Genomic DNA, 108,971 nt, shown 5'->3' with positions numbered 1-108,971 from the left:
GTACATCTCTTGGATGGAAGAGCGACCTTAAGCACTCGACCAACAAGCACTCCAACCAGAGAGATCAACAGCGGGACGGTAGCGAGTGATTAATAACTACTAGATATGACAATACTTAAATCGTAACACCTGTGACCCCTTGGCGGAACATCCACCCTTCGCACTCGACCAGACTATGTATTCCATCCGAGGGGAGAACGGTGAAACGACACAAGTAGAAGCATATACTTAAACTAGATAGCTGGCATAAAATAAAAATATTAATCAACAATTATTCAAAACCACCCGCCTGTACAACTCCGGGAGGGAAGAGCGACCTTAAGCACACGACCGACAAGCACTCCAACCCCGGGGTTCAACGGCGGGACGGTAGCGAATAATTAATAACCATTGTTAACCTTACAGTAAATATTTATTCAGGTTCTGAAACTCATGTGCTGCAATTGGTGTATACCACTCCCAAATGTTTTGGTGGCTCTTAAAAACAAACAAGATAAGACACCACTAATTACCATTTTTTCTTGCAGCATTCTCATTGGTCCAATCCAACCAATCACGAACAAGGAACCTCACATGTAAATAAACTGCACAATTGTGTCTTTTGCACTTGCACCATGTTCTTTATTACTGATGCATGAAATCCTGGCTGACTAAGGTAAGTCAACTAGGACAACAGAGGAAATAGCAAGCAGGCAAAACAAGATAGACCTAAAGACAAACCAAGTAAGCCTAATAAATTATACTATACTACAAACGATTGCCAACATATAGGGTTTCACCCTTCAAATTAGATAGCTAGATTAGTCTAACTCCCCCTCCGTCATTGTATTCAATGCTATACAAAGATGGAGGGGGATGAATGACCGTTGAACTCACTAGAATAGGGACTTAAGACAATAGGTACAACCTTAACACAAAACTAGGATTCACACACAGACTACACACTCACTGCATCAGTACACAGGGTGCATTGACTAATGATAACAATGCACCCGCCCCCATTTAATGGCCCAGCACGTACTCTAATAAGGAACCAGACAAAAGAATACCGGTTCCGAGTACACAATTGCAATGCACCCGGGGGAAGCTGAACAAAAGAGTATCGGCCTCCCCCACCCAAAACCCCAATACTTGCTGCTAGTAATAACTTGGTACTTGGTGATGCCGCGACCAGAAGCGGTCACGCCCTTTATAAGGGCCCTATGGGCAACCTAGGGAGACACCACAGCATCGTAGAGGTCTAAAATTAACGAGCTACTCTCGATTCACTAATATCAAAACCTATATTAGCTCGGCCATTTACCTTTCGACCGACCGTTCAAAATTGCGCCAAATTCCCTCGATCAAAATTGCGCACCCTTTTCTCTTTGGCATTTAACTGCTCCATTCAAATTCCATAGCACCACCACCACCCCCACCCCCACCCGCCTGCTACCGATTTGATCGGGCTGCTGGTGCTCCCTTGCACCTGCCAGTGCAGGACGGTCCCTCCTCTCCCCTCCCCCCACCTTTCCTGTCGTGGACGGAGGAGCCGGCCAAGGCCGGCTCTTGTGCCCATGACAGGCGTGCGCTACAACAGCTTGTTCTGAATGTGCACGTAAAACCCTATGACATGACATGACATGACAATACAACAATAAAACTAATGACGAGACTATAAACCAATTCACAGTCAATGATCAGCTTTTATGGGAGACCTTACTACTTATGATTCGGGGGAAGACAATATGGTATTCATTGATGAAAATCTTTTTTACAATAAATAGACAAAAAGAGTTAGTAATTGAACTTGATAGACTAACACAAAAAATATATGATACAGAAGATATTAATGTTAAAAACAAACTGATCCAAAATGTTAAATTAATTAATGTTGAAATTGAAAAAATTTGTTGCATAAGAGCTAAAGGGAATTTTGTTAGATCAAAAGCAAGATGGGTTGAGAAAGGTGAAAAACCCACAAAATATTTTTTAAATTTAGAATCTAGAAATTTTCTAAATAAATCTTTTGTACAAATAGAGACAAATGATGGTCAAACAATCAAAGACACGGTGAATATAATAGAGGAACTTTATTTAAAAAACCCAGTAAGTGAAGTAAACTTAGAAGTACTCTTTTCACACAATGACTCGAGTGAGTTTACAAAATTAGACCCAGATACTTCTGAACGTCTGGAAGGTATACTATGTTATGATGAAATCCTACAAGCTCTTACAATTATGAAAAATTAAAAAAGTCCTGGCCCTGATGGATTTACAGTAGAATTTTTTTACTTTTTTTGGAGAGATCTAAAGAAATATCTAATAAATACTTTAAATTATGGAATGCTCTCAGTTACCCCAAAACAAGGTTTAATAACCTGTATTCCAAAAGCAAATAAAAACAAGAAACTTTAAAAAAATTGGAGACCTATCTCTTTACTTAATGTGTCTTATAAATTAGTATCAGCTGCTATAGCCCGAAGAATAAAGTCGGTCCTTCCAATTATTATAAGTGAAGAACAAAAGGGATTTTTAGCAGGTAGATTCATCGGTGAAGTGACACGATTGGTATATGATATTATGATTTATACTGAAGAACAAAAGGGATTTTTAGCAGGTATATTCATCGGTGAAGTGACACGATTGGTATATGATATTATGAATTATACTGAAGAACAAAACGGATTTCTATCAGGTAGATTCATCGGTGAAGTAACACGATTGGTATATGATATTATGAATTATACTGAAGAACAAAAGGGATTTCTATCAGGTAGATTCATTGGTGAAGTGACACGGTTGGTATATGATATTATGAATTATACTGAAGAACAAAAGGGATTTCTATCAGGTAGATTCATCGGTGAAGTGACACGGTTGGTATATGATATTATGAATTACACTGAAGAACAAAAGGGATTTCTATCAGGTAGATTCATCGGTGAAGTGACACGGTTGGTATATGATATTATGAATTATACTGAAGAACAAAAGGGATTTCTATCAGGTAGATTCATTGGTGAAGTGACACGGTTGGTATATGATATTATGATTTATACTGAAGAACAAAAGGGATTTCTATCAGGTAGATTCATTGGTGAAGTGACACGGTTGGTATATGATATTATGATTTATACTGAAGAACAAAAGGGATTTCTATCAGGTAGATTCATTGGTGAAGTGACACGGTTGGTATATGATATTATGAATTACACTGAAGAACAAAAGGGATTTCTATCAGGTAGATTCATCGGTGAAGTGACAAGATTGGTATATGATATTATGAATTACACTGAAGAACATAATATCCCAGGCTTATTATTATTGATTGATTTCGAAAAAGCCTTTGACTCGGTAGACTGGGATTTTATTCACAAAGTACTAAAGTTTTTTGGTTTTGGAAGATCGATTCAGAAATGGGTTTACTTATTTCAGAGAGATAGCCAATCTAGTGTCCTTGTAAATGGATTTGCTTCATCTTTTTTTAACCTAGGAAGAGGGTGTAGGCAGGGCGATCCAGTGTCTCCATATATTTTCCTTCTCTGTGCAGAAATATTAGCCAGACTATTAAAAAACAATAATAATATAAAAGGAATAAAACTTGGTAACATTGAATATTTATTTATTCAATTTGCAGATGATACAACAGTAATATTAGATGGAACGGAGAAAAGCCTATATGGTACTCTCAATACTTTAACATTTTATTCTACATTTTCAGGTCTTAAAGTGAATGTGGAGAAAACTAAATTGATTTGGACAGGATAAAAAAAACGCAGTCGTTATAAATTATGTAAAGAATGGAAACTTGATTGGACAGACCAGTTTAATTTATTGGGAATTAAGTTTGATGTTGATTTAGAAAATATAGTTAAAATTAATTATACTGATAAAGTGAAAGCTATTGAGTCTTTAATGAATATTTGATCAAGTAGAACTTTAACACCATTAGGAAGAAACACTGTTGTAAAATTCTTATTTATGGCAAAACTAAATCATTTATTTTCGGCCATTCCAAATCAGACTACTAATTTAATACTAGAATTTCAAAAGAAACTTTTTAAATTTATATGGAAAGGAAAACCAGATAAGGTCAAACGTGTACAAATGAATTACAATATTAGAGATGGAGGTATTAAAGTTCCAAATGTTCAAATGTTTATTATGGCACAAAAGATTACTTGGATCAAAAAATTATGTACAAGTTCTAATTTGAAATGGAAATTGTTAACACTAAACGTGATTGATAAGTTTGACCATATAATGGAATTTGATCCAGATTATATTGAAAAAAATATTGTGCCAACAGTAAAAAATAACTTCTGGAAAGACACTTTATTGGCTTGGTGTGCATACTTCAAAATATGTAAGAACAAACTCAGTAGTGACTATGACATACAATCTCAATTTATCTGGTATAATGATGACATTAAAATAAATAATAAAGCAGTATTTTATAAAGACTGGTATGAAGCAGGGGTTAGGTATATAAATGACTTAATAGATGACAATGGTAAATTTTATACATATGAACAATTTATTACAATATATAATGTTAAAATTAATTTTATACATTACTATAGTATTTTAAGTGCAGTCAAGCGGTATTGCAAGATACATAAAATAAATCAATTCAAAATATAACTTAAAAAACCCATTCTTCCTTACAATAATTCTAAACTCAACATAAACTGCAAAGACAGTAAAAATGATTATAATATATTGCTTGGATAAAAATTTCAAAAAAACCCATACAATTTAAAATGGGAAATTGAGCTAAACTGTCATTATCAAGAATACAATTGGAAACTTATAAATGCAATGCCGTTTTGTTGCATGGACAACACAGAATTAAGATGGTTTCAATACAAAATTATCCACAAAATATTAACAGATAACCGTTTTTTACATACCATAGGACATATCGAGTCTCCACTTTGTTCTTTTTGTAAAGATGAAATATCAACATTAATTCATTTATTTTTTGACTGTAGTAAAATTAATCCCATTTGGAAAGGGTTGACAGAATGGATCCTTGAAAATACAGGTATATCAATAAATTTTACAAAAGAAAATGTAATTTTGGGTTTTAGAACAAGTAACAATGATCCAATTAATTTATATATATTATTAACTAAGCAGATTATATTTAAGAGTCACTTGAAAAGTTATACATGTATTCCAAATATGGAATGGATTAAAAAAGAAATTATATCTATATTATAATATTATAAAAAGTGTAGCCTTTTTTTTTACTTTTTTCTTTTTTTTCTTTTTTTTTCTTTTCCATATTGCTGTTATTGTATGTATGGTTATGTAAACAAAAATGGTTAAAATAAAAAAATAAAAAAAACCATGAAACAAACAAAATAATCGACATCGACTCGGGGAAAAATATTGGGGTATCGGTTTTTTGTACAATGTTGCTGAATGACCATGTTTGTTAATGTTCCTGGAATGGGACAGCATGCCCAAATGCACCCTAAAACAAATTTAATGCACACTGTGGCACGATGTGCGACAATTGCAGAAAACCGGCATGAAATGGTCAGATTCTGGCGAATGCACGTGAAACTTGGGGAAAACTTTGGGGTAGTGATGGGTATTTAAAGCTGCAATGCTCGCAATGATGCCTCATTTCCATTTCGACGTAGACGAGTTACAAGATGTCAAGATTAAGCCTGCCGAATTGAAACATTCAAATAGGCTGCCTCATGTTAGGTGAATCGCAGTCAGCAGTCGCACGCCACATGAACGTCCATCAGAGCACAATTTCACGTCTCTGGGACAGGTACCAACAGTTTCAATCAGCTGAAGACCGTCCCAGAAGTGGAAGACCTCGAATAACAACTGCAGCACAAGATCACTACATCTGGGTTCTGCACTTGCGTCACCAAACTGCCACAACAACGAACACTGCTGGACGCATACCTGGTTTGAGAAGGGTGTCTGCACAAACCATTCGGAACAGACTTCGAGAAGCTGGTTTACGGGCTAGGAGACTGTATGTTGGCCCCGTCCTGCAATGTCAACATCGACATTTACGTGTTCGTTGGTGCACAAATGTACAGGGGTGGAATTTGGGAAACTGGCGGCGAGTCACGTTTCCTTCTACAGCGACGTGATGAACAACGTGTTTACAGATGTCACAATGAACGTTTTGCCAACAACTGCGTCGCCAAAGTTGACAGATTCAGTGGAGGGAATGTCATGATGTGGGGAGTCATCTCATACACCGGCGGAAATGAACTTGTGTTTGTACAAGGAAACCCGACAGCTGTACGCTACCGGGATGAAATTCTTCGCCATCACATGCTTCCCATTTTGGATCGACAGAGAGAACTCTTTCAGCAGGACAATGCCAGGCCGCATACGGTACGTGTAATAATGGATTTCCTACAGAATGAGAACATTAATGTGCTGCCATAGTCATCAAGATCGCCAGATCTCAACCCCACTGAACATCTATGGGACGAACTGGACAGACGGGTACGCCAGCGTGACCCGGAGCCTCAGACACTTTCGCAACTGTCACATGAACTGCAGGAAGAATGGGCTAGGATTCAGAGACTCATTCAGTCTATGCTAAGGAGATGTCACGCAGTAATGGCTGCTGCTGGTGGCCACACAAGGTACTGATTTCAGCGCCCTCGTGCGATGCTGTTTGGTGAAGAAAACGCCTCCACTGCCGTCAGTCCATAGCAAGAACATTGTCACATACTCATGTCAAATTTGATTGTGATACAATCATAAATAACAAAATTATGCCACTTTGTATTAAAGAGATCATTCCATGAATATTTCGCCTATGCGTTTCTTTTCTGACAGAGTATATAGGAAGAGGGGTGCACAAATCGGTTGTCCGTGCGCCCGGGACAATCAAAATATGTTGCGAGCAACCATTCTTTGTCAAACAGTTGCCCGGATGGGCAACCAAGAAAATCATAAAACAAGTAAAATGAAAAACAAAACTTCACGACACTGGGACAGTCACGGGCAATTCAAAAGTATCGAAACTGATAACTTGACTGACAGGCGATATAAATATCCACCCTAACGCTGCCATCCACTCCGCGTCCACCGTGCATGATTTTGACGAGTTCAATGCAGACAAATACGTTTCAGAATGGTGGTTATTAGCAAAGGGCACAAGACATATGAAAGGCCACAGACTACACCAACAAGCATCCAGTTCTGAGCAAAAAATTTGGCTAAGCCATTTTCTATCTTCCGATCATCAAGAATTCAGCATAACAGTGTTTGCTTATTTTAATAATCACAGTTATTAATTTTAACGGTAACATGTATGCAAGAAAAGTCTGAAAAATCTGTAGCGTGTTATTTTAACTCTGTAAAGTCTTTGAGCCAAAGTAATAAAAACGGACCGAAATTGCGTGTCAGTTTCAATACACATGCTAGTTCAGGGCCAAAGACGAGTAGGCTAGAACCGAGTTCAGCTAAACCGAGCAAAACAAAAACATCCACTAAACTGGTTTATGCGCTTCACGTTAAACCCAATGTCCACGTCGGGAACCAATCACATAGTTCGCGAACGTTTGGAAAACATTCGTTGGCTGTTCTCAGTGTGCATATAGGTCACGCATGACAGTCAGCCGAGACTGTTGCAGACATTAAACAATACGATTACACGCAAGTAAATTTGTGAGAAAAAACCTCAACACCAAATAGTTGTTCGCATCAATGAATACTTAATTGTTGTTTCATTTGTTTATTTCCGTTGTCCTTGTTAATTTCGCACTCATGCATTTCGCGATCGCGGGAAAGGAACATGCAGTATTTATACAATTAGTTAAAAATAATCATGATATTTGTTAGATAAAATATTATATAAATTTGTTGACTGTGAGGTGACATCTCAAAAGTTAGCTAGATTTTAAAAAGACCGTAAAATTTGAATTCATTATCTTTTTAATCAAAACCTTTTGACGTAAAGGGATTGTAGTCATAACGTGAAGTCAGCATTCTTAGGTTACGTATTTTACAAGCTGAAATCAACAACAAGCATGTAACACGACGCGGAAATCAAAAAAATGGCAGAAATTACGAAATTGTTGGGGTGTGGAATAGATGGGTTACTTTAAAATACAATTAAAAGCAGTTCAAACCAAAATAAAGATTGCTATTTTACAGAAATAATGAGCACTGTTTAAAAAAAGAAGAGTATTGGCTCTCAGAGTTTTATTAATGCCATAGGCCTTACAATTTTGGGTGTGTTTGCAGAGGGCATTGGCTTCCAACACTGCATATCTCCCCTCACCCACTGAAAAATCAAAGTAGGCTAATATATTAACTGCCCCTACCCCCATTGTTGTCTTTGATTTTGATCAGGGGGTAATTTTGTTATTCAGATGTATTCCAGTTTGTACATAATTAGCTGAAAAAGATGCATTTTCATATTCATATATAAATACTCTATACAGTACTACACAAAACAATTTTGATTAAAACATTTTCATTATGGCAAATAAAAATCCCATTTGGCAATTTTTTTGGCTACAAGTATTTTTAATCCTGGATGAGCCCTGAGTTCATCAAAGTATTATGACTGTGACAGCCCAAGCGAGATCGATCCGCCTCTGTGGATACATTCAGCTGATTGGGTTTTTTCTCGTTCCAACCAGTGCACAACAACCGGACAAAGGCTGTGGTATGTGCCTTCCTGTCTGTGGGAAAGTGCATATAAAAGATCCCTTGCTGCATTAAGAAAAATGTAGCGGGTTTCCTATGATGACTACGAGTCAGAATTACCAAATGTTTGACATCCAATAGCCGATGATTAATTAATCAATGTGCTCCAGTGGTGTCGTTAAACAAAACAAACTTTTTTTCAGCCTAAGCGAAGATGAGCTGTTGATAAATAATGTTAAAAAAGAAATAAAACTAAACTGATAAGTAATGATAATAATAAAAACATTTTAAATTTCAGTTTCATTTTAAAGACAGTTCAAAATTATATTCATAATACTCTATGTGGGCAATCAAGAGATGATGTTGGGCAACCAAACTTCAGCTACTGGTTGTCCACCGGGCAACTATCACAATTTCACATTTGTGCACCCCTGAGGAAGTATCAATAAAATTAAAATTTTAAAATTTACCCGTTTTTAATTATTTCGCAATAAATGGTCGTGCTTTTCCCATTGCTTCGCAGCCTTTCAGACATTTTAGATGGAAGTGGAACACGTGTATTTTTAAAACGCGAAAATGTTATTCTATTGAATTGAATTGTATTTGTGGAATATTATTTTGAAGATATCTTTAAAATGTGAAACATGGTGAACCATTGTTCAGTGTATGGATGTACAAAAGCTGCAGTTAAAGGCAAAATAAGTTCGCATATTTTTCTGAAAAACAAACCAACATTGTTTGCATGGAAGCAGTTCTTAAACCGAACATGTGTGTATTGGAAAGGACCATCAAGATGGGATATGATTTGCAGTGACCACTTCACACCTGGGGATTACGACAATTATCTAAGATGGTCGATGGGAATGGCACCAAAACTTTTATTAATGAACTTGTCTGTTCCAAGCCTGTCCCCCCAGTTCAGCCTATTTGCAGCCCGGAGACAAAAACAAAGCCCGAATGTTAATGCCGAGGTGTACATTGTTCATATATGGCACAAAGATACACCTCAGCACGATGCATTTATGCGTGTTAAAAAAAGAAATGTAGGACAAATATTTTTTAGAAAAAAACCTTATTTTTCATGTTCGGGCTGTACATAACAAAATCCCAAACATCGCCCGAAGACAAAAACAGATAGGCCTACCGAATGTTAATGCGATTTTTTCTAAAATCAACATCAAACAAACAGATGATAAGATGTCTTACTGCATCAGTCCGACTCCGCATTGAATTCTTGTACATTCTCACATCTTCAAGGTCAACAGTTGCCGTGGTGACATGCTGAAAAATATCAAGATTACTTTCAATATATACAACAGTTGTTGTGGTGACATGCTGAAAAATATCAAGATTACTTTCAATATATACAACAGTTGTTGTGGTGACATGCTGAAAAATGTAAAGATTAATATATTTTATATATTTGTTCAGATTAATACACACTGCAATATTAAGACGGAACACTAAATATGTCTTTAAAGTTACAGTGTCTGGTTACCATATAATAATAACATGCACAAATATGAAATACAAGTTCAACTGCACTTTTAAAAAATTTGTGTGTGTTCACTATGAACGGAGAATGTCAAAACTACACGCTCGATTTGTTGCCTGTGCGGCCATAGCTCGGCAAACCACAAACAACAGCCTGTTGTCAATTTAAGTTAACAGGTGCGTTTGCGGATTTGAAATTGTAGGGTTTGTCTAAAAAAATGAAATGAGAATTCTTGCGCTGTACAAAGAACGTTCGATTGAGGATACATACTATTCTTTCGTTAAACCCAGTTTTGATCTTGACAATGTACTATCAACAATCGTACCTTCCTATATAAGAATTAATATTTTATAAAGTGTTAGTAGAACTTTCAAAGTTTGGTTTGTATAACACATTGATCATGTATATATTTTTAATAAAATATACTAAAGCAGAAAATTACCGTTTTCACTTTTTATTTTACGTTTGGTAAAATCGACAAATTCAAATAAATATTATTTCGTTTGGAAAGGGTAAAGTTAGTTTGTTTTGTTTAACGACGTCAGTGTTAGAGCATATTGATTTAATAATCATCTGCTTTTGGATATCAAACGTTTGCTAATTTTGACATATAATCTAAGAGAGGAAACGGGCGCATGTGCAGGGGGAAGGGTATTGGGGGTCGAAACCCTTCCCTGACCAAGATAAAAACAAATTGAAATATATTTTCTGGGGGAACATGGCCCCATATAAACTTCACTCAATGCAGTCTATAACCCCCAACCCCACTGAAATCCCTGCACACGCGCCTTGGAAACCCGCTACATTTTAAAAATATTTTTTTATTATTTTTTTTTTTTTAGGAAGGGATCATTTATATGTACCATCCCACAGACAGAATATCACATACCATGGCCTTTTATATACCAGTCATGGCGCACTGGCTGGAACAATCCCGCCAATGGGGATCGATCCTAGACCAACCGCGCATTTAAAAAAACACACCACATAACATATAGTCTTCATAAATGTTATGTATATTGAACATACCGCCCTCTTCCTCCACTCCTAGAGTGTTACGTAATTATTATCACCCCCTTACCGCTGGTCACTGTCAAAATTTCAAGGCAAATCCTCCACCGACCCCTGGAAAGGTATTGTACCATACCTCTATGGATATAAATATATTTTGGAGGTATGTGCAAATTCCCAGTTCTACTGGCGTCCCACTAATTGAAGAAAAACAACCTGGCCATTGGGTTTGCAGTTGACCTAGATAATGTAGATAAGCGAGCATTGCGAAACTATAGCGATGTGGTGGTACTTTTATGTACCAAACAGAACTGGATCATCTATTCTAAATGCTTAAATAATAAAAATATTCCAGACACTGCAGCTATAACATTACTTCCTACACAACTTCACCGAGTGAGTGTTTACTACTGCAGACAACTTACAACTTCACCGAGTGAGTGTTTACTACTGCAGACAACTTACAACTTCACCGAGCGAGTGTTTACTACTGCAGACAACTTACAACTTCACCGAGCGAGTGTTTACTACTGCAGACAACTTACAACTTCACCGAGCGAGTGTTTACTACTGCAGACAACTTACAACTTCATCGAGTGAGTGTTTACTACTGCAGACAACTTACAACTTCACCGAGTGAGTGTTTACTACTGCAGACAACTTACAACTTCACCAAGTGAGTGTTTACTACTGCAGACAACTTACAACTTCACCGAGTGAGTGTTTACTACTGCAGACAACTTACAACTTCACCGAGTGAGTGTTTACTACTGCAGACAACTTACAACTTCAACGAGTGAGTGTTTACTACTGCAGACAACTTACAACTTCACCGAGTGAGTGTTTACTACTGCAGACAACTTACAACTTCACCGAGCGAGTGTTTACTACTGCAGACAACTTACAACTTCACCGAGCGAGTGTTTACTACTGCAGACAACTTACAACTTCACCGAGCGAGTGTTTACTACTGCAGACAACTTACAACTTCACCGAGCGAGTGTTTACTACTGCAGACAACTTACAACTTCACCGAGCGAGTGTTTACTATTACAGACAACTTACAACTTCATCGAGTGAGTGTTTACTATTACAACTTCACCGAGCGAGTGTTTCCTACTGCAGACAACTTACAACTTCACCGAGTGAGTGTTTACTACTGCAGACAACTTACAACTTCACCGAGTGAGTGTTTACTACTGCAGACAACTTACAACTTCATCGAGTGAGTGTTTACTACTGCAGACAACTTACAACTTCATCGAGTGAGTGTTTACTATTACAGACAACTTACAACTTCATCGAGTGAGTGTTTACTATTACAACTTCACCGAGCGAGTGTTTACTACTGCAGACAACTTACAACTTCACCGAGTGAGTGTTTACTACTGCAGACAACTTACAACTTCACCGAGTGAGTGTTTACTACTGCAGACAACTTACAACTTCATCAAGTGAGTGTTTACTACTGCAGACAACTTACAACTTCATCGAGCGAGTGTTTACTATTACAGACAACTTACAACTTCATCGAGTGAGTGTTTACTATTACAACTTCACCGAGCGAGTGTTTACTACTGCAGACAACTTACAACTTCATCGAGTGAGTGTTTACTACTGCAGACAACTTACAACTTCACCGAGTGAGTGTTTACTACTGCAGACAACTTACAACTTCACCGAGTGAGTGTTTACTACTGCAGACAACTTACAACTTCACCGAGTGAGTGTTTACTACTGCAGACAACTTACAACTTCATCGAGTGAGTGTTTACTACTGCAGACAACTTACAACTTCACCGAGTGAGTGTTTACTACTGCAGACAACTTACAACTTCACCGAGTGAGTGTTTACTACTGCAGACAACTTACAACTTCATCGAGTGAGTGTTTACTATTACAACTTCACCGAGTGAGTGTTTACTACTGCAGACAACTTACAACTTCACCGAGTGAGTGTTTACTATTACAGACAACTTACAACTTCATCGAGCGAGTGTTTACTACTACAGACAACTTACAACTTCATCGAGTGAGTGTTTACTATTACAACTTCACCGAGTGAGTGTTTACTACTGCAGACAACTTACAACTTCATCGAGCGAGTGTTTACTATTACAGACAACTTACAACTTCATCGAGTGAGTGTTTACTATTACAACTTCACCGAGTGAGTGTTTACTACTGCAGACAACTTACAACTTCACCGAGTGAGTGTTTACTATTACAGACAACTTACAACTTCATCGAGTGAGTGTTTACTATTACAACTTCACCGAGTGAGTGTTTACTACTGCAGACAACTTACAACTTCACTGAGCGAGTGTTTACTACTGCAGACAACTTACAACTTCATCGAGTGAGTGTTTACTATTGCAGACAACTTACAACTTCACCGAGTGAGTGTTTACTACTGCAGACAACTTACAACTTCACCGAGTGAGTGTTTACTACTGCAGACAACTTACAACTTCACCGAGTGAGTGTTTACTACTGCAGACAACTTACAACTTCACCGAGTGAGTGTTTACTACTGCAGACAACTTACAACTTCACCGAGTGAGTGTTTACTACTGCAGACAACTTACAACTTCACCGAGTGAGTGTTTACTACTGCAGACAACTTACAACTTCACCGAGTGAGTGTTTACTACTGCAGACAACTTACAACTTCATCGAGTGAGTGTTTACTACTGCAGACAACTTACAACTTCACCGAGTGAGTGTTTACTACTGCAGACAACTTACAACTTCATCGAGTGAGTGTTTACTATTACAACTTCACCGAGCGAGTGTTTACTACTACAGACAACTTACAACTTCACCGAGCGAGTGTTTACTACTGCAGACAACTTACAACTTCACCGAGCGAGTGTTTACTATTCCAGACAACTTACAACTTCACCGAGCGAGTGTTTACTACTGCAGACAACTTACAACTTCACCGAGCGAGTGTTTACTACTGCAGACAACTTACAACTTCACCGAGCGAGTGTTTACTACTGCAGACAACTTACAACTTCACCGAGCGAGTGTTTACTACTGCAGACAACTTACAACTTCACCGAGCGAGTGTTTACTACTGCAGACAACTTACAACTTCACCAAGCATTTACTACTGCAGACAACTTACAACTTCACCGAGCGAGTGTTTACTACTGCAGACAATTTACAACTTCACCGAGCGTTTACTACTGCAGACAACTTACAACTTCACCGAGTGAGTGTTTACTACTGCAGACAACTTACAACTTCGAGTGAGTGTTTACTACTGCAGACAACTTACAACTTCACCGAGTGAGTGTTTACTACTGCATACAACTTACAACTTCACCGAGTGTTTACTACTGCAGACAATTTACAACTTCACCGAGCGAGTGTTTACTACTGCAGACAACTTACAACTTCACCGAGCGAGTGTTTACTACTGCAGACAACTTACAACTTCACCGAGCGAGTGTTTACTACTGCAGACAACTTACAACTTCACGGAGCGAGCGTTTACTATTCCAGACAACTTACAACTTCACCGAGCGAGTGTTTACTACTGCAGACAACTTACAACTTCACCGAGCGAGTGTTTACTATTGCAGACAACTTGAGTGTTTACTACTGCAGACAACTTACAACTTCACCAAGTGAAAACTGTGGGCCCTGAGCAACTAGCTGGCCATTAACTGCAACCATTGATCCTCCATCATAGTAAACCCTCTCTCCATCACAGCCAACCAGGTTGGAAAACAGGTACACACCACCACACTGAAAATTAAACCGTAAATATCATCACAATGAAATACAGGTCATGAAACAGGTAAATATCATCACACTGAAATACAGGTAATGAAACAGGTAAATATCATCACACTGAAATAGAGGTAATGAAACAGGTAAATATCATCACACTGAAATAGAGGTAATGAAACAGGTAAATATCATCACACTGAAATAGAGGTAATGAAACAGGTAAATATCATCACACTGAAATACAGGTAATGAAACGGGTAAATAACATCACACTGAAATACAGGTAAATATCATCACACTGAAATACAGGTAATTAAACAATTAAATATCACCATGTTGAAAAAAGGTAATTAGAAAGGTAGATATAATTTTTTTTTCAGTTTTACATGTTCAATCCACTTCTTTTAGTACACCTGTGATATAATTAGGGAATAAATGAAGATGTAAACTGGCCATGGTCAGAAGGAATTAATGAATTTTGAACGACACTCACGCACATGAAGGACACCCCAGCTGTTGAGTCAAACTGTGGCATGAATTGATATCAACACTAATATATAAGTGTAAAGAGCTGTGCAAAGTTTAACTGTCACAAGTATATTAAAATTTCAAGTATATCAATTTCACAAATAACTATATCATTTGCACCAGCTTTGGTTGAAATCTACATCGTGGAATTTGATACCAAGTCAAAAATCTCTCAGCCGATCAGAGGCTAGGTCAGCCATATTAGATTTTGTATCATTGCAAAAAATAACAACATTTGTAAGAGCAATGAGATTATAGTTTGTACCAAGTTTGGCTGAAATCTTTGATGTGGAACGTGCATTCATTATTTTTGTTCAGTGTAATAACAGATCTGGGTGCAGTAAAATACAGTAGATTGCAAAAAAAAAAAGAGAGGTGCAGAAATATATTGAGGGAGGGTGGCAGAATGTGAAATGGGGAAGCAAAACATAAATGGGGGCACAGCATAATAAGTAGTTATATCCATGGTGTATATATGTTGATAGTAATTATATCCATGGTGTATATATGTAAGCGAGTGAAATGTGTGAGGTCCATGTAAATACTATAACGTACACCTTTCACTAATGTGTTTTATTCTGTACATAATTGTTTATTTTACCTTTAATTAATGTTTTATTCGTTTATTAGGTTTTCCCGTATAGAATATACTATACGGGCAACGTCCAAGTGATGTTTCCCGCCAACGATTAGGGCGAATTGTCCGTGCGGGTATTTAGACCAATCGCTATAGTTTATTGTGTAGTGGTCACCGTTTTAATGATCACGTGACAGACACTACTGTAATAATTATTTTGGTAAAGACGTTCTTTTCACTGCTCCGCTCTGTTTAATTTCTTTCCATTTCTGTACCACGTGCACATAAGGTAAGACTAACAAGCATGTTATAATATAATTATAATATAACACAGTATTTATAACCAGTACGTACTTTTATATACATTAAAAGAGTTTTGATTGAAAGCTAGTAAACATGTTATAATAAAAGAATGGTAAAGTTGTTTAATAGTAAGCTTAGTAATAAATATAAAACCAACTAAAGTTATATAATGTTACTATATATAATAACTCATATTTTAAAGTAATATATATGAATGAGTTATTTTCTTAGTTAATTGTGTATAAAAGTGTATAGTTAACGTTTAAAGTTATTCATGGCAGCCATATTGGAATAATGATATTTACATGATAACTTATGCCATTTTATTTGTTTCTAGGCTGGAATTATGTAACAAGAACTCTTCAGTTACTGACCATTTTTCCCATAGCAAAGGTGTGTGGTGTAATGTAATGTATTTGTATTGTGTGTAGTATTTGTCATATAACGCACATGCTTTGTATGCCGCACGTACGTTTCATGAGCACCTGGCCAGTGCAACTGAATCGTATGTGTATAGTATAAAAGATTATTGGATTGTTTGTGGTGTATTCCATCACTGGAGATTTATATAGTGGATTATATTAATAAGTATTAATATACTTGTGTAGTAGATGCGTATTTCCATATATGATAGATGGGTTAATTACTTAATATAAATATATAACAGATGCCCTTTCCAATTAAGCGTTACGCATTTTATTTACATTTATTCATTTAGTATTTTATTTTGGTAGCGAGTACATTAAGGGAAGTTAAGTTGGTATAATTACCCAGGTGTTGAATAAAGGCAGATCATGCTATATATGTTATTTATATGCCTTGATATAATTCAATCATCTTTGAATTATGAATTATGTATATGATTGAATGTTGATTGAGTTTTATGTGTGTATTTTAACTATTTAAGCCTGTGATATTTATTATTGTTTATTGTCTTTACAGGGTCGTTTTGTTTTGTTTCCCTTGTATGAATAAACTGTGAACCCTTCCTGTGACTCATTTGTCGTCATTCAGAGTACCGTTATATATACGTTGATAGTAATTATATCCAGTGTATATATGTTGATAGTAACTATATCCATGGTGTATATATGTTGATAGTAATTATATCCATGGTGTATATGTTGATAGTAATTATATCCATGATGTATGTATGTTGATAGTAATTATATCCATAGTGTATGTATGTCGATAGTAATTATATCCATGGTGTATGTATGTTGATAGTAATTATATCCATGGTGTATATGTTGATAGTAATTATATCCACGGTATATATATGTTGATAGTAATTACATCCACGGTGTATATATGTTGATAGTAATTATATCCATGGTGTATATATCCATAGTGTATGTATGTTGATAGTAATTATATCCACGGTGTATATATGTTGATAGTAATTATATCCATAGTGTATGTATGTTGATAGTAATTATATCCATAGTGTATGCATGTTGATAGTAATTATATCCAGTGTATGTATGTTGATAGTCATCATATCCATGTTGATAGTAATTATATCCATGGTGTATATATGTTGATAGTAATTACATCCATAGTGTATGTATGTTCATAGTAATTATATCCATAGTGTATGTATGTTCATAGTAATTATATCCATGGTGTATGTATGTTGATAGTAATTATATTCATGGTATATATGTTGATAGTAATTATATCCATGGTGAATATGTTGATAGTACTTATAGCCATGGTGTATGTATGTTGATAGTAATTATATTCATGGTATATATGTCAATAGTAATTATATCCATGGTGTATATATGTTGATAGTAATTATATCCATGGTGTATATATGTTGACAGTAATTATATACATGGTGTATATGTTGATAGCAATTATATCCATGGTGTATATGTTGATAGTAATTATATCCATGGTGTATGTATGTTGATAGTAATTATATCCATGGTGTATATGTTGATAGTAATTATATCCATGGTGTATATATGTTGATACTAATTATATCCATGGTGTATGTATGTTGATAGTAATTATATTCATGGTGTATATGTTGATAGTAATTAAATTAACTCAATAGTTACCAGTATATTAGGGATGTACTAATGATGTGTAAATCCTTATTTTGTTTCATTTAAAAATATATTAGTTTGCAAATAATATAATGAAATAAATAAATAATAAAAATTAGATAAATAATAAAATAAAATAGAAATAAGTCATCTTTTATAAAGGTAATTTTAAGCATTTTTTTCTCCTTGGGATATATGGTCAGGAATTGGCCGTAGTTTTGTTTGTAGAAAATTTCTCAAACACAGAGTAAAGTTAAAAACCTACTGGGTTACATAATGAATGATAGCTCACCAGTATCATTAAACCTCGAGTCGTACATACTGTATCACCCGTATCATTAAACCTTGAGTCATACATACTGAATGACAACTCACCAGTATCATTAAACATCGAGTCATACATACTGAATGACAACTCACCAGTATCATTAAACCTCGAGTCGTACATACTGAATGAAAACTCAGCAGTATCATTAAACCTTGAGTCGTATATACTGAATCACCAGTATCATTAAACCTTGAGTCGTACATACTGAATCACCAGTATAATTAAACCTCGAGTCGTACATACTGAATGACAACTCACCATTATCATTAAACTTCGAGTCGCACATACTGAATGACAACTCACCAGTATCATTAAACCTCGAGTCGTACGTACTGAATCACCAGTATCATTAAACCTCGAGTCGTACATACTGAATCACCAGTATCGTTAAACCTCGAGATGTACATACTGAATCACCAGTATCATTAAACCTCGAGTCGTACATAATGTATCACCAGTATCATTAAACCTCCGAGTCGTATATACTAAATCACCAGTATCATTAAACATAGACTCGTACATACTGAATCACCAGTATCATTAAATATCGAGTCGTACATACTGAATCACCAGTATCATTAAACCTAGAGTGGCACATACTGAATGACAACTCACCAGTATTATTAAACCTCAAGTCGTATATACTGAATCACCAGTATCATTAAACATCGAGTTGTATATACTGAATCAACAGTATCATTAAACCTAGAGTCGCACATATTGAATGACAACTCACCAGTATCATTAAACCTAGAGTCGTACATACTGAATCACCAGTATCATTAAACATCGAGTTGTACATACTGAATCAACAGTATCATTAAACCTAGAGTCGCACATATTGAATGACAACTCACCAGTATCATTAAACCTAGAGTCGTACATACTGAATCACCAGTATCATTAAACCTCGAGTCGTACATACTGAATGACAACTCACCATTATCATTAAACCTTGAGTCGTACATACTGAATGACAACTCACCAGTATCATTAAACCTTGAGTCGTACATACTGAATCTCCAGTATCATTAAACTTCGAGTCATACATACTGTATCACCAGTACATTAAGCCTTGAGTCGTACATCCTGAATCACCAGTATCATTAAACCTAGAGTTGTACATACTGAATCACCAGTATCATTAATCCTTGAGTCATACATACTGAATCACCAGTATCATTAAACCTTGAGTCGCACATACTGAATCACCAGTATCATTAAACCTCGAGTCGTACATACTGAATCACCAGTATCATTAAACCTCGAGTCATACGTACTGAATCATCAGTATCATTAAACCTCGAGTCGTACGTATTGAATCACCAGTATCATTAAACCTCGAGTCGTACATACTGAATCATCAGTATCATTAAACCTCGAGTCGTACATACTGAATCACCAGTATCATTAAACCTCGAGTCGTACATACTGAATGACAACTCACCAGTATCATTAAATCTCGAGTCGTACATACTGAATCACCAGTATCATTAAACCTCGAGTCGTACATACTGAATCACCAGTATCATTAAACCTCGAGTCATACATACAGAATCACCAGTATCATTAAACCTCGAGTCATACATACTGAATCACCAGTATCATTAAATCTCGAGTCATACATACTGAATCACCAGTATCATTAAACCTTGAGTCATACATACTGAATTACCAGTATCATTAAACCTCGAGTCGTACATACTGAATGACAACTCACCAGTATCATTAAACCTCGAGTCGTACGTACTGAATGACAACTCACCAGTATCATTAAACCTAGAGTCGTGCATACTGAATCACCAGTATCATTAAACCTTGTGTCGTACATAGTGAATGACAACTCATCAGTATCATTAAACCTAGAGTCGTACATACTGAATGACAACTCACCAGTATCATTAAACCTCAAGTCGTACATACTGAATGACAACTCACCAATATCATTAAACCTGGAGTTGTACATACTGAATCACCAGTATCATTAAACCTTGAGTCATACATATTGAATGTCAACTCACCAGTATCATTAAACCTGGAGTCATACATATTGAATGTCAACTCACCAGTATCATTAAACCTGGAGTCATACATACTGAACGACAACTCACCAGTATCATTAAACCTTGAGTCGTACATACTGAATCACCAGTATCATTAAACCTCGAGTCGTACATACTGAATGACAACTCACCAGTATCATTAAACCTCGAGTCATACATACTGAATGACAACTCACCAGTATCATTAAACCTCGAGTCGTACATACTGAATGACAACTCACCAGTATCATTAAACCTCGAGTCGTACATACTGAATGACAACTCACCAATATCATTAAACCTGGAGTTGTACATACTGAATCACCAGTATCATTAAACCTTGAGTCATACATATTGAATGTCAACTCACCAGTATCATTAAACCTGGAGTCGTACATACTGAATGACAACTCACCAGTATCATTAAACCTCGAGTCATACATACTGAATGACAACTCACCAGTATCATTAAACCTCGAGTCATACATACTGAATGACAACTCACCAGTATCATTAAACCTCGAGTCGTACATACTGAATGACAACTCACCAGTGTCATCAGTGATAGAAATAAGATTTTGTTTTTTTCACTTGTCCACCAGACAAGTATACCACAAAATCTACTTGTCTGCCAATATTTTGACTTGTCCACCTATGAGGTGAATGTAAAAGGAAAAGTTAAAGCCATGGGCTTTTCTTTTTAAACCAATTCACTTATTACTCTTCTCTTCAAATAATTTGTGACTCAGGTGACTGCAACAAATTGCAGAATGTCATACAGTCGAGATAGTTGCAGAATGCCAAAAAAAAAGTCATAATTGTTTTTTAGTGTTTTTGTTTAGGATTCAATGAAAGCCAGTTAAATTGTTCTCGAGAATATTCCCTTCAGACCAAGCCACTGGTTTTCAACTTTCACTCTCAGCTGAAGGCCTGGTAATAATTTTTTGGCGGTGCTTGTCGAAATGACCTGTCATAAATGAAAATGTGCCTGTCACCAAATGTTAAAATAATGTTACTGCTGTCCTTTATTAATCATGTACATGTACTGTTACATATACTAGTACGTACAAGTTTACATGATGCAGTGATTCTCCTCTAAACAGTAGCCTAACCCCATTTGCCAAATTGGTCCTAAAGTAAAGTCTGTTTTCGATAGGTATCCAGTTTGCAGGGGTTTAGACTGAAGTAAAAGTCTTTGTTGTATTCTATTCACTAAGAAATATGGAAAAAGTAATCAAACTGTCAAATAACAACTACAATCAAATATGGATATAATGATGCAAGCTATAAGTACTTGACTTGGGAGGTGGGGTACGTTTTGATCACCAAACAAGTTGATGTTTTGTCAGACTATCACATTTTGTAATTTCATCTGAAAATTAAATAGTCGACATATTTCCACGAATCCAAGCCGAAGAATTTATTTGGTTAAATACACATTAAAAATTAACAACCTCTATGGTGGGGAGACAAGCCATATTTTAATGTTTATTTATATAGAACGGGCCTGTTATTTCCAGATTTGTTCTGATAACAAATCAACAAGAAACCACGTGATGAAGCTTATCCTGTCTTTTCACAGGTCTGTTATTTCCAGATTTGTTCTGATAACAAATCAACAAGAAACCACGTGATGAAGCTTATCCTGTCTTTTCACAGGTCTGTTATTTCCAGATTTGTTCTGATAACAAATCAACAAGAAACCACGTATCAAGCTTATCCTGTCTTTTCACAGGTCTGTTATTTCCAGATTTGTTCTGATAACAAATCAACAAGAAACCACGTGATCAAGCTTATCCTGTTTTTATCACAGGTCTGTTGATCGACCATAATTTTGTTTTGTCATACAAAATTATTTTTAAGTAACATATTTCATAAAATTCACTGCAGAGACATATGTAAATATAACTTACATAGAGAATAATATAGGAATGGCCGTTAGATACCATTTATCTCACAATGAGTTGTTTATATAGAGAATACTACATGAGTGGCCATTAGATACCATTTATCTCACAATGAGTTGTTTATATAGAGAATACTACATGAGTGGCCATTAGATACCATTTATCTCACAAGTTGTTTTAAAATGTATCTAATGAGCGAAAGCGAGTTTGATATATTTTTAAACAAGTTGTGAGATAAATGGTATCTAATGGACACGAATGTATTATTCTATTTCTTACATATCCACAAAAACCAGGTTTTAAGCAAATTTTAACATCTTTTTCGACTAAAAGTTATTTACAGCCATTGCACTTGTAGCCGACTTGCAATGAATGTCAGGTTAACTATACGTCAGTCTAATCAATTTCGATCATGTCGTTTTTCATTGGTTGTATGGCATTGGAGCAGCCAGTCATATGTCTTGAAATTGTACATGTGTTAACAACCATATGTAACCAAAAATAACGCTTGGTGTTCTCACCAACAGGTGTGTAAGAAATCTAAATAATAAAATAATAAATGTTACTCAATATATTTGTTATGTCTTAGATTACCCAATTTAACAGGTTTTCATTTTATCAAATTACCGATGATGTAATTAGTAATTCACAAAAATCAAAGGAAAACTGATTTTCACATTTGTGGTAAACAGGCAACTATTTTGTTTTAAACTTAAACAACAAAACAAACTTTTCTTTTCTTTTTTAAATATGAATGGTATCAAATATAAAATGTCAATCAAATAAATTATTCATGTCAGCCGAGACGTTCTGAGTGGGGAGTTCAGAACTCGATCGCAACTCCAAGGTATTCTGAATATTCAAGAGCAAAGACTATTGTGTTATCAAGACCATGTTTTTTTAATTCTTAAACCACAATATTTGTATTTAACATTTTGCGACGCGACACCGCTGGGTTTTTTTTTTCTTTCTTAAGTACAACAATTGCTCAAATGATAGTGTTTTGTAAAAAAATAAATTTACTTGTCCACCAGATAACAACTGAGGTACATTATGCTTGACCGAGAAATTTTCACTGGTTTGGACAGACAGACAAGTGCTTATTTTGAATGCTGCATACGGAATGACAAGTCACCAGTATCATTAAACCGAGAGTCATTCACTATGTGTAACAACAAACCTTGGATGTAGCATTTTTCACGAGATCTGCTCGGATTCCCGCTTTCCTCAGCTCATGGTGGCTTCCACTGCTGTTGACCACAATCTCCACTCCATCGAGGTACAGGTCAATGTGAGAACTGTAACACATCATGTACACATATCATACATATCAAATACACACATATCTCACACATCAAATACACACATATCCCCACTCCATCAAGATACAGGTCGATATCAAAACTAACACATCATGTACACATATCATACATATCAAATACACACATATCTCACACATCAAATACACACATATCTCACACATCAAATACACACATATCTCACACATCAAATACACACATATCCCCACTCCATCAAGATACAGGTCGATATCAAAACTAACACATCATGTACACATATCATACATATCAAATACACACATATCACACATCAAATACACACATATCCTCACTCCATTGAGATAAGGTCAATATCAAAACTGTAACACATCATGTAGACATATCACATGCATCAAATACACACATATCACACACATCAAATACACATGCATCAAATACACACATCAAATATACACATATCACACATATTAAATACCAACATATTTCCACTCCCATCGAGATGCAGGTCAATATGAGAAATGTAACACATGTAGACATATCACATACATCAAATACACATATGTCACACACATCAAACACACACATATCTCACTGATCAAATACACACATATCCCCACTCCATCGAGATACAGGTCGATATCAAAACTATAACACATCATGTAGACATATCACATGCATCAAATACACACATATTACACACATCAAATACACACATATCACACACATCAAATACACACATATCACATGCATTAAATACCAAGATATTTCCACTCCCATCGAGATACAGGTCGATATGAGAACTGTAACACATCATGTAGACATATCACACACATCAAATACACATATGTTGCACACATCAAACACACATATCTCACAGATCAAATACACACATATCTCCACTCCATCGAGATACAAGTCGATATGAGAACTGTCACACACAAATACACATAACACACATCAAATACACACATTACACATATCACACACATCAAATACACACATCTCCACTCCATCAAGATACAGGGTGATATAAGAACTGTGACGCATCATGTAGACATACCATACACATCAAATACACACATCTTCACTCCATTGAGACAGGTTGTTATGAGAACTGTAACACATCATGTAGACATATCACACACATTACTTACCATTTGTGACACCCAATAGCCGAAGTGTATTTTTGTGCTGGGGTGTCGTTAAACATTTATTCATTCATTCATTCATTCACATTAAATACACACAATCTCCACTCCATCGAGATACAGGTTGATATAAGAACTTTAACACATCATGCAGACATATCACACACACATATCCTCACTCCATTGAGATAGGTTGATATGAGAACTGTAACACATCATACAGGCATATCACACACATTAAATACACACAATCTCCACTCCACCGAGATACAGGTTGATATAAGAACTTTAACACATCATGCAGACACATCACACACATCAAATACACACATATCACACACATCAAATACACACTTATCACACACATCAAATACACACATATCTCCACTCCATCGAGATATACGCTGATATCAGAACTGTAACACATCATGTAGACACACCACACACATTAAATACACACATATCACAAACACCAAATACACACATATATCCACTCCATCGATAATACAGGTCGATATGAGAACTGTAACACACCAAGTACACATATCACAGATATTATACACATCAAATACACACATATCTTCTTTCCACTGAGATACAAAAAAAAGAAGTTTGTTTTATTTAACGACGCCACTAGAGCACATTGATTTTTTATCTTATCATCGGCTATTGGACGTCAAACATATGGTCATTCTGACATTGTTTTTTTAGAGGAAACCCACTGTTGCCACATAGGCTACTCTTTTACAACAGGCAGCAAGGGATCTTTTATTTGCGCTTCCCACAGGCAGGATAGCACAAACCATGGCCTTTGTTGAACCAGTTATGGATCACTGGTCGGTGCAAGTGGATTACACCTACCCATTGAGCCTTGCGGACTTAGGGTTTGGAGTCGGTATCTGTATTAAAAATCCCATGTCTCGACTGGGATCCAAAACCAGTACCTACCAGCCTGTAGACCGATGGCCTAACCACAATGCCACCGAGGCCGGTACCATTGAGATCTGTAATACATCATGTAGACATATCACACACATCAAATACACATACATCAAATACATCAAGTACACACATATGTTCACTCCATCAAGATACAGGTTAATATGAGAACTGTAAAACACTATGTACACATATCACACATATCAAATATACACATATCACACACATCAAATAAACACAATCTCCACTCCATCGAGATACAGGTTGATATAAGAACTTTAACACATCATGTAGACACATCACACACATCAAATACACACATATAGCTTTAGCTTCACATGCAGGTGATAACTTAGAGATGATTATAAGTACCTATGTATTAATTTATTTGTTCCATTGTTTTGGTCGAGTCGGTATTCGTATGACCTTAGTATTTCTACTATGTTGTGGTGATGTACATCCTAATCCAGGGCCAGATGGTAATCATATATTGTTCACTTGAATGTTTGTAGTTTAAGAGACAAACTTGATTTAATTAATGCCGAACTTAATAGTTATGACATAATTTGTATTTCTGAATCATGGCTGAATCCAAATATTACAAATAATGAAATAGTTATTCCGGGATACCATGCTCCTGTCTGTAAAGATCGGCTGACTAGAGGTGGTGGTGTGGCTATTTATGTCAAAGAAAATATTTATTTTAAGCCTATGCCAGACATAGAACGAGACGGCCTTGAAGCAGTGTGGATTACTATTTGCTTTAAGAATCAGAATGTACTTGTTGGCTGTTTTTACCGATCTGATTATAGTAAAGCATATTCGGATTTAATCTCGGATTCATTACAATCTGCTAATGATAAGATGATGAAAACGGTTGTCGTGGGTGATTTTAATGAAGATTTGTTACGTCCATTCCATCCTCATATTGATCACTTTTGTCAGTTCTTTGGATTGTATCAGATTATTACCGAGCCAACACGAATCACACCAACTTCTAGAACTCTTATTGATTTGATTTTTGTCTCGTCCCTTGAGTTGGTATTCGAAAAGGGTGTATTGCCTCCATTTTGTAGTGATCACTGTGCTAGGTACATTCTTCTCAATTTTAAAACTAAAAAAGCAAATTGTTACCAAAGAGTAATTTATGATTATAAAAATACCAATAACCAAGGTTTACAAAATAGTTTACAAAATTATGATTGGAAAAGTACATTTATTAGTAAAGATGTAAATAGTATAGCAAACTTATTGATTGAAACTATAATACATTTTTGTAATGAATTTATTCCACACAAAACTGTTACTATTAGGCGTAATGATGCTCCTTGGATGAGTGGAAATACTAGAAAATTAATGAGAAAACAAAATAAATTTCACAAGAAGGCTAAAGATAGAAATACACTGAAGGATTGGGAGTCCTTTAGGGAGGCGTGAAATAAAGTAATTGCAAATGTTCCTAAAGCTAAAGCTGATTATAATACAAAATTGGATAATGTACTAAATAATGAACATGGAAGTAAAGTTTGGTGGCAGGTCCTTAAACAATATTTAAATAAAAAGGATAACTCCAAATATACGATCCCATCAATCGAATGTGGTGGAATTGTTTATGAAGAGGCGGAAGATATTGTAAATATATTGAATGATTATTTTATTACTCAAGCCAGAGTTGAAAATCCGGATAAAGATGTACCAGATAAATATAAAGCCATTAACAAATTGAGTGATATCTCAATAAAAGAAGAAGAGTTAAACGATATATTGAAGTCATTAGATGTAAGAAAAGCTAACAGTCCAGATATGACTGGTAATAGAATTATGAAAATTTTCGGAAAACATTTAATCAAACCACTTACAAAATTGTTTAACATGTCTTTAATGTATTCCATTTTTCCTGATATTTGGAAACAATCGTTTATAATTCCAATCCATACGAAAGGGAGCATTCACCTGTGTAATAATTACAGACCAGTGGCTCTCACCAGTTATGTATCAAAAATATTTGAAACGTGTGTCTTAAAATATGTATCCAATTTCTTCTTGTAAAACAGTATAATATCTAATTTGCAATCTGGATTTAGGTCTGGTGATTGTACATTGTATCAATTGACCGATATTTATAATTTTATTTTACAAACATGGATGAGGGCAAAGACGTCAAAGGGTTATTCTGTGATATTAGTAAGGCTTTCGATCGTGTGTGGTATAAAGGATTATTATATAAATTACAGACTAAGGGAATTAGTGGAAGACTTTTACTGTGGTTTGAAAGTTACTTAGAAAAACGAATGCATGCAGAAGACTGTGATCAATGGGTTTAAATCTAATAATAAGCCTATTTTGGCAGGAGTGCCTCAGGGATCAGTGCTAGGGCCACTTTTATTTCTAGTTTATATAAATGATATAGTGGAGAATATTGAGAGTACTATTGAATTATTTGCAGACGACACTTCTCTCTATGTAGTGTTAGATGATTATCAAGTGGGGTGTCGTACAATAAATTCGGATCTTAGTTTGTTATCAAGCTGGGCAGAGAAGTGGCAGGTTAAATTTTCACTAGAAAAAACAGAATCAATCACATTTTCTAGAAAGATCCACAAGCAGATCCAACCAGATATATTCTTTGGAGATTCAAAAATAACTGATGTAAACAATCATAAACATTTTGGTCTTACATTCCAAATGGACGGCCAGTGGTATTGCCACACACAACAGCTTGTTTATAAAGTTAGCCCAATGATAAATTGTCTAGTTTAAAGTATCGTCTAAAAAGGAAAACACTAGAAACATTATATAAATCTTTTATTTTGCCAGTATTTGACTATTGTGATTATATTTGGGATAATTGTACAGAAGCCCAAGCAAATATATTAGAAACACTTCAGTTGGATGCCCTTCGTACAATGTGTGGTGCTGTATGGGGAACAAGCCATGAGAAAATGTATAGCAAAACTGGATTCAGTCCTTTAAACCAACCCTTGATACAATGTGTGGTGATGTATGGGGAACAAGCCATGAGAAAATGTATAGCAAAACTGGATTCAGTCCTTTAAACCAACCCTTGATACAATGTGTGGTGCTGTATGGGGAACAAGCCATGAGAAAATGTATAGCAAAACTGGATTCAGTCCTTTAAACCAACCCTTGATACAATGTGTGGTGCTGTATGGGGAACAAGCCATGAGAAAATGTATAGCAAAACTGGATTCAGTCCTTTAAACCAACCCTTGATACAATGTGTGGTGCTGTATGGGGAACAAGCCATGAGAAAATGTATAGCAAAACTGGATTCAGTCCTTTAAACCAACCCTTCGTACAATGTGTGGTGCTGTTAGGGGAACAAGCCATGAGAAAATGTATAGTAAAACTGGATTCAGTCCTTTAAACCAACCCTCCATACAATGTGTGGTGCTGTATGGGGAACAAGCCATGAGAAAATGTATAGCAAAACTGGATTCAGTCCTTTAAACCAACGTCGTGTATTTCATATGTACCTGTTACAAAATGGTTAAAGGCATAACTCCACACTCCACAGTATTTATCATCGCTGTTACAAAATGGTTAAAGGCATAACTCCACAGTATTTATCATCGCTGTTACAAAATGGTTAAAGGCATAACTCCACAGTATTTATCATCGCTGTTACAAAATGGTTAAAGGCATAACTCCACAGTATTTATCATCGCTGTTACAAAATGGTTAAAGTATTTATCATCGCTGGTACCCCAAACAGTTTCTGGAAATCACTCACTCCGTAATGCTGACCAATTGCAATATATTCACGCTAGAACAGAATTATACAGAAAATTGTTTTTACCCTCAGTAGTTCGTGAGTGGAATAGTATTGATGAAAATATAAGACAAATAGAATCTCTTAGAGAATTTTAAAATTGTATATCCCCGCAGATAAATGGGTTAAATAAGACATTTTTAGAATTCGGATCACGCTTAAATCAAATAATTCATTGTAGACTTTGTTTATAATGCAGTGACCTCAACAAGACATATTTATGATAATTCCATTTGTAGTTGTGGACACCCATATGAAGATACGTTACATTTCCTATTTGTCTGTCCTCTATATGATAACATTCGTACAACAATGTATTTTTATAATGGCGGTTTTGATCTCCATACAGTGCTATATGGTAATAATGATTACCCTCTGGACCTTAATTTACGTATAGCAGAATCGAATCGAATCGAATTGTCAAAACGCTTCACGTTTTAATTTCTTAAAGCCATTTATCCTACATCACATTGTCACTTGCAAGTTTGGCTGCTGTACTGTGGATGAGAATCACTGATGTAAGTTAATCTTAGGAAATCGGGTATATTTATGTACGTGGGTATGTGTACACATGGACAAGTATATTAATTTAATGGTCATTTAGACTTGTTTCTATGATTGAGTGCAAATTATGTAATTGTTTTTAATTCTCTGAAGAACATGTCAATTGATACATGTGTATATTATAAATTGTATGTAACAAAGTATGTGTGGAGAGGCATTAATATAGGCCAATGGCCTATTTGCCAATCCATTTCTTTTGTGAAATAAATATTGTTTAAACCACATATCACACACATCAAATACACACATATCACATCAAATACACACATCTTCACTCTATTGAGACAGGTTGATATGAGAACTGTAACACATCATGTAGACATATCACACACATTAAATAAACACATCACACACATCAAATACACACATGTATCGCTCAGATCAAATACATACACATCAGATGCACACATATCAAACACATCAAAGACACACATATCACACACAGCAGATACACACTTATCCTCAAATATAACACAAACAGTACACTGAATTTGCCGAACTATTGCTTTAAAAATGTTAATAGTATTCCTACAAAATGTCAACTTTAACATAATTTTCTCAGTATGACCAATTTTGTAAACATATGATACATGTATGCCATTTTCAACTGTAATACAGTTAAGTACAAAAACAATATTACAACATTTTACACACATATTGAGAGATTTTACGTAAGTTCAAGGCAGTGCAAAGTGACCATACAATGTATACTGAGTCAAATTAAAAACTTCACAATCTAAAATTTGAATAAAGTCAATGAGTGTTGAAAGCAGGTATTATTCAGGAATAAATATTGTAATGGCAATGTCTACACTCCATTTGAAGCCCATCACAGCCCACATGAACCGATCCATAGCATGTGCACAGCACCATTGCGGCAAAAATGGTTTTGCATGTGCCACTGGTCACGTGACTACAATAGCACACGTGTTTTCATCGTTACTTGCTCACAGCAGTCTGACACAACAAAAAAACACATTAAAACGATATTTGTTACGACCTGTTTCGATGCAATGCCTCACAAATGTGCAGCGTAAACGTGTCGTCGGCATGTTGCACGCGGGAACGTGAGTAGCTGACGTTGCAAGGGCGTTGAGTTGCAGGCGACAAGCAATTTATGATCTGCGGACACGAGTACAACAAACGGGCAGCACAGCTGATCGCCCCCGACCGGGTAGACCACGTGTGACATCATAGGCAGATGACTGCAATATTGTGTTACGTCACCTCCACAACCATTTCATGACAGCTACAGCAACCAGTAATGAACTTTTCAGATGTCGGGTGTCCATGCAAATGATCCAAAATCGGCTGTGAACAGCTCACGTCCATGCACGAAGCCCATATGTTGGACCCATTTTGACCCAATTTCATCGACGTCAATGTCAACTGTGGGCACAACACCACTTGCGATGGGCTCAGAGGGAATGGAATAGAGTCGTGTTTAGTGATGAATCAAGATTCACACAGCGATTTGCCGATGGCAGGCAGAGGGTTTGGAGACGACGTGGTGAAAGTCATGCTCAGTGTTGTGTCAGTGAAGTTGACAGATTCGGAGGCGGAAGTGTAATGGTTTGGGGTGCTTTCTGTGGAAATGGACGTTCTCGACTTCTTGTCATCCATGGCAACCTCAACGCTGCTGCATACCGTGACCAGGTGCTGGCCCAGGACCTTGCGCCCTTCATGAACGCCAGACCCCACACGGCTATCTTGACAAGGGATTACCTGAGGAACGCGGGCATCAATGTCATGGATTGGCCTTCACGGTCACCTGACCTGAATCCCATCGACCACGTCTGGGATGTGCTGGGAAGATGGCTGTGCACTCTCAGGAACCCTCCACAGACTTTGCAGGAACTTGGTGCCTCATTAGTGGAACAATGGCACCGTATCCCAAATCGTTATGTGTGCTGAGTTCAAACATGTATATAACAGTATGATCTCAAGACTTAGCAGTGTTCAGATCGTTATGTGTGGATCTCAAGACGTAGAATGTTTAGATCGTTATGTGTGCTGAGTTCAAACATGTATATAACAGTATGATCTCAAGACGTTGAATGTTTAGATCGTTATGAGTGCTGAGTTCAAACATGTATATAACAGTAAGATCTCAAGACTTAGATTGTTTAGATCATTATGTGTGCTGAGTTCACACATGTATATAACAGTAAGATCTCAAGACTTAGAATGTTTAGATCATTATGAGTGCTGAGTTCACACATGTATATAACAGTAAGATCTCAAGACTTAGAATGTTTAGATCGTTATGAGTGCTGAGTTCAAACATGTATATAACAGTATGATCTCAAGACGTAGAATGTTTAGATCGTTATGTGTGCCGAGTTCAAACATGTATATAACAGTAAGATCTCAAGACGTAGAATGTTCAGATCGTTATGAGTGCCGAGTTCAAACATGTATATAACAGTATGATCTCAAGACTTAGAATGTTTAGATCGTTATGAGTGCTGAGTTCACACATGTATATAACAGTATGATCTCAAGACTTAGAATGTTTAGATCGTTATGAGTGCTGAGTTCAAACATGTATATAACAGTATGATCTCAAGACGTAGAATGTTTAGATCGTTATGAGTGCTGAGTTCACACATGTATATAACAGTATGATCTCAAGATGTAGAATGTTTAGATCGTTATGAGTGCTGAGTTCAAACATGTATATAACAGTATGATCTCAAGACTTAGCAGTGTTCAGATCGTTATGAGTGCTGAGTTCAAACATGTATATAACAGTATGATCTCAAGACTTAGCAGTGTTCAGATCGTTATGAGTGCTGAGTTCAAACATGTATATAACAGTATGATCTCAAGACTTAGCAGTGTTCAGATCGTTATGAGTGCTGAGTTCACACATGTATATAACAGTATGATCTCAAGACTTAGCAGTGTTCAGATCGTTATGAGTGCTGAGTTCACACATGTATATAACAGTATGATCTCAAGACTTAGCAGTGTTCAGATCGTTATGAGTGCTGAGTTCACACATGTATATAACAGTATGATCTCAAGACTTAGAAGTGTTCAGATCGTTATGAGTGCTGAGTTCACACATGTATATAACAGTATGATCTCAAGACTTAGCAGTGTTCAGATCGTTACCACAGGCTCATTGTAGGAGCAAAATGTTATTAAAGCTCCAAGTGTAGACTATAAAGCTACATAGTGAAAACATATCTCTCGAGATCATGTATCTAATACAGAAAATACTGTCTTCAAGAGATTCCTACATACCTTCTGGGCATCCACAACTCTTCACAAATCTCAAAGCCAATACAGGTGTCCATCGTGGAAATAACAGCATCCCCTATCGGCACAGATTTCTATTAAAATGACATAACAGTCATACTTATTGGTATAGTCTATGCATGAATGTCTAACACTAACTGACACAGATTTCTATTAAAATGACATAACAGTCATACTTATTAGTATAGTCTATGCATGAATGTCTAACACTAACTGACACAGATTTCTATTAAAATGACATAACAGTCATACTTATTGGTATAGTCTATGCATGAATGTCTAACACTAACTGACACAGATTTCTATTAAAATGACATAACAGTCATACTTATTGGTATAGTCTATGCATGAATGTCTAACACTAACTGACACAGATTTCAGTAAAAATGGCACAACATAGTCATTATGGCACAACATAGTCATTATGGCACAACATACTCATTATCTAAATATTCTATGATTATTAAACAACACCAACCCTAGTCCCTAACAATCCTGCAATTTGTGTACCCATGATGTTCGTATCTATCCCATGATGTTCACATCTGTCCCACAGTGTGCATATCTATCCCACAATGTCCACATCCATCCCACAATGATCATATCTATCCCACAATATCCATATCTATCCCATGATGATCATATCTATCCCACAATGTCCATATCAACAGCACTATGTTTATATCTATCCCACAATGTTCAACTCTATCCCACAATGTCTGTATCTATCCCACGATGTTCATATTTATCCCACAATGTTCATATCTATCCCACTATGTTCATATCTATCCCACAATGTCCATATCAACAGCACTATGTTTATATCTATCCCACAATGTTCAACTCTATCCCACAATGTCTGTATCTATCCCACGATGTTCATATTTATCCCACAATGTCCATATCTATCCCAAGATGTTCATATCTATACCACAATGTCCATATCTATCCCACAATGTCCATATCTATCCCACGATGTTCATATCTATCCCCCACAATGTTCATGTGTATCCCATGATCTTCATATGTAGCCCACGATGTCTATATCTATCCAACGATGTTCATATTTATCCCCACATTGAAAAACTACATTAAAAATGGTGCATTCTGGAACATTTTCTGAGACATTTATTTTAGGTACATTCTTGAAGTGATTTGTACCAGTTTTCATCATAAGTACTTTATATAAAACATATTTACAGTGAGTGTGTAACACCATCAAAGTAGATAAACATGTACAATGTGCACATACTCCTTGAGTGTCTTTTCAAACTACAAATTTCCAGGTTGGCGCTAAGGTGCAAAAGGTGAAAATACACTGCTTCTTAAAAAATAACTAAAATATACTACGTTTTTAAATAATTTCAAAATAGTAGCCAAATGGCCATTTTGGAGACCTATATAGTGCTAAACTAGAAATTTTAGTCACTCAACTGCTGCCACACTGCATTATAAGTTGCAGACTTGTACTTCTGTAGAAGTTCACGGGAATGACACTTGCCATAACAAGGAGTGTGCGTGGTGTCATGTTTTTTCGATCCAATGTATTTGTTTATGTCGTGGAGACCGCCGTGTCTTACACTGACATCGGACTGGCAACAGAACACACACAAATCGCCCAACTTCGACTTCTATATTAGGTTCAGATAAGTTTTAGCATATTCCGATTTGAATTTCTGATCAGCTTTTGCGTACTTCTTGCGATGTTTTGGAGAATCAGATTCATCAGCCATTTTTTGGCCGGCTTGGATGATTGAACCCGCGATGAAACATGAGCCACGATTAGTCGAATTTATTATATGTGTGACATAACGTGCAATTGGACCAATGAATATGCATGTAATTCACTAATAGGACCAGTGTAATGTAATGGGACTGGTGTAATACCCACGTACTACAAGCGGGTCACACTTAAAAGGACTGATTTAAGGACGCACTGAACGATTTTTTAAAATTTGTTTTTAAAAAAGCGGAATACTATCTTTATAATTCATAGGATGGAATGGGAATAACAAAATCATAATTATTCTGCCAAAATCGTAATAGATGGCAAGTATGCATGATGTCAGTATCTATCCCAAGATGTTCACATCTATCCCATGATGTTCATATCTATCCCACGATGTTCATATCTATCCCCACAATATTCATATCTATCCCACGATGTTCGTATCTATCCCACAATGACCATATTTATCCCACGATGTCCGTATCTTTCCCACAATGTTCATGTTTATCCCGCAATGTCTATCTATCCTATGAAGTTCATATCTATCACACAATGTTCATATCTATCCCACAATGACCGTATCTATTCCACGATGTCCATATCTATCCCACGATATTCATATCTATCCCACGATGTCCATATCTATCCCATGATGTTCATATTTATCCCACAATGTCTGTATCTATCCCATGAATTCATATCTATCCCACAATGTTCATATCTATCCCATGATGTTCTTATTTATCCCATGTCTGTATCTATTCCCACTATGTTCATATCTATCCCCACCATGTTCATATCTATCCCACCATATTCATATCTATCCCTCGGTGTCCGTATCTATCCCACCATGTTCATATCTATCCCGTGATGTCCATATCTATACCACAATGTCCATATCTATCCCATGATGTTCATATCTATCCCTACAATGTTCATATCTATCCTACATTGTTCATATCGATCCAACAATATCTGTATCTATCCCACAATGTTCATATCTATCCCACAATATCCGTATCTATCTCATGATGTTCATATCTATCTCATATCTATCCCACGATGTTCATATCTATCTTATATCTATTCCACAATGTCTGTATATATCCCACAATGTCTGTATCTATCCCATGTCTCCCTGTGCAATGCTTCTCCCCATCAATGTCCTGTGATGTCTACCTGTCTCAAGATATCTCCATGTCCCATGATGTGTCTACCTATTTCATGTCTCCCTGCCCCATGATGTGTCTACCTATTCCATGATGTCTTCCTGTCCCATGATGTGTCTACCTATTCCATGATGTACTCCATGTCCAATGATGTGTCTACCTATTCCATGATGTACTCCCTGCCCCATGATGTGTCTACCTATTCCATGATGTACTCCCTGTCCCATGATGTGTCTACCTATTCCATGATGTACTCCATGTCCCATGATGTGTCTACCTATTCCATGATGTACTCCCTGTCCCATGATGTGTCTACCTATTCCATGATGTACTCCATGTCCAATGATGTGTCTACCTATTCCATGATGTACTCCCTGCCCCATGATGTGTCTACCTATTTCATGATGTACTCCCTGCCCCATGATGTGTCTACCTATTCCATGATGTACTCCCTGCCCCATGATGTGTCTACCTATTCCATGTCTCCCTGCCCCATGATGTGTCTACCTATTTCATGATGTCTCCCTGCCCCATGATGTGTCTACCTATTCCATGATGTCTCCCTGTCCCATTATGTATCTACCTATTCCATGATGTACTCCCTGCCTCATGATGTGTCTACCTATTCCATGATGTACTCCCTGCCCCATGATGTGTCTACCTATTCCATGATGTACTCCCTGCCCCATGATGTGTCTACCTATTCCATGTCTCCCTGTCCCATTATGTGTCTACCTATTCCATGATGTACTCCCTGCCTCATGATGTGTCTACCTATTCCATGATGTACTCCATGCCCCATGATGTGTCTACCTATTCCATGTCTCCCTGCCCCATGATGTGTCTACCTATTCCATGTCTCCCTGCCCCATGATGTGTCTACCTATTCCATGTCTCCCTGCCTCATAATGTGTCTACCTATTCCATGTCTCCCTGCCCCATGATGTGTCTACCTATTTCATGTCTCCCTGCCCCATGATGTGTCTACCTATTTCATGATGTCTCCCTGCCCCATGATGTGTCTACCTATTCCATGATGTCTCCCTGTCCCATTATGTGTCTACCTATTCCATGATGTACTCCCTGCCTCATGATGTGTCTACCTATTCCATGATGTACTCCCTGCCCCATGATGTGTCTACCTATTCCATGTCTCCCTGCCCCATGATGTGTCTACCTATTCCATGTCTCCCTGCCCCATGATGTGTCTACCTATTCCATGATGTCTCCCTGCCCCATGATGTGTCTACCTATTCCATGTCTCCCTGCCCCATGATGTGTCTACCTATTCCATGTCTCCCTGCCCCATGATGTGTCTACCTATTCCATGATGTACTCCATGTCCAATGATGTGTCTACCTATTCCATGATGTCTACATGTCCCATGATGTGTCTACCTATTCCATGATGTCTCCCTGCCCCATGATGTGTCTACCTATTCCATGATGTCTCCCTGCCCCATGATGTGTCTACCTATTCCATGATGTACTCCATGTCCAATGATGTGTCTACCTATTCCATGATGTCTCCATGCCCCATGATGTGTCTACCTATTCTATGATGTCTCCATGTCCCATGATGTGTCTACCTATTCCATGATGTCTCCCTGTCCCATGTTGTGTCTACTTGTCCTATGCTTCTCTCCATCACACTATCCTGTGATGTCTATCTGTCCCATGATATGTCTACCTGTCCAATGCTTCTCTCCATCACACTATTCCATGATGTCTCCCTGTCCCATGATGTGTCTACCTATTCCATGATGTCTCCATGTCCCATGATGTCTACCTATTCCATGATGTCTCCATGTCCCATGATGTGTCTACCTATTCCATGATGTCTCCATGTCCCATGATGTGTCTACCTATTCCATGATGTCTCCCTGTCCCATGATGTGTCTACCTGTCCAATGCTTCTCTCCATCACACTATCCTGTGATGTCTACCTGTCCCATGATGTGTCTACCTGTCCAATGCTTCTCTCCATCACACTATCCTGTGATGTCTACCTGTCCCATGATGTGTCTACCTGTCCAATGCTTCTCTCCATCACACTATCCTGTGATGTCGTCCTGTCCCATGATGTGTCTACCTCTCCAATGCTTCTCTCCATCACACTATCCTGTGATTTCTACCTTCCCATGATGTGTCTACCTGTCCAATGCTTCTCTCCATCACACTATCCTGTGATGTCTACCTGTCGCATGATATCTACCTGTTCCATGTCGTCTCCTCCCCATCACAATGTCCTGTATGTTTACTTGTCCCATGATGACCTTCCCTGTTCTATGTCTCTAAACATCTCATTGTCTGCTGATGCCCCTATCTGTCCCTTCTTATTACCATTATGTTCCTACCTGACCCATGTCCATACCTGTCCCATAATTTCCCTACCCGTCTGTGATAAATGTGCCTACTTGATTCATGTCTCTACCTTACCTGTGATGTCCATATCTGCCCTGTGATGTTCCTAATTGTCCTGTGATGTCTCTACCTGTCTCATATTTCCACCTGTCCCATGATGTCTTTACCTGGACTGTATTTCTACCTGCTATATATAGCCTCTATTAGAAACATACTTATCTGCCCTTGATTTGCATAGCGCTAAGCAGCCCCAATTAGCCACTAATTGTTTATTTCCGGTGCATTCATGCTCCAGTCACTTGCAACAAAGGTCCTTTGCTCCTACTGAATTGTGGAGTAGTCATCGACTTGTTCATTTATTTTTTGACGTTAATAAAGTTTTATATTACTATTATTGTTTGTCAGATTGTGTGCAATCTCCTTCTTTTACAGAATGGCTGACTCGTTAAAACGGCATTTTAATAAAGTTTTGATATTTGCAATTAATATTCATATGTTTGTGTATATATCACTGTACGAACGGAAATGTACATTAATTTGACTAAATGACCAGCTGCGATTTTCTGTATCGCTAGCTGCATTATTAACTACGACCTATGCAGTAGGCTAGTTAATAATGAAACTAATGTTACAGAAATTCACTTCCTCGCCTAACAATAATGTTTCTACTGTCTGAATCAGTAATAAAGACGGTTTCGGGAGCAAACATGCACATATTTTTCAGTGGAATAAACAAAGGTAACAAATCATACATCATGACGTATATTAAATTTAATTGAATACTGATGATGCAAATAAATGTGTTATTGGTGAAAATACGCAAACAAATTGGAACAGCCAGTCCAGTGTCATTGTCAGACAAGGTGTAACGGACACAATTTCATATGTAATTTAATAGTTACGATCGACTATCTACCTGCAATTATTAATATTAAGCACCATTAAGCATTCCATAGTGTATATATATATATAAACACACACATATATATATATATATATACCATATATATATATATACAGACCTTGCCTTTTAAGGTGCGTGGGTGCGATCGCGTTCGTACAGCGCATGTAATTTAAATACGGCGAGTGTGAAAAATAACACACGTTACACTTAACAAACAGCGCATGTAAAATAATTTTGTATATTGATTGTCACTATATACCTTATGTAGCTGATAGAAAGATCCGTTTAATAATACCAGAAAAAAAAAGTTAGAACGGTAGCATCCATACAAGATTTTAATATATGACTGGTACTTATTTTTGCTATACAAATCGGAAAAAGACGTACCAATCCGATCAAAACGTCTTTGCCTATTTAATTTATTATTAATTAGAAACAGTCCACTTTTGTAAAGTAATAGATCACAACGTCTTATAAGGATAACTCATGTATACTGTTCATATAGTTATGACAAAAAGAGAAAAGGGATTGAATTAAATAGTGGCTCCTGTAGCCTACAAACAAACTCGTTACGGAAATCAGCGAAGTCGGTAATACTGTCTCAATTAGTTCATAACTGTTACATGATGCCCCAAAAATGGCAATCGTGTAATTTTATACTTTCTTTAAAAAAACATGAAATGAAATTTAGACGGAATAATAAAAAGAAGGAAAAGAAATGATAATAGGTATGTAGAAATAAGCTAAAGTATTTTTTTACGTCTATTATTTTTCTTTTTTATCTTTAAAAAAAGAATCAAATAAAACTTCATTTAAATATTTGTATTTCAGCCAGAGGTTAATGTGCATATGTTATTTATATATGTATATATGTAGTAACAGTAATCAGTGATTACTGCCGACTATTTAATTTTTGTTTTGTTTGTTAGAACATGATTTGATGCACCGTACTCTGTGGGATATTGACCAATCAGAGCTATCGGAATCAGATTATTTTTACTCTTGGAATTCTGCACGCACACGCTGGTCTACTTGACAACTTATTACGAATTGATGATGGTGTCTAAAATTATGTTGGTTTTTTTAATTATTATTATCTTTATTATGGCATCCCACGTTTGGAATAAAATCCTTTGTAATGACAGATTTTGTCAGAGTTTGTATATTTTTTTATCAACAACATTGGGGCCATTCTAGATCAATGGCGTAACGCTGTCAAAGCCGTTGGTAACTTTTAGCGGTAGGTCAACGGACATGTTACAAAATGTTGAGGGAGGGAGACTGGTTGCGTAATTGTTGAATTAAAAATGCCACGCTAATGTCAAAGTCCCGACCAACACTATCAAATGAAGTAATTGTATGCTTACGTTTCACGAGTTATTTTTAAAAAAAAAAACCAAAAACAATGTTTAATAATATGAGTCGGTAGTGCACACCTGAGATGCTTGGGTCGTAGTTCATGAACCACCTCCTCGGAACCAGTGGGTTTTTTCCCATCCCAACTATCTTAATCATGTTCGTTTTACATAATAATGAAATTCAAGACAAGTTGCTTCCTATATATGTTTAGCTGCACGTTCATCAAACCATCTAACACTGAAAAGGTATATAATTGTGTGCATCAAATTATCTGAATAGTACATATTGTAATTAAAAAATCAAATTGTCTGCATCAGTGTATATATATATATATATATATATATATATGTCATAATTATATTTCTACAGTACTACTCCTGAAACTTTTTAATAAACTATAACTCCATTCCTGAAAGTGATAAGAAGTCAGACTACACTAATGAACCAAACAACATAAAATTAGAAGAAAACATTATTGGTTTATTGGTAAATTTTTGCAATATATGTCTGCATTTACATGTACCAATTACTTCATAAATTAATAATGCTTGGTTTTCAGTCGCCTTAGCATTTTGATGAGTGCGATTTGTCACTCGCCTAAGTGTTTTAAGGCGTGCGATTTTTCACTCGCCTTTGATTTTCAAAAGCCAGACTGTATATATATATATATATATATATATATATATATATATATATGCGTGTGTGTGCGCCCCTCCCCTTGCCACCTTCCTACACCACTGGTATATGTACATAGATAAACCTTTTCTTTTAATGTGCGTGTTCATCTGGGTTATGTTTTTGATTGTGCATGCATACTGGTGTGTGGGCTTGTTTTATAGGTTATTGTTTATTTGGGGGCAGATTTGTTGTTGTTACTGGTGTTTTCGGGGGGGGGGGGGGGGGTAAAATTGTTCAAGGGGTTTTATTTTTAAAATATTAGATTTTTTGTTTTGTTTGCCACTTACGCTTATAATCATGTATACAATAATGTCTTCATTTTAACATGTTGGGCATCTACCTACCTTAAATAATGGGCATGCAAGACTAACAAATATGTTTACACAAATATTTTGATGTAAACAAAACAAGTACTGTTATTATTGGTAGAAGTTTTTAGGCTAAATTATATATTTAGCTGCAAAATTTACACTTTATAATGCAATGTATATAGGCCTAATTGACTTGCAATAAACAAAATATTTAGTCAAACAGACGTGTGTGCAGGAAATTGTGTAGAGGAAGTCTAGACTGACTTGTGGTGTTTTTAGGGGAGGGGTCGGGTCATGCGTCCCCGGAAATACATTGAAAAAAAAAAATAAAAAAACATAATATAGCACGTGAGGAAAGGGACTGTTCTGATCGGAATATTACATTGAGTTCGTCCCATCCTACAAAAATGTTTTGTTGTTTTTGTAAATAATGTAAGTTTGGTTTGACGTAAAAATAAAAGTGTTTTGGAAATAACAAAAATATACTATTTCTGTGTGTAATTTAGAAAACAAGCGGCTCAGAAATAAATAATTTGTAGTAAATTCCATAGCATGAAAAAATGCATTCCCTGTGGGACGCACTATAAACATATGTTTCTATTATCTATTATAACTGTGTTACTGTCATGCACACAATTCATTAAAACTGCAGGTGTGTTTGTATGTTTAACTGAAATTATGATAATTAATATGAGGCGAGATTGCAGCTTTGGAAAAAAAAAAAATTCCAAGCAAGTGACCAAAACAATCAGGGTGGGTGACAGCTTGCTATGTTCATCTCCTATATTTAACACATGGTCAGTTATAACAAAACGCAATTTCATCAACTTAATTTTTATCTGTATCATTCTTTATTTTTAAAGTATAGGTGGGGACATTTATGATGCTAGAGACTGGCATGCATAAATCTCAGCTGAAAATTCACAAACAACTGTGGTCAACTGCTATTCTAACTGTAACCAGAACACACCGGATGTGTTAGTGGTTAGGGGACATAACTCTGCCTATTTTTTCTCGCAAATTTCTAATAGAGGTTATATGTGTGTGTCCCGAGACATTTCCACATGCTCATGATATTTCCCTGTCCCTTGATGTATCTCCTGCGACATCCCTACATGTTTTATCTCTAAGTAACCTGTGATATATCTCTTTCCTATGATGTCTCTACATGACCCATGATATCTATAAGTGTCCCATATCCTGTGACATCTCTATATGTCCTACCTGTTCCATGATATCCCTACCTGTCCCGTGATATCCTGGATAATTCGAGGTAGGAAGTATTCCTCTGTCTGTCTCTCTTTCTTCCACGTAACAAACCACCGAGATTCACGGTAGTTGCAGTCATTACACAAAACCCTCTTGGGACGAATCAACAGTATTTTCCTGACAGTAAAATGTACAAATTGACATAAATATCATTTTCTAAGTGAAACCTTCTCATATGTCTGAAGAAAATTAGCTTAACAGAGCTCTGAACATATCTACTGTAATAACATATAGAGATTACAAAAAGTTCAATGAAAATGATTTTGTTTTTCTTAAAGACCTAACCAAAGAACCATTTAATGATATCGAAAATGAAACAAACTTATTCTGCTCTTCAAATGTGGTATAATCTTTTTATATATTAATAAAGTTCTGGATTTACATGCACCACTGAAAAATAAACAAGTAAAACAACAGTTAAAACCTAGTTTGCTAACTGCTGACATATATAAATGCTAGGCATTTACGTGACAAAACTGACAAAAAAAGGATTTGGAAAGATATGAAGAGTTTAGATGCAAAATGTAATATATCCATTTTTTCCATCTTAAGAAAAAGTAAAATTTGGTTCTGTTTTGATTAATTGATTCATAAATGCAAAAGTATGATATTATAACATGTATGGATACATCTACCATGTAAACCAATTTTCACAAATCTAACACTTATTTTCCGATAAATATAATTATTTAGAGAATAACTAACGAGCTACGAGGAATTACGGATTATCTGTCCCGAGTGAATTAATGTTGTAAACCCGAGCCTCTGGCGAGGGTTTTACAGCATTAATTCACGAGGGACAGATAATCCGTAATTCCTCGTAGTGAGTTAGTTATTCTCTTTATTACCCATTGTCAATCTTTAACGATTTTAAAATTATATTTACGTTCTCGCTGCTGTAACAACTAACAAGCTCTACCAGCCATAACAATATATTCATATGCGTCGTTACCGGTGCACACCCAACAGTATCCACCAAAGAATAGTTCCAAAAAAACCCAGTCAAAATAATAAAATATTTTTTTTTTTAAACATTTGTACATATATTTTGATTTTTAATTCCGTAAATATTCGTATCGTAAAAAAATATTTGAAGTTCGTAGTTTGACCAATGAATGGAATCATGAATGAACAAAAAGTAGTCCCGGCAGTATGTAATTGCCAATCAAATCTTGTCTTTTTAAAGCCAGCCAATCAGTGACTGTAGAAGCAATCTGCACACTGTGCAGAGATCGAAAAAATATTACCCCGTATATTTGAGCCCATATGGGTAATAAATTAATATATTTTGTTTCAAAACGTGATATATCCCTATCTTCAGTTGTTTCTACAAAACCAGACATAACAAAAATATTGCCAAATCATGTAGATATTAAAATAAAATAAGAATATATTATTATGCTTAACATTATATTACCTAAACAGTGTTAGGAGAAGGAAAAATCTAAATTAACAAGGAAGAATGTCTGAACACTGTTAGTCTACATAGAAAACAGGTAGAGACGAGTCTTTCTGCAAGGCCGTGTCAAACCTAAATATATAAAGCGAGAAGATAGTAAAAAAGATTCAGTGAATAGTAATTTAGAATGTTTCTAGTTAGACAAAACTTCAATTCAGCAATTTCAAGGAGATCAAAATAATTTGTGTTCCAGAATAAAATAGAACATATAGGCCTGTTATATGGGCACTGCCATTTTGATTTCATGGATATATCACATTTTTGTATAAAAACAGAATTAATGTATGTCGTGTTTTGACAGAAAACGGGTTTTGTCTAACTGATTTACACTAGTATATATCGTGTTGTGCGGCAAATGGCTTCATTACAGCTAGCCCACATGGTGCGGATTACGCTGGGGGCTTTAAGTCAAAACATTTGGAAATTATCTATATCGCGTGTTGCGCATGAACTCTTCATATAAACACTTGAGAAATAAAGTTACATTGCAAGGGTGAAAAAATACTACAAGCGAGCTATAAATGAAAACCAGTCTACAATTAGTAAAGTATGGAAACACTTAAATTCTAAAGAAAAAGAAAGAAATGTTTTATTTAACGATGCACTCAACACATTTTTATTTATGGTTATATGGTGTCAGACATATGGTTAAGGACCACACAGATTTTGAGAGGAAACCTGCTGTCGCCACTACATGGGCTACTCTTTCCGATTAGCAGCAAGGGATCTTTTATTTGCACTTCCCACAGGCAGGATAGCACAAACCATGGCTTTTGTTGAACCAGTTATGGATCACTGGTCGGTGCAAGTGAGCCTTGCGGAGCACTCACTCAGGGTTTGGAGTCGGTATCTGGATTAAAAATCCCATACCTCGACTGGGATCCGAACCCAGTACCTACCAGCCTGTAGACCGATGGCCTAACCACGACACCACTGAGGCCGGTAAATTCTAAAGAGTCCTCACCACCCCAAATCAAATAAAACATGACAACAAAACAGCAACATCTGCTAAAGAAATTGTCAACGTTTTTCACAAATATTTTATTGAGCTAGCTGACACTTTTAATCCTAAAATTCTAAATGAGTACCTTTATAAAAAAATTATCGGATGTGCCTCCAGACACAGAGGTTCTCAAAACATTGTTGAACTTAAATGTAGAAAAAGCAGCCCAAATTATAAAAGCTTACTGCATATGTTATTACTCAGTCAGTAACCCATATTATTAATATAAGTATTAAAACAAATTCTTACCAAACCTTCTAAATGTGGTCAAGTAACAGCTATTTTTAAACATGGTGCAAAAGATGACCATAGCAATTTTAGACCAATATCAGTTTTACCAACATTATCAAAAGTATTTGAAAGGCATATAGGAAAGTTGATATTCTCATACCTAAATGATGACCTCATTCACAATGAACAATCTGGTTTTCAAAGATCTCATTCATGTCAGTCAGCTCTTACAAAAGTCACAGACATTTGGTTAAAAGACATGAATAATGGAAATTTAACAGGAGTAATTTTTCTTGATTTAAAAAAAGCATTCGATTTGGTCGACCATAAAATTCTTGCTTCTAAACTGAAATGCTACAATGTTGATGAAGGTTCCATAAAGTTAATAAAGTCCTATCTCCACAACAGAAAAAGCACGTATACATAGGGAACACTCAATCATCTTATTTAAATGTTAGAGCAGGTGTACCACAGGGATCAGTACTTGGACCCTTACTCTTTCTTATATTCATAAATGACCTTCCATTAGCTGCTACTGAATCACATGTAGACATGTTTGCAGATGATACAACAATACGTTTCAAGCCCATCAATAAACATTATAAAAGATAAACAGGGCTTCTAGAATTTTTATAAAAATTACTAGCCATGGGATCAGTAATTTTAAAAACTAACTTGCCAGTTAAAACTTGACTAGCCCTTCTTTACGTAATACAATTTTACTAATAGTCATAATTGGATATGTCATCTAAACAGGGAGATAGAGATTAAAAATTGACTAGCCCTTCTTTACGTAATACAATTTTACTAATAGTCATAATTGGATATGTCATCTAAACAGGGAGATAGAGATTAAAAGCACTAAGAATGGGGGTGGAGGTGGGACAAGATATTCATATACTAAAACGCAAAAGAAACGCAGGTCCTGAAAATGCGAAAGAATTGCACTTTGTAAAGCAGTATCTTTGGTGGAATTGAACCTCAACTGTGTTAAAGGACATGGCACACACCCACACCGCAGTCCCACCTGCGTGTCAATTTCATTACCAGTGTGACGTCACGAATTCTCAAAACACGTTGTTTGCACGTGCTGGATCATCCGTATCATGAATCCAGTGCAAACACACTCATTGAAATGCTTATAAAGCCTACACACCTGGATTTAATCGCATAAATTCAATTTGAGTAGTGACAGACAACAGAATCACATTTTAAAAATGCCGCGACTGACGCAACTCCAGCGAGGGATGGCCATCGGGATGTTGCAAGCCGGACAGACCCGTACTGCTGTAGCCAGACAATTGGGATGTCATGTTTCGACAATCGCACGCCTTTTTCAACGTCACCAAATCACTGGATCTGTGAATGATCGACCACGCACCGGCCGCCCGAGGGTGACAACCGCAGCCCTAGACCGGTACATCCGGGTGACCCACCTTAGGAATCGGATGCTGCCAGCAGCTAACACCGCTCACCAGGTGCGTGGTCCACGTGGTCCAGTGATACAGTCCGACGCCGTCTGAGGGCAGCAGGACTCCGTAACCGCGGTCCTTATGTGGGACCAATATTGACCCCTCGGCACCGCCAACAACGTCAACAGTGGGCGCAACAACATCAAAGATGGCGACGTGGCCAGTGGCAACAAGTTCTGTTTACTGATGAGAGCCGTTACAATCTTTCCAACGCTGATGGCCGAATCCGAGTATGGCGACGTTGACATGAACGTTACTCCGACTGCTGCGTTCTGCAGGCCGACCGATGGGGCGGGGGTAGTGTGATGGTGTGGGGTGGGTTCTCATTCAACCACAGAACACAACTTCATGTGTTCAGACAACGCGTTAATGCCGCCGTGTACCAAAATGACGTCATCAACAATCACGTCGTTCCCTTCTTTGCCGCTCACCCACGTGTGCGCTTGCTGCAGCAAGACAATGCCAGGCCGCACACTGCCAGGGCAACACAGGCGTTGCTGGCTCAGCACAACATCCCAACGTTGCCGTGGCCAGCCTTATCTCGGACATGGCGCCTATCGAACACGTCTGGGATGAAATCGGACGTCGCCTTCAGGCTCGCGGACAACCTCAGAATATGCAGGCGCTGGAGGCAGCATTGGTCCATGAATGGAACTCACTCCCTCAGGCATTCTTTCAACGGCTTGTCAACTCAATGAGGAGACGTTGCACTGCCTGTTTGAATGCCCAGGGTGGTCACACGCGATACTGACTTTGACAATGCTACAGGTCGTCTCTTTCACATTTTTAACATGGACCCCCACCCTACTTTATGACATGAAACAATAGCCAAAAAGGAATTCAATCAAAAATTTCCAACACCAATGTGTGCCGAATTGGTGTAGCTCCAAAATAAATGTTGAAATCTTCATTTCGTTTTGTTTTTTTAATATTTTATATCCAATTTAATGAGAACCTGCGTTTCTTTTGCGTTTTAGTATATTTACACAATAGAATTAAATGCTGCATTTAACAACTTTTTTTTCACTAGCTGTCAGGCATGGCAATAGTAGTTATTTACTAGCCCAACATTGGATATCACTAGCCATGGAAGTGGGGCTACCATAATCTAGAAGCCTTGAGATAAATTAAATAAACATATATAAAGCATTGAAGCTTGGAGTAACAACAACAATATATTTGTGAATAAAAATAAAACAAAAAGCACTTTAATAACTACTGCCCAAAAATTATCACATATAAAACAAAAAGATATCAAATTAAGTGTTAGTGACACACAGATAGAGCAAGTATCAAGTCATAAGCTCTTTGGTGTATATATAGACAGTTTTCTTCAATGAGATACACAAGTTGATAAGGTGTGTAAAGTACTAACTTCAAAAATAACTCTGCTAGTAAAAATAAAGAAGTATCTTCCTCTAAATATTAGAATACTTTATTTTAATGCTTATGTTCAACCATTATTCGATTACTGCTTGACTATGTGGGGAAATTGTTTTAAATTAGACTTAGAAAGAATGAATAAATTACAATAAAGAACACCACATATTATTTAATTTGGACAAATCACCTGATGATCCAACTGATTTACTTTTCATGAATTAAAGTGGCTAAAAATAAACAGAAGAGTTGAATATCAAAAAGCCATTCTTGTATATAAATCACTAAACAGACTTACTCCTCAGTACCTCAAAGACCTGATTAATGCAATATCATCAATTTATGAACTTTGCCCCATTGATGATGGAAATATGTTAGCTCCCCGAACAAAAATAGAGCACTACAAGAAAAGCTTTCAATGTTCTGGAATTAGTATCTGGAAGAGTTTACCCAATGATGTTTAAAAATGTACTAGTTTAAATATTTTTAAGAACAAATTTTCAAACACTTCTTAGAAACATGACAGCTCTTCTACATAATTATATTTTAATATCTTTTATGTTTGTATATATTGTACATACTTGTATGGTTTTGTTAGTTTTGGTTTTTTTAATAATTAATATGATTATTAGGGTCCCAAGCCTTTTTGGCTGAGAACCTATTGTTTTTGCTGGGATTATTATTATAATTTTTTTTTTTTTTTTTGGTCACCTCTGTTCTGTCATTTTGTAAGAAAAGTTCTGAAATTTGGCAGGTAGTTGGGTATTTCGCGGGAATTGAATGTATTAAACAACTGTGTGAACAGAGATGTGTATTGGCCTTTATCGCGAATTATGTATAATTTATGTTTGTATGAGTTTCTGTGAATCTGAAAAGTAAAATATCTTGAAAATGGAGATTTAATTTCTACTGCCCATCTACCAAAAAGTATCAAAATATTGAATTAATCAGATGCCTACTTTCTGAGGAGCAGGGATTTCTAATGTTGACCCCGGTCTGTTTCAGGCAATTTTTTTTATTTCTAAAACCCGAAAATCAGTGTAACTTGAAAAGTTAATCTACCCGTTAGAGTGCAATAAACTGTAGATTTACATTTTTTTAATTTTTAAAATTTTTCACACAGATTTTTCAAATGAAAAATACACATATTTGTGCAGTATGTATCTTTAAATCTATGAAGGTCAAAGAAATAAAATTTACATGATACGACTGATAAGTTACTGCTTTATCATGTGAAATATAAAACACGTCTACAATGAATTGTTCATTTGGGTTGAGATTACAAAACAACATTAGAAAAACAGATAATTTTGTTTCTTTCATGGCTAGTGTATGTGCATTACATTTAGGTCACAGTCAATAACGCTTCAAGATCACAGTGGTCATCCAATACACATCAATCCACATGAGTGATGTTGTTTTGGAAGTTGACACGCTTCCTGACCCTTCTGTTCAGTTCGTCCCACAACAAGTGTCGGTAATGCGGATTTCCGTGTTCTTTATGATTGAAACAAATATGTTAATTTTGGCAGACTTTGTGTGAAAGGACTGGTCTCCAGTTTACATAAGTAACACAACAAGTGTCGGTAATGCCGATTTCCGTGTTCTTTATGATTGAATCAAATATGTTTGGCAGACTTTGTGTGAAAGGACTTGTCTCCAGTTTACATAAATAACACAACAAGTGTCGGTAATGCCGATTTCCGTGTTCTTTATGATTGAATCAAATGTTTGGCAGACTTTGTGTGAAAGGACTTGTCTCCAGTTTACATAAATAACACAACAAGTGTCGGTAATGCCGATTTCCGTGTTCTTTATGATTGAATCAAATATGTTTGGCAGACTTTTTGTGAAAGGACTGGTCGCCAGTTTACATAAATAACACAACAAGTGTTGGTAATGCCGATTTCTGTGTTCTTTATGATTGAATCAAATATGTTTGGCAGACTTTGTGTGAAAGGACTGGTCTCCAGTTTACATAAATAACACAACAAGTGTCGGTAATGCCTATTTCTTTATCGGGGACGAGATGTAGCTCAGTGGTAAAACCCTCGCCTGATGCGTGGTCGGTCTGGGATCGATGCCCATTGGTAGGCCAATTGGGCTATTTCTCATTCCACCCAGTGCATCATGACTGGTATATCAAAGGCTGTGGCATGTGCTATCCTGTCTGTTGGATGGTTCATACAGCAAAACATCCCTTGCAACTAATGAAAAAATGTAGTGGGTGTCCTATCTAAGACAATATATCAAAATTACCAAATGTTTGGCATCCAATAGCAGATGATTACTAAATTAATGTGCTTTAGTGCTATCGTTAGACAAAACAAACTAACTTTTGTTCTTTATCACGCCTACTGACAGCTGAAAAAAGGCGTTCCCTTCAGGAAGGACTATAGTGAATTGAAGTATGAAAAAAGGCGTTCCCTGCAGGAAGGACTATAGTGAATTGAAGTATGAAAAAAGGCGTTCCCTGCAGGAAGGACTATAGTGAATTGTAGTATGAAAAAAGGCGTTCCCTGCAGGACTATAGTGAATTGAAGTATGAAAAAAGGCGTTCCCTGCAGGAAGGACTATAGTGAATTGAAGTATGAAAAAAGGCGTTCCCTGCAGGAAGGACTATAGTGAATTGAAGTATGAAAAAAGGCGTTCTCTGCAGGAAGGACTATAGTGAATTGTAGTATGAAAAAAGGCGTTCCCTGCAGGAAGGACTATCGTGAATTGAAGTATGAAAAAAGGCGTTCCCTGCAGGAAGGACTATAGTGAATTGTAGTATGAAAAAAGGCGTTCCCTGCAGGACTATAGTGAATTGTAGTATGAAAAAAGGCGTTCCCTGCAGGAAGGACTATAGTGAATTGTAGTATGAAAAAAGGCGTTCCCTGCAGGACTATAGTGAATTGAAGTATGAAAAAAGGCGTTCCCTGCAGGAAGGACTATCGTGAATTGTAGTATGAAAAAAGGCGTTCCCTGCAGGACTATAGTGAATTGAAGTATGAAAAAAGGCGTTCCCTGCAGGAAGGACTATCGTGAATTGTAGTATGAAAAAAGGCGTTCCCTGCAGGAAGGACTATAGTGAATTGTAGTATGAAAAAAGGCGTTCTCTGCAGGAAGGACTATCGTGAATTGTAGTATGAAAAAAGGCGTTCCCTGCAGGAAGGACTATAGTGAATTGTAGTATGAAAAAAGGCGTTCCCTGCAGGAAGGACTATCGTGAATTGTAGTATGAAAAAAGGCGTTCTCTGCAGGAAGGACTATCGTGAATTGTAGTATGAAAAAAGGCGTTCCCTGCAGGAAGGACTATCGTGAATTGTAGTATGAAAAAAGGCGTTCCCTGCAGGAAGGACTATCGTGAATTGAAGTATGAAAAAAGGCGTTCCCTGCAGGAAGGACTATAGTGAATTGAAGTATGAAAAAAGGCGTTCCCTGCAGGAAGGACTATCGTGAATTGTAGTATGAAAAAAGGCGTTCCCTGCAGGAAGGACTATCGTGAATTGAAGTATGAAAAAAGGCGTTCCCTGCAGGAAGGACTATAGTGAATTGTAGTATGAAAAAAGGCGTTCCCTGCAGGAAGGACTATAGTGAATTGTAGTATGAAAAAAGGCGTTCCCTGCAGGAAGGACTATCGTGAATTGTAGTATGAAAAAAGGCGTTCTCTGCAGGAAGGACTATCGTGAATTGTAGTATGAAAAAAGGCGTTCCCTGCAGGAAGGACTATAGTGAATTGTAGTATGAAAAAAGGCGTTCCCTGCAGGAAGGACTATCGTGAATTGTAGTATGAAAAAAGGCGTTCCCTGCAGGAAGGACTATCGTGAATTGAAGTATGAAAAAAGGCGTTCCCTGCAGGAAGGACTATCGTGAATTGAAGTATGAAAAAAGGCGTTCCCTGCAGGAAGGACTATCGTGAATTGAAGTATGAAAAAAGGCGTTCCCTGCAGGAAGGACTATAGTGAATTGTAGTATGAAAAAAGGCGTTCCCTGCAGGAAGGACTATAGTGAATTGTAGTATGAAAAAAGGCGTTCCCTGCAGGACTATAGTGAATTGTAGTATGAAAAAAGGCGTTCCCTGCAGGAAGGACTATCGTGAATTGAAGTATGAAAAAAGGCGTTCCCTGCAGGAAGGACTATAGTGAATTGTAGTATGAAAAAAGGCGTTCCCTGCAGGAAGGACTATCGTGAATTGTAGTATGAAAAAAGGCGTTCCCTGCAGGACTATAGTGAATTGAAGTATGAAAAAAGGCGTTCCCTGCAGGACTATAGTGAATTGAAGTATGAAAAAAGGCGTTCACTGCAGGAAGGACTATCGTGAATTGTAGTATGAAAAAAGGCGTTCTCTGCAGGAAGGACTATCGTGAATTGTAGTATGAAAAAAGGCGTTCCCTGCAGGAAGGACTATCGTGAATTGTAGTATGAAAAAAGGCGTTCCCTGCAGGAAGGACTATCGTGAATTGTAGTATGAAAAAAGGCGTTCCCTGCAGGAAGGACTATCGTGAATTGTGTATGAAAAAAGGCGTTCCCTGCAGGAAGGACTATCGTGAATTGAAGTATGATAGTGAAAATGAAAAAAGGCGTTCCCTGCAGGAAGGACTATATGAAAAAAGGCGTGAATTGAATTGTAGTATGAAAAAAGGCGTTCCCTGCAGGACTATAGTGAATTGAAGTATGAAAAAAGGCGTTCCCTGCAGGAAGGACTATAGTGAATTGAAGTATGAAAAAAGGCGTTCCCTGCAGGACTATAGTGAATTGAAGTATGAAAAAAGGCGTTCCCTGCAGGAAGGACTATCGTGAATTGTAGTATGAAAAAAGGCGTTCCCTGCAGGAAGGACTATCGTGAATTGAAGTATGAAAAAAGGCGTTCCCTGCAGGAAGGACTATCGTGAATTGAAGTATGAAAAAAGGCGTTCCCTGTAGGACTATAGTGAATTGAAGTATGAAAAAAGGCGTTCCCTGCAGGAAGGACTATCGTGAATTGAAGTATGAAAAAAGGCGTTCCCTGCAGGAAGGACTATAGTGAATTGTAGTATGAAAAAAGGCGTTCCCTGCAGGAAGGACTATCGTGAATTGTAGTATGAAAAAAGGCGTTCCCTGCAGGACTATAGTGAATTGAAGTATGAAAAAAGGCGTTCCCTGCAGGACTATAGTGAATTGAAGTATGAAAAAAGGCGTTCCCTGCAGGACTATAGTGAATTGAAGTATGAAAAAAGGCGTTCCCTGCAGGAAGGACTATCGTGAATTGAAGTATGAAAAAAGGCGTTCCCTGCAGGAAGGACTATCGTGAATTGTAGTATGAAAAAAGGCGTTCCCTGCAGGAAGGACTATAGTGAATTGAAGTATGAAAAAAGGCGTTCCCTGCAGGACTATAGTGAATTGAAGTATGAAAAAAGGCGTTCCCTGCAGGAAGTTATCAGGGACTATCTGCACGTCAAAAAAAAATATCTATCTGCAGCAAAAAGGATCTTATCAGGGACTATCTGCACGTGAAAAAAGGCGTTCTGCAGTATGAAAAAAGGCGTTCCCTGCAGGAAGGACTATCGTGAATTGTAGTATGAAAAAAGGCGTTCCCTGCAGGAAGGACTATCGTGAATTGAAGTATGAAAAAAGGCGTTCTGCACTATCAAAAACAACATCTTATCAGGGACTGCAATCAAAAAAAAACATCTTAAGGACTATCGTGAATTGAAGTATGAAAAAAGGCGTTCCCTGCAGGACTATAGTGAATTGAAGTATGAAAAAAGGCGTTCCCTGCAGGAAGGACTATAGTGAATTGATGAGTATGAAAAAAGGCGTTCCAAGTAAGGCGTTCCCTGCAGGAAGGACTATCGTGAATTGAAGTATGAAAAAAGGCGTTCCCTGCAGGAAGGACTATAGTGAATTGAAGTATGAAAAAAGGCGTTCCCTGCAGGAAGGACTATCGTGAATTGAAGTATGAAAAAAGGCGTTCCCTGCAGGAAGGAATTGAAGTATGAAAAAGGCTATAGTGAATTGAAGTATGAAAAAAGGCGTTCCCTGCAGGAAGGACTATAGTGAATTGAAGTATGAAAAAAGGCGTTCCCTTCAGGAAGGACTATAGTGAATTGAAGTATGAAAAAAGGCGTTCCCTGCAGGAAGGACTATAGTGAATTGAAGTATGAAAAAAGGCGTTCCCTGCAGGAAGGACTATAGTGAATTGAAGTATGAAAAAAGGCGTTCCCTGCAGGACTATCGTGAATTGTAGTATGAAAAAAGGCGTTCCCTGCAGGAAGGACTATCAATTGTATGAACGTTCCCTGCAGGAAGGACTATACAGAATTGAAGTATGAAAAAAGGCGTTCCCTCAGGACTATCACGTTCCATCAGGAAGGACATAGTGAATTGAAGTATGAAAAAAGGCCCCTTCAGACAAACACATATAATCATACAAATTGCTTTTATTCCAAACAATGAATGTCCTAAAACTGCCTGTACACACCAATCAGTCCATCTTTCTTTTTAAATATTAGATGTAGCACCAAAAACCAACATGTTATCAGGGACTATCTGCACGTCAAAAACAACATGTTATCAGGGACTATCTGCACGTCAAAAACAACATGTTATCAGGGACTATCTGCACATCAAAAACAATATGTTATCAGGGACTATCTGCACGTCAAAAACAACATGTTATCAGGGACTATCTGCACATCAAAAACAGCATCTTATCAGGGACTATCTGCACGTCAAAAAACAGCATCTTATCAGGGACTATCTGCATGTCAAAAAACAGTATCTTATCAGGGACTATCTGCACGTCACAAAAGACCATCTTATCAGGGACTATCTGCATGTCAAAAAACAGCATCTTATCAGTGACTATCTGCATGTCAAAAAACAGCATCTTATCAGTGACTATCTGCATGTCAAAAAACAGCATCTTATCAGCGACTATCTGCACATCAAAAAACAACATCTTATCAGGGACTATCTGCACATAAAAAAAAAACATCTTATCAGGGACTATCTGCACGTAAAAAAAACCCCACGTTATTAGGGACTATCTGCACGTCAAAAACAACATCTTATCAGGGACTATCTGCACGTCAAAAACAACATGTTATCAGGGACTATCTGCACGTCAAAAACAACATCTTATCAGGGACTATCTGCACGTCAAAAACAACATGTTATCAAGGACTATCTGCACGTCAAAGAACAACATGTTATCAGGGACTATCTGCATGTCAAAAACAACATCTTATCAAGGACTATCTGCACATAAAAAAAACACATCTTATCAGGGATTATCTGCACGTCAAAAACAATATGTTATCAGGGACTATCTGCACATCAAAACCAACATGTTATCAGGGACTATCTGCACGTCAAAAACAACATGTTATCAGGGACTATCTGCACGTCAAAAAACAGCATCTTATCAGGGACTATCTGCACGTCAGAAAACAACATCTTATCAGGGACTATCTGCACGTCAAAAAACAGCATCTTATCAGGGACTATCTGCACGTCAAAAAACAACATCTTATCAGGGACTATCTGCACGTCAAAAAACAACATCTTATCAGGGACTATCTGCATGTCAAAAAACAACATGTTATCAGGGACTATCTGCACGTCAAAAACAACATGTTATCAGTGACTATCTGCACGTCAAAAACAACATCTTATCAGGGACTATCTGCACATCAAAAACAACATCTTATCAGGGACTATCTGCACGTCAAAAACAACATGTTATCAAGGACTATCTGCACATCAAAAACAACATCTTATCAGGGACTATCTGCACGTCAAAAACAACATGTTATCAAGGACTATCTGCACGTCAAAAACAACATGTTATCAGTGACTATCTGCACATCAAAAACAACATGTTATCAAGGAATATCTGCACGTCAAAAACAACATGTTATCAGGGACTATCTGCACGCCAAAAACAACATGTTATCAAGGACTATCTGCACATAAAAAAAAGACATCTTATCAGGGACTATCTGCACGTCAAAAACAATATGTTATCAGGGACTATCTGCACGTCAAAAACAATATGTTATCAGGGACTATCTGCACGTCAAAAACAACATCTTATCAGGGACTATCTGCACGTCAAAAACAACATGTTATCAAGGTCTATCTGCACATCAAAAACAACGTTATCAGGGACTATCTGCACACCAAAAACAACATGTTATCTGCACACCAAAAACAACATGTTATCAGGGACTATCTGCACGTCAATAACAACATCTTATCAGGGACTATCTGCACGTCAAAAACAACATGTTATCAAGGACTATCTGCACGTCAAAGAACAACATATGTTATCAGGGACTATCTGCACATCAAAAACAACATCTTATCAAGGACTATCTGCACATAAAAAACAACATGTTATCAAGGACTATCTTCACATCAAAAACAACATGTTATCAGGGACTATCTGCACGCCAAAAACAACATGTTATCAAGGACTATCTGCACATAAAAAAAAAACATCTTATCAGGGACTATCTGCACGTAAAAAAACAACACGTTATTAGGGACTATCTGCACGTCAAAAACAACATCTTATCAGGGACTATCTGCACGTCAAAAACAACATGTTATCAAGGACTATCTTCACGTCAAAGAACAACATGTTATCAGGGACTATCTGCACGTCAAAAACAACATCTTATCAAGGACTATCTGCACATAAAAAACAACATGTTATCAAGGACTATCTGCACATCAAAAACAACGTTATCAGGGACTATCTGCATGCCAAAAACAACATGTTATCAAGGACTATCTGCACATAAAAAAACAACATCTTATCAGGGACTGTCTGCACGTCAAAAATAATATGTTATCAGGGACTATCTGCACGTCAAAAACAACATCTTATCAGGGACTAGCTGCACGTCAAAAAACAACATGTTATCAGGGACTATCTGCACGTCAAAAAACAACATCTTATCAGGGACTATCTGCACGTCAAAAAACAACATCTTATCAGGGACTATCTGCACATCAAAAACAACATCTTATCAGGGACTATCTGCACGTCAAAAACAACATCTTATCAGGGACTATCTGCACGTCAAAAACAACATTATTATCAGGGACTATCTGCACGTCAAAAACAACATCTTATCAGGGACTATCTGCACGTCAAAAACAACATGTTATCAAGGACTATCTGCACGTCAAAGAACAACATGTTATCAGGGACTATCTGCATGTCAAAAACAACATCTTATCAAGGACTATCTGCACATAAAAAAAACACATCTTATCAGGGATTATCTGCACGTCAAAAACAATATGTTATCAGGGACTATCTGCACATCAAAACCAACATGTTATCAGGGACTATCTGCACGTCAAAAACAACATGTTATCAGGGACTATCTGCACGTCAAAAAACAGCATCTTATCAGGGACTATCTGCACGTCAGAAAACAACATCTTATCAGGGACTATCTGCACGTCAAAAAACAGCATCTTATCAGGGACTATCTGCACGTCAAAAAACAACATCTTATCAGGGACTATCTGCACGTCAAAAAACAACATCTTATCAGGGACTATCTGCATGTCAAAAAACAACATGTTATCAGGGACTATCTGCACGTCAAAAACAACATGTTATCAGTGACTATCTGCACGTCAAAAACAACATCTTATCAGGGACTATCTGCACATCAAAAACAACATCTTATCAGGGACTATCTGCACGTCAAAAACAACATGTTATCAAGGACTATCTGCACATCAAAAACAACATCTTATCAGGGACTATCTGCACGTCAAAAACAACATGTTATCAAGGAATATCTGCACGTCAAAAACAACATGTTATCAGGGACTATCTGCACGCCAAAAACAACATGTTATCAAGGACTATCTGCACATAAAAAAAAGACATCTTATCAGGGACTATCTGCACGTCAAAAACAATATGTTATCAGGGACTATCTGCACGTCAAAAACAATATGTTATCAGGGACTATCTGCACGTCAAAAACAACATCTTATCAGGGACTATCTGCACGTCAAAAACAACATGTTATCAAGGTCTATCTGCACATCAAAAACAACGTTATCAGGGACTATCTGCACACCAAAAACAACATGTTATCTGCACACCAAAAACAACATGTTATCAGGGACTATCTGCACGTCAATAACAACATCTTATCAGGGACTATCTGCACGTCAAAAACAACATGTTATCAAGGACTATCTGCACGTCAAAGAACAACATATGTTATCAGGGACTATCTGCACATCAAAAACATCTTATCAAGGACTATCTGCACATAAAAAACAACATGTTATCAAGGACTATCTTCACATCAAAAACAACATGTTATCAGGGACTATCTGCACGCCAAAAACAACATGTTATCAAGGACTATCTGCACATAAAAAAAACACATCTTATCAGGGACTATCTGCACGTAAAAAAACAACACGTTATTAGGGACTATCTGCACGTCAAAAACAACATCTTATCAGGGACTATCTGCACGTCAAAAACAACATGTTATCAAGGACTATCTGCACGTCAAAGAACAACATGTTATCAGGGACTATCTGCACGTCAAAAACAACATCTTATCAAGGACTATCTGCACATAAAAAACAACATGTTATCAAGGACTATCTGCACATCAAAAACAACGTTATCAGGGACTATCTGCATGCCAAAAACAACATGTTATCAAGGACTATCTGCACATAAAAAAACAACATCTTATCAGGGACTGTCTGCACGTCAAAAATAATATGTTATCAGGGACTATCTGCACGTCAAAAACAACATCTTATCAGGGACTAGCTGCACGTCAAAAAACAACATGTTATCAGGGACTATCTGAACGTCAAAAAACAACATCTTATCAGGGACTATCTGCACGTCAAAAAACAACATCTTATCAGGGACTATCTGCATGTCAAAAAACAACATGTTATCAGGGACTATCTGCACGTCAAAAACAACATGTTATCAGTGACTATCTGCACGTCAAAAACAACATCTTATCAGGGACTATCTGCACATCAAAAACAACATCTTATCAGGGACTATCTGCACGTCAAAAACAACATGTTATCAAGGACTATCTGCACATCAAAAACAACATCTTATCAGGGACTATCTGCACGTCAAAAACAACATGTTATCAGGGACTATCTGCACGTCGGGGTACACTAGCTGTGCTCTTAAAGCAGCTGTATCAGCTATTATATGTGGGTTTTAAAGCAGCTGTATCAGCTATTATATGTGGGTTTAAAGCAGCTGTATCAGCTATTATATGTGGGTTTAAAGCAGCTGTATCAGCTATTATATGTGGGTTTTAAAGCAGCTGTATCAGCTATTATATGTGGGTTTTAAAGCAGCTGTATCAGCTATTATATGTGGGTTTTAAAGCAGCTGTATCAGCTATTATATGTGGATTTTAAAGCAGCTGTATCAGCTATTATATGTGGGTTTTAAAGCAGCTGTATCAGCTATTATATGTGGGTTTTAAAGCAGCTGTATCAGCTATTATATGTGGGGTTTTTGCTTAAATTTCCTAGTTGGTTACAAGGCAGTGTGTGCGTGTATGTGGGTGCATGTGTGGTGTGTGTGTAATTATTGCAGTAATTAAATAATGTATTATTTATAAATATGTCCAAGTAATGTACAGCTATTATAGCTTGGGAATCTGTCATTACCGCTGGCGGTTATATTTATTATTGGTGTTATAATTAGTAAGAGGCCTCAAGGGAGAATAATTAGAACTAATTGAGCAAGTAACTCTAACTGGTCACAATCTAGAACTAATTGAGCTACCTTCTAGGCAAGTAATTCTAACTAGTCACTGCCTTAATATACTGATGGAAAAAACAAACGCAAGTTTCTTTTGGGTGGAAAATATTTCAAATGTTTTATTGATGATTATTTCATTGTTTGGATTTTTAGGTTATGTCTTCATTACTGAATAAATTTTGACAAGTTTTGTTGTGTTATCACAGACAGCATTTGCACGCTTCCTGACCCTTCTGTTCAGCTCGTCCCACAAATGCTTCATCAGTTTCAAATCTGGGTTGGTCAATCGAGAACTGGGACATTGATTTGGTTGAGGAAGTTGAGACAAACCCTCACAACGTGCGGCCTCACATTATCCTGCTGCAACCTAAGGTTACGAGCATGGATAAGTGGTAGGACATGAGGCCTGATGACCTGGTCCCGATATCTTACGGCTGTAAGATTGCTCAGGATGGCCACGTGACGTGTTTTTACGCCATGAGAAATTCCCCTGATACCATAACAGACTCTACCCTAAATCTGTTGTTTTCCTTAACGCATGTGTATGAGTATCGTTCACCTCGACATCGATAGACACGTTGCCATCCATCTGTAATGTGAGAACCAAGACTCGTCAGTGAACAACACACGTCTCCAGTGTGCCAAGTCAAACCAATTTGGTGCATGTGCATGCAGCCATTGCAATTGACGTTGACGTTGCCTGGGTGTAAGTTGCAGACCAACACAGGGATGTTGTGGCCTAAGTTGAACTCCCGCAATGCATTCTTAACCATTTGTGGACACACTGGGCGACCACGAGTGCCTAAAACCTGACTCACCGTCTCCATAGCCATCTGAAACTGATTACGAAGGTGTGCGAGATACGGAGGTGTGTGAGACATATGCCTCATCTTGACATGGCAACGTAATGCACAGACATCCGCTCCTGGGACAGTCAGCTAATCTTCCTGTGGCTCTGAAAAGCCTCACTAAACAAGCTATCATTAACTCATGTACCCCAAATTGCTGGGCGATGCGATGTTGCAATTTCCCCTGCATAAATAGAGCAATAGCCCTACCCCTATCAACTTTTAACATTTGCTGCATTTTGCTTTCCAATCGTGTTGAAATAAAATGTTGTGCACTTGATGTGTACTGTTCAAAACTTTGATTTGGTATGGTCCATAGCAGGTGGCAGTGGGTCGGATGCACACTTTCTTGACAAATCAGTGAAAAGCATGCAGCTTCATAAGTGCATGCTCATGGTTGACTCAATTTTAACCAAAGATTCTTTAGATAGTACAATGAGGTAGCTAATATGTTACTATATTTGGTACATGGATAAAACAAAGTTATATGACCAAAACGGAACTTGCGTTGGTTTTTCCATCAGTATATATCAGCTTTATCCTGGGAATTTCGAGAAATGCTAATGTCGTGTAACCTTACAGTGACCAAAAATTCAGCTTGTCATGTAACTCGACTCTGTCAGTGACCAAAAATACTGCTTGTCATGAAACCAGATTCTGTCAGTGACCAGAAATACAGCTGAAATGTAACCCAACTTAGTCTGTGACCAAAACTTCAGGTTGTCATGTAATCCGACTTAGTCTGTGACCACAAATACAGCTTGTCATGTAATCTGACTCAGTCTGTGATCAAATATACAGCTTGTCGATTAATCTGAATCAGTCAGTGACAATTAAAACATACAGCTTAATTTGTCATGTAATCTGACTCAGTCTGTGACCAAAAGTATGTAGCTTGTCATGTAATCTGACTCCGTCTTTAATCAAAAGTATGTAGCTTGGCATGTAATCCGACTCAGTCTGTAACCAAAAGTATGTAGCTTGTCATGTAATGCGACTAGCTCAACTCATTTACTCAAATATTGACATCTGAAGTTTATGTATTACAGATACATGAAGAAAATATCTTGATTATGATCAAACATAACAACATAAGTAGTTCGAATATCTTTCTTAAAGTGATTGAATATTATCTCTTGTCATGAAGAATTTGTCATGTATTCTATATGACATGCACTATAAAATATTTGCCTACTTAGACTAATCGTATATATTTGCACTGTAAAATATCTCATTTTTCAACTTCTCTTGATGGATTAAATGTTTACTGTCTTAAATTGTCAGCTAGCCCTGTTCAGGTTAAAGTAGATTTTTGGCATTCATTATTCTAACCGTTGCTAAATAAAGATGGTATCTAACAATTAAACAGAGTGACAGGCAAACTTGAACTTGGCTGTGCCTTATTTTACATGTTATTAATTGGTCACATGCTGGTGTGTCATCCTAAATGCCATTTTATTACGAAAACACAAACAGAATAGTTTATTTTGGAATCAATCAACATTCACCCATATTTCATTCCATTATATGTACATGTAGCTACATCTACAATATTGTTATAATATTTATTAATAGATTACAGCATTCACTTCAGCAAGCAGTTGCCAAACATTCATTTCATTATATGTAGCTACATCTACAATATTGTTATAATATTTATTAATAGATTACAGCATTCACTTCAGCCAGCAGTTGCCAAACATTCAGTCCATTACATGTAGCTACATCTACAATATTGTTATAATATGTATTAATAGATTACAGCATTCACTTCAGCAAGCAGTTGCCAAACATTCATCCATTATACGTACATGTAGCTACATCTACAATATTGTTGTAATATTTATTAATAGATTACAGCATTCACTTCAGCCAGCAGTTGCCAAACATTCAGTCCATTACATGTAGCTACATCTACAATATTGTTATAATATTTATTAATAGATTACAGCATTAACTTCAGCCAGCAGTTGCCAAACATTCATCCATTATACGTACATGTAGCTACATCTACAATATTGTTGTAATATTTATTAATAGATTACAGCATTTACTTCAGCCAGCAGTTGCCAAACATTCATTCCATTATATGTACATGTAGCTACATCTACATGGTGTTATAATATTTATTAATAGATTACAGCATTCACTTCAGCCAGCAGTTGCCAAACATTCACTCCATTATACGTACATGTAGCTACATCTACAATATTGTTACAATATTTATTAATAGATTACAGCACTCACTTCAACCAGCAGCTGCCAAACATTCATCCATTATACGTACATGTAGCTACATCTACAATAATGTTATACTTCAGCCAGCAGTTGCCATTCAGTCCATTATATGTACATGTAGCTACATCTACAGTTATAATATTTATTAATAGATTACATCACTTCACCAGCACTCACTTCAGCCAGCAGTTGCCAAACATTCATTCCATTATACGTACATGTAGCTACATCTACAACATGTTAATAATATTTATTAATAGATTACAGCACTCACTTCACTTCAGCCAGCAGTTGCCAAACATTCATTTCATTATATGTAGCTACATCTACAACATGTTATAATATTTATTAATAGATTACAGCACTCACTTCAGCCAGCAGTTGCCAAACATTCATTCCATTACATGTAGCTACATCTAAAACATGTTATAATATTTATTAATAGATTACAGCACTCACTTCAGCCAGCAGTTGCCAAACATTCATTCCATTATATGTAGCTACATCTACAACATTTTAATAATATTTATTAATAGATTACAGCACTCACTTCAGCCAGCAGTTGTCAAACATTCATTTCATTATATGTACATGTAGCTACATCTAAAACATGTTATAATATTTATTAATAGATTACAGCACTCACTTCAGCCAGCAGTTGCCAAACATTCATTCCATTATATGTAGCTACAACTACAACATTTTAATAATATTTATTTAATAGATTACAGCACTCACTTCAGCCAGCAGTTGCCAAACATTCAGTCCATTATACGTACATGTAGCTACATCTACAACATGTTATAATATTTATTAACAGATTACAGCACTCACTTCAGCCAGCAGTTGCCAAACATTCATTCCATTATACGTACATGTAGCTACATCTACAACATGTTATAATATTTATTAATAGATTACAGCATTCACTTCAGCCAGCAGTTGCCAAACATTCATTCCATTACATGTAGCTACATCTAAAACATGTTATAATATTTATTAATAGATTACAGCACTCACTTCAGCCAGCAGTTGCCAAACATTCATTCCATTATATGTAGCTACATCTACAACATTTTAATAATATTTATTAATAGATTACAGCACTCACTTCAGCCAGCAGTTGCCAAACATTCATTTCATTATATGTACATGTAGCTACATCTACATGTTATAATATTTATTAATAGATTACAGCACTCACTTCAGCCAGCAGTTGCCAAACATTCATCCATTATACGTACATGTAGCTACATCTACAATATTGTTATAATATTTATTAATAGATTACAGCACTCACTTCAACCAGCAGTTGCCAAACATTTATTCCATTATATGTAGCTACATCTACAACATTTTAATAATATTTATTAATAGATTACAGCACTCACTTCAGCCAGCAGTTGCCAAACATTCATTTCATTATATGTACATGTAGCTACATCTAAAACATGTTATAATATTTATTAATAGATTACAGCACTCACTTCAGCCAGCAGTTGCCAAACATTCATTCCATTATATGTAGCTACATCTACAACATTTTAATAATATTTATTTAATAGATTACAGCACTCACTTCAGCCAGCAGTTGCCAAACATTCAGTCCATTATACGTACATGTAGCTACATCTACAACATGTTATAATATTTATTAATAGATTACAGCACTCACTTCAGCCAGCAGTTGCCAAACATTCATTCCATTATACGTACATGTAGCTACATCTACAATATGTTATAATATTTATTAATAGATTACAGCACTCACTTCAGCCAGCAGTTGCCAAACATTCATTCCATTATACGTACATGTAGCTACATCTACAACATGTTATAATATTTATTAATAGATTACAGCATTCACTTCAGCAAGCAGTTGCCAAACATTCATTTCATTATATGTAGCTACATCTACAACATGTTATAATATTTATTAATAGATTACAGCACTCACTTCAGCCAGCAGTTGCCAAACATTCATTCCATTACATGTAGCTACATCTAAAACATGTTATAATATTTATTAATAGATTACAGCACTCACTTCAGCCAGCAGTTGCCAAACATTCATTCCATTATATGTAGCTACATCTACAACATTTTAATAATATTTATTAATAGATTACAGCACTCACTTCAGCCAGCAGTTGTCAGACATTCATTTCATTATATGTACATGTAGCTACATCTACAACATGTTATAATATTTATTAATAGATTACAGCACTCACTTCAGCCAGCAGTTGCCAAACATTCAGTCCATTATACGTACATGTAGCTACATCTACAACATGTTATAATATTTATTAATAGATTACAGCATTCACTTCAGCCAGCAGTTGCCAAACATTCATTCCATTATACGTACATGTAGCTACATCTACAACATTATTATAATATTTATTAATAGATTACAGCACTCACTTCAGCCAGCAGTTGCCAAACATTCATTCCATTACATGTAGCTACATCTAAAACATGTTATAATATTTATTAATAGATTACAGCACTCACTTCAGCCAGCAGTTGCCAAACATTCATTCCATTATATGTAGCTACATCTACAACATTTTAATAATATTTATTAATAGATTACAGCACTCACTTCAGCCAGCAGTTGCCAAACATTCATTTCATTATATGTACATGTAGCTACATCTACATGTTATAATATTTATTAATAGATTACAGCACTCACTTCAGCCAGCAGTTGCCAAACATTCATCCATTATACGTACATGTAGCTACAACTACAATATTGTTATAATATTTATTAATAGATTACAGCACTCACTTCAACCAGCAGTTGCCAAACATTTATTCCATTATATGTAGCTACATCTACAACATTTTAATAATATTTATTAATAGATTACAGCACTCACTTCAGCCAGCAGTTGCCAAACATTCAGTCCATTATACGTACAAGTAGCTACATCTACATGTTATAATATTTATTAATAGATTACAGCACTCACTTCAGCCAGCAGTTGCCAAACATTCATTCCATTATACGTACATGTAGCTACATCTACAACATGTTATAATATTTATTAATAGATTACAGCATTCACTTCAGCCAGCAGTTGCCAAACATTCATTCCATTACATGTAGCTACATCTACAACATTATTATAATATTTATTAATAGATTACAGCACTCACTTCAGCCAGCAGTTGCCAAACATTCATTTCATTATATGTGGCTACATCTAAAACATGTTATAATATTTATTAATAGATTACAGCACTCACTTCAGCCAGCAGTTGCCAAACAATCATTCCATTATATGTACACGTAGCTACATCTACAACATGTTATAATATTTATTAATAGATTACAGCACTCACTTCAGCCAGCAGTTGCCAAACATTCATTTCATTATATGTACATGTAGCTACATCTACAACATGTTATAATATTTATTAATAGATTACAGCACTCACTTCAGCCAGCAGTTGCCAAACATTCATTCCATTATATGTACATGTAGCTACATCTACAACATGTTATAATATTTATTAATAGATTACAGCACTCACTTCAGCCAGCAGTTGCCAAACATTCATTTCATTATATGTAGCTACATCTACAACATGTTATAATATTTATTAATAGATTACAGCATTCACTTCAGCCAGCAGTTGCCAAACATTCATTCCATTATATGTAGCTACATCTACAACATTTTAATAATATTTATTAATAGATTACAGCACTCACTTCAGCCAGCAGTTGCCAAACATTTATTCCATTATATGTAGCTACATCTACAACATTTTAATAATATTTATTAATAGATTACAGCACTCACTTCAGCCAGCAGTTGCCAAACATTCAGTCCATTATACGTACATGTAGCTACATCTACAACATGTTATAATATTTATTAATAGATTACAGCACTCACTTCAGCCAGCAGTTGCCAAACATTCATTCCATTATACGTACATGTAGCTACATCTACAACATGTTATAATATTTATTAATAGATTACAGCATTCACTTCAGCCAGCAGTTGCCAAACATTCATTTCATTATATGTAGCTACATCTACAACATTATTATAATATTTATTAATAGATTACAGCACTCACTTCAGCCAGCAGTTGCCAAACATTCATTCCATTACATGTAGCTACATCTAAAACATGTTATAATATTTATTAATAGATTATAGCACTCACTTCAGCCAGCAGTTGCCAAACATTCATTTCATTATATGTGGCTACATCTAAAACATGTTATAATATTTATTAATAGATTACAGCACTCACTTCAGCCAGCAGTTGCCAAACATTCATTCCATTATATGTACATGTAGCTACATCTACAACATGTTATAATATTTATTAATAGATTACAGCACTCACTTCAGCCAGCAGTTGCCAAACATTCATTTCATTATATGTACATGTAGCTACATCTACAACATGTTATAATATTTATTAATAGATTACAGCACTCACTTCAGCCAGCAGTTGCCAAACATTCATTTCATTATATGTAGCTACATCTACAACATTATTATAATATTTATTAATAGATTACAGCACTCACTTCAGCCAGCAGTTGCCAAACATTCATTCCATTACATGTAGCTACATCTAAAACATGTTATAATATTTATTAATAGATTATAGCACTCACTTCAGCCAGCAGTTGCCAAACATTCATTTCATTATATGTGGCTACATCTAAAACATGTTATAATATTTATTAATAGATTACAGCACTCACTTCAGCCAGCAGTTGCCAAACATTCATTCCATTATATGTACATGTAGCTACATCTACAACATTATTATAATATTTATTAATAGATTACAGCACTCACTTCAGCCAGCAGTTGCCAAACATTCATTTCATTATATGTACATGTAGCTACATCTACAACATGTTATAATATTTATTAATAGATTACAGCACTCACTTCAGCCAGCAGTTGCCAAACATTCATTTCATTATATGTAGCTACATCTACAACATGTTATAATATTTATTAATAGATTACAGCATTCACTTCAGCCAGCAGTTGCCAAACATTCATTCCATTACATGTAGCTACATCTACAACATTATTATAATATTTATTAATAGATTACAGCACTCACTTCAGCCAGCAGTTGCCAAACATTCATTTCATTATATGTGGCTACATCTAAAACATGTTATAATATTTATTAATAGATTACAGCACTCACTTCAGCCAGCAGTTGCCAAACATTCATTTCATTATATGTACTTGTAGCTACATCTACATGTTATAATATTTATTAATAGATTACAGCACTCACTTCAGCCAGCAGTTGCCAAACATTCATCCATTATACGTACATGTAGCTACATCTACAATATTGTTATAATATTTATTAATAGATTACAGCACTCACTTCAACCAGCAGTTGCCAAACATTTATTCCATTATATGTAGCTACATCTACAACATTTTAATAATATTTATTAATAGATTACAGCACTCACTTCAGCCAGCAGTTGCCAAACATTCATTTCATTATATGTACCTGTAGCTACATCTACAACATTTTAATAATATTTATTAATAGATTACAGCACTCACTTCAGCCAGCAGTTGCCAAACATTCAGTCCATTATACGTACATGTAGCTACATCTACAACATGTTATAATATTTATTAATAGATTACAGCACTCACTTCAGCCAGCAGTTGCCAAACATTCATTCCATTATACGTACATGTAGCTACATCTAAAACATGTTATAATATTTATTAATAGATTACAGCACTCACTTCAGCCAGCAGTTGCCAAACATTCATTTCATTATATGTGGCTACATCTAAAACATGTTATAATATTTATTAATAGATTACAGCACTCACTTCAGCCAGCAGTTGCCAAACATTCATTCCATTATATGTACATGTAGCTACATCTACAACATGTTATAATATTTATTAATAGATTACAGCACTCACTTCAGCCAGCAGTTGCCAAACATTCATTCCATTATATGTACATGTAGCTACATCTACATGTTATTATATTTATTAATAGATCACAGCACTCACTTCAGCCAGCAGTTGCCAAACATTCATTTCATTATATGTGGCTACATCTAAAACATGTTATAATATTTATTAATAGATTACAGCACTCACTTCAGCCAGCAGTTGCCAAACATTCATTCCATTATATGTACATGTAGCTACATCTACAACATGTTATAATATTTATTAATAGATTACAGCACTCACTTCAGCCAGCAGTTGCCAAACATTCATTCCATTATATGTACATGTAGCTACATCTACATGTTATTATATTTATTAATAGATCACAGCACTCACTTCAGCCAGCAGTTGCCAAACATTCATTTCATTATATGTGGCTACATCTAAAACATGTTATAATATTTATTAATAGATTACAGCACTCACTTCAGCCAGCAGTTGCCAAACATTCATTCCATTATATGTACATGTAGCTACATCTACATGTTATAATATTTATTAATAGATAAAATTATTGCAATAATTATATTACTTTTTCTACAGCACAATTCGAAATCGAGGTTTTCAGTGTAACATGAATTTTGTCTGCTAGCTGCAAAAAGATGTTTCATTATGGGGTCTATTACTGGCAGAAAAAAGATAAACTCTATAATAAAAGTGATAAAGTCCATACATACTTGTTTAGAAACACCACTCGACAGTTGTAAGCTGCATTCTTGTGCATGACAGGCCTGTGACAAAAACATAACAATTAGCTCACACTGGGTAGTGAAGGAAACACACGACACACACATGCACACAGACACACACACACGCACACAGACACACATTCACACTTTTAGTAAATGATGAATTTGTTGTGGGTTTACAGACATACGATAATATGGAGACACACGCACATGCACACACACATTCACACTATTAGTAAATGATGAATTTGTTGTGGGTTTACAAACATATGATAATATGGAGACACACGCACACGCACACACACATTCACACTTTTAGTAAATGATGAATTTGTTGTGGGTTTACAGACATACGATAATATGGAGACACACACACAGACACACTTTTAGTAAATTATGAATTTGTTGTGGGTTTACAGATATACGATAATAAGGAGAAAACAATTGACTTGATTAAAGTTTTGCATTCAGTTCAATTTATAACTGTGTTCTAGCTGACTATAAATAAATGCCCTGCCCCCATTTTATGCTGTCCTGCCCTGCTTTATGCCACCCTGCCCTGGTTTTGTGCTGCCCTTCCTCTGTTTTGTGCTGCCATGACCCCTTGCCCCTTCTTTGTGCCACCGTGCTCCTATTTTGTGCTGCCCTTACTCTGTGTTGTGCTGCCAAGCCCCCCCCCCCATCTAGTTTTGTGGCCCCCTGTCCCTCTTTGTGCCACCCTGCTCCTATTTTGTGCAGCCCTCCCCTACATTTTGTGCCACCCTGCCCTGTGTTATGCTGCCCTGCCCTAGTTTTATGCCACCCAGTTCAGTACTGGTATGTATGCATATGTTCAATTTATAACTGTTTTAGCTGGCCACAAACAAATGCCATGCCCCATTTTGTGCCGCGCTGCCCTGCTTTATGCCACCCTGCCCTGGTTTTGTGCTGCCTTGCCCCCATTTTGTTCTGCCCTGCCTCTGTTTTGTGCTGCCAAGCCCCTGTCTAGTTTTGTGGCCCCCCTGTCCCTCTTTGTGCCACCCTGCTCTTATTTTGTGCAGCCCTCCCCTACCCCATTTTGTACCGCCCTGCCAGAATTTTGTGCTGCCCTGCCTCGTTTTGTGCCACCCTGTTGTTATTTTCCCGCCTTGTCACTGATTATTACTGTCCTTCCCTAATTCACTGCCATTCAAAAATAAAGTAGAAATCTTTCCTCTCAAAGTGTGATGGGTCTGAATTCCCAACTAAGAAACTTTTGACAAATTGGTGAAATCTTAAGTGGTCACACAAGGGAACAGAGAAAAGTGACCACTTAAGATAGGTGGCCACTGATTACAGGTTGCCACATAAACAGTCTTGAAAATGTGTTGTTTTTTCTCTTTTTTTACTGTCTGTACTGTTAATTAATCATAGTGGACTATAAATCAACTTTCAACATGTCACTTCCTTTCAGAAATAATGTGTAACTGGAATGTATTAATTTAAGTTTTCTCAACAAATTTGTTTTTATTTTTCATTTAATTATTTAATTCCCACTTCATGTGGTCTATTGTCATAGTAAGTGAATCTATACTGAGTCAAATTGAAAACTTCACAATCTAAAATTTGAATAAAGTCAATGAGTGTTGAAAGCAGGTGTTTTTCATGAATAAATATTGTAAAGGCAATGTCTACACTCCATTTGAAGCCCATCACAGTCCACGTGACCCGATCCATAGCAGGTGCAAAAGTGGTTTAAATGCAATTCATGAAAATATGGTTTTCACACATTACAAGTTGTCATAAAATCATATTCGAAAAAACACCATGAAAGGTCTATTTATTATATACATCTTTCCTCAGTTTTTATTAACTTTTTGTTAATATCATTTGCTTATCCTATCGAAAACATGTAACGCAATGATATATTTCTTTGGATGGAACTTTTCCAAAACATTTACTTGACCATAGACTTTTGAAAAGAAATTTGAATAAAAATTATCTTTATTTAATTATTAAATTAACATTTATTTAATAATACTGCTGTGCAAACATACCTGACAAAGTGATCATCCAAAACACACAAAACAAAACGAATCGAATGCTGTTAAATTTTAACTTGCACTCAATTACAGGACATTGTATCATCATTATTATTCGTTTTAGATATTTTATCATAATTGCACTTCATATCCCTTTTCTATAGGTACAGTTGTTTAAATTACTTTCTTTTTTTCAAATACGATCAAATGCATTGGTAATCATGAAACTTAAATATGAAGAAACGACACAAAGGGAAATAAATAATCAGAATTAGAAGCAAGAGACCGACAGGAATTGCACCCATGAACATAATTAAGTTTGAGGAGTAATAGTTTCTAAATTAAATATCTTATGGGTTAATGTTTTGTGTTTTCAAAATAAATATCCTAATATAACTACCGTAATATGATGGTTGTTCTCAAAGATGGAAGGAATGGGTCATTGCAGTCTTACAGAAGAAAAAGAAACATCATGAACACAATATCTGTCGATTTCTTATGTATTATATGCATATCATGTTGCATTAAAATTCTGAATCATGATAATCTGTTGACTATTTATGAATAAGGTACAATAATTTTAGTTTTCATCGCAGAATGATTTCTGTGAACTGAATGTAAAAGTGTAACAACCACATGGCACAGGGTTATCACATTTAACATGATATCATAATATACATGTTATGTACCTGCAAATTCTCTATTTAAAAAAATAATAATAATGTCATAACAGAGAAAATGTTTTCTACCCAAATATATCTTACTACATCTTTTATAAATATATATTTTTACAAATAGGATTAACTTTGATTATCGGTGTACTGTAGTTAACACATTATTTATTATACTACTAACTCGAATCATAGCAACCCATAAAAAAAAAATCTAATGTAAATTTAATTTTAAAATATACATGCTTTACACTCGGTAAATTCAAATTACTGAGTTGAAATTAAATCGGTGTAGGTTTGTTTCAGGTGCCCGTCAACCGATTAAATATACTAGAAATCTGACTCTACCAAGGGCAATGTCCTTGGCTTTAAATCATGTGGCAGTATTGTGAAACAGAAAGTAGAAATGTCTGGAGTATGTCACTATGCTATGAACGAAAACAAAACCTGCTTTACTAAATTTATTTTTTGTTGGTGTACGCGTTTAATGTGATATCAACATGTATAAACATTATACACAACATAGGATCATTGGACAAGGCACCTACCGTATTATGTTTTCTGTACGTGATCAAAACGACGACAGTGTAAAATATATTTTGCGATGTTACTTGCATTGTACGAAATTAAACACAACAAAACCGATGAGATCTTAATAATAAGTGAACTCCTAGCTGATTGGCTCAGTGTAAAGATAACCAATCAATCGTGTTTCAATTTATAAAAAGTATTCTAGGAAGTTCATTGTGAACAGAATGGAAAGATTTGTGGCATTGTGGATTGGATTCAATAAACAATTAAAATGGCAGAGTTAAAAAACAAAAACAAAAACAAGCGTGATTTGTTCAATTTAGGGGCGCATTATTTCGTGCCCGTCAGATGGAGTTGACGGGGGTTCACAGGCGTGATAGCGCTTGCGCCCGTCAAAAACAAGTCAAAAATACAGTGAAAATAATATTATGACTTTTCACCGGATATCACTTTTATGGTTTCTGTAGAAATTTATTTATGAAAATATAGTTTAGAAGCATGAAACAGACCTGCACATATTATATACAGACTAACTACATGTATAATAATATAGTTTAGAAGCATGAAACAGACCTGCACATATTATATACAGACTAACTACATGTATAATAATATAGTTTAGAAGCATGAAACAGACCTGCACATATTATATACAGACTAGCTACATGTATAATAATATAGTTTAGAAGCATGAAACAGACCTGCACATATTATATACAGACTAACTACATGTATAATAATATTCACAGACAGGGATGGTTATAACATATACTCTTCAAAAAAAGAAACGCAAAAGGGTACAAATGGGTTATAACTCCGATTTTATGTTTCCTACCGGTTCATGCTTTGTGAATATAAGGTCATTGCATGTCCCAAACACATTCCCATGGTTACATTCGATAAAACGCACCTACTGTAAAATAAAGTTTCAAAATGTGAATATTCGCAAAAACGCAGCCACGTGCAAACCATGTCACCACTGCACGTGCGTTGTCTGCACGTGCAACATGAACACCGACAGTATAAAAGTGCAGGGTGTTCGCTTGCCTGGCCTCTGTATCTGGCCGACAGTTGACAATCCAGGACATGCCACGTCTCAGTGAACCGCAGAGAAACAATGCCATCGGCCGACTAGACGCAGGCGAATCCAGAACGGCCGTTGCCAGGGCATTCCATGTGTCCCCAAGCACCATCTCCAGACTGTGGGACCGTTACCAACAACATGGATCAACACGTGACCTCCCTAGATCCGGTCGACCACGGGTCACTACCCCCGGGCAGGACCGCTACATCCGGGTACGCCACCTTCGGGAACGATTGACTACTGCCACCTCCACAGCTGCAGCAATACCAGGTTTGCGCAGGATATCCGACCAGACCGTACGGAACCGCCTACGTGAGGTAGGAATTCGTGCCAGACATCCAGTTCGAGGTGTCATCTTAACACCACAACACTGTCGACTCCGACTGCAGTGGTGCCAGATTCATCGACAATGGCCTCAACTGCGATGGAGACAGGTGTGGTTCAGTGACGAGACCCGATTTCTGCTTCGACGTCATGATGGAAGATGTCGCGTGTATAGGCGTCGTGGTGAACGTTATGCGGCAAACTGCGTGCAGGAAGTGGACAGATTCGGCAGGGGTAGTGTCATGGTGTGGGCAGCCATCTCACACACTGGCAGAACTGACTGGTCCACGTGCAGGGCAACCTGAATGCACAGGGCTACATTGACCAGATCCTCCGGCCACACATCGTTCCAGTTATGGCCAACGCCAACGCAGTGTTCCAACATGACAACGCCAGGCCTCACACAGCACGTCTCACAACGGCTTTCCTACAGAACAACAACATTAATGTCCTTCCTTGGCCATCGATATCACCGGATTTGAACCCAATTGAGCATCTATGGGACGAGTTGGACCGACGCCTCCGACAGCGACAACCACAGCCCCAGACCCTGCCCGAGCTGTAAGCAGCCTTGCAGGCCGAGTGGGCCACCATCCCCCGGGACGTCATCCGTACTCTGGTTGGTTCAATGGGCAGGCGGTGCCAGGCAGTTGTCAACACACGCGGAGGCCACACCCGGTATTGACTCCAGATGACCTTGACCTTGGTGGTGTGTCCTATCACTTACTCACAATGGACTAGAGTGAATTGTGAACAATCCTGCAACATTTGGTAATTATCGGACTCACCATTCAATAATTAAATCAATTCTCCAAATGTTACGACAATGTGGTTTTGAGTTTCTTCTTTTGAAGAGTATATAAACCTACATAGAATAATGCATTGTACATCAATAGCAAATGTGTAGTTTACATTTATATAAATAATATTTATATAAACCACATTGACAGACCAACACTGTTGGCTTAGTCTACGATGGGTCAGGCATGTGAGGCATTGGCTGATTTGTGATTGGCAAAGGGTTCTCTTTTCCGATGAGAGTAGGTTCTGCCTGTTCCATGGGGATGGGAGAATAAGAGTGTATCGGCATAGAGGAGAACATACAGCCCGTTGTTGCGTTAATGAAGGTGGTGGTAGTGTGATTGTGTGGGGAGGCATCTGTGGCAATCAGACTACTGAACTTGTCATCATTGATGGCCATCTGAACGCTCAATGTTACAGGGATGAAGTGCTAAGACCAGTTGTTATGCCATTCCTACAGCAACAGCCTCAAGGGATCATGTTCCAGCAGGATAATTCGAGACCTCACGTTGCTCGCATTGTTCAGGACTTCCTCTATCAGAACAACGTTAACGTCTTCCCATGGCCTGCACGCTCTCCAGACATGTCACCTGTAGAACATCTTTGGGACTACCTTGATCGCCAGATTCGACAGAGACAACAGTCCCCACTCAACAGACAACAACTGAATGACGTAATCAGAAGGCCGACTACATCTATGCGAAGATGTGTGCATGCATGTATCCGAGCTCATGGGGGGGGGGGGGGGGGGGGGGGGGGGGGGGGGGGTGTCACACACATTATCGAGTCTGAAATACCTCATTTTGTTCGACTTCATTGGGTGACATTTCAGTGTAAATTTGGTTTTTGACCCCACATGTAAGTTTCACATTATGACGTAATTGTTACCTGCAGTCACGTTGCTTTTGTTGATGATTTACATTTGGTATTGAACTATTAAATAATATCACAAATAATGTTATTCTTATTATTTGCCGTTTCCCCACAAATTCAAATATAATACTTGTAAAGTTTCTTTTGGCCGTAAGTATATATCAGGGGTTCAAAAATCCCATCGCCCGACGCCCGTGCCAAGTGGAATTTTCATGCCGGGCAAGTAATTATGTTAACTGCATATGCCCAATGACAAGTGACTAATGTAACCCCTAAAACTGTTTTTAAATTTTGTTACAAATTTCGGTAAAACCTTTGGAAGGAGTTCCGATCGTGCGAGCATTTACATAGCTCTATAAGGAGAACTAACCCTAACCCTAAATGCTGGAACGATCGGAACTCTTTGCAATGTGTTGACACACCAAAAGGGAAAACAATGTGTTGAAAAGTTCGATAACAACTTTTAGAGTTATTCACATTTTACTATCGACTAAGATCGGTAATTTCCGCCACTGAACGATCGACTGAATTCATACAAGTAATCGGTTCGATGATCTTCAAACTTGGAAATAGCTTCCAATACGCTTTACAGCTTATATAAAAATAAAGTATACATGCCTTGTGTGTGCAATCATAATGTTTAATCCTTGCAAACATGGTAAATGAGGTGGGATACAGTTTAAAATTGTCATATTCAAATTAAATTAGACGTTAACGTGGTTCCTGAATCTGCTCATTGCAAATGAACGGGGGCGTAAAGCAAGTTTATAATTTCCGAGTTCACTTGAACAGAGCCTAAATATTATGAACTGTATTCTTATAAAAGTTGCAAGACATTTTAGTTTAGATATAATAAACCTTGTAGCAGAACATACTTGATGGGGTTTTTTCAGTACTTTACAAATGTAAATCTACGTTCGTGTAAAATGAACGGGTAAGGTAAAGTTATATTTCATTAGCCCTACGTCATAATCGTGACAAGGTAGATTTCATTAGCCCTACGTCATAATCGTGACAAGGTATATTTCATTAGCCCTACGTCATAATCGTGACAAGGTAGATTTCATTAACCCTACGACATAATCGTGACAAGGTAGATTTCATTAGCCCTACGTCATAATCGTGACAAGGTAGATTTCATTAACCCTACGACATAATCGTGACAAGGTAGATTTCATTAGCCCTACGCCATAATCGTGACAAGGTAGATTTCATTAACCCTACGCCATAATCGTGACAAGGTAGATTTCATTAGCCCTACGTCATAATCGTGACAAGGTAGATTTCATTAACCCTACGACATAATCGTGACAAGGTAGATTTCATTAACCCTACGCCATAATCGTGACAAGGTAGATTTCATTAGCCCTATGTCATAATCGTTATGGTGCGATGCCCTCTAAGCATACATGAATATATATATTTTTCTGCTTTATTAATAGTTTTTAACAAATAAATTATGCCCAATAAGTTAAAAATACAAGGCTGCAATCGATGCACACCCAGGGAGGCCGTTGTTTACCAAGCCTGCACTATTTAAAAACATTTGAAAAGAAACAGAGCTCATGTTTACTTTGAGCCCTGCCACGGCTGTTTGCAAGAGACTTTTCTCAGCTATTAACAGGGTAAAAACACCCCAGAGAAGTGTTTTGGGGCACAAAATGTTAAATAACACACACACAATAATGACACATGGGCCAAAATCCCTAAACATTTTTGAACCAATGCCAGCCATAAAAGAATTCTTTCAAGATTATTACACTATTAAGCACTGTATTAAATTAAATAGGAGTAACACAATTGGTTACCTTAAGAAGTATGGGCAAGTGGAAAAATATATGGGGCAAGTGAATATCTCTCATTTCACTTGCCCGGTGACAAGTAATTTTTTTGAACTCCTGATATATATATATATATATATATATATGGTATATTTTTTATTATTAAAAATAAATAAATAAATTTAAGATGTGTATATTTATTAGCAACCACCAACAAATTACATGTTAATAAGTGGGTTGGACATATTGGGGGCGCGGGTGTTACTTTCTAATATTTTTGGTACAAATTTACAGAACATACAGAAGTAGGGCTAGTACTACTTTTAACCATGGCCAGTGGATTTTGAAAATCACTGATCCCATGGCTAGTGAATTGTTTTTAAATTGTAGAAGCCATGTAATTTATAAAATGGTAGTACTTTGTTTTTGTAAAGTGTTTAACAAATTAACAGTGATCCACCTATACATAACATCACAGTGACTGTGAATCTAGTGTAATATACAATACATCACAGTGGCTGTGATGATATGACATATACATAAATGGCATCGCAGTGGCTGTGATGATATGACATATACATAAATGGCATCACAGTGGCTGTGATGATAGCAAGACACATACATAAAGTCCATCACAGTGGCTGTGATCACAGCATGACACATACATAAAGTCCATCACAGTGGCTTTGATCATAGCATGACATATACATAAAGTCCATCACAGTGGCTTTGATCATAGCATGACATATACATACAGTCCACCACAGTGGCAGTGATTATAGCATGGCATATACATAAAGTCCATCACAGTGGCTGTGATCATAGCATGACATATACATCAAGTCCACCACAGTGGCAGTGATCATAGCATGACATATACATAAAGTCCATCACAGTGGCTGTGATCATAGCATGGCATATACATAAAGTCAATCACAGTAGCTGTGATCATAGCATGACATGTACATCACAGTGGCAGTGATCATAGCATGACATATACATAGTCCATCACAGTGGCAGTGATCATAGCATGACATATACATAAAGTCCATCACAGTGGTTTTGATCATAGCAAGACACATACATCAAGTCCATCACAGTGGCAGTGATCATAGCATGACATATACATAAAGTCCATCACAGTGGCTGTGATGATATGCCATATAATAAATGGCATCACAGTGGCTGTGATCATAGCATGACATATACATAAAGTCCATCACAGTGGCTGTGATGATATGATATATACATAAATGGCATCACAGTGGCAGTGATCATAGCATGACATATACAGTCTTGGCCAATAGAGGTGAGTGATCTCTCGTTCATCTCTATACTTGTCTGGACAGTTTTACAAGTGGCAAATTGATCGCCTTGCAATTTTAATAAATATTATTTAAAATGTCATGAGATGGCTCACCTAGCACCATTTCAGGAGAGCAATCTTCAGCTCGCATTCATTTTGCTTATGTTTATGTTCATTGCCAAAACACAACCACTGTGATTCCAGTGTGATAAATACGTACATTCCCACATCACATATGATATTTTGAGCGACAGGTGATGACAAGATCTCACCCAGCACTTCCCAAGAATGTAGAAAAGTGTCGCTCTCCAAGAAATGATCGGCACACCCGTAGCCACTGAAATAACAACAATACTTGATAAGTGATGCTCTCCAAGAAATGATCGGCACACCCGTAGCCACTGAAATAACAACAATACTTGATAAGTGATGCTCTCCAAGAAATGATCGGCACACCCGTAGCCACTGAAATAACAACAATACTTGATAAGTGATGCTCTCCAAGAAATGATCGGCACACCCGTAGCCACTGAAATAACAACAATACTTGATAAGTGTTGCTCTCCAAGAAATGATCGGCACACCCGTAGCCACTGAAATAACAACAATACTTGATAAGTGATGCTCTCCAAGAAATGATCGGCACACCCGTAGCCACTGAAATAACAACAATACTTGATAAGTGTTGCTCTCCAAGAAATGATCAGCACACCCGTAGCCACTGAAATAACAACAATACTTGGTAAGTGTTGCTCTCCTTGAAATATTTGTTCAGATGGGACTTTTCCAGAAAATTTACGTGACCATACTTTTTAAAAGAATTTGTATTAAATGGTTTTTATTTAATTATTAAATTAACATTTATTTAATAATACTGCTGTGCAAACATACTTGGCAAAGCGATCCAATCAAAAAGCCCACAAAAAACAGAACAAATCGGACGCCAAGTTTAATTTTAACTTACACTCAATGACAGGATATTGTGTCATCATTATTTAGCTTCATACGTACAATTGTTTAAATTACATTTTTTTATTTTTAAATTCAATCAGATGCATTGGTAATCATCAAACTTAAACACGAACAAGCAACACTGGCCCTCAATAATCAAAAAAGAATAATTTACAAGGGAGATAATGTAATCATGCATGAAAAATTCAACACTGTGAACGAGTGTTGAAAGCAGGTAGTTTTCAGGAATAAATATGGTAATGGCAATGTCAACACTCTATTTGAAGCCCATCACAGCCCACGTGACCCGATCCATAGCATGTGCACAGCACTACTGAGTTGAAAGTGGTCTTGCACATGCCACTGTCACATGACTACAATAGCACTCGTGTTTTCACCTTTACTTACTCACAGTAGTCGGACAAAACAAAACAAGTGTACCGGTGAGGTACATGATACGTCCATCAGGAGTTTGATGGAAAACCATATGCTGTTCAGAATATAGACACATTATTTGATTTATTTGTATCACAGAGACCTAGTAATTGTATGTGACACCACCATCCCAAGTTGTTCCTACATGTGAGGTTTGATGGTCATGTATGCAAGATATGGTCTGGACACGGATTTACTGTTGTGTGCAAACCGTGAAAAGTAGGTCACAGCGACCTAGTAATAGTATGTGACACACCACCATCCCACATTATACCTACATGTGAGGTTTGATCGTCCTATATGCATCTGTAAGCAAGATATGGTCCATACAATGATTTGCTGTTATGTGCAGTAAACTGTGAAAAGTAGTTCACAGTGACCTAGTAATAGTTCGCGACACACTGCCATCCCAGGTTGTTCCTACATGTGAGGTTTGATGGTCCTGTATGCATCTGTATGCAAGATATGGTACGGACAAGAAACAGTTAACAGACAGATGTACAACGCCACACCATAATATGACCCATCATAGACGCGCATATAAAAATACACAATGTACATTAATTAAACTGATATTTGATATTTGATATTTGCTATCAGTGTTGTGTCAATGAAGTGGACAAATTCGGACTCGGTTCTCAACTTCTTGTCATCTGTGGCAACGCTGCTGCATACCGTGACCAGGTGCTGGCCCAGAAACTTGTGCCCTTCATGGCAGCTCATGGTTCAGGCCTGATCTTTCAGCATGACAATGCCAGATCCCATCTTGACGAGGGATTACCTGAGGAACGCGGGCATCAATGTCACTCTTGTCTTTGTGATGTTTTATTTGTGAAAATGTGCTGTGACTGTGTTTTTTGTTTTATTGTGTAATAAAATAATCATTAAATTTTCATAGCCAGTTACTAGTTGTTAATTCAGAACCTGGAAAACAGGCAATATTTAAAAGGAATATATTATATGATACTGAACTTTGGTGAAACCGCCGGTTACAAATATATAGCTAATTATATATGATGCAACTTTCTGCTATTCTTGTGTTAAATGGGATCCTAATACATGTTAAGCCAATTCTAATTTTCATTGGTTTTCCATTATCCAACTGAACATTCCATAACTTTTCACACCTGGAAAATGACATTTGCAAATTCTGAAGTTCAATGATGCATATGATGCTTGTTGAAGAAAACCACTTTACTGTTTGCCTCAGCTTTCATTTATTATCACCGAGGAAATCATAGTAGGCATACGGGCTCCCATTTTTGTAGGAGGGCAGGCTGGTTTTTGCCCGAATAATACAAAAATCCCCATATCTGGATAACAACATTTATTCATATTAGCATTACTGCTAAACAAATATATAGGGTTGCAAACGAACCACTACACATCTTTACATGGATTACATTTAATTTTAAGGTTAGAATGATGGAAATACATGGTAAAAAGATCTCAGGTTAGCAGATTTTGCCTGAATATCTTTATCATTTTTGCCCTAATTTGAGGTTTTGTTTCAACACTATGGGGACAGTTGCCCGTCTTGTATGCTTATGGAGGGCATTCATTCATTTATAATTACTGAGGGAATTTTCCCAATTGTAAAGGCTACAGTAAATTGTAATGCAGACAAACCTTATTTCTAGCTCTGGTCCCGATCTGTACCGCGCTCCCTGAGACTTCGCCTCTTCAATACCTAGATGTTAAATTGTAATTATTATATATATATATATATATCTAAACTACTCTATATTATTACCTTTCTATTAAATTTCAAATATAATTTATTTCTAGCGGTTTCCCGATCTGTACTGTGCTCCTGAGACTTCGATCTTCAATGCCTAAATGTTAAACTTTATATAAAATTATAATTTCTAAACTACTCTATATTATTAGTTCTTCATTAAATTTGAAGCATAATTTATTTCTAAGTCAATTACCTGGTAGAAATTAAAGTGCCACAAAGCTGGTAGATACGTGTATATAACCTAGGCTTTTCATTAACTGGTAGAAAAGTGTCACAAAGCTGGTAACATGCCCTTTTTGTCAATTGGTCTTGTCGTTCACGACAGTCACCGCTATCTGTTGGTTACAACACTGTGTAAGCAAGGTGCTACCCATTGATTACAGCACTGTGTAAGCAAGGTGCTACCCGTTGATTACAGCACTGTGTAAGCAAGGTGCTACCCGTTGATTACAGCACTGTGTAAGCAAGGTGCTACCCGTTGATTACAGCACTGTGTAAGCAAGGTGTTAACCGTTGATTACAGCACTGTGTAAGCAAGGTGCTACCCGTTGATTACAGCACTGTGTAAGCAAGGTGCTACCCGTTGATTACAGCACTGTGTAAGCAAGGTGTTAACCGTTGATTACAGCACTGTGTAAGCAAGGTGCTACCCGTTGATTACAGCACTGTGTAAGCAAGGTGCTACCCGTTGATTACAGCACTGTGTAAGCAAGGTGTTAACCGTTGATTACAGCACTGTGTAAGCAAGGTGCTACCCGTTGATTACAACATTGTGTTAACTGTTGATTACAACATTGTGTAAGCAAGGTGCTACCTGTTGATTACAACATTGTGTAAGCAAGGTGCTACCTGTTGATTACAACATTGTGTAAGCAAGGTGCTACCTGTTGATTACAGCATTGTGTAAGCAAGGTGTGTATGTAGTATATGAGATCATGTCATAGGGGTTCCCTCCCATTCTGTCTACAACCCACTTTGCCTACACCCACTTTGCCTACATCCATTTTGCTTACAACCCAGTATGCCTACACTCAGTTTGCCTACAGTATGAAAAAGTGACATCCCCAGTTATTAGTGGGAAAATCCCTATTATCTTGTGTCTCAAACCAATATTAAAACTTTGTATTATATAAACAATTAAGATTACAATGAACACAAGTAATGTAATTGGGGCTTAGTTGCGCAAAGGTGATTCGATCAATGCTCTTTATGGTGATTAGTATTAGTCCAATGATCCCATACTGTGATTTTTAATGTCTTCTATGCAGGTTTCCGATACCGATTAAATGTCCATCATCAGTCTGCTACACATTGGAAATGTGTCGTATCTGGGTGCATTGGTAGACCCAGTACTGTAGATGACTATATGAAGTCTGTGTCTGTACACAGTCATCCTCAGTACCACGGAAAAGGGTGTATAGTGATATTGATACATGCCTTGTGAGGTTGAAGGATCAGCTTCAGCAAGGCCGCAAAACTCCTTTAGAGTTTTTAAGACGCTGCAGCCACTTGCTAAAAATGCAGTTGTAAATAAATGAACTTTGTACGAAATATTTGTTTAATATTTGTGAGGCCATTTTAATAGTTTAATTGTTTTTGTTGTGTAATTTTATGATAAAATATTTGTTTTTCATATTATTTTGTCATGTTATTTTATACATAGGGACCATACATGGAATGTTCCACTTTTAACTGGGGATGTCATCTTTTCACACTGAGTGTAGGCAAACTGGGTTGTAGGCAAAGTGGATTGTAGGCAAAATGGGAGGACACCGTCATAGGTAGCAATACATGAATTCCTTCTCATGACTTTCGTATGTGTTACGACTTAAAATTGAAAGTGGTAGGTACAGAAATGTTGAACAACACAAAAGGATATGCAAAATCTGCAACTCTGGTATGGAAGATGAATTACACTTTTTAATAAAATGTCAAGGCCATACAAAACGCAGAAACATACATGTATATAAAAAAAACTACACCAACTAAACCCAACATTTATTCAAATAACAGACACTGAGAAACTATTCTTTCTACTTCTCTTCCCAGCACATATTGCTCCAATTATAGGGCAGTATTGCTAGGAGATGTTCGAACTATTCTTTCTACTTCTCTTCCCAGCACATATTGCTCCAATTATAGGGCAGTATTGCTAGGAGATGTTCGAACTATTCTTTCTACTTCTCTTCCCAGCACATATTGCTCCAATTATAGGGCAGTATTGCTAGGAGATGTTCGAACTATTCTTTCTACTTCTCTTCCCAGCACATATTGCTCCAATTATAGGGCAGTATTGCTAGGAGATGTTCGAACTATTCTTTCTACTTCTCTTCCCAGCACATATTGCTCCAATTATAGGGCAGTATTGCTAGGAGATGTTCGAACTATTCTTTCTACTTCTCTTCCCAGCACATATTGCTCCAATTATAGGGCAGTATTGCTAGGAGATGTTCGAACTATTCTTTCTACTTCTCTTCCCAGCACATATTGCTCCAATTACAGGGCAGTATTGCTAGATGTTCGAACTATTCTTTCTACTTCTCTTCCCAGCACATATTGCTCCAATTATAGGGCAGTATTGCTAGGAGATGTTCGAACTATTCTTTCTACTTCTCTTCCCAGCACATATTGCTCCAATTACAGGGCAGTATTGCTAGGAGATGTTCGAACTATTCTTTCTACTTCTCTTCCCAGCACATATTGCTCCAATTACAGGGCAGTATTGCTAGGAGATGTTCGAACTATTCTTTCTACTTCTCTTCCCAGCACATATTGCTCCAATTACAGGGCAGTATTGCTAGGAGATGTTCGAACTATTCTTTCTACTTCTCTTCCCAGCACATATTGCTCCAATTATAGGGCAGTATTGCTAGGAGATGTTCGAACTATTCTTTCTACTTCTCTTCCCAGCACATATTGCTCCAATTATAGGGCAGTATTGCTAGATGTTCGAACTATTCTTTCTACTTCTCTTCCCAGCACATATTGCTCCAATTACAGGGCAGTATTGCTAGATGTTCGAACTATTCTTTCTACTTCTCTTCCCAGCACATATTGCTCCAATCATAGGGCAGTATTGCTAGGAGATGTTCGAACTATTCTTTCTACTTCTCTTCCCAGCACATATTGCTCCAATTACAGGGCAGTATTGCTAGGAGATGTTCGAACTATTCTTTCTACTTCTCTTCCCAGCACATATTGCTCCAATTACAGGGCAGTATTGCTAGGAGATGTTCGAACTATTCTTTCTACTTCTCTTCCCAGCACATATTGCTCCAATCATAGGGCAGTATTGCTAGGAGATGTTCGAACTATTCTTTCTACTTCTCTTCCCAGCACATATTGCTCCAATTATAGGGCAGTATTGCTAGATGTTCGAACTATTCTTTCTACTTCTCTTCCCAGCACATATTGCTCCAATCATAGGGCAGTATTGCTATGAGATGTTCGAACAAAGACATCTTCTACTTTCAGTTGCTAGACTTCCTACCTAATGACATTGTCACTTGTTAAATATTGTTACTAGTATATTAATTATAATTGTGATAGAATATTGTTAAATATTGTTACTAGTATATTAATTATAATTGTGATAGAATATTGTTCAATATTGTTACTAGTATATTAATTATAACTGTGATAGAATATTGTTAAATATTGTCACTAGTATATTAATTATAACTGTGATAGAATATTGTTAAATATTGTTACTAGTATATTAATTATAACTGTGATAGAATATTGTTAAATATTGTCACTAGTATATTAATTATAACTGTGATAGAATATTGTTAAATATAGAAAGAAAGAAATGTTTTATTTAACGACGCACTCAACACATTTTATTTACGGTTATATGGCGTCAGACATATGGTTAAGGACCACACAGATTTTGAGAGGAAACCCGCTGTCGCCACTACATGGGCTACTCTTCCGATTGGCAGCAAGGGATCTTTTATTTGCTCTTCCCACAGGCAGGATAGCACAAACCATGGCCTTTGTTGAACCAGTTATGGATCACTGGTCGGTGCAAGTGGTCAACACCTACCCATTGAGTCTTGCGGAGCACTCACTCAGGGTTTGGAGTCGGTATCTGGATTAAAAATCCCATGCCTCGACTGGGATCCGAACCCAGTACCTACCAGCCTGTAGACCGATGGCCTGCCACGACACCACCGAGGCCGGTCTATTGTTAAATATTGTTACTAGTATATTAATTATAACTGTGCTAGAATAGTTAAATATTGTTACTAGTATATTAATTATAACTGTGATAGAATAGTTAAATATCGTTACTAGTACATGTATATTAATTATAACTGTGATAGAATATTGTTACTAGTATATTAATTATAACTGTGATAGAATATTGTTAAATATTGTCACTAGTATATTAATTATAACTGTGATAGAATATTGTTAAATATTGTCACTAGTATATTAATTATAACTGTGCTAGAATAGTTAAATATTGTTACTAGTATATTAATTATAACTGTGCTAGAATAGTTAAATATTGTTACTAGTACATGTATATTAATTATAACTGTGATAGAATATTGTTACTAGTATATTAATTATAACTGTGATAGAATATTGTTCAATATTGTCACTAGTATATTAATTATAACTGTGATAGAATACTGTTCAATATTGTCACTAGTATATTAATTATAACTGTGATAGAATACTGTTAAATATTGTCACTAGTATATTAATTATAACTGTGATAGAATACTGTTAAATATTGTCACTAGTATATTAATTATAACTGTGCTAGAATAGTTAAATATTGTCACTAGTATATTAATTATAACTGTGATAGAATAGTTAAATATTGTTACTAGTACATGTATATTAATTATAACTGTGATAGAATATTGTTACTAGTATATTAATTATAATTGTGATAGAATATTTTTACTAGTATATTAATTATAACTGTGATAGAATAGTTAAATATTGTTACTAGTACATGTATATTATTATAACTGTGATAGAATATTGTTACTAGTATATTAATTATAATTGTGCTAGAATATTTTAACCATTATAACATGTATTGTTTTCTTCCTCTTTTTCTTTTCTTTTTTTAATGTTGATATTATTATTCATGTCTGTATAATTCATATACAGAAATAAATGACTGAATTGAAAAAAAAAATATATATATATATATATATATATAAACATAAACAGTCTCGTCTTTTTCACCCAAAACAACAACTATTCAATGAAATGTTTGTAGATCGACCACCATTGTTCAAATTTGGTCCAGTCACAATTATATTGTAATTAAACATTATTATTTTTTTAAACGATTGTACATTTGATAGTACCCCTACATACTGCATCCTGCATTTATACTGTTTTGATAGTACCCCTACATACTGCATCCTGTATTTATAGTTTTGATAGTACCCCTACATACTGCATCCTGTATTTATACTGTTTTGATAGTACCCCTACATACTGCATCCTGTATTTATACTGTTTTGCAAGTAATATAATGCAATTTAATACATCATCTTCCCTATGATTATTATGTATTTGAAATATTATGTCTGGAACTGTAAAATGAAAATGCCTAATTAGGCCTAATACGAGTAATGATTAGCAATCCCTGTAGGTTTTGGCCTAATACAGGTAATGATTAGCAAGCCCTGTAGGTTTTGGCCTAATACGAGTAATGATTAGCAAGCCCTGTAGGTTTTGGCCTAATACAGGTAATGATTAGCAAGCCCTGTAGGTTTTGACCTAATACGAGTAATGATTAGCAAGCCCTGTAGGTTTTGGCCTAATACAGGTAATGATTAGCAAGCCCTGTACATTTTGGCCTAAAACGAGTAATGATTAGCAAGCCCTGTAGGTTTTGGCCTGATACTAGTAATGATTAGCAAGCCCTGTAGGTTTTGGCCTAATACAGGTAATGATTAGCAATCCCTGTACATTTTGGCCTAATACGAGTAATGATTAGCAAGCCCTGTAGGTTTTGGCCTAATACGAGTAATGATTAGCAAGCCCTGTACATTTTGGCCTGATACAGGTAATGATTAGCAAGCCCTGTAGGTTTTGGCCTGATACGAGTAATGATTAGCAAGCCCTGTAGGTTTTGGCCTGATACGAGTAATGATTAGCAAGCCCTGTAGGTTTTGGCCTGATACGAGTAATGATTAGCAAGCCCTGTAGGTTTTGGCCTGATACTAGTAATGATTAGCAAGCCCTGTAGGTTTTGGCAAGATGTTTGTATTAATGGACAGAACCAAAATAAATGAATAAGAGTTTCTGGAACAGATTTACAGAATGAACATTTGTCATCTTTTTTAATATTTATTTTACAGAGAAATGTGTTTGTAGACAGTATTCTAGTCTATACCAGCACTTTTAGAATTTTTATAAAATCCACTAGCCATGGGATCAGTGATTTTTTTAATTTACTAGCCACGATTAAAAATTCACTAGCCCTACATTACTTTAAGTAAATAAATTTTATTAAATAATAGTAATAATTGGATATGTCACCTAAAGAGGGAGATAAAAATACTAAAATTTGGAGTGGGTGTGGGTGGGGCAGGGGAGGGGAGCAGGATATTCATATTTACAACATAAATTGCATCATTTGACCAAAAAATTCACTAGCTATTTACTAACCCAACATTGAATATCACTAGCTATGGGAGTGGGGCTACCATAATCTAGAAGCCCTGCTATAGTGTAACCACTTCAAATTCACGTCCTTATAGTTATTTTATGGTAAAGACTATATGCTTTTTTCCAATTAAACGAATTTGTAAGAAAAAGTTCTCATTCGTAGAATTATTAATAAAATTATGTTAAAACGAGAAAAGAAAGCAAGACTGAACTTAACAAGCTCATAAATATGAGGCATTTCTTTCTACCTTTTTTCTATTGGTTCTCGAGGACTCCATTTTGTAATTTGCCTTAAAATATTTTAAATAATTTTAAAAACTATTATAAGTACATGTTTTGTCTGCAAAGTTTTGTTTTGGGAAGTTTGGTTGATGTGTGCTGCAATGCTTGATGCCCACGTGTTATTGTGATAGGGAAGCTTAAAGTTAATCATCTCCTATTTTAATAACAATCACCTCCTATTTTAATAACAATCACTTCCTATTTGTAAATAATAACAACAACATGTATCGCCCCCTGAGTTGTTTGGTGGTATCATGGGTGAATCAGTTTTGGTGAGCGTAAGTATTCGGTTCTAAAGCATATAGATATTTATTGATCAATAGACAGTTGTTATCCAAATAGCTACCTTTTTATTAGTATTTCTATGCTTGAAATGAGCACTAAACTGGTCGCCATGTAGCAAAGTTTACTACACATGCGTCAAAACATGTAGCATGCATCAGCCGTAAATATTGTTAACTATGTTATGTGTTTCGGTGAGTGGAATGTTTAGTGGTATAGCTTACAGCCAAAACTTTCCAACACAAAACCTTTCAGTGTTTTATCAAAACATGTAACTTGTTCAACAAAACATGTACTTATAATAATTTAAAAAATATGATTTTAAATATTTTAAGGCAAATTACAAAATGGAATCTTCGAGATCCAATATAATTAACAGACAACGTTTTTGAAAAGCTAATATAACAATTCTGATGTCTTGTAATCATGTTATAAGTTGAGCAAATGAATGGTTATGATGGTAAAATTGTTTTGTTAAAAAATATAAGAGCTCTGCTTTCTTAGTTTTAATAAATATATAATCAGAAATCCAGACAGATATTTATGTCAAAGCATATATAAGGACCATATATTTTTGGCAAATATCTGTAGAGAGTTTTGCCAGTAAACGCCATGACAATCATGTGACTTCCATATAACCAGATAGCAGTATCCTTGAGTAACCGTGAACCGGCCTATTAACAGAAAATGGTTTCTGCACATGCCCATTGTAATGTACAATCGATTTGATGACATAATGTTTTAAGTTGTTCACTTTAAGTCTTTATTGTTAAAATCAACCAACAAATGTTAATATCCATGCCATTTTCTGTTGTGAAGAGATTGTAGTCTAATGCCGACATTCTTCAGCTACACCCGTAAGCCACAATATAATTTTCAAGAGTGATGCGTGTCACGTGACATCAACAAAACTCTTATAAATGCAATGAATGTACGAAGCAGATGAGACAGCGGTATAAAACTTGTACTCATTTACGTTTGTTTAATAATACACGTCATTTAATATATAGTACGCTCAGTGCAAAATGGCCATCATGTATACATTTCCCTCAAGTATAAAAATATTTTGATGTCCATTTGTTGTTTTCTCATTTGTGCACTTTGCTTTTGGGAAGGTTTTCTTAATTCAACAAAAGTATTTTGATGTCAGTGTTCAATCGTATGCATATTCCTAAAAATAAGTCAAATGTAAATAGACCGGTTTATGGGGTAGCCTGGTTCATGTTTTTTCACAATACAAGTTCTGATAATGTTCAGACAAAAAAAAGTTTTAAAAATAAAGTTTTTTTCAAATGCAGACCTCGTCTTTTAAGATGTGCGAGTGCGATCGTACTCGTACAGCACACGTAATTTCAATCTGGTGTGAAAAATAATGCATTTTACACTTAACAAACAGTGCACGTAAAATAATTGTGTATATTAATTGGCACTATTTACAAAACCGTAAGTAGCTGATAGAAAGACTTGTTTAATAATACCAGAAAAAATTAAAATGTGACATGAACGGTAGCATCCATGCAACCTTTTAATATATGACTGGTAGGTCTACTTACCTTTGTTATACAAATCGGAAAACACCAGTTTAATAGACATCTTCAAAGATGTACCAATCCGATCAAAACTCCTTTGCTTATTTAATTTATTATTAATTAGAAACAGTCCACTTTTGTAAGGTAATATATCACAACGTTTGATCATGTTAACTCATTTACACTGTTCATATAGTTGAAAAAACAAAAGGCTTCTGTAGCCTACACAAATGAACTCATTACAGAAATCAGCAAAATCGCTAGAATTGTCTCGATTAGTTCATAACTGTTAGCCTAAAAAGCTTACGTGGTCCTGAAAAAGCCAAGTGTGTAACTTTCTACTTTCTTTAAAAAAAAAAAGAGTGAAATTTAGATGAAGACAATTCAAAAGTAGACGGAATAATAAAAAGAAGGAAATGAAATGATAATAGGTATGTAGGAATAGACCTAGGTATCGTTTACAAAACAAAACCAGTCTTATTATTTTTTTTTTATCTTTAAACAAAATCAAATAAAACTTTATTTAAATATATATATATGTGTATTTCAGCCAGGGATTAGTGAATGTACATCTGTTATTTATATATGTATCTATATATGTACAAAATATAGTAACAGCCGACTATTTAATTTTTGTTTGTTTCAATACGTTTGTTAGAAGGAAGGAAGGAAATGTTTGATTTAATGCACTCAACAGTTATATGGCATCGGACATATGGTGAAGGACAATGCAGATACTGAGGGAGGAAACCATCTGTCACCACTTCATGGGCTATTTTTTCAATTAGCAGCAACGGATCTTTTATATGCACCATCCCATAGACAGGATACAACATACCACGGCCTTCGATGTACCAGTCGTGGTGCAGTGGCTGGAGTGAGAAATAGCCCAGTGACACTGATCAATCCCAAACCGACCACACATCAAGCGAGCGCTTTACCACTGGGCTACGTCTCGCCCCTATTTGTTAGAAAGTCATGTACAGACCATGTGACTGGAACATTATTTGGAAGGAAGGAAATGTTTTATTTAACAACGCACTCAACATATTTTATTTACTGTTATATGGCATCGCATTTATGGTTAAGGACCACAGATATTGAGAGGAAACCTGCGGTCAACACTTCATGAGCCACTTTTTTCGATTAGCAGCAATTAAGGGATCTTTTATATGTACCATCCCACAGACAGGATAATACATACCACGGCCTTTGTTACACCAGTTGTGGAGCACTGGCTGGAATGAGAAATAGCCCAATAGGCCAACCAATGGGGGAACATGATTTGATGCGTAGTACTCTTTGGCATATTGACCAATCAGAGCTATCGTGGTCAGATTATTTTTACTCTTGGAACTCTGGCTGCACGCACATGCTGGTCTACTTGATAACTTGTTACACATTTATAATGGTGTCTAAAATTAAGGGTTTATCTTTATTATGTCACCTCACGTTTGGAATAAAATCTTTTGTAATGACAGATTTTGTTGGAGTTTGTATATTTTTTATCAACAACATTTGGAATGTTCTAGATCAATAACGTAATGCTGATGTCAGAGCCAATTTCACAAAGCATTGTAAGTTTATGTCTGCAACCAGCAGTTATACCGGACATATGTTTACACGTGATTGACATCGATCTCACACAGAAAATTACACACTTATGGAAGATGAAGCATTTTAAGGACAAAATAAAATAAAATTGTGGTTTTGTTGTAAATTTATGTTTACATGCAAAATTAGGCTTACGCTGTTTTGTGAAATTAGGCCCAGAGCTGTTCATAACTGGTAGTGTTAGGTCAAATGACGTGTTACAAAATGTTGAGTGAGGGAGACTGGCTGCATAATTGTTGAATTAAAAATGTCACATGAATGTCAATGCCCCAACCAACACTATCAATTGAGTTACTTGTAGGACTACGTTTAACAAGTTATTTAAAAAATAAAATAATAACATGAGGGATCCAATTCAGTCAGTAGTGCACACCTGAGATGCTTGGGTCGTAGTTCTAATTGAATCTCACCTATTGTCCGAACCAAATTGTTAACAACTACGAAAAATTACTCTCCTACCTTTAATTGCCGTTAGATTTCCTCCAAAGTTTGTCCAGACACAAATCGCAAAAAAAACACTACAAATATACAGATTCCACACACGAGACTGCAACGATGTCGCCGATATTGTCTTTGCTGAGATTGCATAGGGAAAAATACATGCAGTTTTCTGCCGTCTGCCATCTTGCTTCTTTATGGAATACTCTTCAAGAGGGGTGAAAGCCTCCAAAGTATGTGACACAATTAATATGAAATCAATGATCTCTAGTGGTATCATTAAAATAATAATAATAACAATTTTAAAAAATAATAATTATATGACGTCATCACGTTTGCTTTTATATCACATGTTACGACGTTGTTAGATTAAGTCCTATCCTTTCACCCCTCTTGAAGAATATTCCATAAAAAGTCAAAATGGTAGCTGATACAAAATTACATGCTTTTTTCCCTATGCGCTCTCAGGGAAGTCGATATAGGTGACATGGTTATCATCTGGTATGTGGAATCTGTGTCACTAATGGTTTTTTCAAGATTTGTGTCCGGACAAACTTTGGAGGAAATCTAACGGCAATTAAAAGTAGGAGAGTAATGTTTCGTAGTTGTTAACAATTTGGTTCAGATAATAAACAGTTTGAGGTGTGTGATTTTTCACTTGCCATGGTTTTTCAAAAGCCAAGGTCTGCAAATGAGTCCGACTCTTTGAAAATCATAGAAAAAAGGTTGGCCAGCAAGAAATGTGCCATGTTTATGAGTGAGTAAAGTTCAATCTTGCTTTCTCTGGTTGTTTTAACTTTATTTTTACAAAACATTCTGTGAATATGACATTTGTTTACCTACCCCATGCAAAAGCCAACGTCAGAAATATTCAAATGTACATACTGTTGCACACAAAAGACGCAAACACAGAAACAGGTCCGTCACCGAAATAGGTCCACGGACGATATTTCAACATTTTTATTATTTGTGGTATGATCCGGTATGTTTATTTGGGCCGACAAAACGGACATTGTTTCGACCCCTGAATAACTTACTATGAATAATTCTCTTGAGATTTCCACAGAAGTCCATCGCCCACTGATTAAGCGTCGATACTGCTAAAGTGACTTTTCTACCCATCTTGATGATCTTCTTTTATCTCGTCCTCAGTCTGCTTCCTTTGATATGTACCGGTATGTCACTTGCTCAAATCTAAACACGCTGCCAGTGTTACCTGTCCGTGTTCAACGACAGCAAGTGACGCTAACGTTCGCAAACTAAATGACTGCTCCCCACTGTAGTCATTAGGTTTAAATTGAAGCGCATAAACCAGTCTGCTCAGTCTGGCTGAACTCAGTCCTGGGTCAGGCTGTCGTAAAAGTAAACAAGCATACATCCGGTACGGATTGGTTGGTTCTAAATGCCAATACTTTATATATAGAGCACCGCGTAATTTAGAGAGAGAGAAATCGGCTTGGTGAAATGATATTAGATCGCACGCCAAAATCTCAGGATTACAACACTCTCTCGACTGTATTAGTACTTATATTGAAAAATGGGGGCTTACCGTCAACTTGTCAAAAACAAAGATTATTGCATTCAACTGTGATGGAAATCATATTTGTTTGTGGTTATTACAATTGTTATTGTGTTTGGCAATGCTGGGACTGGACTGGACCGTTAGACAGCGCGGATATACCCGAAGCGGGGTCGTAACACGAATTGACCCCTCCGTATGACGAGTTAATCACGACCCCCCCCCCCCCCCCCCCCGTCACGTGATTCAAGGTTAGACAAACTTTCAAGGCTGCCGATTCGCATAGGTCGATAGCTAAATCAACCGATCTTCCGATTAAGTTTTCGCCTTAATGTATTTAGAAATATCGTTGTTTAATTAAAAAGCCGACAAGAGGAGACAAGTGTTTCACTACAGGGTACATTTACGATGATAACGTGATTTAAATTGATGAAACCATTTTTACTTCAGTAAATCGAAGCACAAGAACCCGGAAGTGACGAACGTCGAATGCAACCAAAAGAAGATTTAAAACATCCTTTTCTTGTCAGACTGATAAATTAAAATGTCTTCTTTGTTTCGTTTTTCTTCTTTTCAATCTTAACTTTTTTTTTCTTTTTTTTTTGTTGATCGACTTTTTTTATTAATGGAATCCCGATATGCCGAGGAACAAGAGAATAGAAGGGGCAGCGACGACTCGGCCTCGACTTGTTTAAAACTGAGCCGCCTTTATTTTCGGTCGGGGTTGCGTTAAATGTTTTGTTTGTTTGGGTTTGTTTTTTTAAGGGGGTGGGGGGGGGGGGGACGTGATCAGTAACATTAGAATACAAGGCGTGGGGGAATGCTATCAGTGTATTATAATTTTATGCACGAAAGGTTACAAAACTATAGCAGGATACAGTCGCATGTGCAAATATTATGCAAGCAGTGGTTTAGATTGTGGGATTGCGAAGTTTATGTGGGTGTATTCTTGCATAGCTGCACTGCTTGAACCAACCGATATACGGCACTTGCCCTATTTATGAAATCAAAGCCAAACACGAAATTTAAGAAAAAAATGAAAAAAATCACAACTGGCATAGCCAGACGGTGAGTTGGTGGGGACCACATCTTTGGGCCTCCAGTTATGTATACTAACATATTGGCCCATCTTCGTTCTGACAAGACATATTAGGGCTGTTTACGTTCGGGTGCCCCATCCCCTCTATAAAAGCAGGCTGTCCAGCACACCCTTTTGAAAAAGTTGGACACAATTAGGAATTAAAATATAGAAAATGTAGAACAAAAGTAGGAACACGTAGAACAAAAGTAGGACTGAAACATTACGTAGCGACATTATTCATGCTCAAAACACCTTTTTATGTGGTGCTCAGTTTGTACATATATTTTGTGTTCTATCAAAAATAATGTGATCTTATGTAACGGTCACGTTATAGTTATTTCAAATTACCGTACACTATATTAATCAATATACATATTTACATGCATAGGAATGCTGATTCACAGTAAAACAGAGTTAACATTATTAATTTAAGTTTTCCATAATGTATTATAGATTCTGAAGTCATACATACACATTGTACATTATAATCATATTAATCATTGGAAAATATGTTGGCTTTGAGGGTGTAATTTTAATATGTTGAGATTATATGGTGCCACAAATTGCTGCCAAGAAAATTAAAATAATTCACATAACTGATGACTTTTATAATAACAAGGAATATGCACACTTTAACAGCAGTTCGTTGCATTTTCAAACAAAAAAGTAAGAAAAACTAAGTATTCTGAAGAAAAAGTAGGAAAAAGTAGGAGAAAGACCAAAAAGTACGAAAAATCTCACCCCACCCCATTAGTTATACTACTGTCACACATGTACTCACAAAGCTTTATCTGTTCTAGAGGCATAGGCAGATAAAAAAATAGTAATAAATATTATAAGACAACCCATGCCTACAGAACAATAATAATAATACAAAATAAAAATTTAATTAAAAAAGTATATATATATAAAAAGAAAAAAAAAGAGGCAAAATTATATATATATATATATATATATATATATATATATATATATATATATATATATATATATATATAACATGAAACTAAACCACAGATTGCAATTCGCACAATGTTTAATATTTATTATGAAAATACTTTGTAACATTTTCTTTTTTCTCAAAGAGAGGGTCTTTACATATTAATCCCCATGCAGTCTGGTACAGATAAATATATTTATTCAAAAATGTATCTTTCTGTGGCATCCATCTCCAAATCCTCGAAACTTGTACAGTCAACTGAGCAATTAAGGATTACCATTTGATGGGTGGTGTCAAACTGAATCCCAAGTCTTGGAAGAATGAATTACTCCTTAGCAGCAATATGTCAAACACAAAAAACAATAAAATATTGTATTAAATGAAATTGTTGAAAGTGTTTCATTTTCAGCAGCAATTTCACCCCCTGCCCCAGTTTTTCTTTCACATATCAGTTGAAACTGTTCTATTACTCCTATCATTCTGTTCTCAATATCAAGATGCAATGTAATTTGTTCAATAGTTTGTCTTCAGAATCTCATTTTCGACATCTAATCAATGACTCCAAATTCATTGGTCCAGTTGCTGAAATCTATAAAAACAAACATGTTAAGTATTTCACATCCATTACATTAGTCTGTAACTTAATTACATATTGTTGTATTAATTTAAAGTTTAATTTAATTTTAGGAAAACATTTTTTAACAGGAAACAAAATCTGTGTGACTAAACAAAGTATAAAATTCAAAAGTATAGCAGTAAATTAAGAAAAGTAGTAAACAATGTATTTAACTTTGATGATGTTATTTGATTTCTATTAGAAAGTTGCACAAAGCTACATATAAGATGGCATGTGGAAGAAGAAAAATGCCTGTGCTTTGCTCAAATTTAGGGTATAAAATAATGGTGAAAAACAAAACTACTGTCTCCAAAAGAAAATCATATTTAGGGTAGGTAATAAAAACAAAACAGATGTAAGTGCCTCATCTAGGTGGTTATGGGTTTGAAATGTTTTGAAATTAGGGTTAGGACATTACATTTCAAGCACATGACCATTTATAAACAGCAGTTCTTTTACTATCAGTTATCTAAACATTAAAAAATATATCTATTAATTTCCAAGATTTTAGGGTACATAAGTTTAACCTCAGTACCCTCTGGCAGAATCCATTACGTTGAAAATTCTAAGAATAACAATAAAGGAATAATAAAATGTCTTACCAGTATTTATTATAAATTACCAAAGATTGGCTATTGATCTGCTGTTAGGTGAGGAATTGTTTTAATATATATTATGGTAAAATTGTGTTGTTTTAAATGGGGGGGGGGGGAACTAGTGGATGCAAAACCAGCTAAAGTCAAAGTTTGTTTTGTTTAAAGACACCACTAGAGCACATTGAATTATTAATCATCAGCTATTGGATGTCAAACATTTTGTACTTTTGACATGTATAGTCTAGAGTGCAAACCAGCTACATTAGTAGCCAGGTATCTTTTATATATATACACCAACCAACAGACAGAATAGCACATACCACAGCCTTTGATACACTAGTCGTGATGCACTGGCTTACCGAGAAACCGTAACTGGCAGATCTGTTCCGATTGCAAAAAATCACAATTTTTTTTTTTTTTGCTTCAAAACATTTCAGGGTCCCTACATAAAATTTGCCTAATTTATAACTTTCCAGACAATACGTCCTTATCCCCCATAAGCTCACAACCATATAGGATACCCCCCCCCCCCCCCCCACACACACACAAAAGCACATACACACACTCATGCCTACACACATGCAAACGAAAAGAAAAGGGGGAAAAAGGTAAGACTTCCAAACGTTCCAGCATGCTTGTTAATACTATCACTAACCCTAAACCTAACTTAAGCCTGAATTAACTGAATGCTGGAACGATCGGAAGTCTTGCCAAAACCTTTAATAGCTTTATTTTGGCCATTCAGTGCAGTTTAACGACGGATTCTTAACGACAATATATACATCGAAGACTGATTAAATGAGTCGGTAAATTCCATTACATTGGAGGGAAAGTGATTCTTAAACTCTTACCTTCGTAAAATTTATATACCGGTATCAGTTGAATTTTGATGGATTTCGGCAAAACTTCACTTTCAATACCATGTGACGGTTTCGCAGGAAAACACTGATTTTACGTCAATCGCAGGCTCCGCATAGTTGTCATCGCTGTTAACACGTGTCAGCAGAAGTATATGTTTACTATGATTACAATTCATTTGGAGGAGACAATTATTTTAACTAATTTTAATGCTAACTATACAAAAACGTTACACATCGAAACAAATTATGTTGTCTAACCTAATGGCGTCCAAGCAAAGTTGGGCCCGCGGTTTTTGAACCGCGAAACATGATTGGTCCAGCGCGATTGTCAATCACGCCGTACGGAGGGGTCAATTGACGTGTCAAATCCGAGGGTGACGTTGACGGCAGACGATAACATTCTGACATTTGACAGACTGACTCGGTATGACACGTGCTTGAACTTCGTATACCACTACCAAAATGGCGAATAAAGCTCGCTTCGATACATGACGGTGAGTACATTTTGTCTTACAGCTGCATGCTGAATACCTTTCTGATTAAAATAATATTGCGATACGGCTCTAGAATGAATACTCTATCCATCTGTTTATGTAATTCTCGATTTTGTTCAACCAAAAAAAAGCTATGAAAGAAAAACCTCGTTGTTTTGACGGTCAAAACAAACATGATCAAAATATTTGGTGTTATTTTAATGAAATAAGTTATATTTATATACTTTGAAAGTGCTATGATGAAAGCTTGTACACCCTGGGAGCTAAATTATTTAAATACGTTTTGGAAAGTCATTTTATAATTGTTCATTCAAGACATTTCTTATAGTTTAGGCACATCTTCGTCTGCTCCCCCGGGTTTAAGCCAAGATTTCGTTTACTTCAAAAAATTATATTTGAATTTGTTTTTTTCAGTAATGGGGAGATACAAAAAGAGGCCAGTTAAGTTAGGCCTTTACCAATCACGAAAGAGGAAAGTTGTTTCCCGTCTTGACACCTAGAAGATCCAGTTCTGGAAAAAGGCTGTGTAATCGTCGTACCTTAGACTTTACAAATTGCACAAATAAATGTTTCCTCAATCCATTTAAGAAAGCATCTTCCATATCAAAACCTATAGATGTAGGCTAAATCCTACACCCAACAAGGCATTTCCAACACCACCGCAGCAGAGATCATCACAAAAGAAAGGAGAAAAGCGATTTAGGAAGACGTTCGCATCTCAGAGTGTAAATGACAGTAATGATAATCATACATTTCAAGTGTTAGATGAACCGTCCCTTGACGCAGACATGTATACTGATGATATAACAGAAACAATGTCACTCTTCAGAAGCAGTGTTCAAAATGGCTTTTTTTCCACAAAAACAACAAAGCATGGCACTGTCTTGGCAATTCATCCTGTATGAGGTATTCTGACGCCAACAAGGACTTGTTTTGGGACAGGATTTTTTTCTTCTTTTAGGTCAGTTTATCAGATTCATGAGAGGTTTTTTTTTTTTAACCGGGATATATCCTGGACCACCTCAAGGAGTTCAACCTGCACGTGCCAACTGCAAGGTGAACGAAGGAAAGATACTTCCTTCATTATGACTTTGAATCAAGGACAAATGCTCATGTGTTCAGATATTACATGCAATTAAATTGTACACATAAACTAAGTTTCAACTATTCAAATGCGTTCTTATTTCAAAAAAAATAAATAAAATAAAAATACCAAGTATTGTTCGAGACTTGTGAATGCTTATATATAATTGCTTTATGATTTGATTACATGTACATTTATATTCAAAGGCAGCCTGAATAGTCTATTTATCCTGAAACTGCTCGTGTTACATCACTGACACTACGTGATACCACTGGCAGCAGTAGTGAAACATTTAGGTTATTACACTCCAGATGACAAACATCTCAGAGGGTTTGGATTGGATAAAAACGCATTGTGATGCAGTATTTTTTAATGTGACGTCATAATTGTAATTCCTAATTTTCTCTGTTCAGCTTGAAAAAATTAAAAACAACATTTAATAGAATGGCAACAGAAATGTAATGTAAATCCCCTCATTTATGAAATAAGTTTCTCAATTCGTGAAGGTTGACCATCTTACTTATGTCACTCATGTTAGTTAATTTTCAAAACATCACCTAAGACTCAAATCCATGTCTTAACTAACGAGAGTGAAATAAATACAATAATCAACCGTCACACTTTGTGGAACTTTCATGTACACAATACAACTTACGTCATATTGTCATTAAATTTTGTCTAAACACATCTGAAAACCCCCAGATGTAAGTCAAGGGTCAGTGAAGGTCACAGTGACCTATTCGAGATATACTAGGATTTCTGTTTTAGATGTCCAGTGGGGGACTAACAACAAACTAATACTACATTGCATTATAATGTCGATTTATTAAACAATATATAAAAACTAGATCATTCATTCCAATGAATCTGGAAACGCGGTGTCCTTGGAGATGACTCCTAGTTGACAACACTCGTCCACAGTCAGTTCACTGGTGCCCGCCTGGTCTGCCGTGATGGACAACCACATGTCTGCAGACGACAGACCTTCCAGAGTATAGTTGGCCGCAGTCTTCACAAACTGTTCTGTAAAACAAAATTTGGAACATACGATTAGGTGTCCTAAACCCGGGGAAGCAGACGAAGATATGCCTAAACTATAAGAAAATTCTTGGATGGATAATTATATAATGACTTTCCAAAACGTATTTGCTTAATTTAGCTTCCAGGGTATACAAACATTCACCAAGACACTTGTTAAGTGTATAAATATAACTCGTTTCCTTAAAATAACACCAACAACTTTCATCATGTTTGTTTTGGCCGTCAAAACAACTAGGTTTTTCTTCAATAGCTTTTTTGTGGTTGAACAAAATCGGGAATTAAGTAAACAAATGGATAGAGTATTCATTCTAGAGCCGTATCGCAATATTATTTTAATCAGAAAGCCATCTAGCATGTACTCACCGTCGTGTAGCGAAGCGAGCTTTATCCGCCATTTTGGTAGTGGTATACGAATTTCAAGCATGTGTCATACGGTTTAGGTTGGACCCCTTGGGTAGATAATGGTGGGTTTGGGGGTGGACTTTATACTTAGCTAATTTAATGACTGTGTAATATATTTATTGACTTCGTATTTATTAATGACAGTGTGTAAATAAACTATCGTTAAAGTTGCTTGGTCTCTTGTAATGTGTTATCTTATAGTTTATTATTAATATTATTACTTCAATACGCGACTGGGGTAAATCCTACAGAAAATTAGAATCCTATTGCCTGGATGAAAAAGTAGTCATGCCCCCAATTGAGAAATGGTGTAGATAAGTAGGGGTACCCGCTACAGTTTGGTGTCAGAACCGGGATTTTCTTTGAGTGCTAGTGGTAGAAAAATAAATAATTGTTTCTACATTTTACTGTTTTTGTAGTTACATTTTTTTTTACCGACAGTTGACGTTTGTAAAAAAAAATTATTTGTTTATTATTGAGGTGGTAATGTCTGTGAAAAATATATTCGGAAACTTGAGATTCAGACTTCAGTTTATGATCATGGGTTTCGCCGAGAACAGTCGCAGATTCGGATAACGAATTTGTTGGATCCGGACGGCAAATCTGACAAGAGCTGGGTGTGACAAGGTCCGACTTACCTTTTGTACGTACGCGTGAAGGTGTAAATTGTAATTCAAATGAAACGAACCCGACACAAATAACCTCCTATAGGGTTAGGCCAACACATTGTCGACAAAACGAAATTGTTAACTTCGAATCCGAAGATGAATATGAACTAGCTCCTGACAATGAAACATTCGTCCGTAGTCGTGAAACAGTTGTTACAAATGCATCTGATGATTTTAATGATAACTGTAGAACCGTGTATAGTGAGTATAATCCGAACACGACGTTCCGCCCGGGTCTGCATTTCACGAGCAGAAATGAGCGGCAATATTCTGATACCTATTGGAAGACACCGCATCTTCCACGTTATAACAGGGACGTAGCTAGGATTTTTTGTTTGGGGGGAGGGGGGGAGGGGGGGGCAACTGAGTAGTTAATAGTCTAAAACTCCTTTTTTCATTTTTCATTTCATTATTTTTATTGATCTATTATTTCCATAGTAGATTCAAGTCCAAATGAGGTCTTTGACATGTTTCAAGGTGGAATATAAACTATTGAATTTTTTTTTTTTTTCATTTTAATTGAGCTCAAACTAGCTAGCTAGGGCCTATATGATTCAGTGTCAAATCACATCGTTAGTAGTATATTTTGTACGTAGCGGGCACAACAAAGGAAATACAATGGAGTCGCCTCCAATACAATGGATATGCACCTCCGGAACAATGGGTCCCCAATCCGCAACAATGGATGTGCACCTATTGTCTTTCCGGTTCAGTGGAGCGTATAATTGGTTTTTCCGGTTCAGTGGAGCGAATAATGTGGTTTTCCGGTTCAGTGGAGCGAATAATGGGTTTTTGAACAAAAGAAGTGCACCTATTGTGCTGAGTGGATGACTGGCATTTTTTTCAAAGGATGACTGGCATTTTTTCAAATTTTTGGCGGGAACGTCCGCGTTTTCAATGGGAACTAAAGTGGTGTTATTTATATAGTTTGAGTCGGTCTTTTGTGTTGGTTTGGTTTTTAGTTGTGACAAGGGTGATGAGTACAAAGACCTTTGTCTAAATATGCTTTGAAAGGTTTATTGTTAGCAATGATGAAATAAAAAAAAAATTGAATAGAAAACCAGTTGAAACCGGTTTATTTGTTATTACTATTATCCAATCGAAACAGTCGTTTTAAACAATGCATTTGAATATATGTTATAACATAAAAGAGAAGTGAAATTATTTATTATTTGTAACGATTGCGTTCAAAGATGAACTATAACGACAAGAAACAGGCTCTTTACTTCAGCTGGAAATATGTTTTACGATCAGAATGCAGTTTTAATGAATCAATAGTGAACAAATCAACTTGTTGGTTTAAGAGTCGTACTGAATGTGAGATGGATGCCAAACGATCCTTCTGCGATTTGACTACCAGAACCAAGCTAATAATAATCAAGAAAATACGACCAACTCGTATACTTGTGGATGAAGTAGATACAGTTGATAACAGAAAATGCTTGGAAAATTTGTTAACTCTGAGTTATGCCTTTGAAGTGTGTAAACTGGTTCAGCGATTCTGTAAAGAAATGTGTATGGGATGCATGTTCGACGAGGAGAAAACTCACACCTGTAAAACACTGAATCACGAAGATATGCTCGAACGCTATTACACAACTGCATGGGTTGAACTGAACGAAGATGTAGTTGCTGACAGGTGGTTACGTCTTGTTTATGCAGATCCAGTTTTATTAAACACTCCAGGATTTGTTTTGTGTCAGTATCAATGCAAAGACTATTTAAGAATTGAACGTGAAATGTTTTGAGTTTCATGCTAGTATGAAACGCAAAACCGCTTTACACACTGTATGAATGGCGTAGCGCGTTCCGACATGTACATGATATACCTAGTTTCAAAACCCGAGTCGTTTAAAGATTGGATCGCAGTGGCTATGTGTTGTGTACGTCATACTACAATGCCGTTGAATGCGCGTTACTGCTAATGGTTGGCATGAACTGACTGAATTTTGTTTTTGAAATCGCTTTTGTAAAAGACCAAATTCCATTGGAATTATACACTTTTTTTGGATCGACAAAATAGATTTTTAGCTGTGGGATTTTGAATTCACTATAAACATGTAACGTAAGTAATTTCAATAACTTTTAACCTTTAATAAAAATGTCTGAAGCGATCTATTTTGTATGGTATAATTTATATGTGAAGATTTTTAGATGTTTACAAGTTTGACAGCAGACGATTACTGTTTGATGTCTAAAAATAGAATCTCAAGGAAATTCCTCGGGGATTCCTTTGTTGACATAATTCATAAAGTAGTTCCGGCTATATAGCCAAAAATAGTGCTAAACTGAGATTCATGGTGCTATGAATGCCAGTTTTTATCATCACGTGATACGAATTTGACCAATCCAAGGGTTTATAATAAAGGGATTTTTAGAGATTGGAATTATTTGGATATGAACGTTAAAACTGTAGAGTGGATGAACATTTTAAAAGAACAAGTACTTAAAATACTACGCTTAGAAGATCGTATGCGAGTATAAATTAATGACACAGAATACATTAGTTCAGTCATGTCATCCAGAGTGAACCCTAACACTTTAAAGAATGAACGTAACAAGAAAGGACTTGAAAAATATTATACAAAACCGAGAGACGCTGGAGCTTTCTACGGACCAAAGAAGTTTCACGACGCTCTGAAGAGACGTGGTTTACAAACGTACAAGTTAAAAGCGGTAACACAGTGGTTGAACGACGAAGATGCGTACAGTCTTCACAAACCAGTGAACCGTTCATTCAAGCGTCTCCGAGTACGGGTTAACAAAAAAGATGAGATGTTTGACATGGATTTAATGGACGTCAGCCGCCATTCAAAAGTCAACGATGGAGTTAGGTACTTGCTTATAGCTATTGACATTCTTTCGAGATACCTGTGGGCCATACCCCTTGTAAACAAGAAACCGGAGATGGTGTTAGAAGGATTCAAAACAATTTTAAAAGACAAACGTATACCCAAGAAAGTTCGGGTAGACAAAGGTACAGAGTTCGCAGGTGTATTCAAGCAGTTTCTATCAAAAGAAAACATTAAACTGATTGTCACGCAGAATGAAGATATCAAAAGTAACTTCGCAGAACGAATAATTAGGACGCTTCGGGGCCTTATCGCGCGTTTTACGACTTACAACAATACACAAAAATACATAGACGTTTTAGCAGATCTAGTACACAATTATAACAATACAGTTCACTCGTCCTTGGGACTGTGGGAACCGGTTGATGTAAATAAAGCGAACGAAATTAAAGTTTGGAGTCATCTGTACGTCGAACCCATGGTTAAGAAACTTAAAGTAAAGAAACCATTAGCAAATTTTTTATTTAAAGTGGGTGATTTAACGAGAATCAGCTATTTGCGTAAATCATTCACAAAGGAGCAGGACTTGAGGTGGACAGAAGAGTTGTTTAAAATACATTCTAGAAGTAGACGACAAAGTATTCCAGTGTACAGACAGAGATTTTCACGACGAAGTGCTGAAAGGTATATTTTATACGGCCGAACTTCAGAAAGTAAATAAAAATCAAGACATTCTGTGGAAAATCGAAAAAGTGTTAAAAAAGAAGAAGGAGAAGGGGAAAGTGTACTATTTGGTTCGGTGGTTAGGCTGGCCACCTAGCTTCGATTCGTACATAGAAGAAGGAGAACTGAAAACTGCGTGAAGCATGGAGAAGTACGTTATTTTGAAGAGCACGGATTCTAAATCAGTGTTTCCTGACAACAACTACTATCACTTTCGCGTAAAGTTAAACAAGAGGTTAACTTTTGAAGGTGTGTGGATTGTGTCTCTCGTGGATTTGAATTTTGGAGAAATTGATCTTCATGGTATGAACGATTTACAAGTGGACGTGTTGTGTAATCTATGTGATAGCAGTTTAGTAGGTGATGGGTTCGTACCACTGCTGAGACGTGTGGATTTACGAGACGGTCCACGTTACGAGTTTAACACACTGTGGAACATACCAGTTGTAGTGAAGGACAGTGCTCATGTCGAAATACGTATAAAAGCAGTATCAGGCGTTCCGGTTTCATTTATCAAAGAGAGCACGAGTGTGACACTACTATTACGACATTATCCGTTTTTAGAGTAAATTAACATGGATCGAAAACTTTACGTTCCTGATGTTAATAAATGGTTAAAGTATTTTGATAAACGAACAAAGAATGTTGTGCAGTCAAATAAGCAGGTTGGATCTGGAGTTGGGAATTACAAGCACAAGTGGTTTTCTTATATGATTCCAATGATTCCGAGACATGTAAACAGTGACGTGTACAACAAGAACAAACATAAAATAGAAGTGACGTCACAAACACAAGATGTGGTAGAAAGGGCCGTGGCTGAACAGGAACGTACCAGGGCAATAAAACATAAATCTGGTGATCGAATTGTCAGAAGCAAAAAAGTCAGACGCATGACAGTACAGAAAAAACGAGCTCCCGCATCGAAGTACAAATCAGCTGTTAGTGAAAAAGATATATTTGTATAAACGTAAACAACAACAAACAATATGTCACTCCTTACAGACAAAGACTTTGTGGAAGGTTTACCCAGTGCTTTGGATCTGTTTACTATGCCCCCATACCAAACGAGTGTGTTTCAACATTACTACGTAGATGTTAGACCTGTTAGTCAAATTACAGATTCGTCACCAGTAGAATTTCAAATTGCAAATAGTGGAAGTGACTACGTGGATTTGAAAAGAAGTCGTTTACATGTTAAACTGAAAGTGAGTCATTCCGATGGAACGGTTTTGGGTAAGGACGAACACGTGGTACCAGTAAATTTATTCATGCAAGCTCTGTGGTCGCAAGTCGCTGTGTATTTACAAGGCCAGCTGGTGAGTTCGGCGAACAATCATTATCCCTACAAAGCGTACATTCAAACCTTACTGAATTATGGAGCAGAAAATAAACAATCGCAACTCCAGTCTCAACTGTTTTACAAGGACGTCGGAGAGACACAAGCAGATATTGAAAGCACCGATCCTATCACTGGTACTAATTCTGGAGTATCGGATCGAGGAGCACACATCGCTGTCAGCAAAACTGTTACCATGGAAGGTCCCCTGTGTGAAGATATTTTTAACATAGGAAGATATCTGGTGAATGGGGTGGATATGACACTTAAGTTATTTCGGAGCTCCATACCCTTTTGTTTGATGTCTGGGAAGTCCAGTCAGGAGTACAAGATCGAGCTCTTAGATATCAGTAGTAAGGGGGCCCGTTGGGCCCCATGACCTACTTTCCGTGACCTTGACCTACTTTCCGTGACCTTGATGACATCACGTGACCTCGTCCTACTGACCCAGCCCCTGACCTACTTAGACCGGCCCATGACCTACTTAGACCGGCCCCTGACCTACTTAGAACGGCCCCTGACCTACCTAGACTGACACGAAAGAGTATAAAAAGGCTAGATACGATTTAATTGTCATTCGCTCGCCGAAAACTATTATTATTGGATCTACTACGTCATTGTTATTCGTTTGTGATATTTCGTCATTGTTAGAAGAAGATTCATTTGGATCATTGTGAGAGATTTTATCACTATTAGAAATCGACTGGATCAAGACTTGAAAATAGTAAGTTAATTTTCTTATACTGATTTAGTTTGAAGATCTATGTGTTTGCAGTGGTGGACAACGTTTTAACAAATGGTACTTTTTGAAAATCGTTCTTTCTTCAAATAAATAACAAATTGACATTGAAAGTGTTCTAAAAACGGAAGCAGTTGTTCTTGTATGCAACGTCATTCAAAGACTGACGTCATTCAAACATTATAAACGTGTTATACTCTCACCCTTGTTGAGTCGTTGTCTCTATTAAGTCGTGTCATTTAGGATTTCACCTCTTTTTAAAGTACCTACAGTTTGTTTACGT

The 108,971-nt window shown here is 36.5% G+C and overlaps 1 protein-coding gene across 1 annotated transcript; it reads right to left on the bottom strand.

Moving 5' to 3' along the window:
• Positions 1–9,837: 9,837 nt before the first annotated feature.
• LOC121370242 (glutamine-dependent NAD(+) synthetase-like) lies at positions 9,838–95,050 on the bottom strand (the record flags this gene model as incomplete). The annotated part of the gene is made up of 9 exons (XM_041495366.1): positions 94,835–95,050; positions 82,890–82,950; positions 80,095–80,211; positions 70,492–70,545; positions 43,390–43,531; positions 33,618–33,706; positions 23,804–23,921; positions 14,765–14,896; positions 9,838–9,912 (listed from the first exon to the last, which is right to left on the bottom strand). Coding segments are annotated over exons 1-9 (873 nt in total), but the record flags the coding sequence as incomplete, so codon positions are not given.
• Between the last annotated feature and the right edge of the window lie 13,921 nt (positions 95,051–108,971).

This window comes from Gigantopelta aegis, chromosome 4, assembly GCF_016097555.1.
Source record: "Gigantopelta aegis isolate Gae_Host chromosome 4, Gae_host_genome, whole genome shotgun sequence".
Taxonomy (NCBI): Eukaryota; Metazoa; Mollusca; class Gastropoda; order Neomphalida; family Peltospiridae; genus Gigantopelta; species Gigantopelta aegis.
This window is presented reverse-complemented; position numbering and strand designations above follow the sequence as displayed.